General features: G+C 38.1%; 2 protein-coding genes across 5 annotated transcripts in view; both read right to left on the reverse strand.

Annotated features, from left to right (window-relative positions):
• nradd (neurotrophin receptor associated death domain) overlaps positions 1–2,285 on the reverse strand; it is a 13,817-nt gene extending 11,532 nt beyond the window's left edge. The window contains exons 1-2 of one of the 3 annotated variants that reach the window (XM_067449738.1): positions 2,267–2,285; positions 1,484–1,559 (exon numbers count right to left, since the gene is read on the reverse strand). In XM_067449738.1, coding sequence (XP_067305839.1) covers positions 1,484–1,543 — 60 coding nt within the window. In that variant the 5' untranslated portion in view covers positions 1,544–1,559; positions 2,267–2,285. Of the gene's footprint in view, positions 1–1,483; positions 1,840–2,266 lie in introns of those variants that run through there. The other 2 variants (XM_067449737.1, XM_067449736.1) reach the window with 2 other exon arrangements.
• An 8,585-nt stretch (positions 2,286–10,870) lies between these two features.
• On the reverse strand, positions 10,871–116,518 carry nbeal2 (neurobeachin-like 2). Of its 2 annotated transcripts, XM_067449034.1 has the most exons (55): positions 116,123–116,518; positions 87,048–87,136; positions 86,487–86,648; positions 86,202–86,283; positions 83,873–83,985; positions 82,155–82,237; positions 80,846–80,931; positions 80,429–80,741; positions 76,645–76,751; positions 74,115–74,201; positions 71,685–71,768; positions 70,786–70,884; positions 66,320–66,951; positions 63,246–63,378; positions 62,676–62,795; positions 62,249–62,591; positions 62,069–62,151; positions 60,737–60,829; positions 60,360–60,531; positions 59,509–59,642; positions 56,220–56,379; positions 52,826–52,928; positions 52,573–52,723; positions 51,210–51,368; positions 50,917–51,076; positions 50,745–50,833; positions 48,606–49,289; positions 46,091–46,266; positions 45,358–45,514; positions 43,114–43,260; positions 37,900–38,211; positions 36,050–36,199; positions 35,681–35,838; positions 35,240–35,364; positions 34,925–35,042; positions 33,154–33,314; positions 32,060–32,193; positions 31,870–31,977; positions 31,527–31,622; positions 30,465–30,589; positions 30,095–30,235; positions 27,750–27,880; positions 27,558–27,667; positions 26,850–26,967; positions 26,666–26,763; positions 23,851–23,964; positions 23,624–23,710; positions 22,364–22,473; positions 21,754–21,926; positions 21,373–21,467; positions 20,074–20,190; positions 19,800–19,961; positions 17,176–17,324; positions 16,390–16,525; positions 10,871–13,319 (listed from the first exon to the last, which is right to left on the reverse strand). In XM_067449034.1, the coding sequence occupies exons 1-55, from the start codon at positions 116,171–116,173 to the stop codon at positions 13,212–13,214; spliced, it is 8,388 nt and encodes a 2,795-aa protein (XP_067305135.1). In that variant the 5' UTR covers positions 116,174–116,518; the 3' UTR covers positions 10,871–13,211. The 2 variants fall into 2 exon arrangements, with proteins under 2 accessions (XP_067305135.1, XP_067305136.1); XM_067449035.1 differs by lacking the exon at positions 74,115–74,201.
• Between the last annotated feature and the right edge of the window lie 6,501 nt (positions 116,519–123,019).

The raw sequence follows: 123,019 nt of genomic DNA on the forward strand, positions 1-123,019 counted from the left end.
TTCAAGAGGAAACCACCATTCTGCCCCCACCAAAACAAGTGATGTGGCTAAATGGAAACTCAAATTACTGAGCTGCGATTTCTACCCCCTTGCTCTCCACAGACCAAGAGAAAATGATGATAATTACAATGCTCCGGATATCCCGGGCCCCTGCAGTTCTTAAGCTGTGGTTGCCTATCAACCAACAGACATGGGGTGTGGGGGTGGGGGGCTGCTATCCCTGGCTCCCCCACAGACTGTTTGAACACACCAGGAGACATGGATCTGGATCAGGCCAGTAGCATTTAATGCATTAACTACTACTGACCTGAAAAGGGTGCAAAATCATCAAGCAAAAACATTCAGCGTTTGGGTTTTGCACATGTCTGCAACAGTCTGAACAAATGAATCAGGTATTTTGTGAATCAGAGTCAAAAAAGCAGCCTTTTAGTTTTGGTTAAATGGGAATAAATCACAGGGCCATTTGGCTCTGCTTTGACATTTGCAGGGCGTATTTCTTTGAGCATAATTTATTATTTGGAAAACAGGACGAGATATATCTTTCCATTTGGATGGAAAAAATTCAACATTTTATACCTACCAAGCACAACTGCAGGATATTGCATTAAGTGTGAAAAACCCCAATAACGTTATGCTACGCAGGTCGCAGGGAGAAACAGGGCATTGCTTTTGTGCCAAGCAATATCCAGGAAAAAATGAAATGAAAATAAATACATGATCACTTAACAAAAAACAACATTCTGCATAATAAAAAACTGCAATTCCCTGAAAGACTAACATGTTAGAAGGTGTAACACCTTCAGTTTAACCTATTATAATTTAGCCAAAAATGTCTTTCTTAACCTGCTATTTTGAGGTAAGAAAATACAATTGAATGCCTGATTTGTTTAATTTATGAATTTGTAAAATGAATGCTAAATAAAGTGTCATCTGAATCAGGTTCTCGTTTATATATTAACACTTCCAGAAGTATTCATATGTTACACTGACATACGTTTTTAGATTTGTTAACTTTTGTTTTTTTATATAAATAATTGTTTTTAATAAGAATGTTCTCTATGTTTCAATTAAAATGTTTAAAATGCAATGAGGGTGGGTGTTCAACAAGTTTGAACAAGTAGGCTAAATTTGATTCCCACAATTTTTTTTTATTTAGTGTTACAACTTAACAGTGCACTTTTTGTAGGCTAGCCTACTTTACATTCATTGACAGTTTAGGGATAAGTTGTGGGTTAACTACTTTAATGTGCAGCTGAAAAATAGGAATGCTATATCAAATTTGAGATACATAGTGCAAAAACACTAAGTTACAGACGTTATAGCAACAGTTACAACACTCCCCGGGCTCCCCTAATTAAAGAGTAGGAAAGACACAGTACGTAACGTCGGAAAATATGAACAGTACCCGTTTATAGCCACCAGAATCCAAATAAACGAACTGTTACGAATTTATATTTATATAAAATACTGCAGAATATCTCACCTTTACGGCCAAGATACATAAACAGAGTTGAAGTGCTGCCATCTCTCCCTTCATCTTCATCCCTTCGACTTTTCCTCTGTGTTTGGAAAATAATGTAAGAGTCTCTTGTGCTCAAAACACACCAATATTCATAACTACAAAGTGTAAATGTAAGAATAATATGTTGAAAGTAGCCGGTACTCTTTTCCATATATATGAAGCCTTTTTTCGTCGAGACTTCCACTTAACAGCGCTGTAACAGTAAACGCGAATAATCCTCGTAAGCTTTAAAAGTTCATTACATCATCTCTCTTCTGTCTCCACAGTCAAATCCGCTAGTTAGTGGAGATCCTTCACTCAACTACTGCTGTGGTCGCGGTCAGCTGTTGACTACTAAATAGCTTTTGCTGAAGGGGATGGACATAAACCCCCCCAGATACGCGCGCACAATAGAGTCTCACATGCACGAGCTCTGTGATTGGGCAGACTGACGCGTGATGGAGAAAAGTTAAGATCAAATCAAACTCTTCAGCTTGGGAAAATAATTATTTTTCATAGCCTATTATTCATATTACATGGTCAAATAAAAATGTTGTTGCACAAATATTTTGATTTATTATTATTATGATTATTTTTTTTGGAGGCTATGTTATTTGCTAAAATTTGTATAGCGAATCTGTTATAATAACTGTTAAATTTGAGATTTTGGTAACACTCAATTTTTAACTGACGTAGGCTACATGTAGGCCTAAGTAGCCTAATATGAATATGGTAATAACTGTAAATTGTGCGCAATTACTTAACTCCAAATCCTAACCATTACCCAGTAACCTACTTATTTAAGTAGGATATGTAACTAGCATGTCATCTAAAGAGTAGGTTAACCAAGATTTTTAACTGAACGCGGTGGTCATGGTAACTGGACTACAAATTCTGGCATAGATTAAAACCTATTTTGCCCAGTCGAGGCTTCAGTTGAGGCTTTGAGATAAAAAAGAGACACAACAGTGGCTAAACTTTGCAGATCTGAGGGGGTTTAAGTAACGTCGTAAAACAGTATGGGGTCTCGAGACTTCAGAGAGCAACAAATGGAGACTTCCCTCGCATACAATGATAATAGCGTTTCAAAGAATGACCGAAAAGAAATGGGGGAAAAGTGGCCAAAAGAAGATGGTGTTCAGTTAATTCTTCGCCGATTAGTTTTGCCTTTTCCTCTCGTTCCTGGTGTCATTAATAGGTCTTAATGACGGAACTGTGAGTATACTAGCTACTCTATCCTACTCTTTTTTGAAGATGCACTGTAAGTTTACAGAGAATAGTTTTTCTTTGGTGACAATTTGTTGAAAAAACGTAAATTTTAAGATTTAGATATCAAACCTCAAATAAGACTTATAATCAATTCCCCTAAAAACTACTTTTCTTACAACAGGTATAAAACTGTAGCAGGCTAACTGGCAGGATAACTGGTAATCAATTTAATATATTTAATAAACATATCGCTAATAGCCCAATGATCTATCATACAATAGCTTGAAAGGTTATTTTGTCCCATATGAGGTTCACTGAGGCTACATTTTACAATTGCTTCTGGTTTTTAAAAAAAAAAAAAAGATTCTCCTTTTTTTCTGAATATGCCTACATATAGGCTAGGTGAAATACAGTAGCCTATATAAATTAAGTAGTATGCCCCCATATAATTTGTAGTATTTATAGAATAGAAACCACAAAAGGTACTCTGAGGACAGTGAGATGCTGATGATGTGTGATGGGCTGCGTTTCAATTTCAATCAGCTCCCAATTTGGCCACTGGTCACTGGCAACTTCTGTACTAGTAAGTTAAAAACTGTATGTGACAAAAGAAGTATGTCCGAATTCACAGTACTCCCATGACCTGCTTCTTCTGGCAAGATTTTGTGCATACGATGGACTATCCCATGAGGCCACGGGAGAGGATTTGTGAATGGCAGTGAAGCGATGCAACTGGTTGGTCACATGATAATAACATGGCAAATGTAGTACATCCAGATTACAGTCATATTACACACATTCATACTATATCTACAACGTAGTTTTTTAGCCGCCATGAAGCAATTACTTATTCAAAATATGTACCTACTCAAGAGAGTATTCGATTTTGGTTGCAGCACATGACTCTACACATTGGGACAATGATGACTCTATTTCCGATGGCGTACAACATATTTGCAACATTTTAGCCATAAATGTATCTACATTATGTTAACTTCTAGCAATGTATGTCCGAAATATAATTAAATAATGATTTGCTTTAAGAAAAAAATTGCGTGTCATTCAACATGTTCTCTCTCCCAACTCATCACATATTGACGCTTGGTTAGGATCCCTTGGCGTCACTTTTTAACGCACGGGGTACCCTTTTAGCTCCATTTTTTAATGAGCAGGGTGGGTCCTGATCATGCTTCAATATGTGACGAGTTGGGAGTGAAAACGTTTTGCATCATTTTGTGTGGTGAGTTGGCTCACTTGATTTATGTTTCATGCTTCAGAACTTTGATACTCCCTCAATGCTCCCTTGTTTTTACGGTGCATTCTGGGACTTTTTAGGAAGTGAATGTTTCAGTGCACTAGAGGGATTTTTTTGCAATTGGGACAGCCCTTAAAATGGCAGACTCTTGATCAGTGCCCTGACTACTGAACTAGGGAGCTGAGAAGTAACCTACACTGCACAATTTTTAATCAACTTGTTTAAGTAATTTCAACTTAAGTGACATTAAACTGACTTTAAAAAAAAAGTTTAATCAGGTATAAACTTATTTTGATAAGTTAAATCAATATAAAGGTCATAAGGGTAATTTTTTTTATTACTAATATAATACTACTAATAATACATTATATATATACGGTAGGAAATATACCCACTAATATCAAATATACCCGTGCTTCTTATTACTGGTTTTGGAGGATGACATATGTTGTCATAACTTATTGATCTTATTTTTTTTTACAGTGACGAGGCCACAGGAGAGAAGGCCGTCTCAAATCTATGCAACTGACGGTGTCACATGACAACGACAACATGGGGAATATAGTATGTCCAAATTTCATTCAGACTACACACACACTATACAGTTGCAAGAAAAAGTATGTGAACCGCTTTCAGAATCTGTAAAATTTTGAATATTTTTAACTAAATAAAAGAGATCATACAAAATGCATTATTTTTTTATTTAGTGTTGTCCCTAATAATATATTTTACATCTGTTTACATATACAAATGTTTACATATAGTCCACAAGACAAAAAAAAGCTGAATTTATTAAAATTACCACTTTCAAAAGTTTATAAACCACTGATTTTTAATATTGTGTCGTTCCCTGGATGATCCACGGCTGTTTTTAGTTTTGTGAGATCTGTTCCTGAGTCCCTTGTTTCCTTCTGGAGCATCAGTGAATGTCTGAACCCTTTTAATAGTTGTGTTTGAGTCCCTCAGTTGCCCTCAGTGCGAAAAGATGGATCTCAAAATCATAGTCACTGCTGGAGAGGGTTCAAATATGCAAAAAGATGCTGTAAAACTGAATTTGCAGGACCTAGAGGGTATTTCTGAAGAACATTGAGCAGTTTAACTGCTCAGGACAAACAACTTATGAACAAAAAAACAAAACAGCCGTGGATCATCCAGGGAACGACACACAGTATTAATATTCAATGGTTCATAAACTTTTGAATGCGGTCATTTTAATAAATTCTGCAATTTTTTTGTCTGGTGGACTATATGTAAAACATTTTTATGTAAAATATCTTATTCAGGACAGTATTAAATAAAAAATAACATGCATTTTGTATGATCTCTCTTATTTAGTTACAATTATTCACATTTTCAGATTCTGCAAGCAGTTTACATACTTTTTCTTGCGACTACAGTATGTTTTAACAGTTACAAGGTATGCTCCTCATCAAATGTAGTTACTTAGCTATGTAGCAATATTGGATGTAGCTTCTGAAAAGGAAGAATACCAGATTAATGTATTACTAACTGCAGTAACATCACATTTCCCAAATGTTTTAATAATGGAGTGACAAAACTTTTAACAGTTCAGATGTACATATTTGCCACAAAACAACAACAACTCAAAAATTGTCTTTCTTAAGGCCTGTTTACAACTATAACTGGTAACCATAAAGTTAATGAGAATAGGGAAAGTCCACATTACAGCTAACAGATAACTGCACAGAGGAATGCTTTTGTTGGAAACACTTTCAGAACGAATTTTTTTTAAATCTGATGAATGATAAACAAAAATTTCAGCCATTCAGAAAGAGTCCACTTGACTTCAAAGAGCTTGAAAATTAAAGTGACAGACGACAAAACTGCAGCACATGCTTATAATAAAAAGAATGTTATGGTGTGGACGCTAATATAGTTATTATTATAGTTACCTTTACAGTTACTGGGCCAACACCCCATGTCAGTAAGTCACTAACAAGTTTTTACAGTCTCTGGATCGTGGTCAACAGAGGCTGAGAATTGTAAATTGCAAGACTATAAACCCTCCAAAGATGCGAAGACTTTGGCAGCCTGTTACCAGAGTGTGAATTTGCAGATCACAGCAAAGAAATAATAATACTTTGATGGAAGATGAACACTGCCTGAAAACGCAGAGACAGGATAAAGGGGTAGGGGCTTTGTGGTTGTTTGCAGGTTGTTGTGGTTCAGGAACTACCCAGACAACAAGTGATTGTCAGGATGTTTTAAGCTACACCCCTTCCCCCCCTCTTCTTTTGGGGGTGGAGGGGACATGTCTGGTTCTGCTAAGAGCAAGGTGTCAAGCCCTCCTCCCATTGTTATCCACACAGATCAGAGCAGAATTGCCACCATAACCAGCACATCCCATCTCCTCACTGCCCCGCTGCATGTAGTGACTGGAAGAGGCGCATTCCATGCCTCTGTGCCAGAGCCGACCCCCCTCCCCCTGTCGTCCACTCAAACGTACCCCTTGGGGTGTTTATGGGTCAGCCAACAGGATGCTCAGCCCATTGGGAGATCAAAGGATTCCCGGCTCAGATAAATGTGGTGTAACTGTGACCTCTTCAACTCTAATAGGGTTTAACACGTCAGGACAAGAGGAGGGAATAAAAGGCTGAGACGTCAGAGAAAAACTGAGGAGGGAAAAAAAATCAATGTAAGATCAATTGATACAAGTTTACTTTTATGGGAAAAAAAAGGTAAAGTAAAAAGGGTCAAAATAAATCACATTAATTAAACAGATTATTTGATGAAAAGAAAGGTTATAATCGTTTAGTAAAAGCAAAAAATAATACTAGAAATAAACTAAATAAATTAAAATGAAACTAAAATAACTCAACTAATTCAAAGTAATAATAAAAACTAGAATAGCATCTCAATTATAGCCTACTGAAATAACACTGATGATAAGTCAAAACTCAAGTCAGTTTATATAAAGGAATATATTTAATTAAAAGAAACAATATACAGTTACACGAACACATCCCTCAGTCAAGCAGGAAGGCTGTGAAACAGAAATAGGCATGTTTTCAACAGAGAATGGCTGTTTACATCTCCTTTGAAGCCATCATTTATTCGAACAGACATGAAGCTTAACGTAATTCAACCAGTTTGACAAACAACATAGTTCTTGCATAAAAAGACTCATGGAGTGATTTAGTCATAAGCATTTCATAAAACAGGACTTAAAATGCTTATGGCTTCAGGATCTCATCACAAATCAAATTCTATCATTCCATCTTTAAGACTAAACTCAAACAAGACAGACTTCTCAAGGCTTTGTGTGTATGCGTATACAGTGAAAAATAATGCAAACTTTTTTTTATTTTTTTAATCCCTTACGTTACACAATCTTACAGTAATTGCTTCTGTGGTAGTGTTTGAACTATGAGCAATAGTTTATACAGAGGTCAACATTGTATTTAAGGAATAATTCACTGAAAAAAAAGAAGAAAATTCTGTCATCATTCAGTACCTCTCATGACGTTCCAAACCTGTATGACTTTCTTTCTTTTGTGGAACACAAAAAAAAGGATTTTGAAGACTCGTTTTAGTCGCTCTCATTCATGCAGTTGAACTGAATGTTGATTAAAGCATCAAAAAGAGCCATATAAAAATTAAAGGTTAAATTATGTCATTATTCATTACACTCTTCAAAATAAAGGTTCCAAAAGGGAATTTTCACATAGTGTTGCCATAGAGGAACCATTTTTGGTTTCTTTTTGATTTCTTAAAGAACTACTCACACTTATTTTAGTAAGGAGAAATCTAGGTTACATATGTAACCCTTGTTCCCTGAAGGAGGGAACAGAGATGTTACGTCGATATCACAAATGTATTGGGAGCCCAATACAGTGCGGCAAAAAAAAATGAATTGTCAGACACAAATTGTGCAAGTTTTCCCACTTAAAAAGATGAGAGGCCAGTAATTTTCATCTTAGGTACACTTCAACTATGAGAGACAGAATGCGAAAAATTAAATCCAGAAAATCACATTGTCTGATTTTTAAAGATTTTATATGCAAATTTTGGTGGAAAATAAGTATTTGGTCACCTACAAAAAAGCAAGATTTCTGGCTCTCACAGACCTGTAACTTCTTCTTTAAGAGGCTCCTCTGTCCTCCACTTGTTACCTGTATTAATGGCACTTGTTTGAACTCGTTATCAGTATAAAAGACACCTTTCCACAACCTTAAACAGTCAGACTCCAAACTCCACTATGGCCAAGACCAAAGAGCTGTCAAAGGACACCGGAAACAAAATTGTAGACCTGCACCAGGCTGGGAAGACTGAATCTGCAATAGGTAAGCAGCATGGTGTGAAGAAATCAACTGTGGGAACAATTATTAGAAAATGGAAGACATACAAGACCACTGATAATCTCCCTCGATCTGGGCTCTCCACGCAAGATCTCACCCCCTGGGGTCAAAATGATCACAAGAACAGTGAGCAAAAATACCAGAACCACACTGGGGGACCAAGTGAATGACATGCAGAGAGCTGGGACCAAAGTAACTAAAGCCCCTTTTCCACCACAGGAACTTTACCCATGAACCAGGAACTTTGGGTGGTACTCGGTGTGTTTAGACCGCAGGAACCAGGGTCTAAATGGAGTTCTGGGTAAATATTTTCCCCTCCAAACGGCCCTGCTCGCGAGGTAGTACTTTTTCAAAGTTCAGGAACTTTCGAGGGCGGGACTTGGGCGCTGAATATGCTGATTGGTTTAGCTCACGCAGCATTTTATTTCAACTGGCATTTTTAAAAGTCTTTTGCGAGGTTTGGTCTACGTTCAGTAAATATCAGTCTTGCTCTCTGTCTGATGGCGCGCGTTCGTCTCAGCCAGCTCACGTGCAATGTCCGTAATAGCTGATAATAATATACATTGTCATTTTAAATCTAGCTTTACAAGCTTTCTGAATATGCTGCATGCTGCTGAATCTCCATATTAGTGCTCTTTTCTGTCATTGTTAATTACCTCTTAGTAAACTTATACATAACCAGCAAAAGCAGCTCAGCTTGAATCTCTTTCATACTCGTTATTAATTTTTTTACAGTCTATATTTTCACCATGTAAACGACCTGACCGATTACTTTTAAGTGTGCGTCCTTACATGACGTGACAGCGCGCGCCGCGCTCATGTTGACAAGAGAGGAAAGTTAATTTTTCTGAGGGGTAAACTTTTTATTTTGTAAGTTATGAAGATAATTTTGGAGTAATTACACAGCGTATATTGCCCCAGGCAGTTTTTACTTTAACTGCGCCTGATGGAAGAATTTTTTTTCTTTTTCTGAGATGATTATTACACTTTACAACAAATAAATAGCTTATTATATAATACTGTATTAGTCCTGGTGGCCTTTAAGAGTTGCTATGGCTACAGTTAACACATTCCATTTACAGGTTCCTGTAAAAAAGTTCCTGGTACAAGTTGTTCCGGGTAATTTTGGTGGAAATGGGGCTAAAGGCTACCATCAGTAACACACTACGCCGCAGACTGAAATCTTACAGTGCTAGACGTGTCCCTCTGCTTAAGCCAGTACATGTCTGTTCCTGTCTGAAGTTTACTAGAGAGCATTTGGATGATACAGAAGAGGATTGGGAGAATGTCAGATGAAACCAAAATAGAACTCTTTGGTAAAAACTCAACTTGTCATGTTTGGAGGAGAAAGAATGCTGAATTGCACCATACCTACTGTGAAGCATGGAGTGGAAACATCATGCTTTGGGGCTGTTTTTCAGCAAAGGGACCAGGGTGACTGATCCATGTAAAGAAAAGAATTAATCACATGTATCACAAGATTTTAAAATAAAAACGACTTCCATCAGCAAGGGCACTGAAGATGAAATGTGTCTGGGTCTTTTATCATGACAATGATCCCAAACACACTGCCCGGGCAAGTGGCTTTGTAAGAAGCATTTCAAGGTCCTGGAGTGGCCTAGCCAGTCTCCAGATCTCAACCCCCATAGAAAATCTTTGGAGGGAGTTGAAAATCTGTGTTGCCCAGGGACAGCCCCAAAACATCACTGCTCTAAAGGAGATCTGCATGGAGGAATGGGTCAAACTACCAGCAACAGTGTGTAAAAACATTATGGTGACTTACAGAAAACATTTGAACTCTGTCATTGCCAACAAAGGGTATACAACAAAGTATTGAGATGAACTTTTGTTATTGACCAAAAAGTTATTTTCCACCACAATGTGCAAATAAATTCTTCAAAAATCAGACAGTGATTTTCTGGATTTCCCCCCTTCATTCTATCTCTCATAGTTGAAGTGTACCTATGATGAAAAATTACAGGCTTCTTTCATCTTTTTAAGTGAGAAAACTTGCACAATTGGTGGCTGACTAAATACTTTTTTGCCCCACTGTACGTCTGTAACACAATGGGCGAACATGGCCAACTGAAGGGGAATGTCTCGGTTACGTATGTAACTCTCGTTCCCTTAAAGAGGGAACAGAGACGTTACATCGATATCACCGACGTAACGTCGGTTCTGGCTGACGGAAAGGGAATGTCTTGGATGCGTATGTAACCCTTAAAGGAATGGAGATTTTACATCGACGTCACCAGCGTATTGAGATCCTAGTAAGTCAGTGATGTTGACAGTTAGTTATTGTTATCGTCAGTTACTGATAAAATGGGGGTTTCACTCATCAGTAACTGACGTAACTCGTAGTGTACTGACTGAAAGGGAACCAATTTTTTTCTTTTAGAGAACATTTTTATAAATCAAGAACCTATTTGGAATCGAAAGGTTCATGGATGTTAAAAGGTTCTACATGAAACCATCGATGCCAATAAGGACCCTTAATTTTTTTACAGAAACATTTTTTTACATTTTTTTGATGATTCAGTTGACAAAGCCTGAATGATTTGTTTTTTGTGCTCTGGTCACACAGAAAGGAAGATTTTCTGTGAAAAACACCTTAAATATTTGTCGATCACACAAAACATTGACTTCAGAAAACAGAAAATATATTGTGCAAGTGGTATGGACAACTTTTATGGTGCTTTTGTGTCCTATTTGAAGTTTGAAAGACTCAGTTCTCAGTCATTTTCGTTCTAAAAGAACAATCAGTACAATTTTATTCCACTGAAGAAAAAAAGTCATATGAGTTTAGAACAATACAAATGAGTAAATACTGAAAAAAACAAAAAAACAAACCCTTAACAGTGTGTATAACTGCTGGCTGTTGTGCTCAGTGCTTCTCTTTGTCTCTGCTGTCTTTACTATCCAGCACAGAGAAAAAGATTTAACGCAACCATCCCAGAGAAGCCAGCAAGATGTGTCCTCTACTCTCTCAGTAGGGACGAATACCCATGTGTCTCACAGACACCACTCACACAGCACAGCCTTCAAAGTATTCAGTGCGTCAAGAAAAAACCAAAACATCTAGACAAAAACATTCCAATGGTAACATTGACAGAATTGTGGCCCCAGCCAACATACACATTCACAGGACAATTAAGACTAGCTGGCATATGTTTCACATATTACAAATAGTTTAATAATTACAGTGAGGAACACAGTTGAGGCACTTTGCGAAGTTCAATTGAGATTTAGATTTTTGTGTAAATGAGATTTGAAGTGCAGCACAAGGATACCCAGCACAAGGCTCTGAACCCATATCACAACAATATGTGAAAAGAAGCCAAAAGCATTTCATATCAAGTGCAATTTATGCCCATTTTAGAAAGCGCTGCAGTGGAAGAACAAACAAGTCATTGTCTTTTTAACATTTAAGATTTTTGTGATGGCTGTGCGAATCCCTCAGTGCACTGACAGGAAAGGCACTTCCTTTTTATAACATCTAACAGGATATGAAAGACTTACCCAGTGCGAGTATGGAGAAAATCATAATTTTTATCAGCAGGACCTAATGGAAAAAAGTGATCGTTCACCCCCAAATTAAAACCATGTGATCACTTATTCATCGTCATGTTGTTCCTAAACCATAACAGCTTTCTTTAATGCATCACAAAAGATGATCTTTTGAAGAATATATGTGATTTTTGGACTCCATTAACTTTAATTGGAACAAAAGACAATTCTTAAATATGTTATTGGTTTATTTGTCCTTATTTTATTACTAACTGTTCTTTAAAAATGTTCGAACTTTAGAATAGTTAGGCTTTTGTGGTATAAAAATTGTAATCAATGAATATGAAATTTCACTCTGGAAATTTTGCATTGGTGTCAAAAGTATTTATTAAAATATATGGTTAAATCATCCAAAAAAAAAAAAAAAAAAAAAAAAACTAGTTTGTGTGCCAAGGCAATTGTTTTTTATTTTATTTTTTAAAAACCTATTAAAATAGCCAATTGACATGGCTTTTAATTGTCCATTGTGTTGAATGACTATAATAACTAATTTCAAATATAAATAAATTATTCATGATTACTTACAGACAGAAAAATGTGTGATCAGTTTTTTTTTTTTAAATCAATTGACAGTACTTATGAACATTTCTATTGTTTCCCTGTTTTAAGGCACCAGAGGTACTGAATCAAGTCTCAAAACTAAGTAGGGCTCAAAGCGCATCACATCGTCAGTGAAAGGATCTTGTTCTAATTTAAGCGTCACATAAATTATTACATTATACAGAACATCTGCAAGTAACCGTGCAAAGCAATACAAACACCCACACACAAACGCAGAGATAAAATTTCTCTGTTGATGCATGTCCCATGAGAAAATTGATAGATTACATTGCTCAATATAAGAAGGTTTTCAAGTGTAAAATGGAGTACCAGTGTGGCTGCGCTGACCGTGATCAGCAAAGCAAAAGCAGAAATCAGCATAGGAAGATCTACTATACTACTAAACGGCTCAGGTGATTGCGGTTTGTCACTCAGTGACAGAGACTAAGTCCATCACGCTGAGCTACAGTGCCTCAGGCTCCAGACCAGTCTGTGATTCACAGGACAGAACATACTGCTTTTAAAAAGTTCAGTCTCAGCCGTCAATGCTCAAAAAGCTTGCAGACGACCTCCTGATTCGCCTGATCAAAAATCTTTGGAATGTCTGTTTGTTAAAAGCAGTATAAATCATTACATTATCGAGAAGAATGTTCCTTTTTCATAAAAAGTGCATGTTTGGATGTTCACAACTGTTCCCTTTATGCTCTCTTGTCCCCATTCTCTCTTGTTTTGGAACTGCAGGAAACCAGACGGGCGCTGCAGGATTGGTGACGCTATCGTCTCTTGTGGAGGCAAAGGTTTTGCCGAAGGCACGTGGGGCTCATTTACTATCAGGCTCAACGGGGTTGTATTCGGTCTCTCCTGAGGACACCTGGGATATTCTGCGTGTGGAGCGAAACAGTCGGCGGGAAAACTGCCCTGATCGTACCTGAATTAAGACAAAGGAAAGATTTTGAATAATTTTGTCTAGTACACCATAAAAAAAAAAAAAAAAAAATATATATATATATAATATATATATATATATATATATATATATATATATATATATATATATATATATATACATACATACATTTACACACACAATATAAAATAATAATAATCAATATACATTGATTGAAAGCTACTGTATTATTATTATTTATTCAAGACCAGTGAGTGATTTTTTTTCTTTTAATACCTCCAATACTTCTATCATTTCAGAGGTGTACTGTCCCTTTAAGGAAAAACATTCACAATTACTAGTCTAAGCTGATTTTACTTTCACTTTAGACATAACCGACTGTGTTTATATATGTTGTTTTTGACAGTATTAGCACAGTAAGACTACTTATTCCAGTAATCACGTGTCTGACAGGCGCGCACGTTCAGTGCATGTAAAACGCGAATGGAATGTTTAACCAGCAAGGCTTTAAAACGCGGCTAAACACCCCCTATCTTTAGTGCATATGATTGGATATTTGCTCATATCAGCATGTAGACACACAGGCACACTCAAACAGAGCGAAATAAACAAAGATAAATATTTCAAACGAAGACAAATAGAAATAGCTAATTAATTAAATGCAAAACCGAAAAGAAAAAAAGCGCAATTCAAAAGCGCATATTGAACCGTGCCGTACGGCTCAATATTATATTGAGGATTGTGCCATCCCTAATATACATATATATATATATATATATATATATATATATATATATATATATATATATATATATATATATATATATATATATATATATACATATGCCGGTCCTTCTCAAAAAATTAGCATATTGTGATAAAGTTCATTATTTTCCAGAATGTAATGATAAAAATTAAACTTTCATATATTTTAGATTCATTGTACACCAGATGAAATATTTCAGGTCTTTTATTGTTTTAATACTGATGATTTTGGCATACAGCTCATGAAAACCCAAAACTCAAAAAATTAGCATATCATGAAAAGGTTCTCTAAACGAGCCATTAACCTAATCATCTGAATCAACTAGTTAACTCTAAACACCTGCAAAAGATTCCTGAGGCTTTTAAAAAACCCCAGCCTGGTTCATTACTCAAAACCGCAATCATGGGTAAGACTGCCGACCTGACTGCTGTCCAGAAGGCCATCATTGACACCCTCAAGCGAGAGGGTAAGACACAGAAAGAAATTTCTGAACGAATAGGCTGTTCCCAGAGTGCTGTATCAAGGCACCTCAGTGGGAAGTCTGTGGGAAAGAAAAAGTGTGGCAAAACACGCTGCACAATGAGAAGGTGACCGGACCCTGAGGAAGATTGTGGAGAAGGGCCGATTCCAGACCTTGGGGGACCTGTGGAGGCAGTGGACTGAGTCTGGAGTAGAAACATCCAGAGTCACCGTGCAAAGGCGTGTGCAGGAAATGGGCTACAGGTGCCGCATTCCCCAGGCCAAGACACTTTGGGCTACAGAGAAGCAGCACTGGACTGTTGCTCAGTGGTCCACAGTACTTTTTTTGGATAAAAGCAAATTTTGCATGTAATTCGGAAATCAAGGTGCCAGAGTCTGGAGGAAGACTGGGGAGAAGGAAATGCCAAAATGCCTGAAGTCCAGTGTCAAGTACCCACAGTCAGTGATGGTCTGGGGTGCCATGTCAGCTGCTGGTGTTGGTCCACTGTGTTTTATCAAGGGCAGGGTCAATGCAGCTAGCTATCAGGAGATTTTGGAGCACTTCATGCTTTCATCTGCTGAAAAGCTTTATGGAGATGAAGATTTTGTTTTTCAGCACGACCTGGCACCTGCTCACAGTGCCAAAACCACTGGTAAATGGTTTACTGACCATGGTATTACTGTGCTCAATTGGCCTGCCAACTCTCCTGACCTGAACCCCATAGAGAATCTGTGGGATATTGTGAAGAGAAAGTTGAGAGACGCAAGACCCAACACTCTGGATCTAGCTTAAGGCCGCTATCGAAGCATCCTGGGCCTCCATAACACCTCAGCAGTGCCACAGGCTGATTGCCTTCATGCCACGCCGCATTGAAGCAGGTATTGAGTGCATAACTGAACATAATTATTTGAAGGTTGACTTTTTTTTGTATTAAATTTTTTTTTTTTTATTGGTCAGATGAAATTTGCTAATTTTTTGAGATAGGAATTTTGGGTTATCATGAGCTGTATGCCAAAATCATCAGTATTAAAACAATAAAAGACCTGAAATATTTCAGTTGGTGTGCAATGAATCTAACATATATGAAAGTTTAATTTTTATCATTACATAATGGAAAATAATGAACTTTATCACAATATGCTATTTTTTGAGAAGGACCTGTATATATATATATATATATATATACATATATATATATATAACATTAAAGAAATTACCTGCATGTTACCTATACCCTTAACTGACCCATACCACCACACCTGTCCCTAACTTTACCCTTAAACTGACCCATACCACCACACCTGTCCCTAACCTTACCCTTAAACTGACCCATACAACCACACCTGTCCCTAACTTTACCCTTAAACTGACCCATACCACCACACCTGTCCCTAACTCTACCCTTAAACTGACCCATACCACCACACCTGTCCCTAACTTTACCCTTAAACTGACCCATACCACCACACCTGTCCCTAACTTTACCCTTAAACTGACCCATACCACTACACCTGTCCCCAACTTGACTTGTATCCCACCTCAATATCATCAAAAGTGTTTTACAATACAATATGGACACAATAAGCACATCATACTTAATTTTTGATGTAAGTACATAGTGTTTAAGGCCACCTAATATAGACTGGGACTCAAAAGAGCACAAAACACATACGGAAATCCAACTCCAAACATTTGAATGTAACAGTAAACTGTGCCTGTCAACATTATGCTAACACTACAACCTCACAGAATCTGGTGATTTGATTGATTGGTCACTCCTTTAATGAGTAGCATGTATTTGATTGCAATCAGTAAAAGCTTAATGGCAAACCCTTCCACATACAGACCCCTTCAAAGTCACTCACCTCTTCCGGTTTTCCTGCTCCCACCACAATCAGTTTACCATCCTCTAGGCCCACCAGGATATGACTGCTCTCTTTCGTGACAGACACACAGCGCACAGGGACCTTCAGGGTCAAGGGCGCCACGGCCAGATTTAAGCTACACACACACAAAGACACAGAAAGAGAGACTTGGGAATGAGAAGTAAACATGAACCCAGCTGCTGAAGATTTAATGTGATGACACAAAAGGATTTAAGAATGCTTCTACAATGAAAAAAATAAAAAAGATCAAACAGGTTGTGCTGAACTGGGAAGCTCAAGCTGTACGCCTACACTATGATTAAAAAGTTTGGGGTCGGTAGGATTAACATTTTATATGTTATGCTCACACAGGCTGCATTTATTTGATCACCAATACAGTAAAATATAATTTACTTAACTGTTTTTTTTATCTTAATATTTTTCAATTGACATTTTTCAGCATTATTACTCCAGTCTTCAGTCTCACATGATCCTTCAGAAATCATTCTAATATGGTGATTTGATGCTCAAGAAACATTTGTTGAAAACAGCTTAATATTGTGTGGAAACTGTGACAGATTTTTTTTCAGGATTCTTTGATGAATATTTTTTTTTATTTGAAATAAATTGATTGGTAACAATGTAAAAAGCTTTTTTAAAAAGTCTTTGGTCAATTTAAAGTGTCCTTGCTGAATAAAAGTATCAATTTCAATAAAAAAAATACTGACCCCAAACTTTTGAACGAAAGTGTTATTAGTGTACAATAACTGTTAGAGGTGTGTTTACCTGTACAAGTCTCGAATGTGAAGGTTCCCCAGTTGTGTGCCCACGATGAGGTAGTCAGGCACCAGGTGCAAAGCTGAAATCTTCTCATCCAAGGTCTCAGATGCCAAGAGAGAGCCATTTACAGAATAAACGTGCAGTGCATACTTATCCTACAGACAGAAAAAAAACAAAAAGAAAAAAAAAACAATGTAACAGTAAAAAATAAAATAAAATAAAAATTAAAAAAAACATTTCTCCAGAACAGGTTTGAGAAGCATTGCATTAATGGACCTACATACAAAAACAATATTATAATTTTTTTGTTTATAATTTACACCAATTAGGCATAACATTATGAAAGGTGAAGTGAATAACACCGATTATCTCTTCATCACGGCACCTGTTAGTGGGTGGGATATATTAGGCAGCAAGTGAACATTTCATCATCAAAGTTGACGTGTTAGAAGCAGGAAAAATTAGCAAGCGTAAGGATTTTAGCAAATCTGACTAACTGACAAATTGTGATGGCTAGACGACTGGGTCAGATCGTCTCCAAAACTGCAGCTCTGTTCCCGGTCAGCAGTGGACAGTATCTATCAAAAGTGGTCCAAGGAAGGAACAGTGGTGAACCGACAACAGGGTCACGAGCTGCCAAGGCTCATTGATGCACATGGGGAGTGAAAGCTGGCATGTGTGGTCCAATCAAACAGAGAGCTACTGTAGCTCAAAATGCTCAGGAACTTAATTCTAGTTCTAATAGAAAGCTGTCAGAATACACAGTGCATCGCTTTTTCTTTTTGCTTATGGAGCTGCATAGCCACAGACCGGTCAGGGTGCCCATGCTGACCCCTGTCCACCACCGAAAGTGCCAAAAAAAATGGGCATGTGAGCATCAGAACTGGACCACGGAGCAATGGAAGAAGGTGGCCTGGTCTGATGAATCACATTTTCTTAATTCATCACGTCAATGGCCAGGTGTGTCACTTTCCTGAGGAACACATGGTACCAGGATGCACAATGGGAAGAAGGCAAGCCAGCATAGGCAGTGTGATGCTTCGGGCAATGTTCTACTGGTAAACCTTGGGTCCTGCCATCCATGTGGATGTAACTTTGACACGTACCACCTACCTAAGCATTGTTGCAGACCATGTACACCCTATCATAGAAATGGAAGATCTAGCGTTCTAGACTCCTATTTAATGTCATTCATTAATTATCTATCTAGCCAATTATATTACTACATCTACTACACCTATTACTACATTCGCAGATACTGACGCCAGCGTTCACCCCATCCTCCCCACCACCACCAGGTCAGTCCCTGTCCATACATCAGGGGGTAGGCTCCACTCCTGCCTTCATCTTCAGGCATGAACTGCAAGCATCCGTACCCTCCAGATTCGGACTATGGACAGGGCCTACGCCAAAGAATTGTATCATTTCATTTATGATACTCATTGTAAAAAAATGTAATTAAATCTTATTCAAATGTTATTCTCGCCTCCTGAGTTTTTTGGGGTAGAAACTGTATTCCCTAGTGGCTGTGGCCTCTATCAGCAGGATAATGTGCCCAGCCAAAATCAAAAATAGTTCAGGAATGGTTTGAGGACCACAACAATGTGTGTTGACTTGACCTTCAAATTCCCCGGATCTCAATTGAGCATCTGTGGGTTGTGCTGAACAAAAAAGTCAGATCCATGGAGGCTCCACCTCAACTTACAGGAGCTAAAGTATCTGCTGGAAACATCTTGGTGGCAGATACCACAGCACACCTTCAGGGGTCTAGCGGAGTGTATGCCTCGATGGGTCAGAGCTGTTTTGGCAGCAAAAAGGGGACCAACACAATATTAGGAAGGTGCTCATAATGTTATGTCTGATCTGTGTATTTTTTTATTAGCATTTTTACAATATATTAATTTCCACTCTCACAATAACTATTTTGTCGCTGTCGGTTGGCAACTTTGCATCTCAAAAAATGCTACATTTCAGGAAATTGAAAAAACGTAAATTTTTTTCTTTTAAATAATTGAACACTGTGCTTTCAAAGTTGATATTGTGGCTCTATATATGGCCGGACACTTGTATATGTCATCATATTATTAACATTTGACCAAAATCAAGCTCAAATGGAGTTATGAGGTTATTGACTAGTGAATTTAGGTGAATTTTAGAACGGCGCATCTAAGGCAGTAAGTGCATCGCATTATGTTTTCATAAACTTACAGCTTATAAAGTTGACTGTGTGTTATGCTGTTATGTAGGCGCTCAGTTTTTCTGTCATTGGCAAAAATTCTATTTGAAGTGGCTATTTACGGCAGTATTGACTATGACTTTTCGACAAATGCTTGTGTAAAAGAAACAATAAACTTATTCAGAGAACCAGTACTTTATTTACCCTTGCATTGCCAACAAGCAGAGACTGACAGTTTGAGGATCCAATGGGGCTACGAGGTTTAGTCACAAGCTCTTTTTAATTCTTGTCACTTAAGATATTTGCAAAACTAACAGACAGACATAAAGAATGACCAATGGGTATGAATTATGAAGGGGAAAAAAAGACAAGAAAGGTAGATATGAGGTTTCCACCTGACAGTGAAGTTTTGTTTCTATTAACATTTTTTTTTTAGTCTGCAGTCAATCGTCACCTTTCCAGGCGTGCGGCCCTCCATGACTGTCTGTGCCACTATGTGCCCCTCCATACCGACCTCCAGCTGTGCCACTGGGGCAGGAACGCAGCTCTCACACGGTGGTCTCAGGGTCCGCAGGTACTGTCCACGACGCACACTGTGCATGATTACTGTGCCATCCTGAGCAAGAGACAAAGACAGCAAGGGAGAGAGAACTCATCAACCCTGATGGCAATGCAATGAAGCTCAACTGCTAAAGGGACGCTTTAGAAATGGCCTGATTTAAACTGACCTTTGACCCTGAGATTGCCATATCTAACTCGGTGCTGATGGCGACACACGTGACCTCTTGATCATGTCCACAGAGCACCTGCACGGGCCGTGGAGACAAACCGCTAGAGAAACCACCCTACAGGTAATCAAAGAATATATTCAGATTTAATCAGTTATATTCATACATATTCATAACTAGTATATATAATTCAAACTATATATATATATATATATTATCATGCTGTAGTTCGGACTATTATTATATACATTAACTTTCAAAGCATTGAAGTCAGTACATTTTTTAATGTCCACCAAGGCTGCATTTATTTGATACAAAAAATACAGTAAAAACAGCAATATTGTGAAAAAATATTGTGAATATTATTAAAATTTAAATGACCTGTTTTCTGAATATATTTTGAAATGTGATGGCAAAGCTGAATGCTCAGTATTCAGTGTCATATGATACTTTCATAAATCATTTTAATATGCTGATTGGGTGCTCATTTCTTATTATTATCAAAATTGAAAACAGTTGTGTTGCTTAATATATGTATATGTTTATGGTAACCATCATACATTGTTTTTAGGATTCTTTGATGAATAAAAAAAAAAACAGAATTTATTTGAAATAGAAATATTTTGTAAAATTATTAAACGCCTTTACTGTCACTTTTGATCAATTGAATGCATACTTGCTGTATTTTATTTCATACATTAATCATTTATTTAATAATTAAAAATAAAAGACCCCAAACTTCTGAACAGTACTGTAACTCATAGGGATATTAAGTGAAGAAAATTCTGTATATTACTAAGTTAACACATCTTGATAACTGCAAAAAAAAAAAAAAAAAAAAAATGCTACTAAACACACTTTTATTTAAAAATAAAACAAAGGAATATAGTCTTCAATTATGTCAATTAAGTAAATACTGCTTCAAGTAATTATTCAAGTAAATAATTAGTAATAAAATGAATAATCATCACAAATTATGAGTAATAGAATTGTATATAACAATTTTTTGATCAATTTAATGCGTCCTTGGAATAAAAGTATTAATATCTTTTCAAAATGAAATCTTGACTTTTGAATGGTAGTGTACATTCAAATAAAATGGCAATGGACATTTTGATCAAGAAGTAAAAAAAAAAAACAACGGTACGGATGTCTTCCACACAAGCGTTCAAAAGCAGCTGTCTGGGTCTGGATCAAATTGAGTTGGTACATGCTTCTTCTGATACAGAAGAAAGACTAGTATCATTTTATTTGTGTACTAACTTGGCACTAAAGGACAAGTATTTAGTGTTAGCAAACCTGCTGTAGGACCTGCCACACCATGCAGGTGGTGTCCCGAGAGCCAGAGATGAGGTAGATACCGCAGAGATCCAAAGCCAGGCATGTGACAACATCTATATCCCACAAAAATGCATATTAATTAGCCGGCATGACGTGCATTCATAATCAAACGCATAATGCAATCATATTCTCATTGGTTTAAATCAAGAGGGAGCTGATAGTTATTAATTGTTCAGTTTCAGAAGCAAAATATTCAACGAACATCTCTGCCCTTTCTGAGAGCAGCACATTTTATTTCCGATTTAGCTGAATGACTCCATCTAGCTCAGTCCAATGCCTACAGCTGCGTCACGGCTTGGTACTATTCCGGTACGTCTATCCCGGACAGACGGCTCTCACCTATGTGACGGCAGATCCTGCCCACCAGCTTGGCCTTGCCTAACACAGTGACCCGCAGGCTGCAGTCCCAGTGCCCCCCGCTGAACAGCAGACGCCCGTCACTGGACACCACCAGCACCTGGGAGCCGATTTCCACCCCTGGGGAGAACGGCCCGCTGAGGAACCGCTGGGTCCTAAAAACAGATCAAACAAAAGGTTAGTACCAACAAACGTGACTAAACTTGTCAGCAGGAACAGTGGGAGAACATTCGAAATAGATCAATGTTGTGTTTAAGCATCAGATTCGACACATGTTTGCAAACCACTCATAAATAACAGGAAAGGCTTGGCAAAACAAATTAGCCTTTACTACAAAGGGCTCAATTTGACTGAAGAACATTCATAGAGATGAAAGCAGCCAAACCACCAGAGCTTGATGTCAAATAGCTGCTCTGTTTATATGCTCCTATAAAGCTTTTGATTATTCGTCCAAAGACCAGTGTTGTCACCATAAAAACGACTTTCTGGTTAAACAAAACCTCGTCCTTAGAACTGAATGACATCAGTGACTAAAAGCCTGTGCACATGATTATATAATGTGTTTATTCTGAATGTGCTTGTTCAAACGTACTTCGGGTTGCTCACAGAGGGGTCTCTGGTGAAGGTGAAGTAGTTAACTATGTTCTTGTCATAGGGCAGCCAGCTATGAGTGCCTATCATTCCATTAGCACTCACTGTCACCTTAAAAAAAAGACAAAAGCCATTTGAAACTCATTCAGATGCAGGTCTGATTGGCAACAAACGTATTGATGTCAAGGCACCCCACATGTGATGAACCATTTGTGAGGGACCCTCTTCCTAATATATAAAGGCAGATATATTACTGTTCAAATGTTTGGGGTCAATAAGATTCTTCTTCTTTTTTTTTTTTGAAAGCAAGTTTTATTCAGCAAGTATGCATTCAATTGATCAAAAGTGACAGTAAAATGTTCTTAAATTGGGGATAGCCAAACAACAGACAACTCAATAGAAACACAAATACAAACTATTCTAACTAAATGCAGATGTTTTTTTTTTGTAGAATGAAAAATAGTGCATTATTTATTATTTTTTTATTTTTTGGGGAATATTTAATATGCACTGATCACTTACATTTGTTTTTGCACATAATAATAAAATAAAAGGATTGCTAATATGTCTGCATGTAATCCTTTTTTAGATACACAGCAAATTAATTTAAATTATTGAGTTTTTTAAAAATCTTTTTGGAAGGACATATTTAATGATATCTATAGACTCCAAACATGATTCTGAACATTTTTTAAATCATTGTCCACAACAATATTCAAAAGCTTCGGTTGTTCCTGATTAACAGCATTAGGCTTTTTTTAAACATTTTTTACTTGCAATTTCAACCCCATAAAATATTTTAGAGCTTGGTGAGACTTAATGAATATACATTTATAATCATGCTTTTTTGTCTTATTTTACATAATTTTAAGTTATCTTCAGGGCCCTTTGGATGTTTGCTGGAGCCCTCTAATGCAGTGGTTCTCAAACCTGTCCTGGGGACCCCCAACCAGTACACATTTTGCATGTCTCCCTCATCAAACACACCTGATTCAAATCATCAGCTCATTAGTAGAGACTCTAAGATTTGAATTGGGTGTGTCTGATGAGGGAGACATGTAAAATGTGTACTGGTTGGGGGTCCCCAGGACAGGTTTGAGAACCACTGCTCTAATGGACCCAGGCCCCTTAGGTTGAGAACCACTGCCCTAGCATCTTCCATGGACCCACTTGCCCCCTCCAACTCCTGGTCTAAGTGACTGGTTCATCCTACTCCAATATTAGTACACAATAACTGAACATAACAGTGAAATAATCTTACCAGTATGTCAGAACCTGGGATGATAAAGGAGCGGGTTTGATTTCTGGGCACCACGGCCTGCACTAACGGCAGACCATCACTCACCACCTACACGAAAACAACCCAAATCACAGTTTCACAAAAGAATCTCCTTCAATCAAACTTAAATTATTAGCAAATAGTGCTCAAAATGTGCCATTGTAGCACATTATTCAGGTGAAATAAAACACTGATAAATGTGGACTTACCTCCTTGAAAGATCGGAGTTTACTGAGCTGATCAAAAAGGTTGGGGGGTAGTAAGTCCAGACGGGCCTGCCGCCTGAAGGCATTCTCTGCTGACATACGGGGCGGATGTGGCTCCTGAATAACACAGAGAGTTTCACTTGTGCCCACAATACATTACACAAATGCCTTCAGGCCCAAAGTTTTTATCGCCAACTAAAACTATTATTACAGTAACATTTTACAATAAGGTCCCATTTAACTAAAATCAACTATTTATAATAAAAAAACATCTTTGTGGATATTAAAAATAAAACAAAATGCTTTCAAGTATATTTTCATTGTTAGTTCATATTAAGTAATGCAGTTAACTGAAGTTAATTAATGGAACCTTATCATACAACGTTACCAATGTCGGATGAAAATAAGTTTAAGCACTGAAATGGCGAAATGAAAACACAAAAACTGAAATTAAAATAGATTAAACCTTTATATAGTAATATTTAACCCTCTGGTCCTCTTCGTTTAAGGATCACACTTGTCCTCTTCGCAATCAAAAGTGACCAAAGGCTTAAAATGTACCCCCCACAGAAAAAACAATGTAATTTATTTTAGTTCAATAATAATTTTTTATTATTATTATTTAGAATTTTTAGAGTTTTTTATGATACTATGCAATAGTTATACATTTTTATTAGCTATTTTTACCAATTGAAAAATAAATAAATAATCTTAATATATTTTTTAATTATTTTTCAATTAAAACGGTAGATTAGTGCCATCTGCTGGGAGTAAAAAAAAGAAAAACCGATGAAATGCCCTGTTATGACCACTAGATTTCTATATAACTCTATATTTTCTTCTTCTTCTTCTTTTTCTTTTGGCTGTTCCCTTCAGAGGTCGCCACAGCGAATCATCTGCCTCCATCTAGTCCTATCCTCTCTATCCTATTCTCTCAGACCGACTACCTTCATATCCTCCTTCACTACATCCATAAACCTCCTCTTTGGTCTTCCTCTTGACCTCCTGCCTGGCAGCTCTAACCTCAGCATCCTTTTATCGATACATTCACTCTCTCTCTCCTCTGAACATGTCCAAACCATCTCAACCTGGCCTCTCTAACTGTCTCCAAAACATCTCACATGTGTTGTCCCTCTGATGTACTCATTCCTGATCCTATCCATCCTCATCACTCCCAAAGAGAACCTCAACATCTTCAGCTCTGCTACCTCTAGCTCTTCCTCCTGTCTTTTCCTCAGTGCAACTGTCTCCAAACCATAAGACATTGCTGGTCTCACTACTGTCCTGTACACCTTTCTTTTCATTCTTGCATTCACACTTTTATCACACAACAGACCTGACACCTTTCTCCACCCATTCCAACCTGCCTGCACATGCTTCTTCACCTCTTTTCCACACTCTTTATATTTCTGGACTGTTGACCCTAAGTACTTAAAATCCTGCAGCTTCTTTACCTCTTCTCCCTGTAACCTCACTGTTCCACTTGGTTCCTTCTCATTCACACACATGTATTCAGTCTTGCTGCGACTAACCTTCATTCCTCTTCTCTCCAGCGCAAACCTTCACCTCTTTAGACTTTCCTCCACCTGCTCCCTGCTCTCACTACAGATCACATCCGCAAACATCATAGTGTTCTGACCCGTCTGACCTCATCTTTCAACCTGTCCATCACCACCGCAAACAAGAAGGGACTCAGAGCCGATCCTTGATGCAGTCCCACCTTCAGCGTGAAGTCCTCTGTCTCACCTACGGCACACCTTACCACTGTCCTACTGCTCTCATACATATCCTGGACCATTCTAACATACTTCTCTGCCACTCCAGCCCTCCTCATCTACAGCTCTTCTCTTGGCACTCTGTCATATGCTTTCTCCAAATCTACAAAGACACAATGCAGCTCTTTCTGGCCCTCTCTGTACTTCTCCATTAATATTCTCAAAGCTAATAATGCATCTGTAATGCTCTTTCTTGGTATGAAACCATACTGCTGCTCACAAATGTCCACTTCTCCCCTTAGCCTTGCTTCCACTACTCTTTCCCACAACTTCATTGTATAAAGTGGCTTATAAACTCTATAGTGTTTTAAGTTTGGATTTATACTTAGACATTCTCAAAGACTACTTTTTGTCAAAGTTTAGATTTTTTCTATGTTGATTTGAAGTGTCCGTTTTTGCATTAATCTTACTACATTCAAACCTGAGCAGAGAGGAGAACATTTTGAACATACAACATCAAAATTCAATAAAAATGTAACAAAAATTAACAGATATGTTTTATCATGCGTTTTATTTATGTGTCTATTTTGCACTCTTGATATTTTAGAGTGTCACCCCTACATTGCTGTGCACTTTTTTCTGGATTATGGCTGATTTGTGGTTTGTATCACCAAAAGATTCCTGTAGTTTTTGAATTTTTGCTTATTTCCCATTAATTTCCTATGTCGGTCATTTTTGACCAACATAACATCTCCATGATTTTTTGTGTGCTCACATAGCTAATGCGACAAAAGTCACCAAGTGTCATCCCATTCTGATGAAGCAAAAAAATTATAATTTCAAAACGTAAAATGTTTCGGTCATTTTTGACCGAAGATGACCGAAGATCTAATAAAATGCCTAAAAGCACAATACAAAATTCTAAGAAACAATTAAACAAAAATTTAAATAAAAAATGAAAATATAAAACCAAAAGGCAATTCAAAATATTACTAAAAACTCTAAAAGTAATATAAAAATCTAAAAGTAATAAAAATAACTGTTTAGACTGGGAGATTAAGTTTATGCTGACTAGAGATGGAAACATCTGTCTGATGTCCCACCTTGAGAAGCTGACAGGGCGTTTGGCCAAAGTTGCTGATGATGCCTTCCAGGGCCTTGCGCTCGGTCTCATTAGCTATGGCGTCCAGGTCCACCGCACCTGACAGCCAAAAAACACACCAATCAGTCATACTTTCCATGCAGAAACATGTTTAAACTAATAAGAACTCTTAAGAGGCCTCTTACCCTCATAAGTGCAGTAGTAGAAGACATTAAGAGCCTCCACTGCTTCAGGTCCTCGCTGCTTAAACCCGAATATGAGATCTATCCACTTATGCAGGTGAGCAGACACATGCTCACTCTCCTTTAAACACACAGATACACAAGGAGAGTGTGTCAGATGAAGAACAAAATAGTGTGCATATTTAAAAAGCATTTTTTCATAAAGCCTTTTAACCTGCAGCACCACGGCAGATATATTATATTTTTGCCACTGTTAATTGCAGTCTGAATTGAATGTTATTAATTAAAAATACATGTTTTATCATAATAACTGTTTCCTACATGCAAAAAACAAAACATAAACACAAAAAGCACAAACATTGTCCGATTCATAAGAAAACTACTTATATGAGCTGATTCTTTTAAATGTATCGATCAATTAAAAATGTAAGAATTGATCAATCAAAAAGACTCACAAACTCAACATCAGTTTGAATCAGTCTAACGAATCACTTAATAATTTAGATATAGTAAACTGTCTATATTTACAGCTCTGGAAAAAATGAAGAGAACACTTAACATTGATTTCTCAATGTTAAGTGATCGCTTCAGTTTTTCCAGAGTTTTGTTTTGTTAGTTTTTTTTTGTTTTTAGTTTTAGTTTAGTTTAGTTTAGTTGTGTTAGTTTTGTTTAGCATGTATGTTTTGAAACGCATTGTGTCAGTTCCCACACCAAGGCTTTTCTGTGTTTCCTGATGAAGTCTTCACGTGAAGATGCCCAGGGGGGAAGCAACACATCATTGACCATGTCCTGATTCATTTGCAAGCAGCCCAGATCAAAACCTGCACACATAACATGATGCAATTCAAAATCCATTTAACATATTTCAGTGGCAGTGTGCTTTTTCATCATTGACTCACTGACCGTTCATGTTCTGCAGGAATTCTGGGAAGTAGAAGAACTCTGGGATGAGTTCCTTCACGTCAGCTGGACTCTCCATCCGCGCCTGCCATGCTGCTGCTACTGAATGAAACTGCCTATCGGCACAATCAAACCTAAACAAAAACACAATCTCTATGAGAGCAGCCCAGACATATGCTTAAAAACCTTCAGGTAAACAACACTGCAACCTAGTGGTAGGGAGTGCAAACAAACACGATATTTTTTACAATATTTATAACATTTTCAATTTGATGTTGGTGATCTACATTCCTGTATGGATACACAGTTTTGGCCTGTAAAAAACATCTAATTTAACTCATTTAAATGATCAATTTCTTTTAAAGATGACCTATTATGCCTTTTTTACATATTCGACTTTCTTTAGCTCTGCAAAGTTACAAAGTCCGTGCTATTCTCTGTATCAGTAACACTGTTTCTGAACTCCCTGAAAATGAGTCCTCGGGCTCTCTTCTAGGAACTTCTCTCACACGTCACAATATCCCTCAAACGATTCCCTCCTAAATCATACACACAAAGAAGGGACGTGGCCTGGTTGAGTTGTGATTGTGATGAAACCAAATGGACGTAGTGTCCGTGACGTCACCCATAGGATTGCGAGGATCCGTTCTGAAGCGTAAAGCAGAGACGAGCTGGCCGTTGCCATCTTGCCAGCGCGTCATGCCCGGATAACAGAAAATGGGCAAAGTGGCGGGATATGTGCGGAGCTTAGGTAACGCATTGCGTAATAAACGGCTATCCGCCTGTCACTCAAAGTGGCCACGCCCTTAATTATACAGAACTTTAAGGCTTTATATAATGTAAACGACTGAGTTATAAAAAAAATTCACCACCCTCACAGTTAGCCGTATAGACCACAACCACAATTTGTACCAGGCTGTAAACACGTTTTTTTTCTGCTGTAAAGTTGGGCATTTTTAACATGGGGCTCACTGAGATTCTGCTCCCTTCTGGAGCTAGTGGCCAGTTGATGAATTCCTGGCAGTTTAAGTTACTTCCGTAATGGCTTCAACAGAAACTGCGGGAGGTTGCTGCTTGGGTGAAACTTGTGGTTATGGTAAGGAGTGGTGACATTTTCAAAACACGCTCAAAGTGGTTGACCAATCAAAACACACTGGGCCAGCTGACCAATCAGAAGGGGGGGGGGGGGGGTTGTCATAGAGACTGGAACTAAACAGTGCGCTTCGGACAGACTTGAAGAGACATGCTGCCAACATTTAAAATATGTGAAAAATTAATGTTTTTTTTAGACATTTAAGCATGAAAACCTATTCTAGAAGATCTCAAAAACAAAATCAAGGCAATGTAATAGGGCATAATATGGTATATTAATGATATATTTAAAGGGGTGTTTTTTTTTACTTTAGTTAGTGTGTAATGTTGCTGCTTGAGCATAAACAGTATCTGCAAAGTTACAGCGCTGAAAGTTCAATGCAAACGGAGATATTGTCTTTTAAAGTAATGGCAGTTTATTGACTACAAAAACAGCTGGTTTGGACTACAACAAGCTTCTTCCCGGGTTGGTGACGTCATAAACCCTTGCTAAACTCCCCAGATGTGACTTCTGCCCGTAATGGTAAGGGGCGTGGCGTTACCAGACAACCTGTGCTTGACACTTCAACCAGTAAAAATACATGAAACTACATTTGGCCATCTAACCAATCTAAGACCATTGCGTTTTTGATCCCTTGAGGGATGGGCTTCACAGAAGCAGGAAGCAAACAAGCCGTTCAAAGGACAGTGGAGACAGCGGTGTGGAGTTATACTGCACCCCATAAACACAACCAAGCCTAGAAAAAAGCACGCAACCACCCCTTTAAAATTTTAAAGTTGAATTTCCATTTGTCCCTCAGGTAACAATACTTGGAATGAATAAACACACACATTTGAGTACAGATGTCTTCAGTTATACAAAAAACAATCCTGAAACATGAATGTGGCCCAAAGCAAAATTAAGCACACCCTTGAGCAGGAGTGTCCAATGCTGCTTGAAGGGCCTGAAGAGTTTAGCTTCAACCTGCCCCAACACACCTTCCTGGAAATGTCTAGTAATCCTGAAGACCTTGATTAGCTGGTTCAGGTGTGTTTGAGCTAAACTCTCCTGGATGATGGCCCTCCAGGTGCAGGATTGGACTCCCCTTCCCATAGCGTGCAGCATTTGCCCAGTAATATGACTGCACCGGTGTGTGTGTGTGTGTGTGTGTGTGTGTGTGTGTGTGTGTGTGTGTGTGTGTGTGTGTGTTTGTGTGTGTGTGTGTGTGTGTGTGTGAGAGAGAGAGAGAGAGAGAGAGAGAGTCTGTGTGTCTTACTTGCCGCTCTGGAGCTGGATGTGTAATGAGGTGAAGGGCTCTGTTCGGATCATGTAGTGCATGACGCCGGCAGCATTAGAGTAGTGTGTGCCATAGTGGAACTTATCGATAGTGCCTGTTGGGTCCTCAAAACTCTCATACCTTTTCAAACAACAACAAAAAGACACTTAACACAACAGCTAAACATAAAACATTCTACATTACACTGCTTTTGCTTATGAAAGATCAAACTAATATAATTTACAAATTTAAATCTATTTCTGAATCATGTAGAAATCAGCTTGTGGTATTGTTATTCATCCTTCTAGTTTTGTGATTCACATTCTTTGATAATAAGAATTCTGCAATAAGGACTGAGAGACTGTCTCACTTCTCCCTGACGTTCTGTGCATGGCGAGAGTTGACAACACCAATGGGTTTGGACAGATCTCTGAAAACCGATGGGTCTTCCAGATCCAATTCAGCAGACGTGTAGTCACACAACACCCAGGGGAACTGAGAATACACACATGCACATGAAGAAAAGAGAAGACTCGTGTGACCAGTACAATAATCATTAACAAAGTTAGAAGTTCAGTCATGCACATTTAGATTGTTCAGCTAAATGTATATTTTAAATGTACATTTACCACCCTTTTTAATGGATTAAATTAAATCTAGGGTTATTAAAATGAATTAAAATAAATAACGTGTTATATAAATATTTAAAAAAAGATTCCTACATGCAAAAAACAAAACATAAACACAAGAAGCACAAACATTGTTTGATTCATAAGCAAATTACTTATATGAGCTGATTCTTTTAAATTAATCGATCAATCAAAAATTAAAGAATTGATCAATCAAAAAGACTCACAATATATATATATATATATATATATATATATATATATATATATATATATATATATATATATATATATATATATAAACTGAAATTTAAAATACATAAATAAAATCATCTTGAAAATAAAATCACATGAAACAAAACTAAAACTAAAACTAAAACGAAACTAAATGAAAAACAACAAAAATTAAGAAAAAGCAAAATAGAACAGAAATGAAAAAAGAAAAAAAATGTAAACAATGCTAGCTCTGAGAACCCATTTAAATTGATTCAATTAAATCAGTTTCATTAAAATGAATAAAATTAAAGAGAGTATTACATAAACATATATTTTGAATATATTGCAAAAACAAAAAACATAAATAAAATCAGCTTGAGAAGCTGGGTAAGCTCCAGCTTATTCACAACACTACACAGGACAAGAGGTTCAGAAAACAAAACAAAGCAAAGCAACAAAACAAATTATACGAAAAAAATGTTTTTAAATTGAAACTAAGCACACAAAAAAACAGAACAAAACAGAAATTAAAATGAAAAGAAAAAAACAAACAAAAATAAAACAATGCTAGCTCTTTAAGAACTCACCACTGGATACTGTGATAAATCATTGTATGTGCGACCAGCAATGGTGTTGAGCTGCATTAGATATTCAAAATTGGAGATCTCTCTGCAAACCCATCTCTGCAAAGGAACAAACATGAAAATTAACATTAGTTTGCTATGATTTTTTTGTTTTTTTGTTACATTTTTTATTGGCATATACAATACAGAGGGAATAGGAAATTATGGGAGAGAGGGAGCAATGGGATCTGGATGCAATGCAAAACAGATTCCAATCAGCATCTCCCATTAAGCCCCAAGGCTCAATGTACTCTCACATAAATGGAAAAAAATGTGTGCTATGAGCCGTCTTTCATATAAAACATACATGAGTCAGGTTGGAGGCTTTCAGGAGCTCCTGAGGAGAGCGAGAACCAAAGTAGAACAGATTGGGCGGCCTGAGACCCAGGATCCTGGAGTAGACTTTGTTCCGCACCTGTGGGAAAACCCAAGCAAATATAAAAACATGAAGAGACATTAAATGTCATCAGTGCTTGTTTTCCATGTGTCTAACTCACCCCCTTCCTGAAGTTGATGAAGTAGTGTGCCTGGTCAATGAAGAACAGCTCGAGTGCTGATCTCCGCAGGTTGTATCGCCTCAGGTGGACCTCCCTCAGCTGTGACAACGACCTCTTGAAATCAAACCCAATACCTGCATGGGCAAACGCATACACATTATAATCATGAATCATATCTTATCAAATGCACTACTGGTCAAAAGTTTGAAATAAATGATTTCCAATAATGTGTTTGAAAGTTGTCTCTTATGCTCACCAAGGCTGCATTTATTTAATCAAAAATACAGGAAACATAGTAATATTGTGAAATATTAATACAATTTTAAATGTTAATATATTTGTAAATGTAATCTATTTCTGTGATGGCAAAGCTGAATTTTTCATTTTTCATATGATCCTTCAGAAATCATTCTATAGTATGCTGATTTGCTGCTTTTAAGAAAATAGTTTTTCCAATGATCAATATAATGTTACAGTTTATGCTGCTCAATATTCTTGTGGAAAGTGTGATACACTACCATTCAAAGCTTGAAAAAAAGAAAAAAATTATTAAGAAATGAATACTTATATTCAGCAAGGGTGCATTAAACTGATCAAAAGTGAAAGTAAAGACATTTACACTGTTCTAAAAGGTTTTAGTTTCAAATAAATGTTGTTATTTTGAATTTATATTAATCAAATAATCCTGATTTGTTTTACTTTTTAACATTGATAATAACAAGACCATTACCAATCATCAATATGAATTATTCATCAATAACAATTAATAATAAGTGAGCACCAAATCATCATAATAGACTGATTTCTGAAGGATTATGTGACACTGAAGACTGGAGTAATGATGCTGAAAATTCAGATTTGCCATCACAGGAATAAATGACATTTTAAAATGGATTAAAACACAAAACAATTACTTTAAATTGTAATAATGTTTCACAATATTACAGTTTTTACTGTATTTTTGATCAAATAAATGCAGCATAAAGTTCTTTCAGAAAACATGCGAACAATGGATGGAGGTTTATCAGCAGGACAAAGAAAAGAGGATGGGCAATATGACGGCAGTTACAGTCTGACACACCACTGCGACTCACCTTCCTCGGTCTCCTCTTTCTCACTGCTGCCATCGTAGAAGTACAGGTGGTGTGTTGTGACCTCCAGACGACCTGGTACCACGGCAACAATAGTGATGAGCTCACACTCCTCTGAGAGCACCAGCTTTTCTTTCTGGCTTTCCTCCTCGCCCTCCTCCGCCCTGAGGAATAACACACACCCTCGATCACAATAAAAAAACTGTTGTTTGCGGCTACCCAAGACTCTGCAGGTCCCAGAAAAGCCTGAATTATTACTGGATTGATTCCTTCATTGACACTGATTCATTCAGGAAGAAAACACCACAACTGTCTGTTACTTGGAGACGCTTAACAGTTCATTCTGCTTCGGCTTTGTTTTGGACACCAAAAAATAGAAACTAAAATAAGTAGTAGTAGTGAAGTTGATTTAAAAAAATGGCTAAAACTGAAATAAAAATAAAGGTAAATAGACTAAATAAACATTAAAACTAAATATTTAGTAAAAACTAATACAAATTGAAAAGGCACAAAACAAAATTGAAAAACTGAACATACATAATTATATATTAATAAATACTATAATAATATATAAATAATACCCAAACAGCACTGCAAGTTACTCATTATTAAAGCTGGACTATGTTACTTTTCCGTCCACTAGAGGTCGCCTATTCAAAACAAAGGTGTAGTTTGATGACGCCAAGTTTGAGCGCAGAATCTTGGGACACCTCACAGACGGTGGAAAAGAATCGGGCTAGGACTCGGAATCATGTTCATAGATGTGATTATTAACGTTACTGTAATACGAAGCAGAGCAGGACCGAGTGTTGAGGAGCTGAGCACGGCCGCTGGAGCGATTGTTACGCAAACACGCCTCGCAAGCAGCAGGACCTTTATTATGAAGGGACACAGACACTGGCGCCATTTTCACTTTTCATGAGTATGAGGTAACGCAGCTCTGTTTATCATATCAGATACATTTAAATGTGTTTAAAATGATGTTATGATGTTACTCTGTGGTTCGCTCAGCGGCTGCTGTGACACTTGTTGCACACTGCTAAGAGTAAAGCGTTTCTGACAAATAAAACCGGAAACCGAGGGTAATGCAGATATGACGCAACTCCCTCAGACGTCCCGGCTCCTTGATTAAAATAGAAATTTTCTCACAGTTTACAAATAGTTTGAAACATTTGGAATATTGTAAGAACTCAACTGAATAAAATATATAACACTGGCCTGGTAGTTTTTAGATATTTTACTGCAAAAAAATCCTACATAGTGGACATTTAACGTCTTGTTTATTTAACAATGCTGATATTCAGAACTAACTACCGGTAGTTTAGTGATTCTGAAACATGATTTGATGAGCACATTTTAAGATATTATAATGTGCAGATAAATATAAATAAAATGGATGTACCTATTACTCAGTGTAAGAATGGTTTATTCTCATTATTATTATGAATAAAGTATATTTTAAAATCTGGGTGTCATGTTGCTACTGAAAAGTAATATGCCACTCAAAGAATATTTGGTTTTAAAATATACTGTATATTTAAGTAACAGGCTTAAACATTATGTTATTTATATTATTAAGATATAATCAGAATTATTTTATTATATTGCTATTCTATTTTGTTTACATACCAAGTTAACACATAAAAATGTGTTCCTTATATTTTAAGAAGAAAGGGGTTCATCATTTTTGGTGGTTCTTGGCATCAAGGAGTTTGATGTAGATCTCTTGGTTAAGATATCTTTCTTAACAAATCAGTTACATTACGACACTCACTCTTCAAGGAAGACAAAATCTTCATCTTCTAGTTTGTCATCCTCCATGTCGCTAACTTTGGCTTCCTTGGCAACAGCGAGAGGGATGGGCTCAGTCGAGCTGCGAGGGCTGTCGGCTCCTGCAGAAAAAACAGGCAAAAACTCCAGCGTTAATGTTGAAGTAACAGAGTTCAGATTTTTAAATATTTGGTCAAAGCAAAACAATCAGGATGTCCATTTACCAACAGTCATTCTTAGATCATATGATTTATTGAGCATCATTCATCCATTAACACTCATTTAGCAGATTACAGGGACATTCTCCAAAGTGACTAACCCATGTTATCTCTCAGTGCACTGGCATCACAGTGGGAATCAAAGTTGTAGTTGGGCACCAGCTTCAGACGCATCTTAGAGTATGTCTCTGCACTTGACAGTTTCCATTTCACCTCTGGCTGAACCCTGAAACACAAACACTTCCACTCAGTCCATCATCACACATACTGCAATATAATGTTTGGATATACAGTATCAGTGTATACAATTGAACCTCATTTTAACTCAATTTACTGTGACAGTGATATTGCTTCTATTCTATAGTTATTAGTTAATATATATATATATATATATATATATATATATATATATATATATATATATATGTGTGTGTGTGTGTGTGTGTGTGTGTGGGTGTGGGTGTGTGTGTGAGAAATAAAATAATACAATTCTTCAATGCATCATATTCACTAAGAATCAGCAGAGTTTAATGTATGCAGACCTGAGTGCCCAAGCTCCTCTCTCACTGCTCAGTAATCTACGCAGTGATTTCCAATGCCTCCACACCACCCCCTGCTGGCCGTTAATCATCTTCTGCACAATGTGGTAGCGGCTGTTCTCTGAGCGTACTCGTTTTAGAAACGGGTTAATGATGAGCTCCTGGAAAGAGAAGAATACAAACAGTCCATGTTATTAACTCAAATGTCATGGGCAGATTTGCTTTGGGGTTTGGGATGTGTAATAAATAATCCCAGTATTCCCAAGCAGTAAACACTCATGGTTTGCTCCATATGTGGATCGGACCAGCAATCTTCTCTTTAACACCCTAACATATTCCCTCTGTATTGGAATAATTGGGGTTAGCGGACACCTGAAACTTGGCTTTGCAGTCAGAACGGTCCTTGTCTCTTCTCTGTGCAGTGCTCATGAGGTCATCAAAGCAGGAATTCCAAAAGTTGGACATCAGGTCGTGACTCTTTCCAAAAGTGTCTAGCTCATACTGCTGCATTGTGGGCTCCACCTACAGGCACACATTATGAAAACATTTCACATGGTTTAAAATTCATTCTTAAATTTTGCACAAAATTTTAATTGGATGAGGCATGTTTGAAGTTGCTGTAAAACAGCTAATACTGGCACATCTGTGATCACATATCAGAAATATGTAATGTGTGCATTTCATTTTTGTAGAATTATTTGGAATATATAATATAATATAATATAATATTATGAACACAAAACATACTTATTTATACTATACTTAAATATGTATTATATTATACAATCTTACAATTAATTTAAAAGATTACAAATATGATTAAAAAATGTATAAGTAAAAAATAACACAACATAAATGAATGCATAAAGTAACTTAAAATTATAATTGTAAAAAATTATAAATACATAAAATTTATTAAAATTATTAAAAATAATATAATAAAATATAATGCAAATATTTTTTTATAAATTAAAATGTATTATATTATAAATACTTACAATTAATGCAAAAAATAACTTAAAAACAATTGTAATTATTTCATAAATGTATACATTATATTTAAAATGATTAACATTGGAAAAAATATATACAATTCAATAATGCATACTATAAATTAAATATAATTTATATTTTATTTGTATTCTAAATGTATAAAAAAAATCTAAAAATTAAAAGGTGTGATCATTTAAAATAAATTGTTAACATTCATAATATAATTAAAATAATAATTTCTTAACTTTACTTTTTTTATTACTATGTGAAGAGACATTGGGTTCTTGAAATGTTCTATAAAATAAACATTATTATTATTATTATTATTATTATTATTATTATTATTATTATCATCTATCATATTACTGGTGTTGACATTTTGCTGCTTTTATTTACACTGAAAATGTATTAAATGTACTGTATAATTTTAATGCTGAACAATCAAAACGCACACATTTTTCTCTCTCTCTTCACCTCGCCTCACCTACATATATGTTTGGGCATAGTGTAAAACCTGGTTTACATCCTGATTCAAGGCATGCTAATATCCCGTGAGATGTGTATATATGAACAGTCCAAACAGGGAAGATTTATAACCACACACAGTCACACTCCAACCTTCGTAAATCTTCTCCAGGTCACTCTGCCGTGATGTCTGTTTATTTTAAGCGCATGGTTTGTTTTGGATTTGTGGGATGAGGCGAATAAATCTGAATTTTGCGGTCTTGTTTTTGCACTGGATGAACAAAAGCGTCTAAATAAAGAGTTCATCACTACAATGGAAACGGATTAACCGTCAAAGTGCCCTCACGCTAAACCAAACACACGTCCACTGAGTAAGTTATTCACTGTTTTAGAGAGAGGGGTCTACCACTCTGGAATCAGCTCAACAGCTTTAGGTAAACCTTGAATCTAAAAATGAATCCAAGGTGATTATATATTACACTGCAGATGTGAACGAGTGTATGGGTTATTTCAATGTGCTTAAATCCTTCAGGACTGAGCTTCTTGTGAAATGATAAGCTTAACTTGTGTTTGACTGAGAATGAGGGCTGAGAGACTTATTCTTGTCGTTCTGCATCCAAAAAAGGTAAAACGAAACTAGCTTTGTGGTAACATATACTGACGCGGCTGTTGCGGAGAAGCTGCCAGCTTATCGTAAGGTAAACAGTCTAACTGGGTGTCTGCTAAACTGTGTGTGTGTGTGGGGAAGATCGGGCTGTACTGACGTGGTTGTGGAAGAACTGCTGCCACTCGGCGGTGCCGCAGTAGTTCTGGAGGTCCTGGGCGAAGGAGGGGCTGCCGTTGGTGGCGGGGAGGTTGGGGAGCATGTTCTGAAGGGTGGTGCGTTCTGCATGCTGGTCCAAAAGCGTTCGGACGATGGGCACCAGCGGGCTCAGCAAAGCCTCGGTGTCTGAACCAGAGTTTGCTTGCCAGAGTGGAACACCAAGACGACCCAGCAGAAAACACACCTCCTCCCAGGACAGACTTAACACAGTTTGCAGCAGGCTATGAAGCTTTAAACGTGCCATCTCACACACCTAAAAAGAAAAAAAAAGCAGATATAACTATCATGATTTGGGGGTTAGTGTTTATTCTCATTTTTCTGGTACATTAGTCTTTTAATGTTAATATGTACATTGTGAAAGTATTTTCCATATGACCAGAATGGCATAATATCATATTACATATTATTCCTGCAATATATACTATACTATATTGTACTGTACTGTACTGTACTATACTATACTGTAACTATGCTGTTCTACACTGTACTGTACTATACTGTAGTGAAAATGCACTAATACTATACTATGCTATACTATTACTATACTGTACTATACTACACTGTACTGTAACTGCACTATACTGTACTGTAACTGCACTATACTGTACTGTAACTACACTACTTTAACTGAACTATACTATACTGTACTATAACTGCACTATACTGTACTGTAACTACACTATACTGTTACTGAACTATACTATACTGTACTGTAACTGCACTATATTATACTGTAACTGCAGTATACTGCACTGCAACTGTACTGTTACTCCACTGCACTGTAATGGCACTATACTGTAACTGTACTATACTGTACCGTTACTCCACTGTACTGTAACTGCACTATACTATACTGTAACTGTACTATACTGTAACTGCACTATACTGTAACTGCAGTATACTGTACTGTAACTGCACTATACTGTAACTGCAGTATATTGCACTGTAACTGTACTATACTGTACCATTACTCCACTGTACTGTACTGTAACCGCACTATACTATACTGTAACTGCAGTATACTGTATCATTACTCCACTGTACTGTACTGTAACTGCACTATACTATACTGTAACTGCAGTATACTGTACCGTTACTCCACTGTACTGTAACTGCAGTATACTGTACCGTTACTCCACTGTACTGTAACTGCACTATACTGTAACTGCACTATACTGTACCGTTACTCCACTGTACTGTAACTGCACTATACTGTAACTGCAGTATACTGTACCGTTGCTTCACTGTACTGTACTGTAACTGCACTATACTATACTGTACCGTTACTCCGCTCTACTGTACTGTAACTGCACTATACTGTAACTGCAGTATACTGTACCATTGCTTCACTGTACTGTACTGTAACTGCACTATACTATACTGTACCGTTACTCCGCTCTACTGTACTGTAACTGCACTATACTGTAACTGCAGTATACTGTACCATTGCTTCACTGTACTGTACTGTAACTGCACTATACTATACTGTACCGTTACTCCACTCTACTGTACTGTAACTGCACTATACTATACTGTACCGTTACTCCACTCTACTGTACTGTAACTGCACTATACTGTACCGTTACTCCACTGTACTGTACCTGCACTATACTACACTGTACTATAGTTCAACTGCACTATACTATGCTGTACTTGCACTATACTGTACTGTAAGTGCACTATACTAAAAATGACATCAAGATGTTTAGAAATCAATTTCTACAATACACTGGGTTTAATTTGTCGACAAAGAAATATCTAGCAAACAGTAAGCTATGCAGTATACTGCACCGTTCAGTATACAAATTCTCTGTATTCATAAAATACTGAGATGGCAGGTGGCAGCGTACTGTATCCCAAATACTGTTTTATTTATATTATTCATAAAACTACGGTTTTATTTTCAAGATGATGGATACCACTCACTTTAAACTAAACAAGCAATGCAATAAAGTCATATGACAATTCAGCATTCTACCAAAGTGTTTATCACTGCTAAATTAATCCTGTCTCACATAAAAAAACAGCAACAAAAAACACAGCTAGTATACAACACACAAGATGCAGTTAACAAGCTATTATTCCTTTCTGAACACACACAGCATCTAAAATCATGTTATAAGTGCATGAATCTCCAAATGATTGTAAACACCGTTGTCATCATGATCCCTTGTTAGTCTTTTTTTTCTACTCATGTTTGCATCTTGTATTTGTCTAGGGTTATTTCTGAACACGGTTTTCATGGTGAGCAGCACTTAGCTGTCTGCTTATTATAGAGTTCCTGTGAGCACAGCAGCTCTTAATATGAGCTCATATGCTGAGCCATTTTCATTTGATGGTTTAAGGATGCTATGTTAGTTAATTTATTCTTTGATCCAATTAATGATTTCTATGAATATTCACAGTTGCCTTATGGTCAAAATTAAAGTGCCCCATTATGCTTTTTCAGATATTACCTTTCCAGAAGTGTGTGATATAGCTGTTTGTGAATGTAAAAGGTCTGAAAAGTTTCAAGTGCTCAACGAATTGTGTCCCAAAAGAAAAAATGATTCTGAACTGCCTGCACCGAGTCGTTAGTAATTCCAAGCCTCCTTCCTGTTTGAACTTACAAAGGTTTGTGACGAATATGCATAATACCAACGTCTACTCTGATCTGCCCTCAAACACTGTAGTCGTAGCTAAGGTTCTTGTTGTCGACATGTTGAGAAGATTATATTACATGCACTTCCAAAGGATGAGGTTGTGAAGAGTTAGTAAAACTGACTCCATTGTAACTGTTCATATCACTGTGTATACAAGCACTGAGGAAGCCTCCGGAGCTGAAATTCAGATTTGATAATGGGCATATCATTTCCAACACACACTGTAGGCTGTAGACCAATCACAACAGACTGGAACATCTGACCAATCAGAACAGAGTTCTCTCAGAAAGTTGGGGTTATAGAGAGCCCAAGGGCCCTATTTTAACTAAGCACATGGTCTAACACACACAGTGCAAGTGCACTTAGGACGTGTCTGAATCCTACTTTTGCTAGTTTAATGAAACATCCTTTTAAAGTTTAACTTTACATCCTTTTAATCCTTTGATTTGTCATATTTAAAACTGTTTGTGTGCTGCTGCGCATCCCTGTGTGTGTAATAAGCAGAGTGTACGCGTGTTGCACACCCGCCTATAGGCGCATATTACCAACAAGCCCTTTAAATTACAAAAATAAATATTGAGCTATTGACTTTAGACCAGGTTTTGGTGCAGTCGTTTTCAGTTGCCTCAAAATAGCCAACATTGCGCCCAAACGCACCTCGTTGAAAAAAAAAAAAATGAATTAACATGCTTTTTCAAAGTCGAACCCTGCCAAGTATTTTTTTCCAAACGACAATTGCATTTTTAGAATTAAGACACATTGCACAAAAGGAAATAATTACAAGTTTAAAGGGGGGGTGAAATGCTGTTTCATGCATACTGAGCTTTTTACACTGTTAAAGACTTGGATTCCCATCCTAAACATAGACAAAGTTTCAAAAACTAATGTTGGGCGTTTGATGGAGTATTTCTGTGTCAAAAATACTCCTTCCGGTTTCGGAGAGTTTTTTCCGAGTATGGCTCGGCTTGACGTGAACAGAGCGGAAGGTCCTTGTCTGGGCCGCGGGCTCTTCTCCCGGTAGGGTATGCACGCGCGTGACTAGAGCGAGAGAGGTAATGCATGCCCATAAACACTCTTTCAAGGTGCAGATCCAGTCATCCGTGAACACTTCTGATGCGGCCTATGGTCGCGTCGCGCTCCACTTTATTCCTATGAGTGACGTCGAGCGACTTCAACGCTTCAGCACAGCATTCCGGGAAGGCAGCGCTGCATTTGAACCGATTTGAACGCAGAAATGACGGGAAGCTTTACAACATCGCTTTAGTCGTGTTGCAAAGTGGATCTCCACCGTTCACTGCTGTCACAGGACTTTACCAAATCATACCAAAGAAGTGTGTTTTTGACGAAGCGGCCCCAGCGATAAAGGTTCGGTCCTGCTTTGGAAGCAGCCGGTGAGTAAAACTGCTTCAAATGTCTCTGCAATTGGCTCTCGTCGCGTGAGTAAACATCAGTAAACGGCACAATCGCGTGCTTCATCATTCAAATGCTCTAACGGACTCTGTTGTTGTTCTATGTATAACGTTACACTAGTCTGACATGCAAAACCGTTTTGCTTGCTACTGCTAAGGTTTAGTCGCATACAATAGTCCATAAACCGAATCATGTCCTCATAAACTGCGAGTAAACACAAATGTTGACAGGCCACTAAATACAGTACATACCACAAAGACGGACGTCCTGCATTTGCTGTTTCTCCTGTTCAATTTATTTCAGCCTCCGAATGATTCTGGATCATATATCTATTAGCTGGGATTGATAGCGATGGGCTTCTCCACGCTTGAGGACGTCACCGCTTTGCACGCTCGTCATTCTTTAGCTCCGCCCACACGATACGCCTCCAGGCGCTTGTTTTTTTCCGGAAAGACTCGGTACAGCCCATATTTCTTTTATAAATATAATAAAACTAAAGACTTTTCTGAGATATGAAGGATGCAATACTACTCTATAGGTACTCAAGATTGACATGAGATTGACTGAAACTGAGTGTTTCACCCCCCCTTTAATACTCTATAAACAGACAACCTGTCTATAGGAAACAAACATGTTCATGAACAACAGATATACATCCACATGTTTTTCTGGACTGCCCCACAGTAAGTCAGTTCCTCTGACTTCATATTCAGTTGATATGGCCTAATTTGAGTGTGGGACGGGTTTAAGTGAATCTGGAGAAGAATGATAAAAAACCTCACACATCTCCATATACGGACATCTGCTCTCCACTGGAATGAACTGAAGCTACTTACAAAAAAAAGCTCTTTAAAGCCCAAAGGCATATCTAATAATCATGACATGAGGATTAACAAGTTTTTAAACGCTCCACCTTTAGAAGGGAGTATTAACAACTGTGCAATTTCAACACCATCATTTATTTTATTTTGTTTTGTTTTGACACTGTCATAATCATTCTGTACATGCCATGCAATAAGCTAGTAAAAAACACATTAGTAAGTGTCAAAGAACAAGAATTGTATAAAACAACCCTGGAATCCTATCTAGTAAGATGAGTGTACCTGCGGGTTCTGCTGCTGCTGAATGTATCCGGTGATGATACGCAGGCCGATCAGAGACATCTCTTTGAGCTCAGCAGACCCCGCTGACCCGGGGGTCGTGTGCCACGCCTGCAGCCTGTCCAGCAGATTGACCACCCCTTCAAAGATCTGCCACGAAAATAGACACACTCTTAGACTCATTAACAAATAAAAACATTGCACACAATTAAAAAGCAACATTAAAATAAACTTTCCCAAAAATGTATTTGCACACTTTTGTTACATAGATGTTCATACAGTACATATGAGTTTGTATGTGAGAGAGAGTGTGCTCATATTGTTTCACTACCCAGATCCTTACAAGTTGTATGTTATAAGTTCAAAAGTTTGGGGTCAAAGATTAAGAAGACTGTGATACGATTTTTTATTTATTTTTATAAGCAATTAATACTTTTATCCAGCAACGATGATGCAATTAATTGATTGGTAACACTTTATTTTAGGGTTCAATTCTCACTATTAACTAGTTGCTTATTCACATGTACATTACTAGGATATTGGCTGTTTATCAGTACATATAAAGCACATATTAATGCCTTATTCTACATGACCATATTCTACATCCATTAATCCTACTCAATACATAAACTTAAAGGAAGTGTATGTAAGATTGTGGCCAAAACGTAGCCTAGAAATCTAGACGCACCCTAGCGGCAGCAAATTTAATCTGCCCGCTAGTGTCGTCTAGGAACTCTCAATACCCTTCTGAGCTGTATTCCTCACAATCTGGACGGGCCAATCACATCGTGTATAGAGTCGGCGGGCGGGGCCATAATGACAATGGCCGAGTTGCGTTTGCGTGCTTCTAGTAAACACAGAAACTGGCGAACGGCGGCGGTCTTTCGAATCAGCTTTGACCGCGACTCTGGAAGACTTTAAGTTAAGCTTTTCTCTGAGAAAAGAACAAAGAACGGCACTGAAGTCATTCTTAAAAAGGGAAGATGTGTTCGGAGTTTAGCTGACCGGATGTTTAATCTGTCAACAAGCTCTGTTTCACCTTCGTTGCTCTGGTTGGTGTAGCGCTATCCTATCGCGCGCAGAGGGAGTTTGAAAGACAACCATTTATCCCGCCCCTCGGATTGAGCCCTGTCTATGGTGAGTTTCCAGACCAAACATCTTGATGTGGGTCTGGCTTGTCAGGCTAGCCAAAACGGGTACTGCAGTCACTTTCAAATGATTGCAGAGTGGTGTATCCCCCTCCCCCTGATGCTGAAACACTACTGACTTTGTGATTGGTCGATAGTTGGAGGGTGGCGCTTCAGGCCAAAACATCAACCTCAGTTGAGGGCTGCAACAACAACTTTTAAATGACAATATCCTGGCCGGACTACTGTTGTCAGTGATATAAGTATTTGAAATGAACATGATTTCTTAATGTCTTGTCTTGTGACATATGAGGGCCATTTAGTGATTCATTGAAATATATGAATAGGTGAATAGGTGTTCCCCATATTAAAGTGTTGAAAGTGACAGCAATGTTTTTTTTAATAATATTTATAATGTTACAATAGATTTCTATTTCAAAATAAATACTATTCTTTTGAACTTTCTATTCATCAATACATCAAATAACGATAACGATATAAATAACGATTTTCATGAAAAATATTAACTATTTTCAACATTGATAATAATAAGAAATGTTTCTTTAGCATCGGAAATGTGCATATTAGAATGATTTCTGAAGGATCAGTAATGATGTAATGATTAATGATGCTGAAAATACAGCCTTGCTTCATAGTAAAAAAACAAAAAACATTTTATAATAAATTGTAGTAATATTTTTTATGATTTTTTTAAAGGGCAGCTTTATTGGGAATTCAAAATTCTTTCAAAAACATAAAACATTTTATTGACCCCAAATGATTAACAATTGTGTGCAGATTTTAGTTTAGTCTTAACATCAAAAAGCAAAAAACAAACAAACAAACAACTGAAATCTGATGTTTACAAACTCATCATGTGATTTAAATCTGAATAAAATCAGATGTATTTGCTGTGCTTTTATGATGTGCATCAACAATCTGTTTCCAAACAATTATTTTTGCTAAAAGATTTGAAAGCCAAATTGGATTTGTGTGCAGTGTGAACACCCTCATACTGGATTTTCTCCAACTTCGTTTCAAACTCTTCTGGCTTTGGAATAAGAGTCTGTGAGTTATAAAATCAACTGTCAGGGTAAGAATATATAAATCTATTCCTAACCTTCTCACTCCATAGTGTTTGATTGTCAGTGCCCTCGGCGAATAGGAAGTCCTGGAGCAGTCTGAGGAGGCGAAGCAAAGAAGGCACATGGTGCAGAGACAGGCCCTGAGAGTCCCTCAGATCTGACAGAGACGACTCCAGCATCATCTCCAATAGACTACAATACACAAAAGACACAAAAGACATCTGTCACACCCCCGCCAACTTCTAAAGTTTGTTCACAGCCACAAAACAATTTGTCTTGAGCAAGTCATCAGACAGGCACACCCTAAGACTTAAAGTAAAAACAAGCTCTATGGTGATGCAATGCTGAAGCCACACCAAAAACAGCAACAGCCCAGTAGCGCAAAGAACTTCTGCCCTCTAGAGATCCCCACCCAGCCCTCATCTGAACCAAAGGAATCCAGAAAACTCTTTAATGTACAGTATCTCCCTTCAGTCTCTGATCTCTACTGGATTTCAAATGCAGTAGTTGTTCTCATAATGGGAGTCATTTGCCCCCATTTCTGGCAAATTTACCATTATTTGTCACTATTTCATTTACACTTTAAAGTCTCTGGCATATCTCTCCTCCACAAGCCGCACAACAATCATTCAAGTTCAGAAGAGTCAAGATGCAAAGTTAAATCTTCAAAGTTCAATCAGTCGGAAAAAATGTCAGTCTTCACTTTAGCTCTCTGGATCAGAGTAATATTTAATGCAGCATTAAAACCATTAAAGTTAAGTTTCTAACCTGCGTTTGATGTCATCAGGGGGGCGTACCAGTTGGCAGGACGAGCCAAGCTTGGTAAGGACAGAGAACACCTGACCCCTTTCTCTCCATATCACATCCTCAGACCCCTCAGTGCCACTCCACAGCACAGAGAATACGATGTTTGTCAGCAAATTACACAACTCCTCCTCTGGAGCCTAATAGGGGGGATAGAGAGGCACGTTTTTAGCTATCAGAGTTATCAAAGTATCACAAAGTTTAACACACATAGATCTATGCATACTTGTGAGTGTTCTGGCTGGATACTGGCATTTTATTATGTGGTTGCTAGTTAGTTTTAGGTGGATGCAAGATGGTTACCCACTAGCCCAGGTCAAAAAAGCTTCAAAAAACTGTTTGCTGGTCTTAGCTTGTTTAAAATTTCTTACAGCCTGGCCAATCTGATCCATCAGGGTCAAATGTCTATGATAGTCTGCTCCCTAGACTGGTACTTCTGGTACTTCCTTTAATTGTCTGGTTACATCTTGTTTTTTTGTGTGCAAATTAAAGGGTTAGTTCACCCCAAAATGAAAATTTTGTCAATAATTACTTACCCTAATGTTGTTTGACACCCTTAAGGACCTCCGTTCATCTTCGGAAAACAAATGAACATATTTTCGTTGAAATTTGATGGCTCAGAAAGGCCTCCATTGACACCGATGTCATTTCCTCTCTCAAGACCCATAAAAGGCACTAAAGACGTCGTTACAAAGCCCATCTTACTACAGTTGCTCTACAATCATTTTATGACGCGACGAGAATAGTTTTTGTGCGCAAAACCCCCCCCTAAATAACGACTTATATAGTGATGGGCCGATTTCAAAACAAAGATTCGAACGGTTATGAATCAGTGTATTGATTCAGGATTCGGATCACCAAAGTCACGTGATTTCAGCAGTGTGGCAGTTTCACACGCGATCCAAATCATGAATCGATATGCTGATTCATAACCGTTCAAATCTTTGTTTTAAAAACAGCCATCACTATAAAAATCGTTATTTAGGTTTTTTTTTGCACAAAAACTGTTCTCGTCGCTTCATAAAATAACTGTAGAGCCACTGTAGTGAGAAGGACTTTAAAACGACGTCTTTAGTGCCTTTATGGGTCTTGAGAGAGGAAATGACATTGGTGTCAATGAAGGCCTTTCTGAGCCATCAGATTTCAAACAAAAATATCTTTATTTGTGTTCTGAAGATGAACAGATGTCTTACAGGGTGTTGAACGACATTAGGGTAAGTAATTAAAGGGTAAGTTCACCCAAAAATAAAATTTATGTCATTAATGACTCTAAATGTCGCCTAAATGACCCTAATGTAGTTCCACACCAGTAAGACCTCTGTTCATCTTCTTCGGAACACAGTTTAAGATATTTTATACTTAGTCTGAGAGTGTATCCGAGTGTATTCACACTATACTGTCCATGTCTAGAAAGGGAATAAAAACATCATCAAAGTAGTCCATATGTGACATCAGTTAGTTAATTGGAATCTCTTAAAGCAACGAAAATACATTTTGGTCCAAAAATAACAAAAACTACGACTTAATTCAGCATTTTCTTCTCTTCCTTGTTTGTGTTAAATCCTCAAATAAAGATTCAAACGGTTATGAATCAGTGAATCGATCAATCAATCCGAATCATAAATCAATGTGCTGATTCACAACCGTTTGAATCTTTATTTGAGGATTGAACAGGGAAGAGAAACCAATAACAGGAAGTAGTTATTTTTGGACCAAAATGTATTTTCGATGCTTCAAGAGATTCTAATTAACTAACGGATGTCACATATGGACTACTTTGATGATGTTTTTATTTCATTCATTTTCATTTATTTTTCGTTTCTGGACATGGACAGTATAGTGTGCATAGACTTGGACACGCTCTCGGACTAAAAATAAAATATCTTTAACTGTGTTCTGAAGATAAACGGAGGTCTTACGGGTGTGGAAAGACATGAGGGTGAGTCATTAATGACATCAATTTAATTTTTGGGTGAACTGACCCTTTAATGACACAATTTTCATTTTTGGGTGAAAAAAAAAACAGAAAAAGCAACTTTGTTTACTTTTATATGCTTTTTTACTTTGCTTTTCATTCTGTCTATAATAACGCCCCGGCTATATTGTGTCTTATCTTGTCTCAGAAACTATAACCTCAATATTAACCCTCTCAACCTCTATTCACTATCCCCTACATTATTTTACTAATATAAATGAATGAATGAATGAAAATGAGTGGGCGAATTCAGACAACTGGTGTGCTGGAAGTGCTTTAGATGCCATATTCATTCGGTGTGACGCTCACGGTGCATGGATCTAGCAGCTAACCATTGAGTGTACATCTGTTGTACACTTGGTTTTGAGTCGAGTTTACTCAACTGGGATTGAATGAGTACACTCGATAATTTCAAATATGGTTTTAGATATCAGTATAAAAGGATGTCCCCTTAAATAGGGTATAGGGGTTATTTCAGACAAGGTCAGGGTGTTCAGCATGTACCTGTGGGTTGGATGTGTTGGAGATGGTGTCTGTGGGTGGTTCAGTGCTATAGCTTGCGTCGTCCAGAACGTTGGACAGACTGGAGCTCTTGCGTGGTCTCATGCCTGGGAAGGCCCTACTGTGCTCCAGAGGAGAAGGGGTCTCTGGCTGGCTACCCACAGGGGTATGGGGTCCTTTTTGGAGGCTAACTTCCAACTCAAAGGGTGAGCTGAAGGGTGAGAGTGGCTGATACACGCTTTCCTCTTCCTCTAGCAGGCGGGACGATGATGGAATGTCCACAATGTTGGACAGGGAGGACGAACGGCTGCTTTGTTCTCCAGAGTCAAATGGCTTGAAGTTCTTGAGTTGTTCGGTTGACGGGGGAGACTGGGATAGGTCAGAATAGCCCTCGGACGCATCATGAGCTTCTCCTTCTTCCTCCTCATACTCCTCGTCATGCCGGTCATTGAGGGAGATGTATACATTCTGCCGAACATCCTCCACTACGCTGTCCTCCCGATGGAAGACGGGTCTGGAAAGAACAGGGTCCAGCGAGGATGTGGGGCTGGAAAAAGAATTGCATTGGCTGCGAACGCGAGACTCATATGATTCTTTGACGTAGAGTTTGGTGAGAACATCTTGCCAGCCTGACTGACGAGCGAGCTGCTTCACATACTCTTCATTGGAGTAGATCAAGTGGAAGAGCTACAGTGATGAAAGATGGAAAAAGAAATGTTTATTTAATAATTAGTCATTTAGATTAGAATGTACCATTTGAGGAAAGTCACAACATATATGTTTAGAAGTGGGCTTTGATCTTTGTCATTGTGTAAGGGAATTTATACTGTCAGATGGATTGTATTTTCCATGAAACCGAGTGAATTACCCGGTAGATTTGTTTTGTTCGGCAGTGTGAACTTGACAAGATGATTTGTAGATAGTGAGTCAAATGTTGAAACAGTAACTATGTTTTATCCTTTTTATTGTGGTATCTTGTTCTAGCTAATCAAAATAACCTTACTTAAACAGTTACCGCTATGCTAAGGTAACAAGTTAAACTTTAGCAAGTTTGTTAACCACAAAGGCTAACTGAATGCATGATCATCAATGTACTTATGATATCTTGTTCTAAATGATGAAAAGAGTTTTTCTTAACCAGTAATTGATATGTTAAGGTGGTAGGCAAAGCTCTTAGTATGTTTGCTAACCAAAGGCTAACATACCAGCATAAAGGATTTTAATTAACCATTTGGTAATCAAATAACATGGTTAAACTATGGTTAGTGTAGCAAAACCATGGCTAATTTGTGGTTACCATGGTTTAACCAAAGACTATAGATATACTATAGATATATTTCATGAATGGGAGAAACTGCAACACACAATATGGAAAAATAGTCCCGCCAAAGAGTCAGTTGCTGATTGGTAAAGTCACTGCGTCACTGCAGCTGCTGTTAGAAGCTCCGGTTCCCATAAAAACCTGAGAGTCGAGCTTAGGACTGCACATGCACATTGGCTCATTTAGCATGAAAATTAATATTTTTAACACTATTTGAGCATAAGAAACAACATTTATGGGACATGTTCATGTAAGATTTAGTTGATTTTGTCCTAAAATATGTTAATAAATAAATAAATAATTTTTTTATTGTGAGTCCGGCAAACACTTTTTGAGATACCAGGATTTCCCCATTCAAACAGATAGACTTGGTCTTGTATGACATAAATAACTGTCCCTAGGCATTGCAAATATGGCCGCAGAGTGAGCAGGCTTAATTTCCTTCATAGGGACTTTGGTTTAATAACAAAAAACAAGATTTTTTTGTAGTAAAAACATACTACAGTGATTTTCATAAGGATAATCTTATCATTAACACTTTTCTACATTTCACTAAAAGAAAAAATCATTTTTCCTTATCCTGCAGAAAAAAAGGTTGACTAGTCTATAGCTGGTTTATGATGGACATATCTATATCTGATCAAGCTGGTATCCCAGCCCTGTCAAGTTGGTATTCATCTGGTTTTAGCTGGTTAGGCAGCTGATCTTCCAGACTGGCGAGTCAACACGTCGCTATACTAGCTATGACCAGGCTGGAAGACCAGATAAGACCAGCCAACCAGCTAAGACTGGTTTTAGCTGTTTTTTCAGCAGTCACTCACCTTACGACAAATATCTAGTCGAACACTGAGGTCGGCGCGATGGGACAGATATGCCACTGCCAACAGGTCTCTAAAATTAGGAGTGGGATCTGCACCAAACAGACAACAAAACAGACCAATCAACACCTGAAGGATGAGTTGAAAACTACTGCCCACCTTTTCTTAAGTTTACCTGTGGCGAGCACCTGCTCATACAGACAGCGCACAGTTGCCATGGTGATGGGGACGTCTCCAAAGGAGCAGACCAGCCCGAGGTAACCGGAGTCCTTAAGTTTAATGCGCATTTTATTGCGCTCAGGTACACGCTCACTCTTCAGGACTTTATACATGACCTGCAGAAGAGCAGGAAAGATGTGCTCACATCACACTGAAATAAAACTGATCTCACCGTGATTCCTACATTTAATGACTTCTCAAAACATGCCATAGTGCAAAGATCTTTGCGCCATTTAAAGTGATTCTCACCCGGAATAATCTCTCACGAGCCTCGTCACCATAGTTGTGTTTGAGCAGTAGACAGAAGAGCTGCTCCACCCCTCGATCCAGAAGAACCATCACAGCCTGCTCACGTGGATGAGGAGAATTCCTCAATACAGTGTATAACACATCCAGAATACTGATCACCTACGGAGAGACAGAACATTCAGTCACCAATCTGCCAACTCTAGTCCTACACCAGCATTTCCCTATAAGACCACAATAAATCAAAATGGAATCATTCAAAGAAAAGATTTTAATCTTTATTTTTCAGTGTAATGATACAAATTTGATTATACACAAGTGACTTAACAGTAATACCTTTTAAAAATCTTTTTCCATGATAAAATATATACATTTACAGTTTTATTTTAGTAACAGTGATATACGATTGTAGTTTTTCCTCAATATTTTCAATTAGATTTTATTTTTATATTTTCTATTGTAATTTTAATTCAATTTTTTAATTAAAGTTTTAGTAAATGTGTTGTTGTTTTTTAAAATAGATCTGTATATTTTTCATTAAAAATACACTATGGAACTTATCCGTCCGCTAGAGGTCGCCTATTCAAAACAAAGGCGTAGTAGGATGATGCCAAGTTTGAGCTCAGATTCTTAGGACATGTGGACTTCACCTCACAGCTGGTGGAAAAGAATCAGGATAGGACTCGGGCAGAAATCATGTTCATGTATGTGATTATTAATGTTACTGTAGTATGAAACAGAGCAGGTCTGAGTGTTGTGGAGCTGAGCAAATGACGCAATTGACAGGCGACTCCATCAGACTCCCTCAGACCTCCTTGGTTAAAATAAATATTTTCTCACAGTTTACAAATAGCTGGAAACATTTGGGATATTGAAAGGACCGAAAGGACTGGTTTTTGGATATTTAACAGCAAAAATACTATATAGTGCACCTTTAAGTTTTAGTTTTTTCAGTTTATTTAGTTAATTGTATTAATAGTATTTTAACTTTTTTTTTTTAAAGAAATGTTGCCTTAGCCTAGCTGAAATAAAATAAGTTTTATTTTTTATATTTTTTCATATACTTTATTTAAGTTAATCTTTTAAGTTTTCTATAATTTTGTTGTAATTAATAATAAATAATGTGCCATCCATGGGATGCCAATGAATTAAAATAGCACCATTGGTTGATCCAGTATGTTGGGCTGATTGGGAAACAATGATCTGATAAAAACAGATGCACATCACACACATCATACTCTTTTCAAGAAGTCAACTTCTTATGGCTAGTTTATTAGTCTCTTATGAGTTTCCATGGGAGTTAGTACACTGTTTTTGAAGGCAGCTGCAGATCACTACACTTTCAAACTTTGCTAGTGTGGTTCACCTGTTGCTCGTCCTGCACTATAGCAGCGTAGGCTAGCACGCTGTGCAGCTCCTCAGCAGTGGGAGATTTCAGAAGGTCCTTCAGCAGAGAGAAAAGAGAGATTTGCACCGTCTGCCTCTCTTCAGACAGAGGACTGCCGTCCTTCTCCGCACTGTGGACCCCCCCCAAAAAAATAGGAAATCAGAATTACATGTTTGATTTTCTTTGATATATCACCAAAATCATAATAGTACTATTTAAAAGGTGAACGCACCTGTAGTGTGTCCGAATCGAGTCCAGGATGTATTGCACACCATACCTCTTGCGAGTCTTCAGCTTGCCTTCATTGATGATAGTGGATAGGTACTGCACATGACCTACAAACCAACATAAATACAGAGAAAGGAGTTTGGAATGACAATATTCATCGGCATCCTTCTGTTTTCGAAAGACAATGGATTCTGCGCCTTGGGGTTTCCAGACAACCGAATTGACTGTAGAGCCGATTGTTGAAAGACATATAGATAGAAAAATGTTCTGCTGCAATTACTGCGAGTGAAGATCATGTCTCTGTGGATGTCGGATCTGTTCTCTGTCGTCTGTGCTCTCTCTCTCTCTTTCCACCAGTGCTCACTAATTTTTCGCTAATTTTATGCCTAGTTTGACGGCAAGCCTCCATCTATCTCAATCTATGGCTTCATCTTCCAAGTCATCTGGATTAATGTTGGGTGGACAAAGTACACAACTCTACTACTTGAGTAATAGTAAAGGTACTGGTGGTCAAATATTACTCTGTTACAAGTGAAAGTTGTAAAAACAGATTTTTACCTAAGTAAAAGTACAGAAGTAATTTTTTTAAAGTGCTTAAGTATCAAAATTAAATGTGCTTTTTTATGGCAACGCATTATTTTATTATTTTTGTATAAAGGCACATTATGCCATCATAGTTTAAGCCAGAGTCAGTGATGCTCCATCCGACATAGTGACATACGACTAATGCCTGCTTCAGACTACACCATATTAGCCCGAATATGACACAATCCGTTTGACGTAAGGTGTCGTAGGGATTAGACGTGGACAATGGACGTCGGGACGCAAGAATCGAGTTTCATCTCGCATAGTGTATCATAGTATACCCCAACCGAATCCGTATCTGCGATAGTTCACAACGTCACAACAGAAAGACTAGCATGTTGAATTTTTTCCTTCACGACGGGTTCCATCACATGGGTAACGCTGGCCAACCGGAGCACAGACTTCAAACACAGCTTTCAAACATGGCGAAAACGCAAGAGAGATGATGGTGCGGCCAACTTAATTATAAAATGGAGGAAAGGTTCGTGGAGCTGTGGCAAATGTACTCCTGCCTGTATAATGTTTCATCGAGGGACTACCACGACCGAATAATAAAGAAAAACGCTTGCGAACGATAGCGGAAGCCATTCAGCAACCCTGTGAGTAACGTTACTGGAATGTAAGCTTAATAGATGTTTTACAAATACGTTGTAGTGGCAGGCTTTTACAACTGGCTATTATCAAAATATTTAACATAAAAAGAACAATATTTTACCGCAAGTTCTCTTTGAAGGATTGACAACCCATACTGTCCTCTTCCAGCAAGCCAGGAACGTGTCCATGGTCGGGTTTTCTTTCTATTTTTGCGCTTTTCTAAACACAAGATAGCCAGTAGGCTACAAAACACGCTGCTTCAGACATTTTTTGTTTACACTCTTGTTTCTGGAGGTAGATGACATCACGTGCATCGTGAAAATAAGCGATGATTGGTCGAGTAGCAACGTGTAGTCTTTCATTGTTTCTTGCCCAGGACACGACAAGATTTTAGGAGTCAAAAATCGCATAATCAGACACAGTGACTATCGTAAAAATATTGTGTAGTCTGAAACAGGCATAACTTAAACGAATTGAAATACTTGTATAAAAGTTACAAAGCCCTTTACAAAGCTGCTGTCACTTTAAGGCCGAATGCACGGATCCAATACACTGACACCCATCTGATGTTCTCTGTTTACGTTCACTTAAGACATAATCAACTTTGTTTATGTGAATACTCGACAAAATGAACATTTTGACACCCGTCTACATTTTGCTATAATCTGATCCGTGTTCAAAAAATTCTGGGAGATCATTGAACTTCATGTGACCCCACAAGAGTGATTCCTGATAGGCTTTCTGCAAAAACCAAACACCTTTTAAAGAATAAATATAAAACATCCACTGACTTTAATAGCTACTACAGAAACGACTTTCAACTTTGATAGAAATGTAGTGGAGTAAAAAGTATGATATTTGCCCTTTAAATGTAGTGAAGTTAAAGTCATAAGTTTCCATAAAAAATAATTCTCAAGTAAAGTACAGATACTCAAAAAGTGTACTTAAAGCTGCTGTCCGTAACTTTTTTTGTGTTCAAGATTTACAAAAATGATATAATGAGAAAGTAAAACATGAATCCATTTTCCAAACCGTGTTTTTGTCTTACCCTGAATCATTATGGTACACTTAAAGGTCCACTGAAATCAAAATAATTTTTTTTAGCTTTTAGTATGACTGTGTTAGCCTTAAATTTATGAATAAGCTGGTATGTTTCAAAACTATGACAAAATTAGCATTTAGGAGATATAAGCATTCAAAATTTACAGTCTCCCACTTCTGTTAAAACGAATCTCAGACTTTGGTGACATCATCGCAGACCTCGTCAAATCTTCTGTCCAATCAAAATGCTCTCTAAAATCTAAAGCCCGCCCCTGCTAAAATCGGTCAGTTGTTTACACACATTTACTAATTTCTACACGGTGAAAGGCACACTATATATGTTATAGGAAACGATTCAGTGTAAATATGCTTTCATTTGAGACGAATAAAGTCTGTTTTCACGTTAGTTTCACGCACCGCATCCGCGCACATACCTCAACGGCTCTGGTCTAAATTTAGACTACAGACACGAGAGCGCAGTGCGGATCATATGCGCGAGTCTACGCAGACAACAAACATATCGACCCATTTGAATTCTGCACAGAATGCTGCATTTCAAAGCGATATGGAGGAAATTATGATGGTAAACAGTGTTAGAGGAAACTGGCTTAACCAAACAGAAAGGTCTGCTCTTGCGCTCTAGTCAAAGTGTATATTAACGAAACGCTATTGGCTGTTTCAAAAAAGGGGAGGAGCTGCTTACAGCTGGAACCATTTCAGGGGAAATTACATCAAGACATTGAATAATGTGGCGCGTTTCAAGGCACTTCAGTGGGCCATTAAAATAAGTATTTATATTGGGACTATTTCAAGCCAGACTGGTAGGTACCACTGCGGAGGAGCACAGTCCCTGCGTGATCCGCCATAGACATAAACAGAGAGAAGTAGCTCCGGCTGCAATGTTCTTCCGGAAGATGCATGCAGTTCTGTTTATTAACCACTAGAGTGCAAAAAGTTACGGACTGCAGCTTTAAGTACTCAGTACTCAAGTAAATGTACTTAGTTACTGTCCACCTCTGCTTGTTTATAGCAGAGAAACAACTGGCCTGGAGACAGGGGCAAGTTCGCTATACAGCAGGTCTTTAGGCATTCAGCCTTCATAGGCAAACTATTCCTTTAGGACCTGATTAGTATATGCATTTAATGTCAAAACAATGCTAATGTTTTTTTTTTTTTACCCAGACAGACAGCAAAGTGGCTGTGGCTCCAGATCCTGAAGTCAAAGAGCAGGTACTGGTAAAGCTGTGATAGGAGGGCGTTGTTGCCCTCATTGGACACCTGCTTGAGCAGGAACTGACAGGCCATCAGAACGCTCATGTCCATCATACTGGTGGGGACCTGGAGAAGACAAAGACAGGCAGGAGATGATCAGAAAGTGTTTGTGGTTATTATAGCCATTCACCAATTCGAATTTGTACTATTTAACACCAAAATAAAGAATTATATGAATATTTGCTAGATGTGTGTTCTGTGTGTGCGCATAAAAAAATATTATGTTTGTACATAGTTCTGGCTGTGCAAATCATCAACAGAAAGGAGTTTGGAATGACATAGTCATAGGTATATGCTCATGACGAGAGAGGAGAGAGAGTGAGCAAGCGGGACATTTGAAGGAAGACTGATAGCTGAGAGACATTACAAAAGAGGAAAAGGTCAAGAACATAATTGAAAGAAAAGGGTTAAAATCAGGCAAGATCTTTAGGACCAATGGTGCTAATAATGGAAAAGCTTTCTAATGCTGGAGAGACATTAGAGAGCAGGAAGGCCTGAAAACCGTTGCAGAGGTTACATTGTTTCTGTTTTATGTAATATAGTTTTTTGTTGTTGTTGTTGTTTCACGAATCAAGATATGCTGTTGCTGAAACACCGCTGATTTATCCATACTTGTGTCAGCGGTTAGTTGTTGCCTGCATTGCATAGCATGTTTGTTATTTTAAAGCCGGAGCATTGAAGGGAGGGGTGTGTTTGTTTGGTGTCGATTTCAAATATCAAAATGTTTTTTTAGAAATTGGTTGCTGCACCTTTAAATTATATGATGATTAATCACATATATCAATATTTGCGTAGAAAAGTATCCAAATATTTCAAAATTTCTCATTTATGGTTAAATGAAACATGAGAAACAACTTTGATTGTTGCATATTGTCTCAGTTCAAGCTTGAGTTGCTCTGATGACAGGAAAATTCTCTTTTACCAAATTTACAGATGTATCAGGATGTCGTTTTCTGCATTTTTTTTTTTTTTTTACAAATACAATTTTAATATAAAAATGTATATGCACTACCATTCTAAAGTTTGGGGTCTATTAAAATAATTTGAAAGTTTTTTTTATTTTATTTTTTAGAAATTATGCATTAAATTGATCAAATGTTACAGTTTACGGTCTATAAAACATCTATTAAAAATGAATGCTGTTCTTTTAAACTTTCTATTCATTAAAGGATCCTGAAAATAAAATATTGCAGTTTTCAGAAAGATTAAACAAGCACAACTGTTTTCAACATTAGCTATGTTTCCATCAACCTATTTTTATGCACATTTTGGGATATCGCATAAAAAAAATACAGAATGAAAACACCAAGATGCTTACTTAAATTCTAAAAATGTGTATAAAAAGCTTAGGCTATACACAATTGAGTTGGATAATTTTTTTTATCTGATAAGAAGACTAAACTACATAAAGTACAATGGAAACACATTTACTGAATAAATCCCTCGCTGCGCAACAAAAAACTCAGGTGCTTTTGCCTCAACAGTGAATGTGGATAACTGGAATAACCAGCAGACCACTTTCATTGCTCAGCATCTGGTTTGATAATTCTGAAATGCCTGTGGCAAAGTCTGTCATCAAAATGATTTGGTATAACAACTTCCCAGAACTGCCTCAAACAATTGTGTTGCCAAACACCAGGCATCCGAGTGCAAGATAACATAACAGGATTTATTGCATTTCAAGTCATTTATATGATTTAGGAAAAAAGAGCCCCATTGGCTTGCCTAATTGCTCCCATTTTTATTAAAGATATTTTGTGCTGATTTTCCAGGAAGTGACGATTTTGTACATGAACAAATGGGATGGAAACGCTGCTTTATTTGCAAATGTTTTATGTGATATTCCAATTTTACGCACTATGGATGGAAATAGATATTTATAATGATAATAAATGTTCAAGTGAGTATTAATGGTAAAAATTCAGCAAAGCAATCAGGAAGTAAAACACACACACACACACACTTTTTTTTGGTCATTTAAAAAAAAAAATTTCATAATATTATTGTTCTATTGCATTTTTGATCAAATAAATGCAACCTTGGTGAGTAGAACAGACTTTTAAATCATTACAAATACAGACCCCAAACTGTGCAAATATTGATAAAAATGGTATTATGTTTTTTGTTTTTTTATTATTATTTAATGCATGTCCTATAAATTAATGTATATAATTGACAGCCTGAGGATTTATGCCTGATGATGGTATACTTACATAACTGTGTGTGTGTGTGTGTGTGTGTGTGTGTGTGTGTGTGTGTGTGTGTGCGTGTGCGTGTGTGTGCGTGCGCGTGCGTGTGCGTGTTGGCTGGTAATCACTACGTTATGGGGACAAAATGTTCTCACAAAGATGGCAATATCCGAAATCTTTGTCCTTGTGAGGACATTTTTAGGTCCCCATGAGGAAAACATCTAATAAATCACACAGAAGGAGTTTTTTTGAGAAAGTAAAAATCCAGAATGTTTCCTGTGATGGGTAGGTTTAGGGGCAGGGGCAGTGTAAGGGGATAGAAAATACGGTTTGTACAGTATAAAATCCATTACGCCTATGGAATGTCCCCATAAAACATGGAAACACTAAGTGTGTGTGTGTGTGTGTGTGTGTGTGTGTGTGTGTGTGTGTTTCAACCCTCAAACTCAAGAAACTCTCTTCAAAGGACTTCACAGGGCTGTCAAGTCACGGTACATCAGAAGCAGATTAGATATGACTTTTAATTCTGTGGAACAATAAGCCACTGCTGAGCCTGATGATCCGCAGAAGATCAGCATCTGTTTCTATGAACTTCAGCTGCTGTTTAATTACATGCTGTATCAGAGATGCCCACAGCAGTCACTTTCACTTATCAACTTCTAATCAAGCTACCTGATTAATATAATGTGCCTGCTATAGCTGATCTTTGTCTAATCGTTAATAAAAAGACAACTATGCAGCTTCTACAACTTGTGTTGCAACACATGTGAACTCTTGATTTGAATGCATTTACGTCATGCACTCAAACACTGCTTGTTCATTTCTTGAAAGATTCCTGGCATCAGATAAAACCTTAAAGCATGTGAAACTGTGGTTGTGTGTGTATTGTGCAATATCATGAGATGTTTCCTAACAGGATGCTATGCCTTGAAGTCACATACACCAATATGCCCTGTTAGAACTCCAGGCGCCCTCTCTGTTGACCAGCGTGCGTGTGTGTGCGTACCTTGCCGAGCATGGCTCCGATGATGGGTGGCCCATGGCACTGGAGCAGACTCTCCTGATTGGCCGGGTGGTTCCGCAGCATGTTCTTAATCATCAGCAAAAACGCTGCCACACTGTTTTTCTCTAAACGGCCCTCTAACACACAAACACACACCAGGAATCGGTTTTATATTAGTGAAGTGTAACAGTGACAAATAACTTGCAATGGAATGAGAGGAAAAATGAACAGCCAAAGGATCAATAACAGTACACGAAAAGAACACAATCTTGCCCGCGGCCTCTTGCGCAGGCATATACACACATACGCACACTTGAACACAACGACATGAACCACTATATCAGACCAAAAACAGCATGCTCAGAAAATATCAATGGTGACTCATATTGCAATTACAGAAAATGTACATCATCAATATGCTAAGCAGCTCAAAGCGCCACATAACAAGCTGTTGATAGTTCATGCTGTAATGCTGCAGACTATTTTTTTCATTGTGACATTTTCACAAGAATTAAACACATTTTCCTCAGATTTCTCACTTTAATGTGTCAAAATATTTACTTGGAAGTCTGTTTGTAGTTCTCAATGGTGATTCTCATCTAGGTTCTTACATTAAAAAACAACTAAATTGTATTTATCTCTACAATTACAAGATGCTCTTTTCTTTGGTTATCATCATTTTATTACTTTTAATTCTCTTTACATTGTATTCTTTTTCTTATGCATCTTTTATCCCTATTTTAATTCCTTTCTATGTAAAGCACTTTGAATTGCCATTGTGTATGAAATGTGCTATATAAATAAACTTGCAAAATATATATATATTATACATTTTGATATAGCAGAGCACTGACCAGATGTCTTCCCCAGTGGCAGCAGCATGCCAGCAGGACCCCTGGAGGACGTGAGCTCTGGCCCGAGCAGATCTGAAGTCTCCTGACCTACAGTCTCCCTCTGATCCAGTAAACATACCTGCTCCAACAGGGGTAACAGAGACCCCATCCCACCTACTGAGCTCAGCACATCCTACACACAAGACAAGATAATACAGCTTAATTAGCAGTTACTGCTCCTGCAGGGATGTGCATGCATGAGCATGAGCTTTGTTCTAAGAATGTGTTGAATACACACATTTTCAAATGCTGGTAAACACAAAAGGTCATACTGACATCAGGAATAGATAAATCATTCTGATCTTAAAAGACAATAAGGCTCAGTGACAGATACATACTTTGACATCCCAGTTCACCACTCTGTGACCAGTCAGCCTGCCGTCGTACAGATGATTGGGGGACAGATCCAAGCAGATCTGATTCTTAAAGGCCTACAAGACAAAAGAATGTGGGCAATCCTTCAATATAAGGCCAGTAGATATTAGTGTCATAATAATATATATTATATATCAGATATTAGATATATATAATATACTATATCTTAGGGCTGTCATTTGATTTAAATATTTAATTTAAATCTATCTATCTATCTATCTATCTATCTATCTATCTATCTATCTATCTATCTATCTATCTATCTATCTATCTATCTATCTATCTATCTATCTATCTATCTATCTATCTATCTATCTATCTATCTATCTATCTATCTATCTATCTATCTATCTATCTATCTATCTATCTATCTATCTATCTATCTATCTATATACACACGCTATATATACAGTATATATATATATATATATATATGAATAGCATAAATATGATTATTATAGGGCTGTCAATCGATTAAAATATTTAATCCCAATTAATAACAACTTAATCGCACAGTTTTAAATGTACCTTAAATTAATATTTTTCAAGGTTTTAACACTCTAATCAACAAGGGTATATGGACAATATGCATGCTTTATGCAAATATATATACATATTAGGGCTGTCAATCGATTAAAATATTTAATCGCGATTAATCGCATGACTGTCCCGAGTTAACTCGCGATTAATCACAATTTAATCACAAATTTTTAGCAATTGTAAATGTATCTTAAATTAAGTATAAATTACGTTTTTAATACTCTAAATTAACATGGTATGGTACGCATACTTTATGCAAATGTACATTTATTATTAGTGAAACCATACTTATTCAATAATAATCAATAATACAGCATCAAGACTAGACGTTAGATGTTTATCAAAGAAATTGTTCATGTCTTTTAAGCCTAAACTTAAAAATTAAGAATAAGCATTTTCTTCATTTTAAGAATATAAAGGGAGTTTTTACACTGGCAGTTTAATTTAGAGCAGGGCACAGTTCGTATGAAAAATTGGTAATGTGAAGGATGTCATGCGGACCGGTGAGCACACCAGAACCACACCATACCTGGAGGAGGTCCATATTCCACAAGTAGGAATATAGTGCGGCCCCTTTAAGAGATGCGAATTCCCTATTGAACTGCCTATTGATATATATAATTTTTTTTATTTTTTAACTTTAGACTTTTGAACCTAATTTCATATCATATTTATTTTCTATTTAAAATTATAAATGTACAAAACAATCAATCAGATGGATGGCTGGGTGGGTGGATCAATGGGAACAGAATTACCTGTGGGGTGTAGTACAGCACTAGTTTACTGTTGACTTCTGACGGCTCACCATCAGCTTTGAAAAGAGATACATTATTGGGACCTGAAAAGGAGAATGAGAGAAAACGACATTAATGTTTGTTTCTTCGTGGCTGTAACCCTAAATTAATGCTTTATATGTGGAAATGTCCCATTCATACCTGCAATGAACAAGGCTCGTGCCTGAGCAGGCTGCAGAGCTTCATGGCAGATGAACGCCGTAGCTAAAAGGCCACCCAGGGATGTAGGAGAACCCCACGCGGTATCCTGTAGGCCTGCCGGGATGGTGTGGACTGGACTGTCACGACTCAGACCTGGCCTCCCCCCTGCAGCTGCCGCAAAGGCTGCCGGGAAGGACTGGGAACGTGCAAGGGTGGGCGGCCCAGTGTGAGCTGCAAATGCCATCTCGGAAGGTGAGTGGGACGGGTTGGTCAGGGTTGGAGAGGTAGTCATAGTAGTAGTGGTCCGGTGACCAGCTGATCCAATGCAGCAGGAAGTGAAAGGCTAAAAATGTTGAGAGTCAAAAAGACCAATAAAACAAACCATATTTATACCAAAACACTACTACAAACAATAACATCTACTCGCCTCATTCAGAGAAGGAAAGCGCAAGGGTGCTGTTTTACACTGCACTCCATCCACATAAACATTGACCACATTCTGTCCAAAAGGTCGACGGCCAGGAACGTGGACTATGGCTACTGAGTGCTAGAGTGAAGAAGAATAAAAATTAGACTTTGAGTATAGAGTGGACATCATTGCAGATCATTTGCATCTTTACAGTACCAGTGTTCTTATTGTTAACTAAAACTATGAAAATACATTTTCGTAGGCATTTTCTGGCAGGTATATAAACATACAATCTCCTATCTACTTAAATGGGGAAAAACTGTCTAGTTTTTCAATATTACATTTCAATAGTATTACAATTCAGCAATAACATTTGACAATGGTATCATAAAGTTAGCTTGTTTAGCTAAAGCTAATACTCAGCAAAATACACGTGATGCCTCTATTAAAAAGGGGACTGACTTTTTTTTTAACACCTTTCCGCTGCCATTTTGAGCAATATTTATATTCATACAAGTTTCATACAAGTCCTCAGTCTACATATTAGTCTATAATAATGTGTGTGTGAGTATCTGCAAGATCACTAACCCAGGCACTGTCATTGAATGGGTGTTCTGGCAGAGAAACGGCCATGTATTCTTTTTTAGTACATACTGCAACCACCAAAACTTCTTCTGAGGTGAAAAAAGCTTCAAAGCCAGTTCCACTTGCTGTGAAGAAACTACACACAGGATACAACACAGCTTTAAAAGGTGCAAGTACACACACTAGTACAGAATCTTGTCAGTATTTTTAGATGTAGATTAGTACAAGTATACTAGACTCATACAGGTACAAATTATTTAAAAGCATTTTGTGGGAAATATTTTGCATATACACTACTTACTTACAATATATGAAGTTTCCACACATATTTACAAAATATGTAATGCACATAATAATGTTGTGATGCCTAAACTCACCTGTGACATTAAAACAATGAAATACATATTTTAATAATTATTTCCTTAATGATATTAGTACAACTAATTAGTGTCAACTGTGATTATAAGAAATGTTCCTTGAGAAGCAAATCAGCATATTTAACGTTTTAAAATACATTAAGATACCAAAACAGGGTAACACTTTACAATAAGGTTCCATTAGTTAAGGTTAGTTAATGCATTAACTAATATTAACTAACAACGAGCAATACATTACTTAGAGTAGTTATTCATCTTTATTAACATTAATTAATAATAATACAACAACTGTTCATTGTTAGTTCATGTTAGTTCAGATTCATTAACTAATGTTAACAGAAACAATATTTGATTTTAATAATTTTTAAGTGAATTTTGAGATTAACACTAACTGAGATTTATTATTGTTAGTTCATGTTAACTAATGTGGTTAACTAATGCTAACAAATTAAACCTAATTGTAAGGTGTTACCAAAAATGGTTCTTTTAAATTGTAATAATATTCCACAATATTACAGTTTTTACTGTATTTTTGATCAGATAAACACAGTCTTGGTTAGCATTTATTTATAGCACACACACACGCACGCACGCACACACACACTTGATTAGTGCTGTCAATCATTCAAAAAAGGAACAACTATTAAAATCGCAAATTTTTCTGTAATTATTCATGATTAATTGCACCTAACCTTAATGTTTAATATTTTTTAAAATTGTAATAATTAATTTCACATCTCCAAAGTAATGTACAAACAACTAGAAGAAAGTAACCTATATTTTACATATTTTTTTAAATGATATCTTTTTTCTTTTTTTTTGCCATTATAGCCATTCAGCATTGCAGTACAATTCAAAGTTATCAAATGTAACATTTATTAGGCTTTTAAAAAATACTTATTTATTTACCTGAACAATAAACAATCTTCACATAAACCCATTATAATAAATGCCATATTTCCCTTCAATGTAATAAAAAACATTTTTATATTGTCCCAGTCAAACCAGTTCAGATTTTTACTTGCCCTGTCAAAATGCACAAAAAGTTTTTTGTTGTTTTTAACCCATGTAACCTGATTAAGCTTTTCAGGTAGGTCTAACAGGTAGGATATATACATACATTTAATAAAGTTATCAAACACTTCACAGTCTCCACATAAATTATTACTTAAATAGATTAATCATTATAAAAGCTACAAATGCTATTCAGTCAAGAGCAGTACGTGATTTTCTCCCTTTCTTTTGTTCTTTGATTATCCTTAATGAAAGTGGGTTTATCTGACATGCATCCCATTTCTCACTCTTTACGTTTATTTAAGGCTTCATTTAAAGGTGCCCTAGAATGAAAAATTGAATTTACCTTGCCATGGTGAAATAAGAGTTCAGTACATGAACATCATATACTGTGAGTCTCAAACACCATTGCCTCCTACTTTTTATGTAAATCTCGTGCATGAAAAACACCACAGAAAAAAAGTGCTTCTCAACATAAACCCAACCGTGACGCAAGCGTTGGGGATCATTTATATGCACGCCCCAAACATTTGCATCTGTCCAAACGTGCATTGTCAGGCGGAACTGACGGAGCCGAAACATCAGGACTGCAGGTAAACGATCGACACTGGAGAATAGCAAAAACGGCTCTCATGCCACACGTCATGTTCAGGCTGTGCAGGGGACGTGAGGACTTTTCATATGTCAATAGTCATGGTTGAGGTTTATTATAATTAGATACCACAACAATTTATTTAAAAATCGTTCGTTTGTTCGGCCCATTTCAAGCAAGCTTCGCTCAACGTCTTAAACTGAAGAAAAGGGCAAATAAGTTATATATTTATAATTTTAAGAACTAAAGTAGGCCTGTTTTTGCATGCTTGTATTTCAGAGTACATCACAGTCACTGCGTAGCCTACATTATGACTAACGTTATATAAACGCATATGCAATATCGTTGACGGAAAAGACGCTTTAAGCAAAACATCTCAAATGGAGACTGATTAAAATGCACCCTATTTGTTTATTTGGTGTTTTCAGTTCACTGGTGCGCGAGAGAGAGCTTGCGTGCTTATGGTTGCCAGATTGGACATGTTTAGGTAAAACAGCGGATAGTATACAGGTTTTTTTCACAGAAAAGCTCTGTTTGTGGGATGTAATTACTGAAATCTGGCAACCGCAAACACGCGAGCACTTTTTCGTGCGCGGATGATCTGAAAGTAGGCTGCATTTCAGCAATCTTCATTTGAGATGTTCTGCTTAGTGTCATTCGGTCGGTCTGTGTTCTGTCAGGATGGTCAGGACTCACGAGCTAAACAGCTGAACTGCTGTGAGTGGCTGAAATAAGCCAATCGGAGCAGAGCTCAACATTAATATTCATGACTCTTCCAAATAAGGCAAAAACAGAGGATTATATCCTATAGGGACAATTTATAGGGTTGTAAATGGACCTGTAAAACTGTATCTGGACAATATTTGCCCTTAAATAAGCCACATACCCTCTATGTAGATATCAGAGAACAATTTAACATATTGTTTCAAATCATTCTAGGCACCTTTAACTCATTTAAGACTGTGCATTCAAGGATCCTTAACAAAAGGGAATTTTGGCACAATTGTGTGTGGTTTTGTCAGTTTAAGCACTGTATATATTATATATCACACCAAAAAGGCAAAAAAATCTAACAATAAAGATGTAATTCAAACCTGTAAAGCTGTTTTCTGCGTGGTCCCTTGGCCATGCGAACTGCATTATCCGGGTTTGTCAGGTGGGATTCTGAGTAGTAGTGCTGTGGTGGAGGAAAGTCTGTGTTGAGGCACAGCCAGGCATGGAAAGCAAATGCACTCCCTGGCCAGCGTTGTATGGCTGGCACCATAATACCCGCCATAGGGGGCATAAGGTCAAAATACTGCAAGGCGCTGCACCCACCCTCCCCACGCGCTGCCATGGCGGAAAGCACCCTTACAACGCGCCCGCAGTACGGGTGAGGGGGTGCACCGGGGTCAGTCCGCAAGAGCTTCAGCAGACTCTTCAGTTCACAGGGCCGTAAAGAAAGAGATCCCAAGTCTTGAAGCAAGCCCAGGAGGGCGTCCGCACACTGCCGGTCAAGCCGCTCTGGGGGTTCGGAAAGCACCTCCAGCAGAGCGCCCACTAAGCCCGCCTCGACGGCTACAGTGCGGCAGGACAGAGTTCCTCGACACACGGCCGCCAGCCACTGGGACACCAGCAGCTGCAGAGAGCGAGAGCCCAGATCAGGCAACCACTGTAGCAGCAGGAGCAAAGGCTGTTCATTACTGATGCCCAACTGCATGGCCTGGGAATACTCTCCTTCAACAGCCTGAGAGAAAAAAACGTGGAGAAAGAGAAAGGAAAAAAACATTATATAAGGCTACAAGTTTTTTAATAGCACAGTGATTCTCAGTCACGGTAGTAAGTATGCATGTGTTTAAATTCAGTGTTATTTTAGTGTAATTTACAGAGTATTATAATATTTATTATTAAAAAAGTAGCTTTAATGATAATGATCAGAGACCTACAATATCCGCCATGTTCTCCACCATTTACGGATACTAACTTCGACTCTTCTCCTACAGCCTTATGGGATAGTAAAGTGTCCATCAGATGCACACTTCAGAATTTTGGTGGAAGCATTACATTTTTCATCTACTTTTTAAAAATGTTATACTCTGTATGTAGACACGCTACTCATTTGGCATGGCTTTTCGCATACTAAAATAGGATGGAAGCAGAATTTGGAGTATCTTTTAAAATGCGAGTCAAAGCCATCCAGAATATGCAGTGTTGGGAGGACTCCAGAACCGGGAATGAGAATCACTATTTTTAGTACATTTAAAGGAAGTGTATGTAAGATTGTGGCCAAAAAATTGGAACTGCAATCACTTTCAAATTACTATAAATTCCCCCTCCCCCCGACTCGAGGTTGTCAGATATGCTGCAGGATCCAGCAGGAACGTTTGTAGCTGCAGCTGTGCTAACTAGAGAAGAGCTGGCAACCCGGATGCCAAAACAATACTGACTCCGTGATTGGTAGGTAGTTGGAGGGTGGAGCTTCAGGCCAAAACACAACATGTCAACATCAACATCAGTTGAGGGATGCAACAACAACTTTTAAATACCAATATCCTGGCTGGACTACTGTTGTCAATGATATAAGTATTTGAAATTAACATGATTTCTTAATGTCTAGTGACATATCAGGGCCATTTTGTGATTAATTAAAATATATTTCTTACATACAGTTCCTTTAACAACAACAGTAGTTGATATGCTTTACAGGTAAAATAAAAGTAAACAAACAATAAGCTTAAAAACTAAAACACATCATACATGAAATTACTTTTTACAGGGATAACTTTTGTTCAATTCCTTACACAATTTCTATTGTATGGCTTTTAACATATAATTATTATTGATTATACTACGGGGCTGTTAAATGCTAGAACCTGAATGGTTGATGAACGTTCTAGGTGTGCAATTATTTTCAGGGAAACGCGTGGCTAAAGTAATTCCAGGCAGGTCTTGACCGCATAACATCTCCATATCACTGACAGATTATTTCATTCATTTCAAACGGTCTTTACAGCCTACAACAAAACCAAAAACCCACAAAGACACAGACTAAGCAAATTACTTTCTCCCGCTCTCTCTCCCACTCAAAAACACACATATACAGTACGAACACACACATTTGCAGAGAAACGTGCTGACAGCGCTGCTATGAAGATGATAGTCTTGAAATACATAATCTGAACTATAGGCTTGGGCGGTAATACGGTAAAATGGTATACCGCGGGATCTAAAAATAGCAACGGTATCAGTTTCAATACCGTCAAACCGTCAAAAAAAACAAAAAACAGATCAACTTACATATTGCTGATCAACAATTAATTATTAAATATTTAATACGTTGAACTAATTAAACTATTTACATATTAAATACTATTTATTTATTAAATGCCTAAATATGTGTATGCGTTGTTGTGACAGCGCGGATGAGAAAGAGAGAGAGAGAGAGGGGAAAAGACGGCGAGTGACTGAGTTATTATCGAAAAAGAACACAACTTCTGCAGTTTGGAAGTATTTTGGGTTTTGACGGTAAATACAGACGAGGCCATTTGCAAATTGTGCAACAAAAAGATGACCGCGAGAGATGGAAATACCTTGAACCTAAGGACGCATATCCGAAACCACCATCCTCACTGCTGCGTGGATGAAAAACCGAGCGCACCCTCGGACTATGCTGTAATATTGCCGAAGCCTTTTGTCACACTGCTGGCAATGTAAGCAATAAGCATGAACTCCACAAAAATCAAGTGGACATGGGACTCACAAAAAAAAAAGTCAATTGTCTGACAATTGTCTCATAACGGTAAGCATAAAACGTGCAGAGAGTTTCTCAGGGGCAGGGGCTCAAATGTAAAAAATAAAATAAAAATATAGGCCTATATTATATATATATATATATATATATATATATATATATATATATATATATATATATATATATATATATATATATATATATATATATATATATATATATATATATATATATATAAGCCAAGCCAACAGTTTGTTGACGCTGTCTGAGCCTTACATCATAATGTTTTAATTATTCACGGTAATACCGTATACCGAGGTAAAATAGGGAGGAGGTTTGACGGTATCAAAATTTGGATACCGCCCAAGCCTACTGAACTATGTTTTGAGATGTGGCAACCATAGTATAAGCAGAATAAATGTGCATGCATTACCACACCTCAGGTGTGCATTATTTTTCTAATTATTCAATGGCCCAGAGTCAGTTATACCTTACATAAATTATTACTCCCTGAATACTGAAAAAAAAAAAATCCATTAAAATTAAATTCCATTCAAAAAGTATGGAATTTGGCTAGTCACATGATCTCAAAGATGGCTTCCCCTCATGAGGTGACTCTCTCTATAAACTAAAACTGCTTTTGATATTATAGGAGTCTTCATATAATGTGAGTGTACATTATTTTAATTATACAGTTAAAAAGCACTTTTTATTACATTATGTGTAAAAAAACAAGAAGAAAATGAATTTCGCACCATCTTTGATATTAGGCTGCGTTTAACCACTTTTATAGCCAAGAAATCTAGCAACTCTCTGTTGGCTTGCGAGTTTGAAAAACCAAACTGGTCAGGCCAATTACATTGTGTATAGAGTCGGTAGGCGGGCTTAACATAATTTCAGCAGAGTTGTGACGGTTCCGCTTAAAATCCCTGCTAACAAAGAACAGCACTGAAGTCATTCTTAAAAAAAGGAAGATGTGTTCTGAGTTTTGCCAAACGTTTATTCTATCAACTAGCTTCACTGGTGGGAAAACGCATTGGACTCAACCCGCTTGTGACTGTTGTCTCACCACTGATAGTGCTCTGGTTGGTTGTAGCGCTATCCTATTGCTTGCAGAGGGAATTTGAAAAGATAGACGTTTATCCCGCCTCTTGGATTGAGTCCTGCCAATATGGTGAGTTCCCAGACCCAACATCTTGATGTGGGTCTGGCTTGTCGGGCTACCACCTTTAGGCATACACTTGCAAATTTCCCCTTGGGGGAATCCACGCCACTATTTTGAAGTGCGTTTAACTTTGTCAAGTGGGTGAGGTAAGTGTATTTATACAGACCCTCAAAGTCCTTTCGACAGAAGGAGCGAGTCTACTCAATATGTGTATTTCAGATCCAGATCCACCACAATGCAACATGATTGTGACGTCACAGAAGATCATGCTTAATTTACCCCCACCCACAACCCTAGAGTATAACATTATAAATGTATAGTATAAAGTTAATTTGACATTTAACTGCATAATACTTGTAGCTACCTTTAGTTGACAAGCATACATACAGGCCTATAGAATGGTGCATAAAACTGTAAATAATAAATCAGCTCTATTGCGGATTCCAAGTGATCAAGGGCTAAGGGCGTTTCATTTAAACACATTTCAAGGGTTCCACCAGTAGTGGGCACTCGTAGTGGGAACAAGGGTTTCGCCAGTATTGGGCACAAGGGTTCCACCAGTACCAAGTAAGGACGTACATTGTAGTGAATGAGATGGAGGGAAATTATTGAGGGAAGGGTATAAAAATGAGACCTAAACACAGCCTTAGTCTCTTCTCACTTACCATGTTCATCAGCTCCTGCAGAAGTCTTTTGGTGGGCTGTCCTTGACTTTTCAACACATCGAACAACTGTGAATAGCCAATCCGTTCCTTGAAGACCTCCTGGGAAGACAAACCACACAAAACAATTGAACAATTGAAGTTACAATTGAACACACACAGAATACAATGAGTGTTTTTCCCAAAAGAGCCTGTTACCCAAAATAAACCAAAACACAAAAGGTATTATATAAAGTAGAAATGTTTTCACATGAAATAAGGATATTGAAGGGATTTCATAAAAAAACTAACATAATTTTCCTTTATATTTAAGTTGAATAAAAAGGTCCAGTCCATTTAATTTGCTTTCACAATGCAATGCCACCCAGATTATTTATTGAAACTATGCTGCAATAGAGAAAACAAAGTTATAAATCTTCATTGTGCTGCAGTATATTGTTTGTTTTGCTAAGAGGGTGTTATAGAAGAACGGGGCAGAACAAACCATATTTGACTCAACAACAAAGAGTTTAGCCAATAATAACAGAGGGCATTTACATAAAGAAGTAGCAGCAACAATAACCTGTTTAATTCTGAAAAATAGTCACAAAACTTTATTACTGGTTTCATCTTCGAATTAAATAATAAATGCACTTCAAGAGAAAAAAATCAACACAAATGAGGAAGCGCATGTCATAACGTCACTATGGGGACCTGGTTCTGCACCACCACATCAAATGTGCTGATAAGATAAACCACACGCACATAAGGGGCACATTTATCACACGCAAGCACTTTGACTTATCGTGCTGATAAGACGAGAGACGTCTGTGAGCTGACCTTTCAGAGACTTTAGGAGAAACCTACATAAGGAATGAGAGGAGAGGAGGTGTGAGAAATGAGTCGATGGAGACGAGTCATACCTTGGCAGAGGGCGAGTTGCTCATAATGGCGGTGAGGACTCGAATGGCGTGTACTGTGATGCAGTCAGAGCCCTTTTCCCAGACCTACACACACACACACATGTGAAACACATGCATCATTTAGCTCACAATCTCATGTTATTTAATGATTAGTTCATCATTATTTAAGCACACTAATGTATTTCCGACCCCATAGGAGAATTTTTTGAAGAACCAATGCTGTGACATTTCTGAATGCAACACGGAAACAAATTTGATTATATATATATATATATATATATATATATATATATATATATATATATATATATATATACACACATATATATATATATATACATATATATATATATATATATATATATATATATATATATATATACACACATATATATATATCATATCTATTCTTCAGAATTTCTCCTTTTGTTTCCATGGATGAAAAAAATATAACATGGGTTTGGAATGACATTAAAGTGAGTAAATAATGATATATGCTACCATTTAAAAGTTTAGTTAAAAGTTAGTTTGATTTTTTTTTTTTGAGAGAGAGAGAGAAATTAATACTTTTATTCAGCAAGGATGCATTAAATCGATCAAAACATGTCTCCAGTTTCCACATAAATATTAAGCAGCACTGTTTTGTATATTGATAATAATAATAAATATTTATTGAGCAGCAAATCAGCATATTAGAATGATTTCTGAAGGGTCATGTGACGTTGAAGACTGGAGTAATAATGCTAAAAATTCAGCTTTACGATCACATGAATACATTACATTTAAAAAATATTTATTAAAAAAGAAATAAAGTAATTTTAAATAATTAAATATGTCCCAACATTACTGTTTTAACTGTATTTTTGATTAAATAAACGCAGCCTTGGTGAGCATAAGAGACAAATAAAATGGCATTTTGTGTGAAATATTTATTTTAATGGAAGAGTTTCAAAGAGCAAGCTTGATAGATTCAAAAATTCAGAATATTCCTCCTTGAAGTGTGAGATTTTAATAAATATTTCAAAACATGCAACAAGAAAGCAGTTCTCTCACTTTTAATCTTTAAATAGTACCACCACTCCACCACAGATATCCCACCAAAGACCACCAAATGAAACACACACCAAATGTTACACCCACAGCACCACAGCCAGACTAGACATGCTAAAAATCTAGAAACACTGCACACTGCAAGGCAACATGCAAGGTGACGCGGCCTTGCAAATACATCCAAAAGAACTTCACACATACACACAAACACACAAACACACACACGCAAGCATGCATGCAAGCGCGCTCACACACACACACACACAAAACCACCATCAGCAGGATCCTCACCCTCTGTGTACTCACACTGCACTAACATTTAAAAAAGTACTCAGGTGGTACCATGGGATTGAATGCTATAATTTCATGTTACTATATGATTATATTCTTATGTTGCTATTGTTAACTAAAACCAAAACTATTAAAAACTATTTTGTTTAAATAAAGCTTAAAAAAAAACTTTAAAAAAACTTTTAAAAACGTTAAAAATCTTTCTTTGACAAATTTGTAAGCAATAAAATTACTAACTGAAATAAAATAAACTGAAACTAAAATTAAAATAAATTAAAAAAAATAATAAATTACAACTATTTAAAAAATAAAACAACTGACAAAAGCACTTAATGTACTTAAATTTAAACACAAAAAATATAAATATAAAATGTAATTCAAAATAGTAATACTATAATAGTATATAAATAATATTAAAATAACTGATATACAATGGTAATAAAGTACCGGTACTGAAAATACTCTTGACAAAGTTGACGTCATGTGGCGAGACATGTTATTGCTTTTTTAAATATGCTATTTTTTAAAAATATTTTATGCGTTCCTTATATATACATATATACAGTACATACCGGTATATATATATATATATATATATATATATATATATATATATATATATATATATATACAAAATAATAAAAGCAAATTTTTAAGCAAAAAGTTAAAATTTGATTCAATTGATTTTAAAAAATAAAAAAAATTATTCAACGTCATTTTAAATGAGAATATGGTACCAATGAAGCCAGACTGATGGCAGTTTTAAACCATCTTATATTCAAATACCAAATATCATGGGATGTATTAAGATGTTTGAGAACAGCATAATGTTGTATTTTTCCACATTTACTTTGTTGCATATCAATAAACTGTGAACAAAATGACACATTCTAAGACACGTGTATATTTTGCATGCAGATGTTTTGCTCCTGTATATTCAAGCGTTGCGTGCTTGTGGATCGGTGTGGAGTAGGTTATGCAGAATCTGATGTTGCTCAATCAGCAGTTGTCTGTCTGTATATTTGTGTGAGTGAAGGGTGGGTTTCCTGCTGACGAACACAACACTGATCAGCGGTGAAGGGAAAGTACCTGCTCCACTTCAGCCTCTGTGAGCAAACGTGTAGTGAGGTCACATTGGCCCTCACGCTCCACCATAAACCTGTTACTCTGATAGAGCTGCAGGACGGATGCACATTCACACACACAGCGTCACAAACAAACACATAAACACAAGTGAGTCAGAGATAAAATAAGCAAGCAGAAATTTGACTTACTGACAGACAGAGCAAAAAGATATGAAAGGTAATGGACGAAAAAGAGAAGCTCTTTGCAATCCTCATTACACAACACAATGCCTAGTTACAACACACTCAAAAACCACCATCGCTTAGCCATACCAACTGTGATTACATACAAACCTATGACGCACCCATATTTCATCACATGACGCAAAACGGAGGCTGCACTACAAAATATTTTCATTCGTCACTTTGACGCACTGGGTTGTAAATTGTCTGTCATGCTTTATCTTTATCGGTCAGTAAAATATTGTAAAGCTTGATGGGTCAATGACAAACTTATCTTAAATGTATGTTCAAAGTTCTTAAAACTGGAGTGGATTGACATTATAAACCATTTTCCTATATCAACTTAAACATATCAGGCATAACATTATGACCACTTTCCTAATATTGTGTTGGTCCCCCTTTTGCTGCAAAAACAGCCCTGACCCGTTGAGGCATGGACTCCACTTGACCCCTGAATGTGTGCTGTGGCACCAAGATATTAGCAGCAGATCCTTAAATCGCGAGGTGGGGCCTCCATGGATTGGACTTGTTTCTTCAGCACATCCCAGAAATGTTCAATTTGATTAAAATCTGGGGAATTTGGAGGCCAAGTCAACATCTCAAACTCATTATCCTGCTGAAAGAGGCCACAGCCACCAGGGAATACCGTTTCCATGAAAGTGTGTGCATGGTTTTCAATGCTTAGGTAAGTGGTACGTGTCAAAGTAACATCCACATGGATCCACATGGATGGCAGGACCCAAGGTTCCCCAGCAGAACATTGGCCAAAGCATCACACTGCCTCCACCTACTTGCCTTCTTTCCATAGTGCACCCTGGTGCCATGTGTTCTCCAGGTAAGCGACGCACACGCACCTGGCCATCCTTCTATCAGAACCAGTATTAACTTTGAGAAATTTGAGCTACAGTAGCTCATCTGTTTGTCCGTACATGCCAGACTTTTCTCCCCACGTGCATCAATGAGCCTTGGCCACCCATGACCCTTTCACCGGTTCACCACTGTTTCTTCCTTGGACCACTTTTGATAGATACTGACCACTGCGGATCAGAAACACCCCACAAGAGCTGCAGTTTTGGAGATGCTCTGACCCTGTTGTCTAGCCATCACAACTTGACCCTTGTTAAACTTGCTCAAATCCTTACGCTTCCCATTTTTCCTACTTCTAACATGTCAGCTTTGAGGACAAAATGTTAGCTTGCTGTTTAATATATCCCACCCACTAACAGGTGCCGTGATTAAAAACATAATCAGTGTTATTAATTTCACCTGTCAGTGGTCATAATGTTATGCCTGTAAAGTGTTATTTTATGAAAATTAAACAAATATATGTGCTGTAACCATCGAGTAAAAGTATAAACATATTTTAAGTGAACCCATCATTAATCATTATTGCAAAAAACATTTCTCAATATAGTTTACGGTGAAAAGTGTTTTTGTGCAAATATCATGATTTTTTAAATATAAATATCATTACATTTTAGTGAGTTGTACCACATGACTTTTAAAACTACCTGAACTGAATTAACCTTGCCTTGTCAAAGGTCAAAAGATATAATATTCAAAAGACACTTATTGACCTTGACACGGTCATTAGGGTTCGCAGGGATCCACTCTACGATATCACTTCCTCTTTATATTATTTCTACATGTTGGTTGCATCACCTGACTGGCAGATATATTTTTCCAATATTTATGCCAAATTACTTTTTAAAAGAATAAAAAAACTTGAGGCTTTTAATATCAGGACAGTTTGACATTTTTGACTTTGTCCCCCAGAAATATTAAAGTGAATTTCTAATTCAGAACCTAAAACATGTTCAAGATGTGTATTGAAATCAATGTCCCATGAATTAAAGCATTGCATTTTTGAAGAAATTAATAGATCTAGACAAAAAAAAAAAAAAAAACTGTCATTGACCCTGCTATTTCTGAGACATTTTTGTCTTATCAAGCACTGTTGCAGTTTATATTCTGTTCACTAAAATGGTAAAGAACTGCTTCAAATCCCTGCTGACATTCTTAAGCGGGAAACGTTCTAGGGAAAAACATACCTTAGAAATACCTTATGTAAAAATGATAGACAGCATATAAATGATGAAAAGCTTTCAGTTAAAGCAACCTCTGGGTGGAACCATGGCAAATCTGTGGTTCAGATTAGTTTCCCGTACAGGTGTCTGCTTCAGAACAAACACCGGCGGATCACCACATTTCCATTGTCAGCCATGAGAATGGTTCAAATCCTCAAGGCTGGTATTGTGAAAAGATATGCTGCTGCAGATATCTCAGAGGGTTTAAAAAGGTAGCGTTCTGACCTTGCTGTTCTGGATGAGGCGGAGGATGTGCTCAAAACAGTTGTTAGTGAGAAAGATGGCCTGCAACACCGGCCGGTCTGCACACTGCAGGATCTCTGGGATAGAATCTGCAGGACAAGAACACAACAACATTCAGACTTCTTGACCTTTGCCTTCTGGAGAGATAAAACTGTGCCAGTTTTAAGCACTGAAGAAGCAGCACTGGGACGTCATGGAGAAGAAATGAAATTCAACCAAACAGCTGTTTTGTTTATTTCAACTACTCTATTCAAATTGTTCCCAGAGAACTGGCTATAATTACTCTGTACTTCTGCAAAAGGGGTGGTAGTTCAACACAAACAGTATACATGTTTAAACAATTTAAATCAGTCACAGCGATCTGGGTTAAATCTTTAGTATCGGAAACACTGCCATGTATGATACAGTTCTGTTGAGTTGACACAATTGCAAGGATTTTTCTTGATGCAAAATGCCAACAGCTACATCATGATGTAATATTGCATTACATGCCCAATACAGGAAATACTTCTGGGAAGTTGACATATCCTCTGACATGCTATACTCCACATAAAACTATTCTAAAAGGCTTTGCTATTTGTTTTAAAATTATAATACATGCATTGTATGGCCTTATATTAATTGAGAGACTAGACTATTTGTATTTTAAAAATTAATGTTAATTATAATTGACAAAAAAGTGTTTAAAAATAGTGAAAAGGACAAAAGATATAGTCTCCCTCACATTTTATTATTAATAATATACATGTGTTTCACATAAATGTATATTATGTTATACATTATGTTCACATTTGACTAAAATGTTTCAGTCAAATTTTTTTCGACTGAAACCTAGAGGATATAACAAATTTTAGAGGCAGCATGAAAGCTACGCCAAATAAACTACACTAAAAAGGCAAACAGACCTTGAGAACCTAATAAATGCAAACACAACAGACAATGCAAATATAACGCAACTCATTAGCAATGCAAACAAGCTGAAAGGGTTTGTTCAAATATCTGTAATCCCGTACATGAGGAAGAGTAAAATATGACAGAGTGTACATTTTCGGGTGAACTATACCTTTAAAAGGATATGTCATGAAATGGGATCCGCCGCCCACCATAGAAAAAAAACACTGGATGCTTTAAATAAACACTTGAAAACCAAAGAAGCAGAACTAACCAACTGATGACTGTGCTAAGGTTATTGTGTCTCTACTAAAAACTACAAGGAAGAAAAACAAAACAAAAACATCCCAATTGTCATGATGAAGAACATTTCAAATGAACACTTGAAACCCTAAACGGACTAAATTATGGCAGAAATCATGACCACAACTATTTAGGTAAATATGACATAAATTATGATTATTTAACACAATTATTGGTGGGCGATATGGGTCTTATTTCAGATATCAGATATAGTATAGAGTGAAATTTCGCCATTATAGATTTTAAATAGAACAAATATACAAATTAAATAAACAGTGCTTAAAGCTTTTCAGGAAAATGTACTAACAGTGGTATTCAGATAAGTAATAGCTAATATAAAATGAATATCATCAAATGTAAAATAACATGAGACTTCACTGCATACATTAAATACAGATTAGTCCTTAAAGGGATAGTTCACCCGAAAATTTAAATTCTGTCATAATTTACTACCCTCTAATGAACCTGTATGAGTTTCTTTGTTCTGCTGAACACAAAAGAAGATATTCTGAAGAATGTTTGTAACAAAGCAGACAGAACAACCATTTACTAGCATAGTATTTTTTTCTACCATCAAGACAATTCTGAATAAATTTGTATTTTTTGTTATTTTAGGACCAAAATGTATTGTCGACGCTTCAAAAGAGTCTAACTAACCAACTGATGTCACACATGGACTACTTTGATGATGTTTTCATCACCTTCTGGACGTGGACAGCAAGTGGGCATACACTTACATTCAAAGGACAGAAAGGCCTCGGACTAAATCTAAAATATCTTAAACTGTGTTCCGAGGATGAACAGAGGGCTTACGGGTGTGGAACGACATTGGGGCGAGTCATTAAAGAAATAAATTTCATTTTTGGGTGAACTAATTCTTTAATGGTTTACCTCGGATACGAGCTAGAGCGAGCTTGCAGTGTATTCACGCATCTCCTCAGAGTCCCTTTGCAAGCATGCAACAGAAAGCCCACTTCATCTGACACACATAGCCTACAGTAAACCCAAATGTCATTTACTCAGCTGCGCATAATAGCACTAAATTCAAAATATAACAATATAATTATAAAAACAATATATTGAACCGCGTTCTGTTTTCTATCATGCCCTGTGCATGTTTGTGATTATGTAAGATGCACGCAAATGCTCCAGGGTTCAATAGAATCAAGTTAACCAGCGCTGCGGGGGAAACCGAGAACTATCACGCTCGGACATGGACTGCAGCATACATGCTCAGTGTAAAAAAGCCCTGTTCTCTTATTTCAAACTGGAGTCTAATAAAAGTTTAACAGAAAAAATGGTAGCTTATGTACGCTATTTAACGTCACTTGTTTCAGGATAGAAATGTTAATGTTAGACATTAGCATTACTGTTAATGCATAAATGGCCTTTTCTTTACCTATTTCTGTTTGCTGCTGCATCCTTTATGTATATGGCTGCTCTCGATTTCTCAAACTACGGGCTAGGCCACGGATCAAACAGAAAATGTGCGCTGCGTTAATAAAATTAGTGCCGTCAAAATGAATTTGCGTTATTAACGCGTTATTTTTGACAGCCCTAGTCCTCAATAAAGCTATTTAAGTTGTTCAGACAAGAGCAGTGTGTGATTTTCTTTTTATCTTTTGGTAAATGGACTGCATTTATATAGCGCTTTTATCCAAAGCGCTTTACATTTTGCCTCACATTCACCCATTCATACACCGACGGCGATGTCAGCCATGTAAGGCGCCATCCAGCTCGTCGGGAGCAGCTGGGGTTAGGTGTCTTGCTCATGGACACTTCGACACTTGGTCAGGTGGAACCGGGGATTGAACCACCAACCTTCTGGTTTGTAGACAACCTACATGAACCACTGAGCCACTGCCGCCCCAATCTTTTGTTGTTTAATTATCATTACGACACAAACTGCAGCAGGTTTATTAGGCTGCTGTCACTTTAAGAGCTGCATGGATTCAATATTGATACACATCTTATATTCTTCCAACTGTTTACGTTCACTTAATTGTGAACAACTGCGTTTATGTAAATACTTGATAAAAACAGCATTTTTGTGTGTATTTGGCTGTTTAAGACCATATCTGAAGCTCAAAGTATACAGCGTTTTGGCTTGGAATGGGAGCGTGCACACAGAAATGTGTACATATTGGGGAAACGTGTAAATTTTGCAACTTAACAGACTTTTAATAACACTGTTTAAAGCACATCTCACACTTTAGCAACAGTAGACTGCATTTTACAACACAACGTTTTTGGGCTTTTAGGGAGGTAAGTGAAGAAAAATAAGGTGGACGGAATGCGGGAGTGTCACAAAAATCATTTTATTTCAATTATCTTCTTTCCATAATCGTTGGAAGCCAAAAAAGAAACTGAGAATCAATTACGATTATTCGCACAGCCCTGTTCCGCAGAACACTAAAGAAGATATTTTGAAGAATGTTTCCACTGTTTTAAACCAAAGCCAATGGGGCAACTTTTTTAAATACTTTTGCGTTCCACAGACGAAAGTCACACAGATTTGGAACTATATTAGGGTGAGTAAATGCTGATTTTTTAAAAAAAAAAATTCTCTTACTCAGCATATGTTCGAGAAGGGTAATGAGGTTATCCTCCCAGGCCAGGATATCTTCCTGCTTGCTCTCCGGTGGCCGGTTCCAGTTGAGCAGCTGGAAGTAACTGTCCAGTACAGTCCGGATCTCCACCAGCCTATCGCGCGGGCTGCTGGAGTGCAGAAGGTGGATCATTGCGGTCAGGCACCGCAGGGTCATTTTCAGCAGCTGAGGGTCCCTGGGCTCTTGCGAGGATGAGGCAGGGCAGAGGCACCAGGAACGCAGCACAGACATGAGGTCCTTCACAGCCTGGGGGGTGATGGAGAGAAGGCCGTTCCTCTGAAACACAAACATAAACAGCAGCACGTAACAGACTCATCTAGTAAGGTATGCGGTCGCAAAATCAGAGGCCCCTACAAAACCCCAAAGAGAGTCTAATTTACCTTGCATCCACTGATGACGGCTCCCTGTAGGTGCACCAGCCTCACCACGAGGGGTTCTGGGATTAGTTCACTCTCTTGTAGGTAGTCTGTCGGTGTAACCATTTATTTAGTGACAAGAATCTTTAAGGGGTCATGACATGAAAAATCGGAATGAGAGGATGCCATTCCATTGGCCATTTTTCTAAAACTCTGAGGTGATTGGGATTCCCAAGGGAGACACTATTTGTCAGTTTTTTTGGCAAAACGTCACACATGACTGACAGACATGACTGATCTTCAAAGTCTTGTCATTACCCCTTTAAAACTAAGCTTCTTTTGTGCAATTATCATTATTTTAAGGTTTTACGGCACAAAGACAACACTGGATGCTTCAAATAAACACAGATTACACTTGAAACCATAAGATTAGTCAGAACAAACCAGTTCAAAGCTGAAAAACGACATTTTTTAAAGTCAGTTGCATTACAGAGCAAACCTGAGATTTCTTTCCTTTTTTGCAGTGTCACTTGCATAAACACAAAATTCTGCTAAAAAAAAACCCTGACATGTGTTCATATGGCCAGCCTTTTTTTGGACCAATGACATGCAGAGTAGAAAATCGAACAAACCTCACTTAAGCACGTGTACCAATACATTATAAGCGGAAAAACACCTTTTCAGCACAAGAAACTAGTTTACCTCACCTCATGACCACAAGCCTACTAAACACATACAGGTGTGGAATTTGCTACACAGAGCTTCTAATCACTTGGACAAAGCTTGTACCACTGTTAGGATTATCTTATTTGTTCTGGCCAGTGCCTGCGGCTGCAACGCAGTCCTGCTTCTCAGATTTGTTGAGTTGTGCTGATGAGGAGACCGGTCGGAGCTTAGCCTCAAATCTAAACGTCTTGACGCCATTCCTCTCGCTCTTTCCTGTCTCATCTGTCATGTACATGACCTCAATAGTCTATAAATAATTTTAGATCTATCCTTATATTGCATATCTATAAGGAAGTTTGCTTCTACAATCTGCACCAATGCATGTCCAAAATAGAGCTTCTGGGATGAAAAGTCATAACCAGCTATCACAATCACTAAAAAGGACAATGAACGTATTTACGTGAAGAGCATTTAAAGGCAAATAACATAACAAAACAGGGCTCTTAATCACAATGGATTAATACTACAGGGATCAGATCATCCTTTCATTACAAACAACAAGCCATTTTGTCTCCTGGGAGGGAGGATGTGTGATATCTCCCAGGATGTGATGAAGTGAGTAAACGGGGGTAAAGATTGTGTCAGAAGGCAGGAGTGGGTGGCATACCGTGGAAGAGCAAAGGAAGCTCCTCTGGCAGAACAAGAGGGGAGAATTTATATTTGCTTCTCTCCAGCATACTGACCTCCTCCCTGAAAAACACACATATCGAAGCTCTTATTGGAAATACTTGACACATTCTTACTTATTACTGAAGCAATGAGACACTGCAATAAATCATCTTCTTAAACAGTATAAGCATAAGATATTAAGACTTGTCACTTTTCTTTATTTTCTCAATGGCAACTTGATTTTTTTTTCTTGTTTTAAGCATACATGTACCAAAAAGTACACAATACAGTATTCAAACAGCCCATTCAAACCCATCTCAAATCCGTCGAAATCGCAGCACCAATCAGAAACTTTGAGGTGGGCCTTACACAATGACCACAGCGCAGCGACGGTGAAGCAGATTTTATACCGCCGTGGAACATCACTCATTCTAATCAGCTATCGCGTGTGTTTTAAGCGATTTAAACGTTTCCTTTCCGTTAAAACCCGAGTAAAGAACAATACTCGGCTACCAGATGTGGATTACACCGGCTACTTTGATGAGAAGGATAAGGAGTGTGATCATGTGCTAACACACAGCAGCTCTGGATCTGGCCTTTCTGTGCTTTTCCTCACACTAGATCTGGCAGTCATGTAAAAATGTGTAAATAATTGTAAATAACTAGCATAACTATGTCTCAAGTCTGAAAATGTTCTAACACATCTAAAATGACTGAATTTGAATAAAGTTTGTGAGATACAATTTTCCAAAGACTCATCAATATTATTTTATTTTCAAAATATTGCAAAACGCATTTTAATCGCAATACAAACACCTTACAATGGGGGCAAATGAGATCAGAGCTTGATATTTTCAGTTCGACCGTCAATCTGAGATGTTTCAGTCGGTCTGAGATGCTATTAGGTGTTCCAAATTTGGCAAAAATGTGGCGGTTGACACCAGCTATTATCATATTTCTTTTACAACAATGGCAAAAGTCGTCAGAAGCCATTGCAACATCTTCCTCGAAATCCCAAACCACAAATTGCTGTCTCAGATGATTCTCCGTCACTCTGCATACGTCATCTTCTTCATCGCTAAGACTGGTTGTAGGTCTATCCAATTGCGCCCAGAGGCACTTGAGCGATGTCCGTGGGTGACGTCCCTTTAGAAATGATTTGTCTATGAAGCTTTGCCAGACCATAACTCATTTACTACTGTGAATGGTCTGGTTTTAACCAGGCTACCATAATGGTTGTTTCCATAAAACCAGTGGTAACACTGTAATACTTTATAGTACAATGGACTACAGAATTCTTCTGCCAATACATTATACTCTTTATGGAGGCCAAAACATTGACTGTTTATAGAATTCAATTTAAGTTTACTCTCTATTATACAACAGCTTTCAACATACAATCCATTTGTAGACCTGGAACTTTCCATTTTATAACACATACTATTTCATGAACTTCACCTTAGTGGATGGGTAGAACAGTGCTGCTTAAAGAGATGCATCTGTGCTGTGAGTTTATGCTTTGTGTAATTCAGACAGTTGAGCATTAGAAGGCTTGAGAACTGAAAGGTGAGGTCTGGGTGTGTTATTAACTGTTAAAGTGGAGCTGACACAGAGCTTGCTGCTTTTAACGGCTCCTACGCATTCCTATTGTGGGTTAACACCCTGCCCAACTCACGGACACACGCACGCAGACACTCACCCAGCACACACACTCACCCTGCCTGACGTCTCCTCCACGTCTGATAAGGGTCAAAGAGATTTTCGCACAGCAGCAGGCCGTGTTGTACCACTGAATGTAAAGTGCTCTGATCGTCTGGCTGCTTCTTCAGCTGTAACATACACACATAAACACGCTTGACTGAGTCTTGTTAATACACAAACCCAGCTTGTTATCACACAAACATTCCTTTGAATAAAGCAGAGGTCTTCCACCCAAAGCTTTCTGATTCAACCTGTTCTGTTAGTTCAGAAACCTACAAAAGCATCGCCAAGCACATGTATAGTAATAACAATTGATGCATAATATACTTTTAAGTGGACAAAAGTTTCATTGGTATGTTTAGAATAAATAAACATGCAATATAAATTTGAACTAGTTTTAAAGAGGTCATGAACTGAGAAATTATATTTTCCTTGAGCTTTTGACATATAAGAGATCGTCATCATACTATAAGAATATCCTTATTGGATTTTTACTCCCAATGTTAACGGATTTCAGCTTTCTCACTACACACGGATGCGGTCCGGCAGTGCTTTCCAGGAGCGGTGTGTCGGCAGCAGCGCGTCGATCGTTTCTACGCCGAGTCTATTTTGTGCTGGAGGCGCTGAATTAAAGTGATAGAACGTTGTTCGCATTAAAATAAACATGCATTGAAGTCTAGTTCAAAATCGAGTTATTTCACCACAGATTCATGTAATTTAAAGACTAATCAAGGGCCCCGCAAAAGCTTAACACGGCCCTGCGCCTATATAATGCCTGTTTAATAGATAGGTGACATAATAGATGAAATACTGTCTCAGCAGAAGAAACTCTATGCCTACTTCATCATTGCAACTTTGGCTCCGTCCACTGGTGTGTTAGTGAGATGATGAGGAGAGAAGAGCGATACAGGATCATTGGACTAAAAATATCATCATCCTCCAAAGGAACCTAATGCTAGGAATGTGGTTATTCATTTTCAACTATTTTAATGTCTCAGTTGAACATTATTCATTTATATTCTGTAAATTTCACTGTGGATTTTCCACTAAAATCAGTCGCAATTTTGGTCCTGGCTTTGCAAACAGACTTTTACGATATGGACTCAACAGTAAATGTCACAACATGCAAGTAACTGTGTTAATTCTAATGCCTGATCTGTGACCAGTGATTTCTGATATGTAATGTTTCATGTACTTGTTCTTTTGTCTATGTGTCAGTGAAACAACCCAGTGACTAAACGGTCTAACTCGCGGTATAATCATACAAATCTCTTATTTACATTGTGTTTGCACTGTTAGTTATGATGAAAGCATTAGATAGTGTGCAGAAATCGAGTAGCAATGTTGAGATCACTACATTCATGCGCACAACATGTCTGTGACCGACTACAATGTTCATCCCTGCAACCTTTTTTAAATGCTATAGATCTAAATATAATGCTATAATCATCACTGGTCACAATTAGTTAGCCTTAAGAGCTGTAAAAGTAAAAATGTGCCAAAAGAAGAGAGAGTTCCACATATAATACCTAGCTTTTTTTGTCTGGCTATCACCACACCAAGCTCAATTTAAGATTGAACATTGGTCTGGGGAGTCTGCTCTGTATTTTCTACTGAACAAGAGGCGTGATCAATGAGCATTATTCAAATGATTGCGTACGCAATTGGAAAGTCCTTCAACCAATCAGACCACAAGAGGCGTGATCAACAGGCAACGACCCATTGCTTCTCTATCCATCATCGTGTTAAACCCACCAATAGCGCGCCAGGCGGATAAGCCAGTCTTTGATTGGTTCCCGCAAAAGTGTAACAGAAGCAGCAAAAATAAATGTACAGGTTGAATGTACTGAGTCGCTGGGCAAAATCAAATCGCCGGCAGATCAGGCTGAGTTTACCCAGTCTATAGCTATTTCATATGTTAGCCAATGTTATTGTTAGCCAATCACAGCAGTGGGCGTTTACACTGAAGTCTCACAGCAGACATGCCCCTTAAAACAGAGCGTTCAGAGCAGAGGGCTTAAAATCAGGGTAGGAAAAATGACTTTTATTTCTAAATGATGACAATTTTTGATGTAAAAACTATACTAACATCATAAGTGCACCCCAGGAAACATTATACAACAATAAAACAATGCAGTTCATGACCCCTTTAAAATCTGATACAGAGTGACTTTCTTCTATGAAAAGATCATGGAGAGGAGTCAAGCAAAAATAAGAAGAGGAGGGAAATGGGATTATGAAATGACGCAAACTATAGACTCGCATTTCCCACATGTATCGACAGGGCTGCAAACCACTGTGAAACGGCTTCACAGACTTCTTTTTACTTCTTTTTACTTCTTACCTGAGTCAAACAGAAGTTTAGGAGCTTGATTGTCTCAAACACAAACCCAGGGGTCTTTTCAGAGTCTATATTCTCCATATTCCTGCAGGCAGAGATTTCAAAAGGATTCGCATCAGCACTGGCATTATTGTACACTCAAGGAAGATCCACATCAAATTTGCAGTTTAGCATAAACCACTGCCTTGCGTTCTCCCTGCTGTTCGAAGATGGAAGCTTATCAACAGGGGTTTGAGCCACTGGGGCATTATCACAAAGAGAATGATGCTGTTCACCGCGGGAACTGACCTGCAGATGATGATGAAGAACTTGATGAGGAGCAGTGGGTGTGGAGCAGTGCTGCTCTGGTCCTGCCCTGACATGTGGAGGGCGCTGTGCCACAGCTGGGTGCTGAGGAACACCAGTACCTCCTTGGGGAGGAGAGGAACATCGGCGCTCCATTCCTCCAGCCTGCAGAGAAAAAGATGTTTAATTTCCTTTGCTTTTTGTTTTGCTTTGTTTTGAAAAAGTTTCGTCTGTTCTTTTTTTGGCGAATGTCTTTGCCCATAGCATCATATTCCTTGAAAAATTTCCCAGACGTTTTTTTTTTTCTTTTTCTCAAAACTTTAAATTAGTAGCCCTTGCTGAACTACAACACTGAGCTGGATAAACCACTAATCTTTAGATCACAGATCTGGTGTGTATAGGCAAGTATTTCAAAGATGGAACTCAACAACCATTAAATAAGCAATTAAATAAATATAGACCGCTAAATACCATCATAGTCAGAGTTCCATCTGGACCGGACCACCTACGGATAAACTCCCTGTATCTGTGACATTTTGATAGGTCACAATGTAACTGACTCACCGGCGAGGCTCCGTCGACTGCACATCAATGACCTTCTCAAAAGACGCCACAAATGCCTCCAACCACTGCTGCAGGTAAACGACATCTTTCTGAAAGACATAGAAAGATAAAGGGTAAGTAAGAGTCTGTAAAACCTCTTTTGACAGGACAGCCCCAGTGTCAGAGGTCTGGGTTACAAAGAAGCGCACACTTTTAAAAGTTCCACTTCTAAAAGCACATCTCCCAGTCCATTGTGACCAGTCCAGCTGTTTTTGAACAGATACTTTGTGAAAGTTCCCATAAGAAATGCATCTGATCTGGCTCAGGTGAACCAAAAATCAGCTTATTTGGTGTTTCCAATTAATAAAATAGTCCAAACAATAGACTCAGGCAACCCACCAACTGGTCAACTACTAGAGATGATGTAGTTTCGCACATGCGTAGTAGCCTTAGTCTTTACACCACAAGGTTTCACTAAAGCATGACTGGGCGTTATCTCCAAAATCAGAGCATGCACACACTTGTATTAACACAACAGGAAACTGCAGAGTATGCAAACTTGTGCAGTGTAACAGTGGATACTGTGAATTCTTAATGCAATCAATGCAGTGACACCCATGGTTTTGTCAACCGGACAAAAACAAGTAGTGTTCACTATTGGCACTTTAGTATCATGAAGAGCTGTGTTGCTTTCTGAGAGCTTTCTGACCCCACATAGACTGCAACACAACGGCCACTTTCAAGGCCCTGAAAGGTAGTGATGACATTGTTAAAATAGTCCATGCGACTGCAGTGATTTAACCTTAATCTTATGAAGTGATGAGAATACTTTTCATGCACAAAACTCTTACGGGTTTGGAATGACACAAGGGTGAGTAAAAAAGTGTACACATTAAAAATGTATCATACTAATATGCACCTTTAAGGGGTTAATGGTACAGCTTTGTCTCAAAATTGTATTGCCACAGTGCCAAGCTGTTGTACTCCTATGGGTATAATTTTTTTAAATTTTAATTTTTTTTTTTGCCATATTCCAATATTTACATTTAGTAGTTGTATTGGTTTCCTTTATAAATAGATCATTATTGCCACTATTGCAACCTAATCTGCAAGAAATTCTTATTGCCTGCCTTTAAATCATATGTGACCATTTGGGTCATAAGGGTAAAAAAAAAATGTAATTGAGATTTATATATCATCTAAAAAAAGCTGAATAAACATGATCTTTACTTAATATCCTATTGATTTTAGGCATAAAAGAAAAATCAATCATTTTGACCGGCACAATGTATTGTTGGCTATTGTCACAAATATACCTGTGTGACTTATGACCAGGTCCACGGTCACGTATTGTTGCTAGAATTCCCTTTTTTCATCCGTGAAGCATAAACAACTTGCACACCTGGAGCTAATGGCAGCAAAGGTGCATACCCTGCTATTTGATCTCATTAATCCATAAAAACTAAAACAGGAGGCCTAGTTAAAAAAAAAACATGTGATCTGTCTGGGTAAGTCATTGTAGATCTCTAGCATGGCCCAGCAATTCCATGGGTTCGATCGCAAGCGAATGCAGTGAACTGACTTTTAATGCAATATAGGCAGAATGCAGTATAATAACAACTCTGACACTTCGTTTTTTCCAGTCATCATCAATGAATCAAACCAGCTACTGATACAATTCAACTTTGATGGAGAGATCACAATAACATTTACTGTAAAGTTCTGTTGAGAATGAGTCACAAGCTAGAACCATGTGTATCAACATGAACAACCTTGCATGTGACTGTCACTTGAAAGCGTCTGGTGGAAAACATTTCAAAGAGCGAGGAGCTATGCTTAGCTTAAATGATGCGGCTTGATCCGCCCACTCATATAGGGGAAGTTGGGCTTTCAGCAGCTTCATAAAACACTCTCTGAAATGTACACACTCTGATGAAAAAATACCCGGAGCTTCTGGTGTACCAAAGCAATGTGCACAACAGGAGAGTGCAACTGTAAAATAACATTAAACCTGCTCAAGGTGAGAAAAAATTAACTTTACCAATTGCTGTTCATTTAGGGGCCAGTCCATGTCTCATGGCAGGTGATGTGAGGTGGAGGGGCTCTTGTTACCCCAGTCTCTGCTGAGCCCCCACCAAGTTGGTTCTAAAATGTCCAGAATGTGTCCACTAGTAAGCCTCAGCATGAATCAGAATCCATCATGACGCCTCGGTTTAGATGTGCTGGCTTCCTTCTCTGCTCTTTTCTGCTCTCTTGCTGTCTGTACTTCTGTCAAGCAACCAGGAAATGACAAGTCACTTTAACTGAGCCACATTTCCTGTCTCCTCTCAGCTGGGCTTATCGTCACCACGTTCGCTTCCTTCTTTGCCGCTATACCATGGCTTTATTGGTAGAGTGTGTATCACCTCGCCATGAACGACAACCGGTACGCTACGGTGTACCTGATGCAACCTTTCACAACATTTTAAAATACAAATTCTGTCTTTGTTTAGTCTTTCATGTTGTTTAAAACATGTATGACCTTCATTTATTTGAGGAACACAAAGAGAAATGATGGATAGGAGAACGGAGCTTTCAAGTTTCGAGAAGGGCACAAAAGAAAATCTGCATAAAAGTCTCCTAACAGTGATAGAACTTATGCACAAAAGACCAAGTCTTCGGTAGTTATTATGATAGCTTTGTGTTACAAACAGATTGGAATTTACACTGTTATTCACTGATCTGATTCGTATAATTAAATGCAGATTTCAAGATTATTTTGTTAACAACTTAAAGGGTTATTCTGTCATCATTTACTCAGAATACTCACTTGTCATTCCAGATGATTTGAGCGGTTTAATCAAAAGTCTTCTGAAGATGCTTTATATATTGAACAGATTTAATTTATAGGGTTTTAATATCAACATATTAACATTGATCAATGCATGAACATCAGATATGGCAAATGGAAACTCAACAGAAGCTTGCTTGACGCCAACAAACGAGTTTTGTTCTCGCACGTCAAGCAAGCACGGTTCATCACAATATGTGAACAACAGGCTAAATTAAAGGTGCCCTAGAAGGAAAAATTGAATTAACCTTGCCATAGTGAAATAATAAGAGTTCAGTACATGAACATCACATACTGTGAGTCTCAAATACCATTGCCTCCTACTTCATATGTAAATCCCGTAAATCAAAAACTCAACAGAAAAAAAGTGCTTCTCAACATAAACCCAACCATGACGTAAGCGTTGGGGATCATTTATATGCACGCCCCCAACATTTGCATCTGTCCAACAAGCCGAATCTACTGATGGTAAACAAGACACTCGAAGATAGCAAAAACGGCTCTCATGACACATGGTTGAGGTTTATTATAATCGGATACCACAAATCGTTCGTTTGTTCGGTCCATTTCAAGCAAGCTTCACTCAGCGTCTTAAATTAAATAAAGGGGCAACTATATTCCTGCAAGCAGTAAGTAGTGATTTTATCCACTTATTGACTAGCTGTTTAAATGATTTCTGAATAAATTGAACGTTTCTTAGAGAGACAGCATTGTCTAGATGACGCAAGATGCCAGTACAGTAACAATAGGATACTCCAAGTACCATACAAAACTAAATAGTGTGTCTAATGACAAAGGTTAATATTATTTTGTATTACAAAATACAACCGTAGATACTTTGTTTACAGATTGTTCACGCAATCCTTCTAGCAAACGTCACCTTTTACACCATAAGTTAAAACGACCAATAAACAAGTAAGCAGCTCCATTTAAGATGTTCTGCTTAGTTTCATTTAGTCGGTCTATGTTCTGTCAGGATGGTCAGGACTCATGAGCCGCTTTACTGAACTGCTGTGAGCTGCTAAAATAAGCCAATCAGAGCAGAGCTCAACATTCATATACATGACTCTTCCAAATAAAGCAAAAACAGAGCATTACATCCTAGGGACAATTTATAAGGTTGTAAATGGACCTGTAAAACTGTATCTGGACTAGCCTGACAAGCCAGACCCACATCAAGATGTTTGGTCTGGAAACTCACCATAGACAGGGCTCAGTCCGAGGGGCGGGATAAACGGTTGTCTTTCAAACTCCCTCTGCACGCGATAGGATAGCGGTACACCAACCGGAGCAACGATGGTGAAGGGGAGCTCGCTGACTGATTAAACATTCGCCGTATCCGGTCGGCTAAACTCCGAACACATCTTCCCTTTTAAGAATGACTTCAGTGCCACTCTTTGTTCTTTTCTCAGAGGAAAGCTTAACTCCAAGTCTTCCGGAGGCGCGGGCAGAGCTGATTCGAAAGACCGCCGCCGTTCGCCAGTTTCTGTGTTTACTAGAAGACTGTTACTAGAAGCACGCAAACGCAACTCGGCTGTCGTCATTATGGCCCCGCCCGCCGACTCTATAGCCTACCTACACGATGTGATTGGGCCGTCCAGATTCTGAGGAATACAGCTCAGATAGGAATTGAGAGTTGCTAGACCACACTTGCGGGCAAATTAAATTTGCTGCCGCTAGGGTGCGTCTAGATTTCTAGGCTATATCTGGACATTTTTTCCCATTAAATAAGCCAAATACCCTCTTTGTAAGTATCAGAGAAAAATGTAACATATTGTTTCAACTCATTCTAGGGCACCTTTAAATCATCTCTTTCTAAACGTTTTGAAGCATCTAACTTTTGATGAAATAGACTTTTTAATAGAGGGTTAGAAATCTCTCAGGATTGAACAAAATGATCCTGAGGTTGAGTAACTGATGATGAAATTTTGGTCTGTTTCGCACACAAATTAAATGGATAGTTCACCCAGAAAAAGAAAAATCTGTCATAATTTACTCACCCCCAAGTTGTTCCGAACCTGCATACATTACTTTGTTCTGCTGAACACAAAGGAATATATTCTGAAGAAAGTTTGTAACCAAGTAGATCTCGGCCCCCATTGACTACTATAGTAGGAAAAAAACACTATTGTATTCAATGGGGGTCGAGCTCTGCTTGGTTACAAACATTCTTCAGAAGATGAGCATAAGTGAGCACGTTCTCATTCACTTTTATTACTCTGAATCATCATGCTACCTAAGGCTGATTGACAAAAACATTGTGACGCTGTAAACTGAACTAAATTCTTTCTATAGACCTTGATAGAGCTGAAAGCCCAGTTGTGCAACAGAGAATCCTCTCATTTCGGACTCTGGTTTGGAGTGCTGTAATAGCATGCTTTCATCCCACAAATGTCAAAAAGATTTGGTGTGGCTTTCAAGGAATAGCTGGAGGGAAACCTGAAGATTGATATATCACTGATTCAGATGCATAAACCAACACACTGACATCTGCATTGGGAAAGGAACCCTAAAATGAAACTTTTAAAGCAATGACACGGAAATGAAGTTGAGCTGGTATTGAGTCACTTTGCCGATTGATTACTTGATCCTAGCTAAGTGGTGAGCTTAACAGGGGGAAAAGCCAACAGTGTGTCTCTGTGGACCCAGTGTTGCCTACTGTTTATATCATCACCCTTAATGAGTTTTCCATTTTAAGCTCTGGCACAGCTGAATCCAGTAAATTAGTTTTTGAACTTGACACAGATTTCATTTATTGAGAATACTAGATTTACGAGACCATTTTGCAAACTTTTCTGAGAGAGAGAAAAAAGAAAGATCAATAGGTCATGTATGTTTTTCCATTACTTTAACTCAAAATAACTGAACTAATTTCACCATATATTTTCAAATATATATATTTGCCACTGGCAGATAAAGCATGTAATAATAATATTATTTTACTTTGTACAATAGGTGGGTGGTCTCTTGTCCGCTGTTGCACGACTATATAATTTGTCAGGGTTGCTTCATTTCAACAGAATTAAAACTGCACTTCCTCAAACTAACCGTCAGAAAATAACAGCCAACATGCTAAATGTTTTTAATTGATAATGGGAAATGAAAATGTTTCATGCAGATCTCAGAACTGAAACTATCGTGAAACCACTTTAATATCATATTCACATCCATACGTGGCAAACACTCATACTACACAAGGCATACCTGCCAACAAACATGAGCTACATTAAATTATTTCTACATTAAACTTTTACTATTTCTGACACGTTCCATGAATAAGGTACACAACTTGAAAAAAAAAATCAATCAAGTCAGCATATGGAAACGAAAATTTGGTTGAAACACATTTTAGATAATGTGTGATTATTATTTATGCTACTTAAATATACATTTAATATATATTATATATATATATATATTATATATATATATATATATATATATATATATATATATATATATATATATATAATTTAATTTTTTCCCAGTTCCCCCCCCCCCCAGTTTTTATGCAAATTTTAAGTTATTAAACTTACAATAACAACTTGTTTCTCTAAAAAAATTCTCACATTTTTATATACCTGGCATTTTATATTAAGAACACTGCAAAACAGATGGTTACAGAATGGAATTGCTAAAAGGCCTGTATTTCTGTCTAAAATACCTTCTGAATGTCATCATTTCATGTAATGGTCCATTTTTTTTCCTGTACTGAGGTAAAATCATGCAATTTTTTAGTAATAAAACCACATTTGAAGCTAAAACTGACATTGTGTGATTCTCATTGTTTGATATAGTTAAAACCGCTGAGGTGGAACAGGCCAAAATCCACATTTTAAGAGGGAGATGGAGACATTTGATGCATTTAAAATGATATACTTTCATGCTAGCTTAATATCATGTAAGCCAATATTTTATTAATTTGTTCTCTTTAATGAGACACCAGTTTGCACCCTATTCATGCAAACTAATTACTATTCATTTCCCTTTCCCATAAATATGATAATTGTCTTGTGATGATTTCAAGTAGAGTCAGTTAAATTTAGTTCAGTTCTTCGATGGCATATTTGAGTTCAGTGGTATTCTCTGAAGATGGCAAATCACAGATGAGCCTTTCTGTTTGAGATTCCTGACGGCTCTCAGTGCCCGCAGCTGCTCAGCGGACACAAAGAGAGTTTTTCACCGGGTTTCTATTAATTATTCTCAATGTCAGTAAACACAGGCCTCAGGACACATGTGAAAAAGTCAACACATTCAAAATACTTTAACATTCAACCATTTTCATGATTATTTAAGACAAATTAACTCTATGCTAAGACTAAAAAAGCTCAACCAGTCACACCATGCCCACACCGCCACCAACAGCCACAAGCCTCATTTACTATACAAGCAACAGGATAATGTCCTTTAAACATAAAGGTAAAAGAAGGAAACAATAACTTAATAATCTCCAAATTAGGCCACAGACTGACTGGGGGATCAATCTATTATAGAATAAATAGTAGCTTCATGACATAAGCCTGCCATTGAACAGAGTAGTGTAGCTGAATTACTGTTCCTGATTAGCCTTCTTCCAGATGATTGAAGACGTTAAATGAGTCAAAGAGGGCTAAATATAGCTGAACAGTCCCATGGGGAAGTCTCGGAAAGTACTGGAGCTCCTTGACAGCAGCGGCCTGGACTTATCCCTGCACCTGGGGCTTTTTGCAGTCTTTCTCAAAAAAAAAAAAAAAAAAAATACCCTTTCCCAGCAGCTTTACAAATGTTACAGCACCTTTATTGAACTGGTTTTCAACAGGTCGGCCATTTTTGGTTTGGTCTCTATATAAGTTTTGTGGAAAAAAGCCAACGTTTTGCTAAATGTTATATTGTACCAACATGTAGATATGATATGCACCAAGGTTATACTTAAAAAGCAACAATTTCACTCAATAATAGGTATGTTTAATCAAATATGTGTGGTATGTGCTTAATGTGTCAACAGAATTCTATTGTTTTTAACACATTCCTAACATGCATTATCACATTGCTAGTATATTTCTGGCATGTTTTGGCATAATTAGCGGCTGAAGTGGCCTTTATCCAATTTAGCAGATCACTAAATTGGAACAGTTAAATCTGATCTGTACACACGTGTCTGCAACCATAGTTATTCACAAGTATAAATATCTTATAGCAGATTATTTTCACAGTATTTAGTTTTTCATTAATGCTAGATAATTCAGCATATGGATATTCCATGTTGAGTTATATAAAAACTAAGGCTAAACTAGGGCTGTCAAGCGATTAAAAGTTTAAGGGTATAGGGTTAGCTGTAAGGGAAGTGTCAATAGTGTAATTATAAATGTAAACAATAATTTACAGATGGAATTACATGATGTACAAACATGTATGTACACATTGTATCAAATGATTCATTAAAATTTTATTACATAGTAATTAAGGCCACCAAATATAAAGTGGGTCCAAAATTTGTATCTAATTAATTACACGATGTGGCAATTAATCAATCTAATTAATCGCACATCAAATTTGGCTTATAAATTACTCCTAAAAGATAATTTAGTTAAAAAAATTAAATAATTAAATAGACAAAAAAGCAGCTTCAGAAAGAAATATTTTTTTGGTGAACTATACAGTTAATTTTAGTTTTTATTAATATGGAAATATGAAATTATACTCTAAATCAGGGGTTTTCAAACCATTCCTGGAGCCTCCCCAGCACTGCACATTTTGGATGTCTCCCTTATTGGACACACCCAGCTCTGGTCATGGAGTACTAAACTAATCAGCTGATGAGTTAATACAGCTGTGTTAAATAAGACACCCATCCATCATATGCAGCGCCTTTTACTATACAGAAGCCTAAACCTTTAAGAATCTGAAATCGGATTGGAAAAGTAGTGCAAGTAAACATATCTATTGAGATGCAATTCTTAGGGGGCTGCATATGTTGGACGAGTGTCTTATTTAACACAGCTGTATTAACTCATCAGCTGATTAGTTTAGTACTCCATGACCTGAGCTGGGTGTGTCCAATAAGGGAGATATCCAAAATGTGCAGTGCTGGGGAGGCTCCAGGAAAACCCCTGCTCTAAATAAAAAACTAAAAATGCCAGGTGGCGTTAAATCTCTAATGGAGTAAGTCATTGAGTCATTCATTTATTCGATTCATTCAAACAATTCATTCAGGAGTGAAGTAGGTGTAAATGTTCTCTATATGAAAATGGAAAATGTAAATAATTGTCTTCATGGTCCATTGAATCATTGGTTCACCAGATTCGTTCAAAATGCAGATTAAGAAATAAACCCCACTGTGCATTGAGTCGGAGGCAAACAGTTCTGTTTGTCTTCATATTTTCGTTGGCAAAACTGAACAAAACAGACAATATTATGTCTAAAACAACACAATATTAACTTATTTATTTTGTGAAACCATAGTTTTATCCCTTAAATGTTAAATTTAACTTTAAAATGGGGCTGTTTTAAAGTAAAACGCGTTTAAAAAAGTAAGTTAAACGCGTTAAATCAACAGCCTTAATAAAATTAGCCCCATTATCAACTGTGAAAGGTAGGGATGCTCCGATCAGGATTTTTGGAGCTATATCAACTACCAATTTCTTGTCATCATGGTCGGCTGATACCGATCCCAATTATTCAAACTTGGTGATATGTAAGCTCTCTGTTGACTGTCACTGTTAACCCTTTATACCATGGAGGCATTTAAGTGGCATAATTAAAGGTAATGGTATAACTTACAAGATTCACTAAACAATAAATAAAGCATAGAAAACCTTTCAAAATTCAAAAGAAAATAGATTATAAACATGTTTGGAGGTTATTATGATCCAATACTGCTGTGCTGGCTGAGAAAATCCCAGAAAAACTGATGCAATGTGTTGATTTATTTTGTTATTATTCATGTTTGACATGATGACTATTAGAAAGTATATTTATGACAGGTAAGAAAATCAAGTTTGGGCTTGTTCACAATCATATCAACTGCATCTGAGACGTTTTGTGCCGATATCTCAAAGCAATCAAAAGTTTGGCATTTGGAACCATGGTAACAAACCTCTCAGAACCTCTCAGAACAAATGATCAAATGTTTTACTGAACATAAGAACCACTTACATGTGTAAATGCTAAAAAGCATTCAAATATCTATAATGACATTGAATAAATAAGAAGAAAAGGTTCTATATAGAACCTTAAAAGGTTCTATCGGCGATACGTAGTTGGAACCCCTAAAAGGTTCACTACAAAAAATGCTTCTCTTACTTAGTATTTTTGTCTTGTTTCTAGTCCAAACATCTAAACATTCTTAAAACAACAAGTATTTACTAGAAAAGCAAAAGTAATTGTCTTGTTTTGGGAAAAAATTACTCAAAATTAAGAGAGTTTTTGCTAAGATAAGAAATGCATTTTTTTCTTTGATAAGAATTGCATTTTTTTTTTTTTGCAGTGTTCTATATAGAACCCTTTTTAAGTGCCAAAAGGGTTCTTTCTTGTCATTATAGAACCCTTTTAGCATAAAAGGGTCTTTGGATTATACTCAACTATATATAACATTTTAAGGGTTCCAAATACATAGCGCTGATAGAACCTTTTCTTCTAAGAGTGTGGTTAAGGAGACACTTGACATTCCAGCACTGTTTTGGCTTTTGCGCATACTACTGTGCACAGTAAATTGAAGGTGTCATGAACTGGCTTTTGTATTTTTTTATACTGTTGTCTGAGGTTAACTAATGATGTTCATGTGGTTTTTACATTCAAAAACATCATAATGAATAAGTAATAGGCTATTTTCTACACTGGTTTTGAGGCTCTCTCCTGAACGTTGGGTTTTGATGGGCTTCCACACTGGAGACTTGGAAGTAAACACCCATAGCAAGGATTGGATAATATTTGCAGATTTAATGAGCTTCAGCTCCCCTCTCTGTTCACACGAGGGAGGGATTGTTTTGAAAGCGGCAACTGAAATGATTCTCTCGATCACAGAGCTCGTAAACGTCTTTATTGAACAAACACAATGATTTATTTCTCATCCACTAATGATTGATTGGAATATTATTATTGCATTACTTGGCCCGCCCCAAAATTGGTGGATGTAAGCACGAACCGCGCGCCAAGTCAAGAGACTGAACAGCGCAGATCAAGAAAGGAATATTATTTCACTTTTTGAGATCACCTGTCTGCCAATGGCCGTATATTTTGGTAGCCTGTCTGGAAAACACTTAGCCCCCGGGATGTTGGGCTTTGCGAGTCTTGGTAGTCCATAATATTACATGTCCGAATCTGACCCTGAATCGCAACGAACCAACAAATAAAGTATTCTCCAGCCTGTGACAGTGTGCTAAGGTATATTCTGTTAGACATGTGCACATAATCAAAATGATCTGTAACAATGCAATACTATTGCATATAAAAAACACGTTTTACTCACATAAATGTGTTGCACCATTCCTGTTGGATGCAATATAGAAGACACAGCATTGTATTTTAATCTCAATATGTCTGCAAATCCAGTATTGACCTGAGATTTGTTTACAAACAGTTCTGCAGTGAAATGAAGCAAACACCCATACAATGTCTTCCCCACGTGAGCTTAAACTTAATTAAAAATAAAGTTCAACCACAAATTCCTAATATTAGGATCCGAAGGAAGCTTATGCAGTGACTGTGTTCCTCCAAAACCAGGAATAGAGCAATATATATTGCTATCTTCTTCAGCATGTTTATTGCTGCTGGCTAGCGTGATCCGAACAGCTCCATGAGTCGGTGGGCGGGGCTACGGAATTAGAAGTAAGGTTGAAATCGATCATTTGCTGGGCCTGGTGTCTATAAAAGCTTTTCTTTGACTAACAAGGAAGTTTTCAGTTCTGACCACCATGCTTTACCATGACCTTTTATATATCAACCTACCCTACCCACCATACCCGAGATCCAGTTTCTATTGGTTGAACTTTTTAAATTAAACTGGAAAACACGGCATCAGGATCACGATGAGATGTCAGGTTAATGAGCATGTTGACGCATACCACGGATGAGAATCCATAAACCGCATTATTAGACAATTTTCTACGGTTCCACGATATATTGAAACATTTAAAAAGCATAATATAGGATAGTGCTATTGAGAAATCATGAAGACTACAATTCAATTAAATAAATATATGCGCTGCAGGTTTCAGAGATTAAGATTTCAGAGATAGATTAAAGCAGCACTTGGTAACTTTTGCTCTCGGGGTCCCCCTACAGTTGGGAAAAAATAATGTCCCCAATAATGTACAACTACTGTCGTAAGCTCTGTAATCCTACAACAGGGGATGCCATCGTGCGTGCATTTGTTGACATGACAACCCTGATAGCCCTGAACTAGTAATGCGCCTGTAGAACCCTGTATGTCTATTTAATGGTCGCGGGTGCGGGGCGGGTTGTAAAAATATATACAGTGGTGCGGGGCGGGCCAAATAACTTCATAAAAGCGGCCCTGCGGGTTGGTGCAGCACTAACAGTTGCCCTGAACACTGCAGGAGTTAACATGCAGGTGTTCTTCTGGTGGCGCGTGTGAAATGTCTTCATCCCAGGTACAGGCAGGGGCATATATTTCAGCATGTCATATGAATATAATTTCATGGCTTTTATTTTTTTCAAACGCCAAATAATTGCGATGCTCACGTTTACAAGCCAGCGTCATTGTAGTAGTCTATTGGTTACCGCTTTACAGAATCTATATGATACTTCAGTTCAATGTTTGAGTGGTAGCTCACCGTAACAAGCATGACAGCATCGGTCGGGCACGCCTCCTTCAGCTCACGCCAACGAGCAAATGCTGGTCCAATGTTGATCCCCGTCCTGCCTTAATCCGATCACTTTTTCATTTCCTCTTATTGCTTTCCTCCAACAAAACCTTTTCTTTCTTATTTGTCTCTGCTGCTTCGGACATGACTATATTATCCGACGAACAAAGTTGGGCTCGCATGTCTGAATTTAAGGAAGTGTGGGTGTTGGTGGAAGTGACGTATATGCCGTAAAGCAGTCAAATTTTGTAGTTCTTTTTGTTCTCGGGTTACTACCCGAAACCCCAAGTTTAAAAGTACGATTAAAAACAATACAGACCCCATCAAGCTATGGCAGACGTGTTATTCAACCTATTGTATGTCGATGTATCATCACAAGAGTCTTAAAAAATATATTATGAAGGTTGAAAAGTTACCTAGTGCTGCTTTAAGTGAAGATTTAGATTAAATGTTGTTTTGGCCAATATTAAGCAAGGATTTGATCATGCTGTTAAGTGTAACAACAACAATCACCAGGCCATTGGCGCCCTCTGCCGGTACTTATTATATACATAATTTTCATAACTTGATTATGTTTATATTATATACGTTACAATTGAAAGAATACCTGAGTGTTAATAATGTTCTCTCAGAGTTTCAGTCAGGTTTTCGAAAGGAACATAGTACCATCTCTGCTTCACTGAATGTTGTGAATGACATCATTTAGGCACTGGACAGCAAAAAGATGTGTGCAGCTCTTTTCATCGATATTTCTAAAGCTTTTGATACAGTGAACCATTGTATTTTAAAACAGAGTTTGCTCAAAATTGGTCTTTCTGAGAAGGCGGTTGGTTGGTTTGAAAATTATCTCTCATATAGGACTCAGTGCGTCACTTTTGATGGTATCTCTTCAGGTTTTTTTACAAGTTGTATCAGGGGTTCCTCAGGGATCGGTGCTGGGCCCACTTTTATTTACCATTTATGTCAATGACCTCGGTTCAAATGTCCACAATGCTCTTGTTTCAATGAGTATAGGTACATGGGGCTTTTACTTGATGACAATTTGACTTTTAAGGCTCATATCCAAGATTTAGCCCGGAAACTTAGGTTCAAGCTAGGGTTCTATTATAGGAATAAGGCCTGCTTTTCTCTTGCAACAAGGAAGATATTGGTTGAGGCTACTTTTCGGACTCTTATGGTTTTTTTATATATGCACTCCTCTAATAAAGATTTGCACCAACTGGATTCAGTTTATCATGGTGCACTGAGATTTATTATTGGGTGCAAACCCTTTACACATTGTTACACTCTGTATAGTCTAGTCCAGTGGCCTTCCCTTGCCCAGCGCAGGCTATCCCGGTGGCGATTGTTTTTATATAAATCCATCATTGGGACACTGCCCCCTTATTTATGTAGGCTTATGTCTTTCAAGGCCAGCACTCGCTCTCTGCGGTCTAATGATAATCTCCACCTGGTTGTGCCTAGGGCTCGCACAGAGTTAGGGAAGCAAGGATTTGGATTATTATTATTATTCCTATTTACATGTTGTGATGTGTATAGTTAGCCCAGATGCTAGCCGAACTTAGCCCCGCCCACAACATTTGAGCTCGTGGCATTTGCCTCCTAAAATTTGCATTCCTGGGTCTATATATCACTTGGGAAAACCGCAGACTTGGCAACACAGTGCAGTTGAGTTCTGTTGTCATTTGACAACTAATGTTATGCATCGCTTCGTTCCTCTTATTGGTTGTAGGTCTATCTAATTAATGTCTCTCCTGGTTCGGTTGAAACACGCCCTATAATTATGTGGAGCAGTATCAGACTCATATTCTAGCTAGAATTGAGTATGACAACGTCAGACAAGTGTATAGTTGTATCATGTACGAAAAATGAAAAGTTGCAATTTTCTAGACCGATGTGGCTACCGATATTTTCATTACCTTCAGTTTTAGTACACAATGTAACTAACTATACACATCACCACAACATGTAAATAGGAAAATGCTGGCGTTATTTTGTCACTTGAGCAGTAGGCTGGATGAAGCCATTTACCTCCAGTCTTTGTGCTAAGCTAGGATAGTGGCGAGTGCTTCAGACAGTTATGTATGTATAGATTTACGTATCTAACTCTATGAATAACCTAAAGTCACAAAAAGTCAGCGTGTTCCTTTAAAGGTTATTGTTCACACAGGTCTATTTTTATTACCATATTAATTATCACAATAACCGACCGATTATAAAACCATAAATGAAACGGTTTCAATCCAGGTAGGTAGGCAGCCTACTATTGGAACAGGACTAAAAATCCTGTTCTCCTGTTTGGTTTCTTTGGACACAGGAAAGGCCTATTATTGTGCAATCAGGAACAAACAAGCAGATACATGTAGATTGATAGATTTACAAAAAAGCATGATTTCTATGGGATCTTCCAATAAACACCATGCAGCTGAGTAATAAATAACGTCTTTCAACATAAAAACAAATCAGTTGTACAAAAACAATAGCATTGGCACATCAATGCAAGTCAATACAGTCAAATCCTAGATCATAGCTTTCTGGTTCATCCAGACCGTCTGCTTATGTGGACATCCTGGGCTACTTTAAGTGGGCGATGAAGTTAGTAGCTGCATCAATGACTCAAACTAAATATGTGTGAAGTGAAGGTCGTAAAACACGTTACAAAATTAGCAAAAGTTTTTGGTATCTTTTATTAATCTGCTGTTCAAAGTACATGTTGTAGCTCTTTGCTGCAACTTGCACTGTGAAGTTGGGGTTGGGTTTGACAACGTAGAGTCCTTCTCATGTCTGACTAAACATACTCAGACCATTATGGAAAGCATTTTGGTGCTGTCCTGGGCTGTAATGCATTTTCTAGAAAGATCATGATTCTGTTGATAGAAACAATAAATAAATAGAAATAGAAATTAAATAAATAGAAATACATAGAAGTTTTACTGATAAAACTTTTTATTTTTATTTTTTATTTTTAGATATTTTTACTTAGACGTAAGACAAAATACTGCATTCCTTTCTCCATAAATAAGATAATTGTCTTGTGATGATTTAAAGTAGAGTTAGTTAAATTCAGGTAAGTTCTTGAATGGTATATTTGAGCTCAGTGGTATTCTTGAAGATATTGAAGATGGCAAATCATAGATGACTTGCATCTAAATGACAAAATAAACGGCTAAATTAATCATCCACTACTATACAGTGTAGCATATATCAAAGATGGCAGACCATACCAAATATCAGAGACTGCTCTCTCTCTCTCTCATATATATATATATATATATATATATATATATATATATATATATATATATGAAAAAAAGAAAAAGAAAAGTCTTTTTAGATTTGCTTTTTAGAGGTTGCTTTTTGTTGGCTCCGCCATACTGGGGAATCCGAGGGCCGGCCGTCGTTCCTCATTGCTCGCAAGAAAGTGAGCGAATAGACAGAATGACATAACACTTTTTAGAGCCTCACATGCCCAATGGTAGCCTAGAAATCTAGACGCACCCAAGCGGCAGCAAATCTAATCTGCTGCGAGTGTCGTCTAGCAGCTCTCACTTCTGAGCTGTAAAAACCAAACTCTGGTCAGGCCAATCACATTGGGTATAGAGTCGGTGGGCGGGGCTTAACATAATGCACTCAAGCGCAACTCAGCCTTCTACTAGTATACACAGAAACTGGCAAACGGCGGTCTTTCGAATCAGCTTTGAACCACGACTCTGGAAGACTTAGAGTTAAGCCTTTTGGAGTTAAGAGGGAGTTTGAAAGACAACCATTTATCCCGCCCCTCGGATTGAGCCCTGTCAATGGTGAGTTTCCAGACCAAACATCTTGATGTGGGTCTGGTTTGTCAGGCTAGCACAATGGTGGAATTCACACCAGATTAAGGTCAAATAATGGCACATGTACACAAACATTTGTCTTAAACGTGACGCAAATCTCAAAAACTTGACTTACTGGTACATGACAATGGCACACAAAGGCAGTTGAAAGAATTAAGGTGCGTGATGTCTGTTCACCGCTGCCTACACAAGGACTCTCAGCCTATTGTGACAATACTAAAATCTATTCAGATTAACAAGCAGGTAAAGCAAGACTGTAAAAACATGGACACCTCTCAAGTCAGCCTATTCCTAGAGGAGGAACATGTGTGATGAGTAACCAACAACTGAAACATTTTTGTAATATGATGTAATATGCATATGATTGATGTAACTGTGAGGAACTCCATTATGTCTGTACTTTCTGTGATGGCATATGGCAACTTTGAATTGGTGAAAAATTCTTTGACGTTCTATCAGTGTCATTTACTCATTCTTCTCTTAACCCTTTATTATTATTTTCTTCTGAGAAAAGAACATGAGATATTTTTCTGAATCTTGTTTTTCACATAAGGATTGTGTTTTAAAACTTCCAAGCTCCAAAAAGCATCTTAAAAGAATCAAAAGTATTTCACACACACTATATATATATATATATATATATATATATATATATATATATATATATATATATATATATTTTTTTTGGTATATATATATATATATATATATAAATATATATATATATATATATATATATATATATATATATATATATATATATATATATATATATATATATATATATATATATATATATATATATACAGAGTATATACAGAGTATATTATATATATATATATATATATATATATATATATATATATATATATATATATATATATTATATATATATATACACACTCACCGAAAGGATTATGAGGAACACCTGTTCAATTTCTCATTAATGCAATTATCTAATATAGTTGCTTCAATGCATTTAGGGGTGTGGTCAATCTCAGTCAGACAATCTCCTGATCTCCAAACTGAATGTCAGAATGGGAAAGAAAAGTGATTTAAGCAATTTTGAGCATGGCATCGTTGTTGGTGCCAGACGGGCCGGTCTGAGTATTGAGTATGTTGTGTTTCCATGTTTTAGGGGGACTTTCCATAGGAGTAATGGTTTTTATACTGTATAAACTGTATATTCTATCCCACTACACTGCCCATACCCCTAAACCTACCCATCACAGGAATCATGTATAAAAAAATCCCTTAGTATGATTTATAAGATGTTTCCCTCATGGGGACTAAAAGATGTCCCCACAAGGATTTCGGATACTGCCATCTTTGTGGGGACATTTTTCCCCATAACAGACAGACAGACACACATACACACACACACACACAAACACACACGTTCTTCCAATGTAGAAATTCGAAAAACAATTTCAAATACAGACCCAGACTACTACTAGCTCAAGCTTATTTGTTAATCATCCTCCATGAATGTCTTCCACATATCAGATGTTCTTAGAACATGTACAGTGTCGAAGCTCAAACTCACAAATAAATAAATAAATCACAACAAACAAACACAAACTTGATATTGTCCCAAACCTCTTCCTCAATTGGGATTGAACTGAACTGAACTTGGGTGATGATGTGTACTATGTGTTTGTCAACTCAAAAACAGGTTGTTCTAGGAGTTACCAATGGTAGCAACCATGGCGGGAAGTGGTTTATCACATCAATGTTGTCCTCTGAACAGCACACTCAAGAGGAAGTGGTTTGACAGAGAGGCAGCATTGCTCTAACAGCCAAATGAAAAAAAGGCTGGCACAACATTACAATACAGCAAGATCATTGGAATGACACAACATTTAATGTAGCTGTTCTTCTGTGATTGTGCATTGCTGCTTCTTAAGGGGAAAGAGTATTCAGTTCTAAAGCCAGGCAGCCACATGCTTTCTTATTATGGCACTGATACATTAAATACTTGCTTAACAGTGGAACGCTGTCATTTATTTCTCATTAGTTTTACGCATACAGAAATGAATGAGAAATATGTTTTAAATAATCTAGACTCACATGTGATGAAAACTCCTGTCATAACAGTCTATAAAAGCTGTTTAATTTTACATGAAGTGGGTCACCTCATGGGAGCTGCCATCTTGATATGATCACGATTCACTCTGGCTGTGTCCAAAATCGCATACTCTCTTTTGAGTAGGTATTTGAATAAGTAGCTAACTACTTACTTCACGCCCAATAAATAAATATGTTCTGTATAGTATAAATGTATGTATCAATGTAATCTGGATTCACTACATTCGTCATGTTGTTGTTACTTGTGTTGCTTCACTGCCATTTACAAATCCTCTGCTGTGGCCTTGGATAGTTAAGTGTCTATCTTATGCACACTTCAGAATCTTACCAGAAGTAGTATGCCTACTGTTTCATGTTTTATGCATAAATTGATTGGCTCTAATTTTAACGCCAAAATATGTAATTTTTCACTGCTCTAGGTCGATGATTCAAAAGGCTCATTCAAAAAATCAAATGACGCCTTGATTTTGCAGAGCTTTTATTATGCTGCAGACAACCAGGTCTGCTTCTTCCAGTCATGTGTATGTAGGGTAACACAGCGCTATTTTATTATATTAGATGGCCTACATTTGAGTGTGTTGAAAGTTATGTTATAATGCTATGTGCGTTCGCTCAGCAGAGATACTTGTTGCATACTGCAGTAAGCTAGATTGATATTAGGCATGGTAAAACACGGTACTCTCTGTAAAACAAGAAAACAATAAAACTAACTGTGTGGACTGAAGAAGAAAAATCCTTCTTGCTCATCCAGAAACAAACTCCAGCGTATTCAGTTGTCAGATACGACTGAAACTTTTAAAGGGACCTGGTTCTGTGGTCAGATGAAACTATAAAAAGAGCTTTTTGGCAGAAAATCCACCAGATGTGTTTGGTACAAACAGGAATAAAAAGTACCCCATGCCCACGGTTAAAAATGTTGCTGGATCTTTAATGTTTTGGGCCTATTTTTTAGCTGGAGGCCCTGGACATCTTTTTAGATACATGGAATCATGGATTCTAACAAATACCAACAGATAAAAAAAATCTAAACCTGATGGCCTCTGCTAGAAATCTTCTAATGGGCCGTGGTTGGAGCTTCCATCAGGACAAAGATCCAAAACAAACATCAAAATCAACACACAAATGTGTCCCTGAGCATAAAATGAAGCTTCTGCCATGACCATCCCAGTTCCCTGACATGCACCCTATAGAAAATGAGTGGGGTACACTGAAGAGAAGAAGAACGTTTTGGTTACCTATGTAACCCTCGTTCCCTAAAGGAGTGAATGGAGATGCCACATCGGAGTACCATGGCATGCAATGATTGCACCAGGTGCTCATGCCGCGCCACGTGGGTATAAATGAGAGACAGGTGATTGCATCAGATTATCAGATTATCTATTTTACTGAGGAGCCGAGTAGCAGCCTGGCACGCCGGCAGGGACAGAGGACATGTTGACAGGATGAGGTCGTCTCCATTCCCTCCTTCAGGGAACAAGGGTTATTTACGTAACCGTGACGCTCTCAACGCCACGTCAGAGTACCGTCGAATAGGAATCCCTACCAAAGCGCCATGGACTCTGCCCCCTTCCAGTGCCCTGTGTGAGCAACCTGAGCTCTCTTAACTGATGAGAAGGGGCCCCACAGAGTTCAAACTCCATCACTGCTGTTCCACCTGACCCGTTCAGTGACTATTGGATAACACTTGGAAAGTGTGCCCGAGGGGGGCCGCTGTGGAACTACATCATACCAAGAGGAGTTATGTGGAGACAGAGCTGAGCCATAGCCCACCGCCGTGAGGGGGCCTCCATAACAAGAAGGGAGGGCTCTCCCAAGGGCAAGACAAAGGTTTCCGGAGGAACAACCAAGGAAAAATATGTGGGATCCCTGAGGGGTCGCTCACAAGGCCTAGGCCAGTGCCGGTTCTCAAGGATTCAGCGGCAAGAGGCCTGATTGGCTGTGGAGGAGTCACAGAGTTTCATCTCTGGAAAATGTAAGTGCCAAGGCGCAGCAAGCCGATAGAAGCAGGGCCTCTCAGTGTTTCAACCCGTTTGAGGTGATAACACAGGAGGAGACCGGCTCCACACATAGGCTATAGAACCTAGCGAACGTGTTGGGTGTCGCACAGCCCACAGCTCTACAGATGTCTGACAGCAAGGCGCCACGTGCCAGTGCCCAGGAGGATGCAACACTTCTAGTAGAGTGTGCTCGCACCCTGAGCGGACAGGGCACACCTTGTGCTTGGTAAGCCAAGGTGATGGCACCCTCTATCCAGTGGGCCATCCTCTGCTTGGAGACAAGACTTTCCCTTCTGCTGGCCTCCATGACAGACAAAGAGCTGATCTGAGGTCCTGAAGCTTTGGATTCTGTCCACATAGAACCGCAGAGCACAGACGGGACGGAGCAAAGCTAGGGCTGGGGCTGCCTCCTCCAAAGGCAGCGTTTACAGGTTCACCACCAGGTCCCTGAAGGGAGTAGTGGGAACCTTGGACACGTAGCAAGGCAGAGGTCTCAATACCACGTGGGCGTCACCGGGGCTGAACTCTAGGCACGATTTGTCGACTGCAGGTCCCCTACCCTCTTGATGGAGGCCAATGCAGCAAACAGCAAGACAGAACATAGACAGAATCTTACACTCTGCTGACTGCAAGGGCTCAAATGGGACATTCTGAAGTGCTCGGAGCACCAGAGCAAGAACCTAAGGTGGGTATGGAGGGAGGTTGAGGAGGATTTAGCCGTCTTGCCCCCCTAAGGAACCTGACGATCAGGTCGTGCTTCCCAACCGACTTGCCCTCTACATGGTCATGATAGGTGGAAATAGCAGCAACGTAAACTTTGAGGGTGGAGGGTGACAGCCTACGCTCCAACACTTGCTGCAGCAAGAAAAGCACAGACTCAAACTAGGGCTGCACGTTTTCAAGTTTTTCATTAACCGTTAACCGAGGCCCTTAGCGGTTAATACTCCTTTAACCATAGTGTGCGTCAGGGTTATTTTTAGCTTATTAATTTGACGACCACCATCTCCGTAGTGAACGCGCCTATAGAGAGAAATGCACATCATGGATTACATAATCAGAGAGTAGCCTATTTCTTTTCGTTTTAAATTGTTAAAAGACATTTCAAGTTTCTTAAGATCTAGTTCATGTCTGCGAGGCGTACGCTGAGTTTCGTTAAATTAGGATGAGATGCGCTCCAGTTCACGAGCAATGCGAGTGGCCGCGAGGGCGCCTGCACGATTAGAGCATGTAACGTTAGTAAAATATGCAGCCGAGAATGATTCACACAGCGTTTGACTCGCGCGGCTGTTCAAGCATCTGTGGTCTCGTCCCTTCAGCTCTGGCCATCTTGCTTTCAGTCCGCGATTAGCGTTTTTGTTTTCTTCATTACAGTTAAAGTAACGTCTGCTTTTCTCTAGTCATTCACAAGTTTCTCACTTCAAACTTTCTTTCTTCTGCTCCGTTATGCACAGCTCGCGCTCTGCTTCTGCCCTAATGCGACTTATAGTCCAGTGCGATGTTTGTTATTTTCCTCTTCATGACGCATATTTTGACTGATGCGACTCATACTCCGGAGCAACTTATAGCCTGAAAAATGCGGTAAGCACTGCATTGCAATACTTGCATTTTGCCCCGTCACTCTCATTTTTAAAGTGCTCCACGCTTTCTTTGCCCGCAAAGAAAGCTGGTCATGACTTCTTCTTGTGGATATTACAAATGTCTGGGAGCACTCTGGCGGTCTCTAGGGGTGCAAACATATATTACAACTAAATTCAAGGCACATCATTGACGCCACTTAACCGAGCAAAATGTTTCACTCGGTTACGCAATTTTTAACGGTTAATCGGTCAATCGGTTAACCATGGACACCCCTAACTCAAACGCACATCTTCGGGGATCTTCTCGGCGGGAAGAACACCAATCAACTAACAGGTTCCACTTCAAGGCATAGGCCTATCTTGTAGACATTGCTCTAGCCGAAACCATGTTAACTACCTCTTGGGGTAAGTCACGTAGAATCTCTGCGTCCCATCCAGGGACCAGACATGAAGTTTCCAGAGGTCTGGACACGGGTACCAGAGGGTGCCCCATCTCTGAATCAGAAGATTGTTCCTCAGAGGGATCGGCCAAGGAGGGGCTGTTGCGAGGAGCATGAGTTCCGGGAACCAAGTCCGGTGGGGCCAATACGGGGCCACCAGCAGGACCTGCTCCTCGTCCTCCCTGACCTTGCACAGTGTCTGTGCAAGCATGAGGGTAAGTAATGAATGAATAATACTTTGATACTTTACTTAAGTATTTTTTGGGGGGATCTGTACTTTACTTGAGTATATTTTATTTGCATCTACTTTTACTCTTACTCCATTACAATATTAAAGGCAAAGTTTACTTTTTACTCCAAAACATTTCCCCATGCCCGCTCCAACTATTTATTACACTTGCTTTACAAACCGGTCTGGTCGGTCATGGATGATCCAGTCGTGGATTCCAGTCTTGGAAAAGCTGACAAGTCAGGTTTGCCACACTAACGTTAGCTCAGTGTTTCCCAAATTTTTATTTTATTTCACGGCACACTATTTACTATGAAAACATCGCTAACACTTTGCAATACAGGCAGGGCCGGCGCTCCGCACACGCACATCACGCACTGCGCGTAGGGCACCAAGTGCTTGGGGGGGGCACCAAAAAATCTGGGTCGTGAAAAAATCATCACAATAGGCTAGCCTACTAGTATAAATAACACATAAAATATTTCTAAAAGCATGTTAATATACAAATGCAATACAAAAGTAATATAGGCTGTTATGAAGGACTGTCATGTGTACATAATAATGTACTATGATTGTTTAAAATCATAGTTTACCGCGAACTGAAAGTATTAGTAGCATAGATCCTTATCTATCGCAATCGTGCATAGACAATTCTAATGGAGAACGAGTATTCCTCTGTACTATAATTATTATAAGACACAGGGCCGGCGCTCCGCACACGCACATCACGCACTGCGCGTAGGGCACCAAGTGCTTGGGGGGGCACCAAAAAATCTGGGTCGTGAAAAAATCATCACAATAGGCTAGCCTACTAGTATAAATAACACATAAAATATTTCTAAAAGCATGTTAATATACAAATGCAATACAAAAGTAATATAGGCTGTTATGAAGGACTGTCATGTGTACATAATAATGTACTATGATTGTTTAAAATCATAGTTTACCGCGAACTGAAAGTATTAGTAGCATAGATCCTTATCTATCGCAATCGTGCATAGACAATTCTAATGGAGAACGAGTATTCCTCTGTACTATAATTATTATAAGACATGTTTACATATATTTACCATGAGTGCAATATTCTTTGTTGTACATTCGCGAGCTAAATGTGTATGCCGTAAATGCACCGTTGTGTTGTTTACATAAAGGCAGCCGGAATGGCGCTAATGACGTTACGGCCGGGAGTTCGAGCCCCGCTCAGAACAGGATTCTTACATGATGATAAAATAAGCCTACATGACAATTTATAGGCTAGTAAGTGCGGATTTCATTTCTTGTGTAACAGTTTAGTACTTTGTACTGTTATTTGTCCATTGTTATCATAATTACACATCATTTATGTGTACTGCTATTGGCATCCTTTTGTATATTGTTATTTACCAATTTGTATGTATATTTTCAGAACCACAAACTTGCCCCGACTTATGGTGGAGAATAAATGTTACAGAAGAAACATCAGAGTCCTTATTGCATTCTAACTGGATGTGCCATAGTGATTGCAACCAATTACAACCAGACAATTTAAGTACTTCAAAACATAGGCCTAGACCAAATTAGTCGAGAAAAAGGTGAATCTCTGTGCCAGACTCCCTCTGGTTTTCAGTAGAATCCCTGAATATTTTGTCTTGTGGTTATCAATGGGGACATGGCTGAGAAACTGTCATATGATGACCTGATAGCTGATTTTGCAGCTAGGAAATGTAGACGTGTGCCTCTGTAGGGCCTCTGACAACTGATGGTAGTGAAAATGTTTAATATAGTTCTATAGAATAGCAGAATGGACTCTTTATAGAGATGTAGTCCCTCTGTTGAGTAATTTGTACTGTGCAGTTATGCATGGTTATTAGCAGTTTAAAACGTGCACTTTAAAATTCATACTTTATAAAATTCATAGACTTATTCTATTTACACAAAACTTTTTTTTTGCACTTTTAACTTTCTGTGTTTACATTGTTCAGTTTCAATTATTCATTTGCAGCAGTTATATTGGAAGTAAAGAGAACCTAAATAAGAAATTCTGAATGGTAGTTATTTCTTTGGTGGGTGGGTGTTTGTTTGGGGAGGGGAGGATAGGGTAGGGTGGGTTGGGTGGTGGGGTGTTGGGGGGGGGGGGGGCACCGCCAAGCATTTGTGCTTAGGGCACCCAAATGGCTAGCACCGGCCCTGAATACAGGTGCACTAATATGCATTAATTCATGCCTACCTAAAGCACAAATAATCATGAGTTAATGTAAGACAAATGAAGAAATAAACCATTGAGTACGTTTTAAATCAGATACTTTTGTACTTTTACTCAAGTGATGTTTGAATGGAGGACTTTCTACTTTTACTGCAGTCATTTTTTTATTTAGGTATATATACTTTTACTCGAGTATAACTTTTGAGTACCCCCAGGGCCAGCGATCCGTGCCGAGTGTGCCCTTGGTCAGTGAATAAAACCACCGGCAGTGGGATGTTTCTGGGGAAGCAAACAGGTCGACCTGTGCCATCCCGAACTGAACCCAAATCAGCTAGCCCACCTGGGGGGAGCCGCCACTCTTCCCGAAGCATAACTCGTGACAGCTCGTCGGCCTCACGGTTGCGCACACCAGGGACATAAATGGCCCGAAGCGACCTCAGACACTTCTGACTCCAGAGGAGGAGATGGCAGGCGAGCTGCGACATGCAACGAGAGCGTAGACCACCTTTACGGTTGATGTACGCAACGGTTTCAGTGTTGTACGGATCTGTACATCTTTGCCCCGTAACTGGCCTTTGAGGCGGCTCAGCACACGATGTACTGCCAGCAACTCAAGGCAATTGATGTGCCAATGCAGCTGCGGGCCCGTCCAAACCTCTGACAATGCATGCCCGTTGTACGTGGCACCCCAGCCCAAGGCCGAGGCATCCGTGAAGACCAGAGCACGCCTGGACACCTGTTCTAGAGGCACTCCGGCCCGAGGTCAAAACATTTCAAATCATGAGGTCAAAACATTTTTTGAAACATATTTTAGAAAATTGACTGGACAAACTTTAATTTCATGCTGATTTTAAACTAACAGCCAGACTTTGATATAACATGTAATTGCAATTGATACAACACGCTTTACAAAGGCAAACATTGTGTCAGTCCAAATTTACTAGCTTTTCCATGAGACCTCATTACATTGGGAGGACACAGGACTCATTCTACGGTCAAATGACTTGCATAATAGGTGAAGAGAGTTTTAAATTGATTTAAAATAGAGCACAGCAGCCTCATGAGCCCAGAGAAAAACAAGCACATTTTCAACTATGGCCCTTATCCAGTAAGAATTTAGTTAGACAGTAGCCAGCAGAGGGTATCAAATAGAATTCAAAACACGCATTGTTCTGTCAACCATGTGGGGGAAACTATCCCATAAATATGCGTGTAAAATTCACACACACTTCAGCTTTTATCATTGTTTCACAGAAAATCATATTTACTTAGCAAGTTAGCATGTGTGGATATCTGTTAGCTGTATGTGAGTACATGGGAATGGAATAACAAAGGTTTCCTTTTTGGATTATATCATGAAGGAGATCTAGAGAAACACTCCAAGCTATCTGGACAACTTTGTGCCAATGGCAAGACCAGACTAGAACACTACTGCATAATTCACACAACTGTTATTCCATGCAATCTGCTAATATTTTAGAGTGTGAGCAGCACCAAATTAAAACAGCACTACTAAAACATTTCTCTATGGTGACCTCTGGTGCTTCTTGTATCCTGCACCTGCTGTTTTGGTTACCATGGTAGCCATTCATAAAGAACTCATAGTGAGCCATTACAGCAGGCTTCAGCTGCTGACCATCAAAGTGGCCATCATGACAGAGTTTCAGATGGAATATGGACGTCTAACTTTACATTTTGTTTTAAGAATATAATTTAATCTCTCTTACAAATATGCAGGAGCGCAAAATGTGATCTTTGTATACACCGCCAGAGGGTGTTGTCATCACAGCCATTCTTCTTGGGGCATGTCCATTTCTTATTCATAGTGAAGAGAAGCGTTCTTCCAATGAACCGGCGATTGTAAGCTGGGCGATTGTAGTTTTCTGTTCTTGGGTGTAATAATGAACACAGCAGACATTCTGATGTTCCTTAATCCGAACATTTAATTCAGCTGCTCCTGAATAAAGATCTGTACCAGCTCTGTGTTTATGCTGCCCCTCCACAAGAAGTTGAAACGCTTCATGATCAACTGCAGCTAAAGTTCACAGGGTAACGTTAAATTACGGCATGCTTTCTATGTATGATGTTCTCAATATAATTCATAATCCCACATTTATAATGAACAACACGTTATGGTTATTGTGTTATTACAAACTCTGTCCACTGGTTTTAAAGTTAACGTGGATGTGGTAAGTTAACACTACGCTTAATTATGTAGATAGTTTATAACAGTGTCTGTTTACTGTCTAAAAATTAATCGTGTTGTAACAGTTATTACAATGCATAAATAACGTTACGCATCACTGACAAACTGACATTAACAGAAAAAAAAGTTTGTATTGGCATTAGGTATAACATCAATCTGTCGATGAACTAACATACCCTGCCAGTACATAAAGATAGATCAAAGTGACATTATGTTAACCAACCATTCAGAAACGCCATGTTTAGCCTTAAATGTCGAATTTCGTTGGAGCTGTCATCTTGTCCCGGTCCAACTCTGGTTAATATTAATAGAGTTGATCTTTTTTACGGCCTATGATCTGTCCTCAGAGACTCGTGTAGCAGTTATTTCGCCTCTGTTGTCAATGGCAACAATCTTGGCGCTGCCCTACACAACAGAGAGGCGGGGTCATTTGTCATTTAAAGCCATATGCACCGAAATGGCTTGGTGAAAACAGAGCTGTTTTTGACCAGGTAAAATAAGTGTTTTCTTACAATACTAATGAGAATTTTTAATTAAAGTATATTACAAAGTTTTCTTTTAGACACTAAAGAATCATATTACCTTGTATAAAAGTGGCATTATATGACCCCTTTAATAAAGAAACTAATTTCACGGTAAAATGCAATGAATGTGTGTCGTTCTTTAACTTTCGCTTTTAGCTCATGTCGAGATCAAAGACCGCAATGCGAGAGAGAGTGGCATCAGCACTGGTAATATTTAGTCTCGCTATTTTTAAATGAAGACAACTGTGTGTTGAGCTTCAGGATGTGACGCTGAACATAAGTTTCATTTGCGGCAGTTGGCGCGACAGCTGAGGGGATGCTAACAACTCCAAACACATGAACGCGATGGAGTTTGCAGCTTTGCACATGGATCACCGTCATTGTGATGTGTGTGAAATCTTTAATGAGACTTTATACTTGAGAATATCTTCGAAATGGCGCAACAAACATCAGAACAACAGGCTTAAAGTGCGTATGTGTGTGAGAGTGTGTGAGAGAGATGCGCAAATCCATTTTCTTGAAGATTGGGCACGATCATTCGAATATACTCCAGGGTTTCTACTGATACAACGCCATATGCAAATCGCTGAAGTAACCCTTTAAGAAAAATGTGTTATGTTTTATGAAATATTTATGTAGGCCTAGTATATATATATATATATATATATATATATATATATATATATATATATATATATATATATATATATATAAAATTGGACAAAGCTAACGTTACTGCTAAAGCTAAATTAACGCTACTGCTGACGTGAAAACGGTGACGTCATGCGCATTACGTGTTCAGGTGCGTATTTCGCCGACTACTGGGCTGGCAGCAGAATACAGCGTTTTTAATCGTTTTCGCGGAACCGTCCAGGTGAACGGGATCATTTTTACAACATTGTCGTCTATACACGAAAAATACAAAGGAACAACTTTTTTAAGTAGCTACATCTTTTTCGTGTAAACGTAGCCTATCCTATAAAGACGAGGAGGAAGCATTACCTGGCTCACACAGGTAACTAGAACTGCACAGAATAACTGTAAACATCAACTGAACTGTCATTCTTAGCTAAAATACCACCAGTCCTCGTCATCACAACTGTCAATCGCTTCATAACAACATAATTAAATATATATTAAGTGACCGTCAAATGTTTTCACTGGGTAGCCTACGTGCACGCGCAACCTTCCCAAAAAATGAACCACAGGCGCACTTCCTGAAACTGTTTCAACAAAAAAAGGGTCAAGGAATTATGGCGAATATATTTGCCGTATAAATACATGCAGGATGCAACATGATATTAAATGACAGTGGCAAGTTTGCGACAAGATAAACTCAGAAGCCAACAGGTGTCGAGCGGCTCGCGATCGCCTGCTCGTGACTCACCTTAGTGTAATATAACATCCACAGCTCGTACAGTCGCTCTTTCGAAGCCATTCTCCCTCGCCTTTTTGCGTATTCCCTCCACTTAGACGTCAATCAAACCATCTGAATATACATCCACAAACGAGGTATCCATGGATTAATTCAGCGAAGATCCAGGGAGTGTTGTTTTCTAGAAACAGCATGCTGCTGTACAGCTGTCCACTACCTGGTTGCCAAGCTCTTCCAAAGTTGCATGTCTTTTATAAGGAAGGTGGGTCAAATGACAATTCCGAGCTAAAAAACTAGAGAATATAGAGAGCAACATTTGAGAAATGTCGCCGAATAGGCGCTGGATAGACGTGCATTTCTGCTGGAGGAATTCTAAGGGAGTTAAACGCACTTGTCAGTGCACGCAGAGCCCTGTTCACACTGCCCTCCTCTTAAGCATTACAGTGGCAGTAGAGAGCAAACCGAGGAATGGCCGGGAGGAGTTCTGCCTCCCTCAAAGCTGCACAGAAGAAGGAAAACCATTAAGCATCACAGTGCCACAGCTTATTGTGAAATTAGCTGGGATGTAATGGCACTGCACTGGAGCACACTGACTTTTCCTGGTGGACTGGTTTGTGGAAAATTTTTAATTAAGAAGTACAGATCAGAATGGGATCTAATACACACACACACACACACACACACACACACACACACACACACGTTTTTGTGAATTTTGGGGACTTTCCTTAGATATAATGGATTTTACACTGTTGTACCATCCACCTACACCGCCCCTGCCTCTGCCCCTAAACCTGCCTATCACACATTCAGATTTGTACAATTTTAAATAAAACAACAATTTAGTATGGTTATAAATCGAATATGAATATGAACCGTTGGCTGGTCCCCACAATCTCAGGTTTATATTACATTGTTGAGACCCATCACAGAAAAAAAAAGTTTTTTTTTTTTTAAACAACGTTACTGTAAACTCAAAGCTCCACAAGGACAAGGATTTTGGATTATATTATCGCATTTGTGGGGACATTTGTACCTATATTTTGTGCCTACTGTTTTGTATATACATACACACACACACACACACACACACACACACACACACACACACATATATATATATATATATATTATACACACACTCACCTAAAGGATTATTAGGAACACCATACTTACTGTGTTTGACCCCCTTTCGCCTTCAGAACTGCCTTAATGCTACCTGGCATTGATTCAACAAGGTGCTAAAAGCATTCTTTAGAAATGTTGGCCTATATTGATAGGATAGCATCTTGCAGTTGATGGAGATTTGTGGGATGCACATCCAGGGCACGAAGCTCCCATTCCACCACATCCCAAAGATGCTCTATTGGGTTGAGATCTGGTGACTGTGGGGGCCATTTTAGTACAGTGAACTCATTGTCATGTTCAAGAAACCAATTTGAAATGATTCAAGCTTTGTGACATGGTGCATTATCTTGCTGGAAGTAGCCATCAGAGGATGGGTACATGGTGGTCATGAAGGGATGGACATGGTCAGAAACAATCAACTTTCCCTTGAGCTTTTGATATATAAAAGGTTTATAGAGCTGAAAACTTCCTTGTTAGTCAAAGAAAAGCTTTTATAGACACCAGGCTCAGCAAATGGTCCTGTGCTTCATACTGACGTCAGTGCAAGACAAAACACCGCCTCTACAGCGCATCTAATCCAGTAGCCCCGCCCACCGACTCATGGAGGGCTCGTGCTAGTTGGTCAACAACAATAAATATGCAGAGGAAGATTAAGATAATGCACTATTCCTGGTTGGGGAAGAAAACAGTCACTGCATAAGCTTCCTTCGGATCCTAATATTAGGAATGAGTGGTTGAACTTTATTTTTAATGAAGTTCCAGCTCAAATGGGGAAGACATTCACTTCAGTTCACTGCGGAAAAATTTGTAAACAAATTTCCGGTCGATGTGGGATCTGGATCCGACAGGAATGGTGCAACACATGTATTGTATTGCATTTTATATGTAATAGTACTGCATTGTTATAGATCGTTTTGCTTATGTGAACGTGTCTAACAGAACATAGCTCAGCACGCTGGACTCAGGCATTGTGTGGGCCAGGTATCGCAAAGTTGTTCTGCTTCTCTTGTTCTGCCATTCTCTCTCAGTCTCTCTCGAGTTGACATCTGAATGGCGGTGCGCGCTCCAAACGTGTATGTGTGTGCGCACGGTTCACACTTATATCGTCCGATCTTGCGGGTTATGTGTAATATAAAAATAATAGTCCAATCAATCTCGGGTCGATGAGAAATAAAACATTGTGTTTGTTTGATTAAGAAGTTTACGAGCCCTGTGCTCAAGATAATCATTCTGGTTGCTTCTTCCTCATTCTCTCCTCTCTCTGAACTGACAGGGGACCTTAAGCTCATTAAATATGCAAATCTTATGCAATCCTAGCCGTGGGCGTTTACTTCCAAGTCTCCAGTGCTGCACGCCCACCAAAACCCAGCGTTTTGGAGAGAGCTTCAAAACCAGTGTAGAAAATAGCCTATTACTTAGTTATGATGTTTTTGAATGTAAAAACCACACGAACATCATTAGTTGACCTCAGACAACATTATATATAAATAAATAAAAGCCAGTTCATGACACCTTTAAACAATGCCTAATTGGCACTAAGGGGTCTAAAGTGTGCCAAGAAAACACCCCCCACACCATTACACCACCACCAGCAGCCTGCACAGTGGTAAGAAGGCATGATGGATCCATGTTCTCATTCTGTTTACGCTAAATTCTGACTCTACCATCTGAATATCTCAACAAAAATGGAGACTCATCAGAGTTTGTGCAAATTGTAGCCTGTTTTTCCTATTTGTAGTGGAGATGTGTGGTACCCAGTGGGGTTTTCTGCTGTTGTAGCCCATCCGCCTCAAGGTTGTGCATGTTGTGGCTTTACAAAAGCTGTGCTGCATACCTCAGTTCAACTGAGTCAGTTGTAAAGAGTCTTTATTTCAGTCAAAGTTGCTCTTCTATCAGCTTGAATCAGTCGGCTCATTCTCCTCTGACCTCTAGCTGAGTCCGTGATGAGATCAACGAATGAAGAGTCCAGAGTCAAGTACATAGGAAACACAAGGAAACCAGGAAGAGGCACACACCACAGGAGACTCAAACAACGATCTTACAACATGGAGATCAGGATCAGGATACTGAGCAGCCACGCCCACCAGAACAAACAATGTAATGAGACACACCCACACAACATACACCTACACCACACACAAGACTAGAATGAGAGCGGATTTACCAACTGTGACACAACTGCCATGTGATTGGTTGATTAGATAATTGCATTAATGAGAAATTGAACAGGTGTTCCAAATAATCCTTTAGGTGAGTGTGTATATATATATATATATATATATATATATATATATATATATATATATATATATATATATATATTAGGGCTTAACGCATGAGATTAATTAAAAGTCGTTAACGCGTTAAAATAATTTAACGCAAATAAATTACAGAAGTAGCCTACGTGACGCTGCAACATAATTTGCATCACGCAGTTGATCAGTCAGTCACACTGAGCATCTGCACCTGTTGGGGACCCTGGTAGGAGGAAATTTTCTATTCTAACTATTTAACCTGATTCTCTGTTTGTGAGCTTAAGCATTAAACTCTGGGAAAGTGTTCAGTGATCCAGTAATCTAATTCATCCAAACAGTGCTAATGTGAGGCCAAGCTGAATAGAGACTCTCAGCGCATTTTAGATTTGTTCATTCCAGAGTTTGCTTTGCTTTAAAACACGAGCTCTGTCGTCGTATTCTGCGATTGTTTCTGAAGAGCGCAATTGTGGTGTTGTACAGTAATCGCGTGAGAGCCTGTTGATGCACAGAGAACGTGTGCGTGATCTTGCGCAGCATGCATTCAGTACATTTGCCCGATTTTGAGTCGCCGACAGGTTTTGCGAAATCGCCGACAAATGCCCGAGATCATAGGCAAATCGGTGCTCGTGCACGCGAGTAATAATCATGCAGTGTGAATGATCAAAGACGCGATCAGAGAGAATCGCCTACGCCGGTGAGATATTTGGCATGCTAAATATCTGAATCTGAATCTGAATCTGAATCTGAAACTCCTGCTGTGTGAACTGTGTTTTGACCATAGACTGTAAAAAAAAATATGGATGTAGTGTCCGTGACGTCACCCATAGGATTCTGAAAAGCCGTTATGAAGCTTAAAGTAGGGTCGAGCTGGGCGTTTCCATCTTGTGAGCGAGTCATCGCGTGTCACTCCCGGATAACAGAAAATGGGCAAAAGGCGGGAGGGTCAAAAGCGGTTGATTTAGGAGTTCACATATAGTACACATACTGATGAATTCTGTAAAGGTTCTTTAGTAATGTTTTTTTTCCATGGGTGTTCTGGTATGGAATTAACTTTGTCTCAATAAAACTGAACAAAACTTTATAAAACTGAACAAAACTTTTTCAGAAATGATCAAAAATATGCCATTACAAAAGAAGAAAAACACAGTGAAAATGAAAAAAAAAAATGAATTCAGTCGTACAAATGTAACATGATATTCAGTATGCTTCATTCTTTGTTAAGGTTTTTCAAAGATTTGTTTTCGCAAATCGTGGATTGTAAATGCATTGCCAAAGATTTTGCTTACGTTTCTCAGTTTTTCGTTTGCTCTTTTGACACAAACCTCTCGTTGGGGTGGGCTTAACAGTGATCTACTCTGATTGGATAAAGAGCTTTTGATGGACAGGTAATTACAAAGGTAATTACATAGTTTATGAGTTTTGCTGACCGGATACGGTCAGGCGCGCTGGAAGCCGTTTAATTCCGGGGGGGCTGAAACAAAGTTGGGTCGGAAAATGTGTGACGTCATTATATTGTCTGTGGCGACCAGACAGGTGTTGTAGTAGAACCCCCCTTTACCGTCAAAGAGCACAGACGGACCCACCGCCCCAGATTATTGTTGTTTAAAATGAATTACTTGTTAAAACGCGATCATACCATGGGTGTCGGAAGCAAAACTGTGGGTGGTCTCAGAATTTGTTTTTGCTGGAGTAATTGCGCTATTGATTGCGCCAGACAAAATTACGGAAATCACTGAATTATTTGCCCTGCCTTTTGCCGAACTCGCTCTACTCCCTTTTCATATCACAGATCAGAAAGGCATTTATTTTCAATAAAATTTGAGAAAATATTAGAAAAGTGGAAAAAAAGAGTCAAACACCTAATACGTTTTTCTCGGTTAGGGGTAGGTAAACAGACGTGTGTTGAATTAGTGACGATAAAAGTGAGTGGGTCCAATATATCATTGGTCTTTAAAGGGTTACTTCACCGCTTTTTCATATTAAACTATGTTATTCCCTTAACTAAAACGAGTTGATACATACCTCTCTCGTCTCAGTGTGTGCACTTAATCTCTCTGACGAGCGGTGATGATCTGATAGCATTTAGCTTAGCCCACTAAGCCCAGTTCATTCACTATGGAACCAAACAGAGATCAAGTTAGAAGTACCAAACACCTCCACGTTTCCCCTATTTAAATACAGTTACACGAATAGTTGAACGATCAAGTATGGTGACAAAATAAAACTATGTACTTCTCTAATCGGATTAAAAAAGGAGAACTATAACGTATGGCGGATTAGCACTTCTGGGAGTACTTCGGCTCGGCGCAGTAAAAAGTCCCGGCCGAAATATCTTTCCTCACACCTCCCCCTCACTCTCTCATTTCTGTCAATAGGGAGATGTGAGGGAAGATGTTTCGGCCGGGACTTTTTACTGCGCCGAGCCGAAGTACTCTCAGAAGTGCAAATCCACCATACATTATAGTTCTCCTTTTTAATCCGATTAGAAACGCGCCACGTTTTATTTTGTCACCATACTTGATCGTTCAACTACTCGTATAACTGTATTTAAATAGGGGAAACGTGGAGGTGTTTGGTACTTCTAACTTGATCTCTGTTTGGTTCCATAGTGAATGAACTAGGCTTAGGGAGCTAAGCTAAATGCTATCAGATTGTCACTGCGTGTCAGAGAGATTAAGTGCACGCACTGAGACGAGAGAGGTATGTATCAACTCGTTTAAGTTAAGGGAATAACATAGTTTAATATGAAAAGGCAGTGAAGTATCCCTTTAAAAGTGGGAGAGTCTTGTCCTCACGACACACAATGGTTCCGACGCCCATGGATCATACACAGACACACTTTAATCATCACTCATAAAGCATTCTTTTTAATTGTGTTCATAGGCTACATACAATATTCAGCATCTGCCAGGGCTTTTAGTCCATCATGTGTGCATATTTGGAGAAATAATGATTCATAATCACGTTTGTAAAATATCATGTGTCCCGACCTCAGCAGACTGGTGAGAGTAGGCTAACTTACATGTTAACGTCCAGCTCACAAACCTCGCGGATGTCTGAACAGAGTTTGTTTTGATGTGGTCAGCGTCGTTGTTGTTTACATACTTTATTTGAGAAGATTTCCAAATTTTACTTTTCTTAACCGTGTTAGTAGTAACGTTACTCAAAAAAAGTCTACAAATACGTTTCTGCTGCTTATTGCTAACCATGACCAAACGAGAGCAAGGTGACATGATGGTGACGAAAGCACTTCCTGATGAATTATTAAAATAATTATTAATTCGTTTATATCTTATCCACGGCCCATTATTTTAATCCCATTAAAACACAGTATGTTATGTCAGTCTATTTTAATTTATTTTATTTCATTTCATGTTTTAAATACAATATAATTTTAGTCCACAGCCCCCCACCAGGGGGGCTGATGCTATAACGAGGGGGGCTGCAGCCCCCGCAGCACCCCCCTTCCCGCGCTACTGGATACGGTGAAATTTTAAAATCTTTCAACTTGCTCTGGCTGGTTGTA

This window comes from Pseudorasbora parva, chromosome 7 (assembly GCF_024679245.1).
Source record: "Pseudorasbora parva isolate DD20220531a chromosome 7, ASM2467924v1, whole genome shotgun sequence".
NCBI classification, from domain to species: Eukaryota; Metazoa; Chordata; class Actinopteri; order Cypriniformes; family Gobionidae; genus Pseudorasbora; species Pseudorasbora parva.

Bases quoted from the DNA above. Each gene is read 5' to 3' on its own strand.
- nbeal2 (XM_067449034.1), bottom strand. From the start codon at position 116,173: ATGGCTTCGAAAGAGCGACTGTACGAGCTGTGGATGTTATATTACACT. The intron at 62,796-63,245 runs GTTAGTGATCTT...TCTTCACTCTAG, and splicing joins CATTCAATGACAGTGCCTGG to CACTCAGTAGCCATAGTCCA. The intron at 52,724-52,825 runs GTGCGTTCACCT...GGGGGTCCACAG, and splicing joins TCGATTCGGACACACTACAG to TGCGGAGAAGGACGGCAGTC.